This window comes from Trichoplax adhaerens, genomic scaffold (assembly GCF_000150275.1).
Source record: "Trichoplax adhaerens TRIADscaffold_4 genomic scaffold, whole genome shotgun sequence".
Lineage (NCBI taxonomy): Eukaryota > Metazoa > Placozoa > Uniplacotomia > Trichoplacea > Trichoplacidae > Trichoplax > Trichoplax adhaerens.
The window spans coordinates 227,769-370,549 of NW_002060946.1; the positions used below are offsets into that span (position 1 = coordinate 227,769).

Genomic DNA, 142,781 nt, shown 5'->3' on the forward strand with positions numbered 1-142,781 from the left:
TTTTGGTAGTATTCAGTATCGTAGCTGACACATGAATATTTCAGCTACAGTAAAGAATAAGAATACTCTAAATTATATCAACAAATAGATCTTTAAAGATGTCCAGGAGATTGAATTACTTGGCGGTATTCAATCGCTGCTATATAACTTGTTCACTTATAGGTCGTTAAAAAAACTAGTATCTTGATGATAATAATTCAATTTATTTCGGCAGTGTTAAATGATTAATAGATGAAGATATGAGACAGTAGGGAAAATTCCAATAAGAAAAGTATCCATTTCCAAATTTTCCTAACTAGCAGATGATTGGAGAGGTCGTTTCTTCGGGATCTTCATAATCGCTACGATATTGTAATGCTTTATAGCATTCACTAGACGATAACCGCTCATTAGGATCAAATTGAAGGCATTTAGTAATGATGTATTGCCATAAATCAGGAGGTGGAGGATAAATACTAAAATCGGGATTAACACCTTGAAGTAGCTTGTCTACAGTATCTTTCGATAGACTAGCCGAATTGGATAAGTCTATCAATGGTTTGTTGTACCACATTTCATGTAGTATTAAGCCATAATGGTACATATCGCATTTATGGTTATATACGTTACCAGCTAAATATTCTGGAGCTGGATAGATTGGTAGTTGACTATTCTTGATCGAATCGATAGATGCAGATTGAAAAACTACGCTTGGATCACATAACTTGATAGTGTTATCGATGCTTAGCTATTAAGCAAAGTGAGCAGATTTGAGTACAAATAGTTATGAACTAAATATCCAAGATTAACTAATTCAATATCACAAACAAATAGTACTCATATTTATTATACGTATTTGTATCGTTTGCTATGCAATTCTGCCAATCCAATTCATATTTTACGTAAATATCTAGATTAGTAGACTAGGCTTTTATAAAATTAACTAGCGATTAACAAGATACAGTATGAAATAACAAGCTTAATTAGGAATAGGTCATTACTATACTACTATTAAAAAATTAGCTAGACTAATTTACACTTTGCTATACAAAAGTAGATAAGCTTCAATCATCTTTCTGATTAAAATAAATATTACTGTATTTCCAAATAGGATCTATAACAAGTCAGTAATGGTACTTACTTAAAAATTACATTCTTTGATAACTTACTAAATTAGATTAGTAGACTACGATTTTCAGTAAGATATGATGTAAGAAACTAAGCTTGATTAGGAACTGGTCATTGCTATACTGCTGTCAAAAACAAGCTGGACTAATTTAAAAATTGATATCAAATGGAATAGGAGATAAATTTTAATCATCTTCTGATCGATAAAAATGTTACTGTATTTCCATTAATCCCAGATAAAATTCTCCAAATAGGATCTATAACAAGTCAATAGTAATATTTACTTGATAAATATATTCTCGGATTACTTACCAGAATATTATCCAAGTACAGATCCGGATGGACATAGCACGCATTATGGATATAGCACAAACCAGCTGCTATTTGTAATGCAAAAATTTTAATTTTCCTGTAGGCACATTGTTGTTTATTATATCGGAAGGGAAAATCTGCAGGGATGCAATCATTTTGGAAATCGAAGAATTTCTTCAACGAACAGTGACAAATCTCACAAGCCATCGTAAAGTTGTTGACACGATCTTCCAATGATACAAGGCCATAAAATGTTAAAATATTTTTATGATTTAGCTTTCTAAAAAATGTTAAAAATATGTCATTTGTCGATAAATTAGCCATATGATTTTTTTAGATTTGGAGGCTGTAGCAATAAAAAATCTCTCCAATTTTTTTTTATTTATTAAAGGTACTTTTGACAATAGAATATAATTTAATCACTTTATTAGATATACATCTTTCTACTTCGCTCTAGGCTAGCTTAATAATGCTAGGAAACATTTATAACTTGTAAAATTGGATTAAAAATAGGCAATTCAATTTTAAATTACTCGATTCAGCTCTAAAGTTATTGATTCAATATTATCCTAAGCTTACCGTAAAGCTTCTTCTTCACTTAATAGTTTAATAATATTTCTGCTTGATACCTTGCGATTAAATATCTTCAATGTTATAGGCAGGAACTGAACATCCTTATTCCGTAATTGACAAGTAGAATAAGCAGCTGTAGAATTATGATCAAATGAATAATTTTCATCATAACCAACTAATTGATTAGGATTGAATTCAGCTTGTCGTACATATCTGACATTAAATAGCATGACAAGCCTTGATAGATGCTGATTGATTGTTAGTAATTGATTGGATGAATCATTTCCGTTAGGAACATTTTCGGTATGATTATCATCCGATAGTATATGCTGAAGTAAGTTGCGATAGAATTGGAATAACGTTGGTAAAATACTGAAATAATTATCAAACGAATCAATGACAGGTTTCATCATCATAGTCATAGCCTCAATAACTTTAGATCGCTGGAACGAATCTTCCATAATGGAGATAACTTTAGCCTTGAACCATACTATTAATTTTTCTTTAATCAATTTTTCACTATCAAAATGTTGACAATAATTGGCTATAATTTCATTGACTTCATCATCATCTATTTCTTCTATTGACTGAATTAAATTGGTGGAAAAACGGCTAGGTACCCATAATGGAGATATTAGATCAAAGATAACCTTCTCTTGAGTCGTATATTGATCATCATAGAGAAATTTGTTTTCGTCATAATCCTGTAAGATATCTAAATTACATAATGAGCCTCGTTCAAAATTCTCTAGTAAAGATTGCATACGAAATAATTTCTTCTTGTACTGTTGGATTAAGTAATAGCCTAATTGATTGAAGTAATCTTGTATATCTTCCCTTCCTATAATGATCGATGTCATTGTGGTCTTGGCAAGCTGAATTAACTCATGATACGTTATATTTTCGTCACTTGTAATCTTGTCTGTTAACGATTCTTGTAGTATATAAGTAATATCATCGTCAGATTGAATAAATTTCCAAAGGTCACGTAAAACTTCTTCTTGTCGAAATACTATATTAGTGTTTAATTGCCTTATTATATCGTCTTTGCTGGTCATCATCTCAATGTTATTTAATCGAGCTTGTAGTTCACTAGCAATTAACTTCCTTGATTCCAATGATTTCCTGCTCATGACATACTGAAAGTGGTAATTATACGAAATTCTACTCAACAGATATTGTAGCCATCTAAAAGGAGAAAAAAATATTATACCATCAGATAATACGATGACAAGAAGAGTTTGTTACTGTACATAGATTATAAGTACTAATAATTAAGTATTTATATATATATATATATGAGTAGAGTATGTTAATTGCAGTTTAAAGATATTTGAAATATTTTAAGCCACAGTAATTTAGAGCGATTTCTAATATAAGTGATGATTGATGCATATTAACTTTAATCTGATTAACATTATAGAAATAAAATGTATCCATCATCGTACGCGATACATTTAACTAGTCAAGATAGAATATCTAATGTTACGGCCGCATCGATAACTATTTGATGGAGATTACTGAGTAATATTATATACTGTACTTACATATCAGTCTTTATTAAATAGTAGCAATACTTAATGGGAAGTCTCATATCCAATGATTATCTCACTTAATCATAGGCAATAGGTATATTATACAAAAAGCATCATTAATGGTATAAGACGTTTAATTCTACGTAGAGTTATATACGATATTATGCATATCTTGGTATATTATGCATAAATCAACATAGTTTTCTTATGATTTTGGGGTATGCGATATAGCTAATATTTGATCTTATATTATCGTGGCATTTTTATGTTGTCAAGTGTAAGATGTTGTATTAGGTAATAATGTAATGGCATGGCAATATGGTATCTGCACGAAGCCTACTCAATATTCTAAAAATAGGATAACAAAATAAATGACTAGGTACCCTATGGCATCTAGAATTATTATTATGATGGTGTGGCAATACTGTATGTGCATGAAATCTATCCAATTTTCTACTAAGACCATAACAAAATAAATGACTAGCTTCCCTATGGCATCTAGAAATATTATTATGAAGATCTGGCAATGTTGTATTTGTACGAAAACGACTCAATTTCCCACTAATAGCATAACAAAATAAATGACTAGATTCCATGTGGAATCTAGAAACATTATTACGATGGTCTAGCAATAATGTATATGCACAAAAATGACTCAATTTCCTACTGATAGCATAGCAAAATGAATAACTAGGCTCCTTATAGCATCTAAAGATATTATTAATATTAACCGGTGACGACATACCTACTGAAAAGCTCAAGTTTATACGTTAAATTATACGGAAGAAAGACTTGTAGTTGCATTATAATATCGTGATATTCTTGGCTGACAATTCCCAGATGATAATCTTGTACAGCATTAGTTATATTAACCACTAGAAATTGTTGTAATGAACAATTAGGCCAATAATGATCCATTTTTTGATAGAAGCAATCTTTTTTAGCTTTTATATCATGTCCCTCCAAACCTTCTGCCTTAGTGTTACATATAAATATAGTTGAATCAGGTAAAAAGTATCCTAGTGTTGCTTTCTCTCGATGCCATACTTGCTGTAGGATTTTATTGACCTATTTTAAAAGAGAAATAGTATTATTAATAATTAGTATATCCTATCTTCAATGCCATTTTATAACCATCAAATAGCATTCCAATATCATGATTTTAGAATACTTTTGTTATGTCCACGATTATATTTTGATCAATTTGTAGCACAAAAATGACACCGAAAGCATTAGAAAGGCACTTTATAAAGAGATCGGAAACGACAGGTAAACTAATGGACCAGGGAAATGAAACATATTGAATACCACGCTTTAATGCATCTATCGGCCAATAAATTTTAATAATAGCAATATCCTTTTCATATTTTGTCATATATTGATCAATTTGTTGAAGAAACCTTTCATCGTCGTCATCTTCATTGTCTAAAAAGATATTGGTGGCTGTAGTTTCAACTTCTTTTTCGATCCATCGCTCGATTTGTACATATCTTTCAGAATTATAACTTAGTAAATAACAAAATCTGCGGTCATAAATTTGATTCAGTGCAGCACATTTGCAGTGGATTAATAATTCGATTAGATCTTTCTTGCCTTGACAATCATCGCCTACGATAAGTAATTTATTAATTAAATTGTATTTGCTTTTGGCATCTGAAGAGTGAATCAGTTTTGGCTAACATTACAGTCATTACTTTAATTATACAAGCATCTCATATCAACAGTACAAATATTCACCTATAGAAGGGTACATGATGTTATCGATCACATTTATTAATTCATTCCAGCAAAAATATTACGGCTATCAATTAAATCATGTCTACTTCTATAAGTTTAGTCAGAATAAATACTTACCAATAAGAAGTACAGGATGCTGATGATTTTGCAAAGAAGTAATATGCCCTTGTAGTATTGCACGATAATCGCCTAAATTTTCTAGTAGTTGTGTTTGCTCAAATTCACTCATTTTACTAATAAATTGAAGAGTTTGTTCGAATAATCCTTTAAGAAAAGTCTTCCTCTTTTCAAAATTATACAATAGCTGTTCCATCATTTCTTCTGTCCTTCAAGCTAGAGTGTAGTATATTAGGTGAGAATATTATTTCTTATATATCCTTGAAATCGAGTATCAAAGCGGTAAATGTAGTGATTGCCGAAATTTCCGTTGCAGGAAACTCTTACGGTAAAAGTTTCTGAAATTGCTATCAAGTGTGTAATTATAACAGTATATAATTAAGCTTGATCTATCGTAACTTGAAGAGTCGATTACAATTATGCTGATCTACCATATAAAGCTGATATTACAGGATTGCCATCCAAAGCTGAACGATAGATAGTTTTCATACTAATTAAACTACTTTAGCCTTTTTGGTTCGCATAAGTTGAAAATATATAAAGCAGGAGAGTGTACTATCCAAGTGTGAACTATCCAAAGCGGTACATTGCATGACTACCGGAATTTCTATTGAAGAAAACTCTTACGGCAAAAAGTTTCTGAAACTGCTATCAAATATGAAATTATGACAAGATAAAGTTAAGTAAGCTTGATCTATCGTAATTTAAAATGTCGGTTACAACTATGCTGATCTATAAAACAAAGCTAATATACAAGATTAGCATCTATAGCCGAGCGATAGATTGATTTTTATATTACTTAAACTGCTTTAGCTTTTTTAATTCGCATAAATTGGGAATATATAAAGCAGAAGAGTATATTTGGAGCAGTAAAATTTTTAATGTTATATATGTGTTGAACGTGATAAAATATGACTTGTGCAATTTAAAGAGTTAATTTAAAAGCCTTATGCTACACGTACAACCGTAGACATTGTTTGATGGCGAGTAGAAGATACTGGAATACTAATTTACTTGCTGTTAGCTACTTTGATCTTCTTAGTATTGGATAATTCATAAACTATGAAGGTAGAACAGTGCTGTGTATTTGAAGTAACGAAATTTTACCTTAATTTCTTCAATGTTTCTGGCAAATATTCTAGTCGCGCAACGACCGAAACTTTTCTCAGGTTTATGATGCTGGTAGACCACTTTAATGTGAAGTTTTTACATTAAACTTATTACATATATATGGTAAATGAGAAAACTGTAAAAAAAATTTAAGTAAAATGATATAGGATAATTAATTATTGATAAAGAAGCTCGTATTGGATCGAAAGATATCAATTGTGCTTATGCTTGAACAGTTTCCAAGAAGTGGCTACCATTCATTGTATGCTTGAATAACGGACATAAAACAAGTTTACTTGAAGGATTTTGATACACAATTTGATTCACTGTTGAATAGGATCGCCTCAAGTAAAATATTTATTATTAATGATACCGTTGGTTAATCGTAAAAGAAGTCTTTATCTCCTAGTTTCTATTTAGGACCCATGTAAAATAAAAAGGAAGCCATGAAATCTAGAGTTATATTCTTCAACGTACAAATTAACGCATAAGAAGAATACAGAATCGTCTTGCATTACTTAGACCATTCACAAGTAATATGGCTAGCTATAACATATGCTTGATAAATTAATCTTTTGTCAATCAGCAGCTACCTCGGACAGACGGTAAAGGAATTTTATAAAGAGAACTGCAAATTCAATTTATCTTAATCGTACTTCGACAATTAATATGTAAGAATATTATGTAATAAATGTAATTGAATCATTATTTTATGAAATTTTAACATGTAATACGAGTTGTAGAATTTACCTTGAGGGTATAGATCAATATTCCTTTGAGGATTATCTTTACTATTGTTTTTCTGATTTAGTTACGGCAATTCGACCTAAAGATATGTTCTTTAAGAGTTTATTCTCTTCTGATAAGTTATGGAAATGAATTCATCATTAATGATGAAATAGACAAGATATTTGTCTTTTCTGAATGAAATCCGGTTGATAGTTGTAATAGGTAATAGTTAAAATTTATTTAAGTACGGTATAACCCATAGCTAGTCTGTAGAGCTTAACTTTGATCTTATAAAACCTGAATCTTACTTGCAAAACTGATCAAATTTTTAATACTCAGTTGGTAAAAGGAATTTTAAGAGTCAAATAACGTTCGTATAGGTATTTTCCAGCTAATAGGATTATTCAGACTAGTGCAATTTTTCTATACGTGTGTATTGGATAGCACTAAATTAAATCAATTTCCTATATCCCTCAACAATCTTCGGTTATTCGTACTAAGTATAGTGTTACCATAATTTGTGAGTTAATTAAATGAAGCATCTAGTTGTGTGCTATTACAAATCTCACAATCTATGAAATAACGATCATTTTAAAAATAGCGCCATTGTAAAATGTTGGAGGTAATTCATTAATGCTACGTTAAGTGTTAAATCAACTCATCACAAGCAATATAAAAAATACGGCGTAATTCACCCATAAATTTTAACAGAATCTATACCTCTGCAAGGCACAACATTAGCGATTAGACTTTATCGAGTAAGGATTTTAGCGATGCCTAAAGTTTTCGATATCCATAAAGCGATTAGGTCCAATACTTTGAAACAAGTCTTACTAGCTAATTTATTACATTTGTAACAATCTTTTAACTTAAAGGATTACTGCAAACAAGCAATGAACTTACGGCCTTTTACGATGAACTATTTTGTTCATCATCCGATGAGGTATAAAACTGAAGAATCTTATTAATTGGTTCGAATTAGATATTTGCAAAAGCCTTTTGAGCCTTCTACGTAGTACTGCAATCTCTACACACTGAATTCACTCACTCCTATAATGTATTTCCAGTCATCATGTTAGGCTAATTAATTTACTAGGTTGGTAAACCTGAGCTCTACTAGTTACGATCCAATTCACTATAGAGTAAGTGCATAAAACCATTAGTGTAAATAAAGTTGTCCGAAACGTTTTATTTCATATTAGCATATTCTATAAAATAATGATCCAATATCTGTATAAATTAAAGCTTGATACTGTACATAATTGAATTGATCGAATATAATGTAAATTAAAAAAACTTGCAAATACAGCATATCCATTATATGAGTGTATATATAACATATATATACAAATACGAGCATACAACGTCTTATAGATACAGGCAATGCAGTATTTTTATCCCCTACGGTAGCGTAATATGTACAATCTTTGTACATTAGCTAAGTGATGAGTAAGGTCTGCGTATAACTTTACAGCATGTGTCACGATAGGCACATGATGTCGATTATTTGTATTAGATAAATGATTTGCTTCATTTCTTTTTCGATTTTTTCTTCTTGTGATCTCTTTTCTCTTTCGTGCACTCTACGGAAGCCCTTTTCCTCTTTGAACTACTCTTAGTATTAGTGGAGTTTGATGAGTCTTTGTTCTTCCGCTTGCTTTTTTTCTTTATCACGTCTCTAGTAGAATTGATTTGTGATGCCGATAAAATTTTTTCTTCCTGCTGCTGCAAACGCTGAAGTTTCCCACTTAGCTTATGGCCGTGCCTTGCAGCTCTACAATATTTTCATTCAAGCGATGGATGGAATAAGTAAGATAATAATAAATACAGCATATTCTGTTGTAAACTTATAAATTTCAAGAATTTCATGATAGATTTAACCGAAGAGGTATTTCCTTACTTATGTGCTGTTCTTGCACCACATGCAAGATAAACCTTATCAGGATTGGTACTAGAATTTAATAAGTAATCAGTTGTAAGATTTACCAATTTAATAAAGAAAATAGCTAGCTCATTTATAATAATACATATATATATATAATATAATTGCTTTATGTCATGGCTGTAGATGTATATACAGTATAAAGCACTATATTGTATACAGTATATATATGTGTATTTTTTAAAATGTACTTTCGACCTACACTTCTTTTTCTTGAAAGTGCCTAGCATTCTTTAGCACTTCAAATGGGCTATCGATGTCGGTAGCCTGATCTTTGTCACCTGCCTGCATGTACGCAAATGAACAACATCTTGTCAAATTATCATAAGAGAAGAGCCAGTCACTACATTATAAACTGTCATAAGTAAGGTAATGATCGACAAAAGTTAGGGAAAATCCGAGTACCTACGATGGTTAATATAGTCACTATTATCACATTATAGCTGTCTAGCCGACAGTAGCCTTAACTAAAACTGAACAAAAGTAAATGCCTATGTTACCGCTAGCAGCTGTAGCCGCCTACTATGATGTAAAAATCTTGATATCTAGATACTTGTGCATGGTTAGGATAAAGTAGTAGCAAACAGTAGTACAGTACATCTACAACCATTGCAGTTTAAATCTTGAATCTTTGATTCTATTTATAGCCTAACCTTTACAAATTGGTTATACAATTTCTTCTTATCCTTAGAGGTTTCTGCCTTGGATTTTTTACGACCATTCGATGACTTTGTAGCCATTTGAATCTTACCCTTTATGGATAAATCATGAAAATTATTATCTTTTAATACAGAAGTAGCAGTTACCGTCAGGTGTAAGGTAAACTGATCTTTAGCACTTACTGAAATAGGTATTCTAGAGTAGCTAATTGGACTAGAGTTACAGGAATATGCATTAAAGAGCGAGCTCTTTGTAGAAGAATCGATTATCAAGACTGTGCTTTGGTGAAAATATATTCTGATTCATTAGTCAATTGAGGATATTTTCTATTAGACTACATACTACTATGCTCAACTCTAATTAAACAAGAAGATAACAATACTAGAATACGTTATGAGCAAAAGGTGCAAGAGAATACCGACCTTATCGTCTTTCTTGATAACAATATTGTCGGCAGCTTTATTAAATACATGTTCCCACCAATGGAACGTGAATTCTTTACCAGGGTCGTGACCAACCTAGAAGACGTACAGATGCAACCAATACAACTTATTTAGATCATGCAATTTTTACTAGGACATTCTATAGAATGAAAACTATATGAACTGGCTTGTATCAAAAGGTCGAGATCGCTGATGATCTCGATGCAGCTTGTAATTATGCAATGTGTTATCATGAATTGATTCTTGACGACAAGGTGTTAGAAAGTGTAGGTCTTGCAACGATGCAATTTGATGCAAGAATGAAGAGTCACTCATGACTAATATCCAACTCTACAGTATATTGGAGTGATATTGGAGTGATAGAGTGCGTACCTACCTTTATCAACAGCTAGTATTAATGCTTTAACGAATTATTAACTCTACAGGTTACATCACCAAAAGTAGACTACCAATTCCACTTATCACTACAACTACTTTTAAACTAGAGTTCTTTTAATACATCTAAAAGGCAAGTTTCAGGTTTTCTAATCACTGCCTGTACTATTCACTATCAATGCTACCGGTCAATCAGCAATCCCAACGTTATTACAATATTGCAAAATGGGCAGCTAATTCCAGTATGCATACGATACGTGTCCAATAGATCACTTACACCAGCTGTATCTTGTTTTATGTTGACTTTGACAGCTTCAGCGATTCCATCTTCATCCTTGCCAAGACCTTTACCTGATTTCATTCATGAATTCATTCAACATGGGTATTAATGACTACGTCTCAGCAGCCCTAGTTTGCATTGATTGACGTCTCATGTACAATCGACTGCAACCTAAGTTGTACATTAACATCAGCAATTGCATTCAATGGTTTATGTACTCTATGCTATACAAACTCTATACAAAGCTCAATCTCTTGAACAGAATCCATTTCTACCTTGTTGCCATCCATGCTTTTCCAATTGACGTCTAGCAAATGAATTCGTCAACGCCATGACATGTGGCAGAATGAGAGGCCGCATCGTACAGTATGCTTGAGCACCGCTACTACAGTACTTTGTTACAGTAATAAGTACTGTCGAAGTGTACTGTACACTGTACTAGTTGGAACACAGACACTACGGACGGAACTCTATAACCGTCACGTGTCAGTGGGGGTTTGCTTTCTATAGCCAATGTATTTACGGTAAAAGAATTTCAGTATATTCTATATTGTACAGTCTACAGCATGAACCACTGGACTGGGGTTTGTCTGCGTCAAATGATGTCACCCCTTGTAGCATCCTTTCTTTCAGTTTGTACTGTATATCGGAGTTAAGATAAGGTGTGATTGCCAGTTCTTTTACAGTACATAGTCTATTGCTACAGTACAAACCTAGCTAAGAGGTGACATTATTTCACGTACAGACTACTGTATACAGTACAGTACAGTAGTACGCAGTAGAATACCTTACACAGTACAGTGCAGTAGAGTGACAAGGGGCCCGGGGGGATACTGTACACTGTACTGTACAGTACAGAGGAGGTCAAGCGTCACCAACCGATCCAATCATCCCCCCCCCCCTACTCTCAGAGTCCTCAGCGGGCTCTACCCCAGCCCCTGCTGGGCTGTCACAGTGTCCGGCCGTAAGCCTGAGGTAAAAGCTAGTCCAAGTGGATTACAGTAAACATACGCGTTCATCGACTAGATTAGATTATTAAGATTAAGTGGATGTAAGCCCAATCTGCTGCAGGCGGCCATCATACAATCATTAATTAGAAGACGGCTATTAATTAAAGGTCATCTCTATCGATAGAAGACAGTCGTTGCCATTAAACTCACAATCTTGATTCTTACTATTGCGTTGAAGGACAATTTCAACTAGTTTTGGCCTAATAAACATCGCTGTCGATCGATCATGTCGTTGCGTACTGATTACGCCTTAGATAAAGGCGGTAAGCGTCGTGGTAAAAGGCGCGAGTTAACTGAAGAGCAAAAACAAGAAATTAAAGAAGCTTTCGAATTATTTGATACCGACAAAGATCGAGCCATCGACTATCATGAATTAAAGGTAACTGTCCTCTTTTCAAGGTTTACAACTTTAGTTCCTGTGTACATGGTTAGTTGTGACTGGATTGGATAGCTTTTGTATGATCGTTAACGCGATCGTAGTCAGTTGATCTCGCGGTAATAGACGATCATGCAAAGCTTTGCATATTTTATCATGCAGTGAGACCAGCGCTCCTACGTCTTTCTCTCTCTTCTTTTTAGTATTCCCTGTAGACAACTTACCATTGTATTGTACATTGGAGACTCTAAAAAGATCTCTACAAGTATATTACGTTATCTAAATACGGTAAATGACAGTTATGATGTATGATAGGATATTTTCCATACACTTACGATTGGACAAAAATCAGCCGACTGCGCCACTTCACGATACTGTACACTCGATGGCTCATCATAGATTATAATACCATTAATCAATAATCCAGGATGGGATTATATAGGATAGAATCAGTTAAGCTAGCAAGATTGCAGTACTTTGATGCTTGAATCAAATGGGAAAATTTGAAAGCGACAACGAATCATCAATAATTAACGGTATTCGCTTGTTTGAATTTAGGAAACAATTGACACCCTATTCTGTAAGTTGTGTACTCGGATTGTTGATAGCTTATAGCTCACTGGATGTCGCTGCTATAACATTTCACCGATCCAGATAGTAGTCAATTGGAAAAGGTGCCCGTATTCCAACACATAGTATATCGTAGAATGGTATTGATGAATTATTGTGATACTTGAATCTTGCCAACATGCAATGGTCATACAATATTGCGGCGATTGACTGTAATAAAGTAAATGATAAAAGTGAAAGTTCAAGACCAGTAAATTACACTGAATTCAATGTATATCGTTGACTATTTTAAAGCTGTCATGCTTTAGAGGACTACAATTGAAGAAACTTTTAAAATGTTCCATTCAAGAAAACATCGGATCCATTACTATCCATTCAAAATAACATTGTCACTAAAGTACGCATTATTGAACTCCTTGACTGACTGCTTTGATATTCCGTTATGCCATCTTGTGAAGCATGCAAAGATGGATCTTAATACGGATGGTTTTACAATGAACTTACTACTTTAACACTATTGTAGTTAGTAATTTGGACAAATTTGTTTGGATAGGAACGCCATGCTCTAATCTAAAGACTAGTAGTCATAGGAATATTTATTGACACAATCATTTTATACAATCACTATAGCAAGGTCTCGTAATTGCTTTCAGGTATTCACTTATATTGAGCAACACTACTGTCCTGTATTATTATTATCGACGCTATAGATTCGCATAATACGTTCTAATGGGAATAGTTGGATTACTTTGAGTAATCATGGTACTAAATTAGTGTCGGTATCGCTTTTTCGATAGCTTCTAGCCTTCACATTGAATATCTATTACAAAACTCGTAATGATCCATGCATAGCGTTGTAGAATGCCTCTATAAGCGAATAATGGTGTGTATGCACTCTTATTTTCAATATTGACTTATGTATGTGTTTGGCATTGAAAAAACGAACATACTGACATCCAACTGCAACATATTGACAGATTGACAAACGCCGTATTGATGATTTTTGACCCTTGAGTGTAAAATTCAATATGCCTACAATACTAGCTGTTAACGGCGTTGCCATTAGGCTAATCATGCTACTATACTATACCTGTACAAGTCATTACTGCAAGTGAACGATTCGTTTTATGGCACAACATAAACCGTTGTATAAAATTTCTATTATTCTAATACTATGTAATGCTGCAATTGATTATAATTATATTATGATGCTTTTAAAGACTTATAGAATATCTAGGAGGAGTATAATTAATTAATTAATAATGTAAATTCTTGATCGTTCGTAGAACATAGAATAGGTACAATTCAGTACTGTAAAGGATGAGTAATACAATCAATTTACATGCTTATTATTATGATAGAGTCATTGCATCATTGGTGAAGGCATGCATGATACGACGTAGCAAATTAATAATTAATAGGGCGATTGTATTCTCTGCTTGAAGAATAAATTCATGTAATTCTAAAATACATCCACTTTTATTATAATGTACTCAGAATCACTCTATAGTATTGTCTTAAGTTATGTATCTGCACAACGGTACACATCTTAAGTTAACAACAAAGTGTATCTAGAGCTAATGTAATAATATTCACATGTCTCTTTGATAGGTAGCAATGAGAGCTTTGGGCTTTGACGTTAAGAAAGCAGATGTTTTAAAAGTTTTACGTGACTATGATCGTGAAGGCACAAATAAGATTACTTTTGAGGACTTTTTCGAAGTCAGTAAGTAACCAACGGAATTATTATTGCTATACTCGTTGCGTTGTCGACGCATGGTCCAGTTTCAAGTATTCTGTCTTCGTTACATAGTACCAGGAAATAAATTTATTTGCATTTAATTTATACACGTATGATTGATTATAGTTACTATGCATTTTAAGAAAAATTCCCAACTATTCCGTACAGTATAATAATAGAAATAAATCGTAGTACGTTAGTATCGCTCTCATAATAGCAATTTAACTAATTAATGCTAGAATGGACACAAGAACAAAATCAATACTTGTTTAGAAATTTTTTATTAATACAGATAATTAAGGAGACGATCCGATAGGAAAGTACTTTATCACTTGTATTTTCGATTAGTACTATTGAATTACTGAATTATTAATGAAATTATTTAATGGTAGAGTCCCTTTTAAAAATAGCGATTCATTCATAAAGTTGTACAGTTATTCACTGAAACTAGCAAGTACAAATTTAATGACTAATTTCTTGACATAGTTTGTAATGGTAAATAGACATTGCTGAATAGATTTACGTCTGTTTTGGTTTTGCGGTGCATGCAAATCGCTTTATGTAATCAGAGCGAATTCCTAGTTATCTACAAACTTTAAAAAGTGCTTCAAGTAGAACTGCAAGGAGTTAACACGCTCAATTAATTTTAAGTGACAGACTGGATGCTTGATAGAGATCCACATGAGGAAGTTTTTAAGGCTTTCAAATTATTCGATGATGATGGTACGGGCAAGATTAGCTTAAGAAATTTAAGACGTGTTGCTAGGGAATTAGGAGAGAATATGGCTGATGAAGAGCTGCGAGCAATGATAGATGAATTTGACAAGGACGGAGATGGAGAAAGTAAGCAGTAAAAGTACTGATGAGAGTAATGAGCAATTGAGTATGCATACCTACCAATAAAATGATCTGATTAAGTGCATTGACCACTATGTTTGATTTTTTGTCATGCTGTTTAGTTAACGAAGAGGAATTCTCGGCGATCATGACTGGTGATACGTAATTTTACACTGCTAATAGCTTGATATGTTGTAGCTTTATACGTATCGTGTATAACATTCCACTACTAAAGCCATGATTATGATTATTATGCAAAGTGGTAGCTGTCTACTTACTGCTACACTGATAGTAACGATATTGTATTTGTAAAAACATACTCCACTACGACGTTATCACTGTCACAGCTATTTCTTAACTTATCATTACATCTCAAGGAAATGAATCTACTGTAACTTTAATGATCATTAGCAATGAAGTTCTTATTATATTTGCAGTTTATTGAAAGAATTTCTCTCTCCTTACTACTGATTACGACAACAACTTTCTTTAGTTTCCTCAAGTCCTTCCGATGTGTTTTTTGATGTAAACTATATTATTATAAATGTGTACATTGCATATTTAGTACTGTAGATCTTGTCATATGTTGTAAGATATCTTTACGAAACCTGCTACAAGAGTAAAGTCTTCAGAATTAAAATAAAGTTTGGCAGTTTTATTCGTCGAGTACAAGTTGATCTAAATAATCATTTTCAGTCGTTTAAATTCAACTGAAGAATAGTTATACCTGGCACTATAAAAGGCACGCTGCTAGACAAGTCAAGTCTTGCTTGATATTGAACTAATATTAATTTTAAACACTGATTTTAATCATTTAGTTAAGTCGACTGTAGATAAATCCATTGTTAGGATTTTCTAGCCCAGTAAGTATAGTTTATGCAAAGCGACATGACAGCGGCAATTCAAAGACATTAGATAGATTTGATCATGGCAAAATTAATAACCACCGCTATATCTGTACAACTTTTCAGAGACTTACCGCATTTGCACTATTCAAGTTGTAGTATGTTATGCGTTAGTAAACAAGTATACGTAAGGCGAATGTCACAATCGCGTAAAATTTTTCCAAGAACATGTGCATACAATCATCAATTTTAAAAATACTAAACCATTACGGCCAAATGTTAAATGGAAAATTAATAAAGCACTGAAAATTACTGCGAATGGCAAATCGATTTAAATGCGCAAAAGTTTGTTAACGTTAAGAGAATTATTGAAGCAACGCTTTACAGCGACGAAATGATTACATTCTCTTAAGAAATTATTCATGTATGGTTCTAAAGCGTCTAACTGTACTATAATAGTCTACGTGTTATGCATTCTACATCAATAGTAATTCGCATTACAGCACTTTTAATTATATCCCTAGAAGATTGTATTTTAAGTATGGTTGTAATTCGATATCTATTTCATTACAGCACCTTTATTGGCGAATGGTGCAAAAATGTACCTAGATATTATATATAGACTTAATTACGTAGATGTATTGTTATAATTACGCCGCAAAATAACGTTATTACCAACAGTAGAAATCTATATATATATTTTAGCGAAAATTTTGCACAAATTTTGGTGAATTAATTCACTAATTTTCATATTTGAAATCTACCGATTTTAAATTTGATGTTATTAGCATAGAACGGTAGCAGAGATGCAATCACAGCAGCGTACACCAGCTAAAGGAGCGATTTGCATTAGCCTTCTTATCTTTACCACCTTGTGATCCGACATGAACATTCGGGCTACTGTGTGAGCCACCACCATTATTGTTTTCTTGCTATAATGGTCACATATTAAATCGTAGGTTAATAAATTTGAACTTGAGCGGAAATAAAAACAAGTCATAAAATAAGTTACCTGCTTCCGATCCATCTTAGCCTTAATATCTTTTGCTAACGTCATGAATGCCTGTAAAATGTTGATATCATTAATATATTTGCATTATATCGTGACTTTAGACGATGGCGATTCAAACATCTAAGCTCGATCCGATAATGCTAGATAACGGTAGTTGAACAAAATTTACCTCCTCTACATTGTGACCATCTTTTGCGCTCGTTTCAGAAAACTTAACGCCATATTCTGCTGCAAGCTAAATGAATTGATTTAAGAAATAACCAACGTACTCTATTAACGATATAATACGCGCTATAAATTGCAATCAATCTGTAGTACCTGTTGTGCTTGTTCTTTCGAAACCTGACGCTTGTCAACTACGTCACACTTATTTCCTAAAATCATCTTTTCTACATCACTGGCTGCATGCTCTTCAATATTCCTTATCCAAGTCTTGATATTTTCGAACGATCTTTCGTTTGTGATATCAAAAACGAGCATAATGCCCTATAAGTAGCAATAACAATTATTAGCAGACTTTTACACTCGTTTGAGGCTTGATCTTACGCTTTGTAACATTGCACACAGCATTGATTCAATTGATACAAGATAGCCTAAAATAGATTACTATAGCTGAAAGAGCAATTACACGCGTATAAGATTACTTTCACTATAGGTTACGTACCATAGCACCGCGATAGTAGGCAGTAGTGATTGTTCTAAATCTCTCTTGTCCTGCAGTATCCCTATCAAATTAAAACGATATTGTTCGTAGTAAGCAAGGATGGCTAGAATGATCTTTTCCTTTGGCTATAACCTAGAATTATCATCTTTTATGTTATAATGCTTAGGCCTATTGTCGTACTATGTTACAGCTATTATAAGCAGTGTGTATGCTGTTCCTATTTATATCTTTTAGTGTAATAGTTGCATCTTTTAATAATATACTTTACACTTTTTAAAGTAACATTATTTACGGTGTTAACAGCGGTAAAGTACAGTAGAAGAAATGATAGCAACAATAGCGAGGCCACTATCAAATATAATTTTAGACATGTACTTCCAAGTATTAATTTACGATAGCATACCATATTTGCAATTTAATTTTCTTTCCATCGAGTTCAATGGTCCTAATTTTGAAGTCAATGCCTGAATGTAGTATAAATATTAAATTAAAAATTCTCTCATAAATGAAAAATTTAGTAAATTCTTTAATTAAGCTTTCGAGATTGCTTCATCAAATAAGTCCAATAATAAAAATCGATTAAAATCGAGTTTTTATTATCTTTTAATGACAATTTACGGAATTTTCAGACTCGGCATTGATTAATGCGGCAATTGTCAGCAATGCGGTTAGTGAGTCCGTTGAGTAGTAGTTTGCAACTACAGTCTACAGTAATGCAGTAGCAACAGATAGGAAAAATCTACATGTGTCAACATAGTGGTTTGAACTATATTATCAAAGCGTAATGCTCCTTTTGAGGCAATGATACTAATTTAAGGCAATCATAATGGAAAAATACATATTGTACTCGTGTTCCATTAACATTAATGAGGAATGCAATATTAGCAACAAACAGGTCTTAAAAGACATTGGAATGAGTGTTTATTTCCGCGTTATTCTCTGGTTCTGGTTAATTAATGTTCAAACTTGAACTTACATATATACCAGAATTGCGAGAATGAACCGAAAGGGATATGTGCGATGAATTTATTCAAACATATGACGGTATCAGGATACGCGTGTAGGAAGGTCACGATGACAATGTCTATGATTTTACAATGTAACAGAACGATGTCGAACAAGAATGTAACTGTGTAACAGTAGAGTTCCGTAAGTAAATACGACGAGCTGCCGCATTAGCTGAAGCCAAAATATACCGGCAAGGCAGGATCGACAGAGGAATAATAATATATAATATACGGTAGCATGATAATTAATCAAAACAAGTATAGAAGATTTCCAATCGCTGGGCTAGAAATGATGTTGTCAAATTTCACCGGATTCCATACGGTTGCAGTGCATCAGTAGTAAAAGTATTGGATCCATTATGGCCGATTGGAAACAATGTCCAGGTAAGATAGGCGGCGTATAATTCGAACGAAGTAGAATTTCAAAGTGTAGAATGGACAGCTAAGGGATTTACTAAACTACCTATTATTATTCAGGGTGCCATAGTGCGTTACTACTGTATTCCACTTCGGCGGTACTGTATGAAGTCTTGCAAGAGAGAGAGAGAGAGAAAAGACCTCCGGCAGCGCTAGTGAAATCAATTCAAACTGTCTTCGTCATTGCCGAAAAAAAACCAACCGGATAGGTTGGCATAAGGAAATACAATAATGTGATGGATTACTCGAAGAAAAGGCTTTGGACGTAATGAAGAATCGGACCCAGTCGAGAAAAAGCTACAAAATTTGTTACTATTTACACAACTCATGATATTACAGTATATTGTGGGTTTTCATGCCCATATGATCAAAGATCATATCCAAATTTGAGTGGGCATAAGACGGAGGTTGAGGATTTGATTGGAAAATATGCAAAGGTACACCATACTGTACTGCAAAAATAGAAACATCAGACTACAGCAGAATACCCAATTCATCATAATAAAACTGTACCGTACTAGAAGTGGGAATGCTTTGTTTAACTTTCTTTCCTTTTCCGTTGAACTACGTCACCGTCCTCCATGTAGCCTATCTACCGTATAATATTAGGTGATGACATGTTGGAAAGAAAAGGTACTAAACTATACCCGTAATCCAATGATTAATCTACCATCGATGGATCTACTTCCACTACCATAGTTTGTGTGTCAAGCTATAGACTGTGATATCCATTTTTACAGTACGATATTAACTATTCTTACTAAGTAAGGAGTACTTGCAATATGCTGTGTAGGAATATTTGAAACAAAATCAAAGATGAAGTGTTAACTTGAAACTTTCAAGTCAAAAAGGGTCATGGGAGACAGTACAGTAATATGTTTTTGAAAGATATACAATCAGTTACGATATGGGCAAAATGAGGATTTGCTGGACAAGCAATTTATGTGCTTGCCCCTACGATAGTTGACTAACAACATCTTGATCATTATGACGATCGTTAGTGGCATGTAAAATTGTGTTGGAAATTGTAAATAAATCATGTCTTGATACTAGAAAATAAATAAAAAGTTCACTGATATTATGGATCAAGTTAAGACTAAGGATAAGCACTAGTTACGATAGGCAATCTTCAGAATTAGTCATCAAAAATTGAATAGATAGTGGACATCATGGGCATGTTGTATTAGTCATTGGATCAAAACATGCAAACCCCAACGGTGCACCGAGTCCTTTGCCATTGTGGTAGATATTCTTCTTTATAAGCAATAGCCAAGCGAGCAATGAAATAAAGACACTAGCACTGTCGATAAGATTCTATGGTCTACAGTAGAGTACAATACTTTGGACTAGTCCAAGTTTTCTTTTTCTCCATTCTATCGTCGTTCTTTCAACATGGATATACAGTCAAGTAATGGATAAGTTGTGATCCAGCAGGCTGGATGGTGATGACATCACGACTAATCAATCCTCCACCATTAGAGAGTAGGATAGCAATTAGCAGGGTAAGATTCCCTATCCACTGGGATAGAGAAAGACGGCAGACATCTCTAAATTACTAATATGTTTGCTCTATCACGACTACCATTGGACAAAGTTTAAAGTGGCAGATAGCCGCCCGCCTAGAGTGCTAAAATGATCGCCACAAGTTCTTATTCCATCCATTCAAGATGGTATGACAAAGTGTAAAAAAAAAAATGGGGTTGCTTCATCGATGGGAGCGATCCATCTGAATGAGGGATGTATGTATACAGTACTGTAGGATGGGCTACGTTTGGTAGTGCCTAGATGATGATGATGATCAACGACTATGCAAGTGATTCTGCTTACTAGGTGAAATTGATGCAGTCCAAGTGTGTGATGGGAAGCTTTGATGATCAAGTCTTGGAGATATGTCATCTTTTAGCACTATGGGAGTTGATGAAGGGAAAAATGGGCATGGGGAATCCTATCGTCCAAGCAATAACATACCAAAAAGTGCCTGGACATACGTACGTCTAGGCGTTTCCAGTAGACAAGAATATGGATAAAAAGACAATCATGACTATAAATGCATTTCTTGGACAAGGGTGGATGATAACAATTAGCCTGAATATCATCATCGTCTTCTTGTCCTTTCTATTTTGGAGTGTAACATGGCATCCATGTTATTGTAGCAGAGGCTATGACAAGGAAATACTAGCAAGTTGCGATCCTGCATAATACATACCAATCGTTGAGATGAAAGTTGAATTGAAAGCGTCTTCGGAAAATCGGAATAATACACACGTCTTGCCCACGCCGCTATCACCAATTAATAGCAATTTGAATAGATAGTCGTATGATTTAGCCATGATACAATCTGTATCTGCTTTTTACTAGCCACTAAAGTATTGCTAAACTATCAAGAGAAGAATGATTGGAGTACTAAAAGAAGGTCCCAAAGTGAGTCCTTTCTTGGATGAGTAGAGAGCAAACACTGCTATGTCGTGGCTTGAATGTTGCACAATGAATGTTCACCGGGTAATATGGAACGGGTGTCAACGATGCCCAACCACCTGGAGTATTAGGTTGACTATAGGACGAGGGTCGACGTAAGCGTAGTCTACCCTAACTTCATAGTCTGTCTACTTTCAGCCGTGGCCGTCTGGTCGATCCACCACTCAGTGTGGATCGACGCTTGGCCGGACCGGGTAGGGTACGACACTTCACTATTCAGTCCAGTACGCTGATAAGAAAAGATGGCATTGCCTGGTGTGAGTCACTACGGTACTCAACTGTAAGGGATTACGTAGTACTGTATACGTACGTGCAGTACTACGTCTACTACTCAGATCAACAGCTCAGTGTGGATCGCCGCTTGGCCGGACCGGGCCAGGCACGAGTAGATCTTGGCTTGGCCGGACCGGGTAGGGTACGAGTGTACGACACTTCATCGCACGGTCTGACTATTCAGTCCAGTAAGCTGATAAGAAAAGATGGCATTGCCTGGTGTGAGACAGTACGGTACTAAGACAGACTTTGCACTGTGACACATCAGACAGATCTCTTCACAAATTACAGTACAGTATTGTACAGTACTGTAGAATGGGAACAATCAAAATACTGTACTGTACTGTACGGTGTACAGTACACTGTACACCGTACAATAGTACATTGTACCCTATACCATGCACTGTACACTGTGCAGTCATCAAAATCTGATGGCAGTCGTTTTCACCCAGTGATGTCACCCAGCGGGGCGCGATGACCTGCCAATGTGTACAACAGCGGCAGCTCTTGACGTTGTATGGGTGACATTGATTTTGCTATGGATTTGCCCTATCAAGAGCAAGGTAAACTATTGTACTGTACTGTACATTAGGACATACGGTACTGTATCAGCGATCCTATAGACTACTGATCTTTTTCTGGTAGTTTATGCAATAATCAGGTATCATGTATCAGTAGGCCTCACATTGTTACAGTAGCTAGACATACTGTATCAGCGATCCTATGGACTTACTTATTTTTTTCTAGTAGTTTATGCAACAATCACACCCTGGAATGGCAAGCAATTCAGGCCACAGTAGGGTAAAAAGACTCAGGTATCATGTATCAGTAGGCCTCATATTGCTACAGTAGCTAGACATACTGTATCAGCGATCCTATGGACTACTGATCTTTTTCTAGTAGTTTATGCAATAATCACACCCTGGAATGGCAAGCAATTCAGGCCACAGTAGGGTAAAAAGACTTAGGTATCATGTATCAGTAGGCCTCATATTGCTACACTACTGTAGCTAGACTTGCAACGTAGTGTACAGTATACATGTGTACATGGACTATTTCACTTGGGGTGGGCGATTAATCCACAATCTCTCCCGAAAGGCTGCAGTAGGCTTGCAACATACAGTATGCCTCCAATCATACACCGATTGTCAGCCAAATAAGCTACTACAGTAGGTTGGCTTTTACTTAGGGTCTCTAGCTTTTGACCACTTCAGTACTTGCAGCGATGACAAGAGAAACGATCAGTGCTTATGTGTCTACACTAGTATTAGCCATGTAGGGTAAAGGACATTGCTTGTAGGTAGACAAAGTGTGAATTGACTGTCGTAAGCGGCTTTTACTCCATGATGCAATGTTATCCCTACTCTACTGCACCAATACAATTCTTAGCCCTGATGAGTGTTGACCCTCATTAACAGCCCATGCATAATCTTACTAACGTAAGCATACAGTATGTGTTTTACGACTCTACATCATAAAGCTGAAATGGACATCTTATAACTTATAGCATACCAAAACAGGTAAAAAGGCAGTTATACTACCACAATTCCAACAAAATTGAGGACTGTTGACAGCACAGCAGATACTACATTTACAAGCTTTTAAGCTTTTCATTTATTTTGATAGATCGCAATGCTACTGGATTACGTTGCCACGGTTGGCTTAGGTATATTTTGCTACCTAGCCGATGCATTAATGGATGTCTCCTTTATTCGTCAGAATACAATACTAAGAGCAATCACGGATAATGCTGCTCATGGCATTATCGCTGCATGGTCGTGGGCAATCGCTATAGGTTTATCTATCAATTGGAAAACAGCATCGGAAATTTTTCTATGTTTCATTTGCTCATCCGGCCTTGATGTGGATCATTTCATTGCAGCAAGATCAATAAAGCTAAAGGTTAGCATACGATCTCAAGATGCGATAACAAAAACTTGAATAGTTTACTCATGCAGATCATACGTTGTTGGTAAATTCAGAATTTATGCAATTTGCACAACGAATTAAAATACATCGTGCATGTTATTGCGACGCTAATTTCTCTTATCAAAAGGCTAATTTTTTGTAAAATTTAGAAAACACTGCATCAATCTTCTTACAATAATTTGGCAATATTTTATATTAAACATTTAAACTTTATGCATCTATCAGCATTTAATATTATTAACGCAATCTTACAATTGACTGCTTAACTGAAAATGAATAGCATGTGGTTTAATCATTCCTACTTTGCGCTACATATCGCATGAGCCTTAACCAGAACGAAAATTTAGTCTGCTGCCGTTAGTAATGAACAAAACGCTGTACACTACTTTGAAATATGCTAGCCAGACGCACACAATGCATATGACACCATACTTCATTTTGAAAGTACAGATAGTAGACTCCCCCAACTTTAAATGATAACGTCATTTGTATTATATCCTTTCCATGATTTAAGACTATGACATACTAGCACCTGATGTGCATAATTGTTCTATTTCATTTTAGGATGCTCTAGCACTGAACAGAAGGCCATTTCTCCATGCCACTTCACTAATACTCTTTCTATTTTTTGTCACCGTTATCGTTGTTCGATATATGCCTTTATCGGTATATCATAAAATGAAATATTTACCATATATATTTCTAGCAGCATCACTATCGCATCATTTTCGGGATGGATATCGTCGAGGCCTATGGTTTGCACCATTTGGGAGTTCTAGACCTTTACCGTATACATTGTACGTATCATTAACTATGGTACTACCATGGATTTTGATTTATCTAATGTGGATAACTGAGAGCGAAAGAAAGATAAAAAAATCAAAAATATTACTGAATGTATGAAATGAAATTTGAAAATTTATCTGTCTGTACTGTATGTCAGCACCTACGTTCATCGTCCACGAGTAAATGAACTATTGACCTCTACTAATTAGCTCAGCCTAGACGAAAGCCTTATGGAATCAAATGTATTATATTTTATTACTTGAATATTTCATATGCGATATTGTAATTTTCGCATAAATGAAAGTATGATCGCTATTATTATTATAAGTAGAAAATAGAACAATATTTGATTGGAAGTAAAGGATGTAAAGATCTTATCCAGATTATGCACCATTTACAGACAATCTTTAATATTCTCAATTAGCAATTTAAAATTACGCATGTAACATAATCTTCTCTAATTTAATATGTTGGAGATTATAATTTATGACACTATTAATATCAAAATAATGGAAGATATGGTAGTAACCGTGTGAAAATGCAATTACAGAAACTTATATTAACACTGATATACTGCTATCTTTGCCAAAATAGCAATAATGATGAATACCTTGCAAAGTGGATACAACTTATCAACGGTTATAATAATAATAAAATCTAATCTATAGAACTAATTTATCCATGATATCAATGCAAATATAGTGTACATTCGAGTTGAACCTATTCATGCAGTAATACTATACTGGTTTAACTACAAATTAAACGACACTAAAGCAACATTTTGCCCACTGCAGACTTATTAGTCATGTACTTACTGTAACGATTTATTGCCTCTAGCGCGCTTATAGAAGCCCAATATATAGCAAAAAAACTACTCAGTGCTGTAGCAACAGATCATGTTTGCTCATTTACTTGTCCAGTCTAATGGAGCAGACTGCTGGTTGCTGTCATGCATTGTGTACACATTTCTACTCTACGTGATAGTAAATAATTGACGCCTATGGTCCTATACAGCATATACTGCACTCCCCAGTATGGCATGATACATAGTATCATTTGCTCTACCGAGCGCGCTATCTACACTATAACGGTCAATATGGCACATTGGTGTATTCTGTATCCTGGAGACGAGATTTGGACGGGCAATTTAATACCTTACTAACAATTCTAATTTATAATACGTAATAAGGTACCTACCACTTCGCATCGACGTTAGCACGTTCATGAGGTAACAAATTGCAACCATATTTGCGTTCAGATACTGTAAATCACCGATTGGCGTAGAAGCCTTACAAAATAGAAGGTAGTAGTTCGTTGCATTATATATATGTATATATATATATATATAGTAGCACTATTAATAGCTATATCTATATGTATATAATAGCATTATTAATGACTGTTAGACCTTGACGTTAGCTTCTCTCTAAATTGTAAATTGGCGTAGATTGTAAGCTACTTCTGCAACGTATCCCTAATAGTCAATATTTTGTTCATGTTTATTGGTAAATCAGTGAATTATCCGTTAGCTGTACCTCCCAATCGGTTAAGCATTGGTTCCCTAAAATAACTATTATCAATCTGAAAGACATACTTCAAGAATAAAGAATAGATATCATTAGTACACTATTCTACTAGTTGGTGCTACATACAATTGATCTCCGCTCTCTATAAAGTCTAGCCATGGCTTCGACATCGGTAAGGCAATTTAATTAGCTGATTAGTAAACTATAAGAGTCACCATATATGTAACAATAAACTGTTTAAGATCGTAATAATTCAAAATTATACCCTACCAGTAACTCAACAGCATAATATACTATCGTTGGATATATTTACAGCATCCATCATGTTTTCAATAAATCTTTAAAATGATCGATTACATACATATACTTCTTTCCATATCCATGAATGCACACGTATATGTGAATACTTTTTATGCGACGTAAAATAGTCCATAGTTACAGTAGTGTGAATGTGAAAAATTATCAACACAAGCATGTGGAGAATTACCTTCAGATGCAATTAATTTTGTAATTAACATTAGAATTACGATACAAGTGAAAGAAACTTACAGACACTTTTCTTGCTAAAGATAGCTAAGTGAAAAACTATCATCACTTATATTTAAAACGAAATTAATTTCTCGAAGTTTGATATCAACTTTTACTGATAGTCGGTAAAGATCAATTTCTAAATGTTACTTTATACGTATCTAATTTGGGTAACAGTATGATAGTGCATTTTCTATTTCATGCCTAAACTATCTTCACTCGAACAAATTTTCCGATAGAAAACCCTTGGTAAAAGAGCTTCGAGTGCTTTTGGGCGATCACATGGATACAATAATTCGAAAGAGATAAATTGGCCCACTTCGAGCTCATCTTCTTCAAGACAAAGAACTTCAAGTGCTCAAAATTCTAAGAGACCTAGTTCTAGAAATTCTAATACTACTGAAATCAGTCAAGGAATATTGGAAAGAGAGCAGGAGTTAATGTATGATTATAAATTGTTGCACAATATCGCAGCTTTACGTTAGAAAGTAATTTCTTTAACTATAATTCGCAAATCTATCAATGTAGTCTCCACAAAAAGATAGGGTATAAAGTTATCTGAAATAAATTGTACATGATTTTATCTTAACATAAAATCACTTAGGGAGGATTAAAAAAGAAAATTACAAATTTAAATCTATAATTCAATAGCTTTACACCGTTAGATGGGTTCTACTACTGCTAGAGAATGTCAGAATTGCTGGCTTTCATTTTATTCTCTGTTAATTTAGTACAAACAGCTAGCAGCAGAAGCACTACAGTATCTCTGGAGTCTTAGTGCTAGGTCTAAGTGTTTAAATTCTAGCGTATTCCATCAGAAATATTATCATACCGATTGTTCATACAATTTGATAGATTCTTTACTTTACAGGCAAAGAAATGCTGAGTTGGAACAACGCGCAGCAGTCTTGGAGGCAGAAGCAGCTGAGATATTGGTAATGATATCTAATCATTTATCATCCAGAAGCTTTTTAAATACGCCTAAGTGCTTCCTTGCTAATTAATATGAGCATAAAAAGTAGTAAATTGTACTCTCATTGCAATGGGATTACTTAGTAATATCTACGATATTGAATGCATTTAACAGAATCGCCAAGACGAAATCTTACTAGATGAAAATAGAGACATAGAATTCGAGGACGAAGATACAAATTTCGAGTGTGTATAATTTCAATTGGCTCTTATTCTACTAACGCATAATATATCTAATATAGACAGTGATATAATTTAATTAATTATACATCCAGAATAGAATAATTTTATTTTAAAATCTACAGAGAATTTATCGAAGCCGCTTTTGAGAAGAATAAAAAAGTTCCTCAGAAATCGAAGAAAAAGAGTTCAATACCAAAGTCAAATAATCGGAAATTGACACCAACTAATAATTCGTTAGTAAAATATATACGTGTATATTAACTTTCTAATTGTGTTCACTTTGATGATGTTTTCTTTCGTTCTATTTAGATCAAGGTCTTTACCTGCGAAGAAAAATAAATTGCCACCTAAAGAAAAGGAGGCTTTGGAAATTGATAATCTGGATAGTGATGCAGACGAGATTACCTTAGCTCAAAGGATTTTAGAACTTGAAGAAGAGATAGATAAAGGCAAAAAGAAAATCGATTATAAACAAGATGATATTCTGCCAGCGGAAGCGAGTGAAATGGGGACAGGTATTTGTTTTGCCATCCATAATATCATTACAGTATACAAACATTGTATACCATTTTACCCTTGCCTACAATTTTTGTCAAAAATTATCGCAATAACACAACTTGCTGTGCCTCTGTTGGCTTGTAGAAGCAACTATTCGCTTTTTGAAGGCTAAAATTCGTGTTATGCAAGAAGAATTAGAGCGATTAATGATGGATTGTAATTTGAAGGTCTGCTGAGAATAAATCGTGCATTTATAACAATCCCATTTTATATCGTGACCATCATATTACAAAAGACGTGAACAGTCATAACTTTTATACTCATAATATCATTTCTTGTTTGTCGGGCCTTAGGACGAGAAAGTTACACGCGCTGAATCTAAGGCAAAGACAGCCACTGAAGAGCAAACTAAGCTACAAAGATTAAATCAAAACTTACAGGTAGTATCCATTATTTCATAGGCAAAGTCGTAAAATTACATTTTTTCATTCTTATGCAATCGTGGCAGACATTATTCCTTTTTACATAATTTGCGCGCTTTGTCTCTGCTAGAGTCAGCTGGATAAGTATAAGAAAGTAGTGGATGAAAATAAGAAAAAAGGCGAGACATTAGAAGCGCAACTTACTACCTTAAGAAAGGTAACATTTATCACTTCTACCTGCTTTAATTTATCGAGGTAGTGCTAATAAGGGTTATTGCATGACATTAAATAGGAATTAGATTCTAGTCAACGCTCTCAAAAGCAAACTGCTGTTAATCATAATGCCGTAGAAGTCAGGTATGCTTAGTCGTTATTTGAATGTTTACAATACCTTTAATTCTATTACAATATATTGTGATAATTATTTCTTGCTCCAAATTAGTCTAAGAAGATTTAATAACTATAATAATCAAGGTATAATAATATTTATTCAGATTAAACAGAGCATTAGAAGAAAATGAAAAGTTAAAGTTATCAATGCAAAAAGCAAAAGTTGAATCTAAAGTATGTATGGTAACGTACGTGATAATATAAGCGTTCACGATTATGATTGTCTTACAAACTAAAAATCCGCATAGGATTATACAATTATTAATATACTAGACTCAAGACTTAGTACACACTTGGAAATTGAAGCCATAGCATATACACTAGAACAGTATAAAAATAAGCCTAAAATTTGAAATTAGGCTTAATTGATGCGAGTATCTGATTAGCTCCAGTCATAATTCGACAACAGCATGACCACTTGCTGTCGTTCGGTACATCATGATGACTAACATCGAAGTATGCTGATGATTGCCCAAATATCTATATAGACATAGACATAATGATGGCAATTTTACCGCAAAGATATAAAATTTCCTTATTTTCATCTATCTATGGTATATTCATAAATCATAGATTATTAATGAAGCTAAAAACTAAGAAAATAAGTACAAATTTTTAAATAACGCTTATAAAGTCAAGATAAAATAGTTCACGCTCGGATTTTTTCATTCATCCAAAGTAAGACTTTTTGATAAAATATAGGAAATTTTAAATTATGCTATACTAGTTGATTTTAATAGCATTAGGAACTAGTAGTAAGTTAAGTCCTAAGCGTAATAGAATAAGTCAGAATATATTTAATACTGTATGACTCATATTTTTATTTAAAGTTGATGCTACATCTCAGTAATCTTAAAACCGAATTTTGAAGAGGAAAATTACATACGCTATTATTGCGAAATTTTTTTCTCGTATTAATTTTGTAGGATAGTAAAGTTCACGAGCGCAAAAGAATAGAACAACTACATGCCGATAATAAAAGATTAGAAAAGCAAAAGAATGAACTTATGAATGGCTTTAAAAAGCAACTCAAATTAATTGATATATTAAAAAAGCAAAAGGTAAATTAATTATCTTGTGTAAATAATAATTCAATAAGGATCTGTTGTTATCTTTATTTTCTAATATTGATATAGAAATAGAAAAACACAAAGAAATTATATTTCTTGCTGAGCAACAATTGATATCTAACAATTATAGGGTAGTAATCTTATCCACCTATGTAAAAACTTTAATCTAGGGCCCATAGTCACTCGACTTATAATTGTACTATACTTATATTGCGTTTTCTATATTCTGAAGAATTATAATGCGGGCTATAAATGATTCATATTCACTATAAATATAATCATATATAGATGCACATTGAAGCTGCCAAACTACTTAGTTTTACCGAAGAGGAATTTGTACGAGCTTTAGATTGGGGTTCCTAATATGCACTGGTAAATTTAGCTGCAATTGATAGTATGCTCTTATACCTATAGCTCTCATATCGCAATAAATTGAAAATTTTCAATTAAAACGTTATAAAATAAGCTTTTATAATAACAAGGATGAAATGTTATTACAGGTAAAATAAATCTACTTAACCATACTACAGCAATTCCGGTACTGATTGTAACTTCCAATTTTGCCAATTTATCGCAATATCTACCATCTGCAAGAAATATATTTACGTATGCCTTCAAACTGTTCAACTTTTAGTGAGAAAAAACTAAAGACGAGATGTTAGATTTAATTCGTATCTAGTGGAACTGTGAATTATTATAATTCATTATATTGTACTTTTATTTTTATGATGAACACTATTTATTAGCATCGCTTGCAATTTTAGTTCTAATAGGTGTCACATTAGCAATTCTAAAGTAATGTATGTTGAATTGGTGACATATCGTAATGCTGTGATCGAGGTCGAAATACTGTATAAACAATCATCATTGCGTTATACACGATTATTCGTACAAGTACCTAACTTCATCTTCAAGAAATTAGCTTCTATTTATTGCCGATCTTTTTGAGATTGTATTGCTAGTTACTACACCCTAGAACGTTATTTTGAAGTATGTTTGTGATAGAATAATGTACATAATATTTATTACTGCTTTTAATGGCATTGACTACCGAGCGATTGTTCTTAATTCCATCAGTAATTCTATTTTATTTCAAGTACGTTAACAGAACTACTCGTACATATTCTTCGTGTTTACCGTATCATATATCATTTGTGTACTCCTTCTATTTGAACGACTCAAATTAACATGAATATATGCTAGCCAAACTTGAAATGTATAAACAAATAAGTAAAAGTATATCTTTTTGTAAACAGCTTATAGAGGAATAAATATGCTCTCATCTGTTACGCAGTTGATTCTTAAGAGATAATTATAAATTGTAGATCATCTTGCTCAGTTGAACAGATGCGGTGGAGCGCTAGATTACTTTTAGACCAATTACTATGATGAATTATGGTCTATAATACAGTATTTCAAATTTGAATTTCCGTGTGAAAAATTATTAGTCTACGATGTAATGTATAGTAGGTACTTTTTATTATTCAGTGACATTGACTGAGAGGCAATTTTAAATACTAATTACTATCTAATACTACCGCATCATTCAATCTTAGCACTCTACAATCTACCCATTGCTATATCGTAGCCGAAATCGGGTAATAAAGCGTACACCACATAATAGCCTTTTTAAGTATCGACAATGTATCAATCTAAAATTCGCTTGAAATTAAGTAACACTAATGCTTTATTAATTTAGTAGCTGTACACTCATTCTTTATAGTTCATATTCAATCGCAAATTTCGTTGATTAAGAGATCAATATGATCACTATATGTCTATCTAATCAGTACTCTTACCGTACTTAATACGATATGAGTAATAAAGTCATTACATAGCAGAGCATGTATGGTTGAATTATAAACGAAGGTATCTAGGGTAAAATAGATCAGCAGCGCGTTTTCTCTAGCAGAATCGGTAGACCTGAATTATTGCGGTATACCCTTTAAGCTAGAAAATTATTTCAAATTTTATTTCCGTAACTTTAAGTAGTTTATCGAGCGAATGTATAAGATATTTTATCCCATATCATCATAGAAATGAATTTCACTTTCGTAGAATAGTCTTGTTCGTTTTCCTTGCATAAGTATATTGGTGTTAAATTACTATTATTTATATGAAAAGCTGTATAACCCTGAAATTTTGCTTAGCAGCTTTTCACATTAAGAAATAGATTAGGAGCACGCTATGCCAAGCAGTAAAATACATATCAAATCAAAATGTTGTATCATATACCGAATTCTGCATACATAGATGATAGCTAGATTACTAGCATATTAATTATCATTATTATTAGATTATCTTGATGATTTCAACACTCTTCTGCTATATCAATGTTAGAATAAAAATTATTCATTAAATAATTGTAGGTTTATCAATTTATACAGCAATGATATTACACTTCGCTATTATGATCGATGACAAGGTAAAGGGTTTTATTGTCCCTTCAATTTGTCAATTATTTAGCGCAATATGAAAGATCCGATCTTATATATTACAATATAAAGCAGCATGGTAATATAAAACATAAACAGGACTACCAACTGAAACAATTGTACTTATACAGAGCTACTGTCAAGCTATCTTCGAGGTTCTACCCATGCTTCGACATGTCGCCGAGGACGAGATGGATTATTGACGGGAGCAGATACGGCTCTACCTGGCCTGTTGATATTCCGATTTCGCCTACAGTAAAATGCTATTCGTAAGTTAGCCCACATAGCTTGTCGAAATCGAGGATTTTGAATACCATATAACATTGGATTATATAATGATGTTAAACAAGTTACTAAAATGGTCATTAGAATAACAGTAAAAGTAGGAAAGTTAGTTTCTAGGTAGAGGGCGGTAAAATTTTTACCGGTTATTCCCATGCTAAGCAAGACAACAAAGTAAGGCCAAGAAGCTAGCATAAATACAGCTGTTGCTATAATTAAGACACGCACTGCAGCATAACGTCGATCATCAAATAAAACCGTACTATGATATTCTTGATCAAGACGAGCTTGACGATTATATGTTGCTCTTATTTTGAATATGATTCTACCATATAAAGAGACCATTAAAAATAATGGAATAACGTAAGAGATTAACGTTACGATAACAATCGTTACTGTAAAACTACGATAATATTTAAGATCTAAATCACAAATGTATGAAAAATTAGCCGAAACATCGGCAAAAAGGATAAAAGGCGCCGAGCACATAAGGCCTGATAGCCAAGTAAAAACAATCACTGACATTAATTTCCACCTTTCATTAATTAAGGTAGAAACACGATTAGATATTATTACATAATAACGATCAATACAAATAACTGAGAGGGATTGCGTTGTTGTCACTAAGGATAACATTAATGGAAAGATAACTAATTTACATACTGTGGCTAAGGTACTGATGGAAGCAGCTTGAGACAAACATAACGCTTGAGCAATTGTGAACAGAATTTGGCATATACCGCATAACAAATCTGATACTGCCATATTGGCGATAAGTATAAAAGGTGCTGAGTGCATACGGCGTACACGATAAACAGTATAAATTACTAGTAGATTACTGCATACAACAGCTAATGCGTTGAAACATAGAAAACCGGATAATATTGTATAAGATTTAATTAATGGTTTAGTTGGAATGGGTGTACTTGTAACATTGGCCAGGCGAAAAAGATCCATTCGTAATATTGACAAGCGGCATGAAATGATATTGATGATTTGATGTGTTAGACGGCAAGAAAAACTAGTATTTGTCTATTGCAGTTTTGAATAGAGTATCTGATCTGATGGTAGAGCCAGTTAAAGTTAAAATTTGAAGAGCAATATATCGTTTCTTTTTAGAATAAATTAGCTTATATTACTTTTCAAAACACAAACATTAAATTAACGTTATTAATGTAGAAGATTCTAGATAATTAAATTGATTCTATATAGCTTATATTTGGCTTAAAAAATGTAGTGATAAGTGGTAATGACTTCAATGATTGATATTAGTTTCATAATAGCTACACATAATGTCTGCTTTACTGTTGGAGTCAATTACGTAATTTAATCTTAGTTTTTTATTAATTAATTAATAAATGAAGGTTATTTAATCGATACGATAATCCTCTATACTATTAATCCTTGCTTGATTCCAGCTTTCCTTGATCCATTCTAGTATTATCTTTTTATCTTATCCCCCATTTTATTGACGAATTCTCAATTTCATAATCGTTCCAATTGAGATGACTGTAAATATTCCAATATTGAGATCAATAGATGATATCTTTATAATAACAAACATTTATAAATGAAAATCTTGAAGATCGATGTCATTATCGTCAGAAATACGTACGTTGTAAAATGATGAATGTTTTCTTAATAATAGAGTTAAAGTATAAATAAATGGTCGTAACCTATTTATACGAATTGTAAAATTAAATTAAGAACCTATTCAATACCAGTATTGAAATAAAACGTGCTTTTATTTTTAATTTAAAATATATTAAACCATTACGTTTATCTTCAGTATTAATAGATAAGATCCAGTCGAGTTAATCATAACAACCTGATACAAATCATATAGATAGCAATCAATTATGTTATTTGTTTGCATTTTACGTTATAAATTATCTATTGCATACCATATTTGCTCAGCTATTTTGTAAGAAGAGTTAATCTGGGTTTTAATGACGATCAGTTTGATTAAGGTAGCAACACTTCAACCCTATAGTATTTCATCTATCTATTCCCTACATCCACTCAAAATTTACGTCAAGGTCATCGATACCTTTTACACCCTATTTATTTACTTTTTCCATTGCATTGCATTAAGTGTTGACTCAAAAGTACTTTATATATCTATATATATACAGTATATATATATGTTATATATATATACTATCACTATGGCGTATGGCAATACAACAGCTTCTTGACGTTTACTGTATACTCTGATAGTATTTAGTAAACTGATATATTTAATTATCAATACTTGTTAGGTGTGGTGTTATCACATTCAATAAACGATAATGTGAAATAAAGTTGATAATAACTTATTTATATCATTTCATTAATTTAAAATGATGTTGATTTATTTTTTGTAATAAATATCTATTGAAGACCAAAATATTATTTCATTAGCAATGATGACCTTGACATTTACACTATTTCATAACATGATCGACCACTTCAATTTCTCGCCACTATTCCTTAAATGGAAATTGTCTGTATAGTGGTTCAAAAATCGTTACGAGCTAGTTATGATGTGACTTAGGATATAGATGATAATAGTAACTGTAAAAATTCAAAAATACATGAATTGGAATCATGTAGCATATGCCTTAAAGCATCGTTTAAACAGTTGTGGAAGGGTAATTACTAATATATACATATTATTACGATATAAGTTTAAATGTTCGTAATGATAAATGGTTGCCAAAAGATTTTATTAGCCCCGATATGGTAAAAGATACAGATATATGATTAATAGCTACTGTCTTGTATTATCTGCTAGGATACAATTTTTTGTCGGATGTAATAAAAATATGAAAAGAGTAGTGAAAATTTCAGAATAATTAATCCTGTTAATTTTCAACTAATCCAAACTGTGGATTTATAATAATTAGTCCTTTACATAAACCCAGCTTAGCATCATAACTTTATATTATTTATATTTTTACGTATTATATAACAGAAGAGATTAATTTGAACTTTACTATTGTTTTCGTTTGTGTCGTGTAAAGTTTGATATATTAAGTAGATAGAGAAGAGTTGATATAATATTGCGCTTTTGTTGTATATGTGATTTGAACGATTTCTATAGACTGTAGATATATCTGATTATGGTATTATTTCAACTATTAAGATACCATAACTGAAACGGTAGACAACTTTCAAAGTTCGATTAAACTGCATATTTGTTATCATTGAATTGTTGAATGACTGATAATATTACATCTCATATCATTTATCAATTAAGGGAATAGTACGGAAGGAATGTTACATGTATCCTTAATTATTGCATAGTGTATACATATTAAAACGACCATAAATGAATTTTAAGTATCAAAATTATTGCATTATGCTATTCCATTACCACTCATTTACAAAGATATGGATAGTTAAAATGGGATTTTCTTACTATATATTTTCACTCATGCAGTGGTACAACTGATACTAGAAGAATAAAGAGAAGTTTACTCTAGATACAAGAAATCAACGAGTTTCATTTTAAAGATATAAATGTTGTGCGCTATAATAAACTTAGGACGGGATCTTAGATAATTGTAAGAGAATTGATGAGCTATATTCATTGCTATATAATTCTTGACGTTGGTGAAATCATGATATGGGTAAACTACTTCCTAATGTCAAGGGTAATATCTGCTATTTGAGTTACAGAACCTGAAAGACTAGAGCTATTCCAGCGTAATTGAATGATGAGGTTTCAAATTAGATGCATTTTGCTAAGACATGTTGAAGTAAAAGTACAGCATATCTTGCATTCAGCACAATTTATTGATAGTATAGTATCCGATGCTGGCTATATTCGGCTTAAATTTTTATAGGCAATAGAATATATTCGTATAGTAACTATTACGTTACATGATAAATTGTAAATGTTGGTTATGAAGTAAACTACAGTATCTCAGTTCCTTAGATATAAGCAGTGGTGGCTTAAGCAGCTTAAGACTATTTTCTATAAATTATTTTGCTAGTTAGAGCAAGTAGTTTAAATTATAGCAAGTATCTCTATGCCATGCAGATAGCAATCCGCTCTTACGTATAAGGAATAATCGGCTTATATAAAACGGGATGGTGTGATACTCAGGACTTTCTGTACGTGACTACAGTTAGAGCCTAGCAACAAATTGCTTATAAAAGAATAAAAGTTAGATTAATTACTAAGGCACGATCGATGTGAATGCTGCTATTAACAGATGTTCTATATGCAGATTTTTTGCGCTTGATGTTATGCATATGCTAATGATGAGACGTAAATCAATTGAAAGCGAACTAGATTTCCCGAAGTCATTCTACTGTACTTTAAGTAAATGAAATCTTGTGTAATATTATTTTTAATAGTCAATATTAAAGTGCAGTATAATAGAGAAGAGATATCCGCAGTTAAGTTAGACCACTCAGGTATGCAGTAAAACGTAGAACCTTTCATGATATTAAGAAAATAGTAGAGATGACTTTGTTAAAATAGACTGATAGAGTATACAGTAAAGCGTAGAATTTTTATCACGGATAGATTTATCTTTAGAATATCGTTAAAATAAAATGGAAATGGCTTAGTAGGCTGTTACAGTGTTAAATACTGTATTACAGTAGAAATAACTATGTTAGGATAATTCTGTTAGACTATCCTTATTTAGTTAACTTCTAATTTGGATATGCTGTATTTTAATATAGCACTGACTTTTTATGACAGTGACACTTATACACATACTGAAATTAATAGTTATAATAGGGAATGCAAATCATCTGCTTACAGTTCGAATCATTGTGATTGTAATTTACTTATGGTAGACTGTAAATTATGGTGGAAATGTTCCGTGATAGGACATATCGTAATCTGACTATTCTGTATTAGTCATTACATGCCTATGTTCGTAAATACTGTTGTCTGCATTAAGGGAGCTGTAGCTAAAATTAATATCTAATTCAGTAAATGATTCTAATGTTAATTGTATTAACTATGACTCATGAACTATTGAGGAATAGTATATAAATGCAGTATATCGTGAAATAAAGAAGAATTGTCCAACTTAGTGTTTAACGTAAAATACGAGGCGTTTAAGTCTTTGTGTAGTCTGCTAGTAGAGCAAAAGTGTTTGTGATAGTGCAGATATCGTTCCTTGATACGTGGTTCAAGGAATTGACTTATTGATCGTATATTGCGTTATCTTGTTGCAAAGCTGTTTTGTGACATAGGCACTGAGTTAATCTTAACTTTGGAGATACCCAATTAACAATTCTTGCCCTACAGTAGAACTGAGGGCAGTTGTTTAATCGAGAATTAATCGTCAAAGTTGAAAGTCATTAAGGATTGTATAAATATGTTAATCATTATTCAGTAAAGTAGCGTAGTGGTTTAGGTATTTAATTCAGAATTAAGAGTGTTTCTTAGATACAGCTTAGGAATTATTTGTTGCCATGGGGACAATCATTGCAGTAGCCTACTACTTAGATTATTAAGTTTGGCCTTGTGGATAATTGATTATATATTACAATAAAGCAAGAAAATTTGTATCAAGTGTGATTCAATACCAATTTTAAATCTGCATTTCTAATTCATGAGGTATTTACTGGACAGAAAATAGTTTGAAATATTCGATTAGATACCATTTTATCAATTGAATAGGCCTTATTGTCAAAGCTGTGATAATATAGATATTGGTTGGGGTTGAAGATATGGATTCTAATGTTCCCTAGAGTAAAGTATTTACAAAATTTTTAAATTATAAATTTTTAATGCGACACGACGTTCCATTTATTCGTGAATTATACCTAATTTTAAAGATACATATCGAATGTTATCAACGATGATGAGGGCTTTGTTATTAAAATTGATGAAGGGGCTAGATCAATTTACGTTTTGTCGTTAGTTACCGAATTAATTATTGATGGCAGATAGTTTTGTGCTCAGATTATTTTATTGAAATTATAAAATATTAATATGCAGTATTTGCAAAGCATGCCACATCAGAAATAATGCGATGCAATACCTTAGTCAAAATTTTCTTACTGTTGATCTATCGTAGACTGGGTGTAATCGATGGTATCCGAGTTACTATCTTGCTTATTTAGTCACGCTAGACGCGTATGGAATTTACGATGGAATATAAGAAGTTAGATATATAGGATTTTGGCCATGATATGTGAAATAAATTGCCTGTATTCCTAAAAGTATACAGATAAGTTACCAGCAGTAAGTATCAAGAATAATCATTAAAGTCGAGATGAATAACAATATATTAAAATTGAAAATGTCGTTTTCTATAAGATATAAATCGATTTTAGGAACGCTAATGATAGTTTATTCGTATTAGTTAATTTAATGCGTTACACGCAGAATTAAGGATAGACTTTGCTGCTTATTAGCAGACATAGCCGCGGTTGAGATCGACGATATTCAAACAATTCTTTACTATTTCAGCGTTCATTGGAAATGATCATGGAATTTCGCAATGGCAATCAATAGTAGTAGATATGCCGATGGCAGTGTTACATAATGGATCATATTCATGTTCCGTTTGTCAATCGTTTCTTAAGGCAACAGCACCAGATATGCCGATGGTAATGTTGCACAATATTCCAACTCCATTTATATATTTGTCTCTTAACTCAATCGTGGCAGACATGTCGATGATTGTACTGCGTAGTACATAATAATATTTAAGCTACTTTTATTCCTTGTTTCTAAACTGCATTAGACATGCGATAATAGTATTTAAAAGGACATGATTTTCAAGCTACTTTTACTAGTTGCCTCTTAACTTAACAGTAGTCGACATGCCGAGACCAGTATTACATCGTGCCTAATATTCAAGTTGCTTTTACTACTCCTTTCTTAACTCAACAGTAGTAGACATACCGATGGCCGTATTACAAAATATTCAAGTTACATTTTATGATTCCTCTTTGATTCAATGGTAGATGACATGCCGATATCCCTATTGCATAGTATTCAATTTTTTTGGTACTTGTCTCTTCACTCAATAGGCTTGCTGTAGTCTTTACAACTCTTGCCGAGCTAGTCAACATGCCAGTTATTAATCATATTCAAGTTATGTCTATATTATCTCATCATTTAGGTAAAAGCTATCTTTGCCACTTTTGGGATTGCTGGTGAAGCAGTACTCATGCTAGTTAGAGCAAGAGTTACTTTTAACTGCATCGATGGCGGTACAAGATGCAGTGTAATACCTTACTGTAGTACAGCATGCTAGCCGAGAAGATTTCGCTAGCCATACGTTTCTGCCAACAGCCATACTGTTATGGTAATACAGAAATTAAAAGAAAAGTACAAGAATGCATCATTATGCTGTATTTGCAGTTCTAATAAATATGGGAAATTTTTGTTTGTTTTGCTGGCAAACCAGTATCGTCTTGTCTCATGGTCAGCAGCGCTAAGCATCAATACACAGTGATTTACAAACTTTTAAAATGAATGATGATAACGTGCTGAGTGCTTTGCGTAGTATTTACTAATTATGCCACTAGAGTGCAATCATGGAGCAGTACATCAAAATAAGCTATAAAAGATATCTTCCACTTGATGTACCTATTGTAACTTATATTGCTCTACACAGTAGTTGTATTTTAATCAGCGACGAGCATTTCCTTGCTACTTGCTAACAAGGCGATGGATATGACCTGATAAAATAAAGCAGTGGTACAGCCTATCCATAAAATCAATTCCAAGTAGACATACTGTAGAATAGTAGTCATGAAGATCTGTATCAGGAGATGATTGATTTTTACTCTTTAGAATCAGCAATCTACAATAGCATCGGGATCGAATGCATACTTGGACTTTATCCTTTATTCAAAATAAGTAGTGCGATATGATAATAATATCCTGAAAGCGGCAGAGCGGATACTGGCTAATTACTCGTAGAATTAATGATTACTGTACACGAAACAACTTAGGTGAAATCGATCAAGATGTTGAGCTGACAAATAAAGCTACTACCGCTATCATTTCCTAGTCAATGTTGAACAGTCCAATCTTTAAAATGCGTTTCGATCCAACCTATTTAAGCTGTCATCAATAGGCTATCGAACGTCCAATCTATGCCAATGATAATTATAATTTAAGAGCTGTATTTGATTACGCTAAGGATTGCAAATACGCCAGACTGAGGCAGAGGAATAGCCATGACAGCTGCATGTGGATGATAGGGTAATACCTACGGAGTGATCTAGCTTTAGCAGCCATCAAGAGGCTATAGAATATCTGAATCATGCCCATGATCATTTAAGAGCTGAGCTTGATACTGCTAGCTTACTATAAATATGGCAGAGTCAGTTCGAGAAATAGCCATGGCTGTACCATGTGGATGATCGAGTATTAATTATGCCTACACTGCACTGTTTAGACAGCACGATGGGTGGGTGGAATGAGAAAAAAACATTTTGCTAAAAGCTTCTTTCTGTATAAAGCCTGCAATCTGTTGGGCTGTTTGCTACCATGCTTTTGCTACTAATCCACTACGCGCAAACGCCGCAACGAAGCAATACCTAACAGACAGACTGAAAAGACCTGACCAATAATTCATACTCTATAGAATCCAAGAAACAACTATACGACAAGGAAAGTAGCAGCAAGGCGAATTTTTGGTCAGTCTATCTCCATCGTTCACCATGCCGCAGCCATTAGAGACTTTTGACCATAATTATAAAGTATTAATAGTTGGTGATAGTGGCGTTGGTAAAACGTGCGTCCTCTTAAGGTTTAAAGACAATGATTTTCAGTCAACGCTTTTAAGCACCATAGGTAAGTCTTGTGATTATTCTTATTAGCAATCTATTCTAGGCTGATTAATTGATAGGACATACTAATGTAAATGATACAGTGATTGCCATCCATTACGTCCATGATGAGTGCCAATAGAGCGGAAAATGGACTCTGTAACATTCATTAATTAATTATAGATCGTCTAGTATCACATTTGTTGATCGTGATCAATGGCGAGTAGTGTATGGATGTTGTATCCAAGTTTCCATCACCGGTTATAAAGTAAAGGAATAGCAACACGTTGTAGCTCATCTTGTCAATCATCGCTCTCGATCATAATCCTTAGCAACTCAATAGAGTTGTCCATTAAGAGCAATAGATTATGAGATTGCCTTCAAAATTCATCGGTAGAGTGTAGATTCTACTGTAGAACCACTGTCTACATTACCTTGATGATCATCATTATTGCAATGGATAGAAATGATTATTCGGCTACTGATGAATTTACATAGTAATACATGTCCAATTCTTGACAGTGCTGTCCATACCGTATCATGGCTAAATTTGCAATCGCTAGAAATGGATTTGACATCAGTTCAACTGGCAATGACTATGCTTTATTTGGCATTAACCATTCGATAGCGATGTCCACGATTAGAGCAATACCTTATAAAAGCTATTCCTATCACGATAATAACGGATTGCAATCGATCTGATGATGTCATTTTATATAGTATCGAAGTACTGGCTATTAGATGGCGTAGGACTTTTACGATTACGATTAGAACTCATTCCAGTTGATGTGAATTCAATTATTTAACACTAGTATGACCAGTGGCGATTGCTTGATATGGTATTGATCGTCAGATGTCGATTTCTGCCACTGTTGATGATTATGATAATAATTCATTCTCATCGATATGAATTATTTGGTATGGTATTGAGTATCCCATGTCGATTGCGAGAATAACTTATTCCAATCGATATGAATTACTGGACGCTAGTTAGTCATGATTATTAGTCATGGTATTGGCTATCCGATTTCTTCGACTGCTAGTAATAACTCATTCCAATCGACAGGCATCAAGGATACTAGTTAGTGATGTGATTGGGATAGGGTATTGATCATCCGATATTGATTTATATAGTGATAATCACTCATTCAAATCGATATGATCTCTTTGACACTAGTTAGTCTGCTAGTGATGATTCTATAGGGTATATATTTTAGAGGATGCAAAGGTCATATGAATGGTCCCCAAATGTTTACCATCAACACTGAATCGTTCCGATAATAATTTTACTACTGGAGCATGAATTATTTCACATAGTATTGATCATCCGATGCCGACTTTGATGACTACTACCTACATATACCGTATAATGGATAGCCATCGATCGATGAATTTTCCAAATCTATTGGATCCATCATTCTTATTTATCATGGTTTTAATCCTCATCCGATGTCGATTTCTATCACTACGGCAATCGGACTAATGACTAGTAGCAATCGGTATGAAATAGTTGACACTAGTTAGACTAGTGGTAAATATTATTTTGACTGCTGCAAATACCGTATAATGGATAGCCATCGATGGATGTATTTTCGACATCCGTTTGATCCATCATTCTTATTTGATATGGTTTTGATCATCCAATATCGATTTCTACCTCTGCGGCAATGAGCCTAATGACTAGTAACAATCGATATGAAATAGTTGACACTAGTTAGACGATTGGTAATTATATATTTATATTTTGACTACTGACTGTAATACTGTATAATGGATAGCCATCGATCGATAAATTTTCCACATCCGTTTGATTCATTAGTCTTACTTGACATGATTTTAATTATCAGATGTCCATTTCTACTACTGCGGCAATGAGACTAAGGACTAGTGGCAATCGATATGAAATAGTAACGCACACGAGTTAGACGATTGGTAGTTATTTTCATTATACCTACTGCAATATCGTATAATAGAAAAGCATCGATCGAGGATTTTTCAACATCCGTTTGATTCATCATTCTTATTTGACATGGTTTTAATCATCAGATGTTGATTTTTACCAATACAGCAATGAGACTAGTAACTAGTAGCAATCGATACGAAATGGTTGATACTAGGTAGACTAGTGGCAATTAATTATTTTATATGGTATTGGTGATCCCGTGTCGATTTTTAGGACGACTGATTGCTATCGATATGTAATTGACACCGGTTTGATTCATGATGATTATATATAATTATTTTATTGGGTATTGACGTACGGGTAGCCGGTTTTATCATTACCAATAAAATTGCAGTCGATATCAAATCTTTGGCGCTAGTTGGACTTGTAATGATTAATTACTTACATCGATAGTATTGGCCATCACATGTCGAGTTTTACATCGACAGTAATAAACGGATTGCTATCGACATGCATTATTTAACGCTAATTTGACTAATGATGATTATTTTCCATCGATAGTAATAACGGATAGCTATCGACCTGAATTATTTGACGCTAGTTTGATTAGTGATGATGTTTTTAATCGAAACTATTGCCTATCAGCTATCGATTTTTACCACTACTGTAATAACTGATTGCTAATGACTTTACGGTAATTATTTTGACGTTTGACTAATGATGCTTATTTTACATCGATAATATTGCCATCAGATGTCGATTTTTACCACTGCTATAATACCTGATTGCTATCGTGATGAATTGATTAGTTTAAATACTGTACATATTCGTATACTCGTATTTATTTAACTTTGATCCAGTGTCAGTTTTCACCATGACTGTAATAACTGGCAGCTATCGAAAGGGGTGAATGAACAGTTGCATACTAAACATGCACTTTCCGCTGCACGCTAGACTGCATAGTCAATTAGTAACTGCTGTGGATTTTAATCGATTCGATATGCCGGGCTATCTTTTAAAGATAACGTAGAGAGAATTACTTCCTAATGAATAGCCTGAAAATAACATACAGGAACATTGATGAAAGTATTCTAAAAATGTAATTACGCTCCTAATTTATAAACGATGGAATGGCTATTATTCTATGAAAATTGTACAGTACTTCTTGATAGAAAATTCACTCTCGGTATTGTTATTCATTTATAGTTATAGAGTTATGATATATCTTGGTTATAATTGACATAGTGCTTATGGTTAAGGAAATGTTTCATTATATCTTTGAAATACGTAATAATTTTCATCATAAACCTCTCCACAAATTTTTTTAGTAAAAATAATTTGACAATATAATAAGTTTATAACATGGATTTATTGAAGCAGAGTTGTCCCTAAATTGAGTGACTAAATTCTGCGTAACATGGACCAAATGTGATACAAAAAATAAATCTGTTGCATTTTTATTTTATTTTTTGTATCTAGCAAGACATTTTAAAATACGGGTAATTTGTATAAAATGAATCAGCCTAACTTCGTTAATGATACACTACCGATGCTGAACAATATGCATACTGTAAACCTAGGATAAGTTAACAAACTGAATAATGACTTATCGTGGATATTATTTGTAATGTCCGCATAAATATTGAACCTGTTTAATTGCATTGGCCATTATCCAAGATACGGCCATAATTACTTTCAACGAATTATGTACCATCTGTAGGTATTGATCTAGTCAACAAACAAGTCGTCGTTGATGATAAGAAAATTATGTTACAGATATGGTAAGATTTTGATTTCTTGTTGAATCTCGTTTTTCATATTAATAACTCGTATTCGATGGTGTTAAAGAATTTGATCAGATCGTATCCGTACTGTGTTACTATAAATTTACTCTGTAGGGATACTGCCGGTCAAGAAAGGTACAAAACTCTTACTAAAGCTTTCTATCGTGGTACTTCGGTAAGGAAAGAATATCATTATAATCAATCACGCAGCTAATGAAAGTAATTTCAATCAAGAATATGCTATAGTGACCAAAAATTTCGCTAAGTATCTGAATGTAAAATTTCTCTTAGGGCATACTACTTGTTTATGATATTACAAAGAAGAAGTCATTTGATAATATCCGTTACTGGATGAAATGTATTGCTGATGTTAGTATATGTGATAAAAATTTTGTTAACAATTATTCTAAATAAATTGACGGTATTCTTGAGTACGGAATAGGCTGATAAAGATACGCTTATCAAAATATGAATAAATTGCCTAACGTAGTATAAACTCTAACTTTGAAGTGTTATAAGATCTTATTTAATGCTAAATACTGAAACAGTGTCTTAATTCTTTATCATTGTTTTAGTGTTACGATGGCGATTTAGAAAATGCACCGATACTCTTTATAGTTGGTAACAAGAATGATTTACCCAGAGAACGGAAAATCAAATACGATGATGGACAATTAGTGAGTAATCCGCACATCAATTTCAATTACAGCTAACCAACCTATAGCAATTTTCTTATTGATATATTCACATAAACACTTTTCACTGAAATTAATAACGAAGCTCATCAGAATTTTACCTTTATAACCCTTAATATGCTCAGTAAGAAAAAAATATTGACTCTGTTCTATTAATAAATTTTTACAGTTAGCTATAAAATACAGTGTCAAGTTCTTTGAAACAAGCGCTTACACAAACTGCAATGTCAACGATGTAAGTCTTTTGATCTATGTAATCATAATCTAATAACTGTAAAATAGTCTTGTCTTACGCTTACTTACTTAAATTAGTCTTAAAAATGACAGTGCAATGTGTTTGTTTAAAGTTAATGGCCATTAAACAAATATTGATGATTATTATTAGGTATTTTACAGGCTGGCGGAAGATATGTATTATAATGTAAGTTCATGGCAGTGCAATCAAATTACGGCTTTATATTAATGCTATAACATTTAACATATCTTCGTTCATTCTCATTATTTTAAAGATATAATAATATCGAATTATATAATTCATAGTAGCGTTGGTAAATTATAAAATTTATAAATCTTTGTGTTGTTTTAGTCAACTGGTAAAAGACACGTAACAGGTCCTGTGTTTAATGGCACTATCAAAGTTGATAGGAAAAAATCGACTCAAAGGAAAGAAAGTGACGGTGGACATAGTTGTTGTTAGCCTCGAGTTATTTCAAAGTAATTTAACATATCCCTGAATTATCAATATTGAATAGTAGCTTTCACGACAATTTGCACGTCATGAAGTACATTTACTATATGAAATTGAAACGGTATAGTGTACATTACATTATGTGCATTATACTATGGAGATGCATGTATATATAGCGGTAATACAAGAGCAGAATAAACTCAAATGCCATACTCTGTATAGAACTACTTTTTATAATCTATTTTGTTTATTAATCCTTGTGGCAAGTGCTAACAGTAGTATACTTTCCGTGACGAATCTCACAAGGTTTTGATATTTCAATGATAACTTATTGTTACATAAATCGCTTTTTACGTATTATGATTCTAGAAAGTATACGGATATTTTAAAACGGCCTATAAGGATAAGTTGTTATAGCAAGTGATTCTAGTAAAATCATGATTTGATCTAAATACAGTTTTGAGATACGAGTGGTATCAGTGACAAGCAAACGTTGGGTATCACTGTATTTATGTCTTATGATTAATTCGTAAAGCCTGACATAATTTCTCGTCTGGTATTAACCATATAATTATTTTAACTTTCAAGTTATTTAATAAGCTGCAGTTCTATAAGAAGATAAATCATATCAAAGGTATTTCTAGTATTATATTAACGGATCTAGTTTATTTATTAAGCAGTAATATTTCGACTTAAAACCATATATAACGGAAGTGATAAAAAATAACAAATGTATTAGCGATAGAATCAGTTTTAACCTATGTATTAATAACTTCATAACCAGAGTTGTTTTATTTTGACCATATTATTTGATTGATAAATGCTACAAAGATAAAATTCAGTAACCAACTTGTATAAGAATTTGTATCAAAATGTATCATTAAGCATCGCAATAAATTGGTAGTAATGTTTGGAACTTGAAATACATTAAGCTGTTAATTGTTGCAAAATTGTTATACAGATATATATCTTAAGAAATAGAATACGTATTTTATAAACTTCAAGGTAATGACAATAAATTTGCTAAAGTTAACCAAGTGAGATATTGCCAACAACTATAATTTGTTTTTCATATTAGTGGTGCAGATGTTATACGCGTAAATATCGCTAGCTAAATTATAAGCTAACACACGGGTCAGGCCAACTTATTCTAGAGCAAAAATATAGTCTCTCGTTGCCCCCTTCGCTGAACCTGAAGTTCAAAATATTGATTATGAATAAGTTCGAAACTATTTATTATAATTATGGGAAATGATCTGTAAGATAGAAACCTAACTATCAGTTTGCTCATTACAATGCTAGCGTAAAGAATCTGAACGTGTTGTGCAGGATAAATATCTCCGTTCAGTCATTACCTTAAGTCAACAATCTATTCGATTTTGATGAAATCTTGGATCATATCCCAGCTACTACTTGTTCAAGTTTTCGCGAAATTAGATTTAAGAAGAGGGTCTAAAGTACTTTACTGCCAATAATGAACGGGAATTTATTCAAAATCTTAGCCATATTAGGATTTTAACTGCATATATATCTCACTAATTTATTTTCTAATCGAGTTTTAAAACAAATTTATGGCCTCCACAACTTAATTTACGGGAAGCTAACAACCGCAACACAATAAACCTTTTAAATTATTCTGACATCTCGAAAATATTTCTGCATAATCTAATTCTACCTTACTATAAATATGACAGCGATTCAATTAATTTAGAATTAAGCACAACCTAAACAAGTCATGCGAAATTGAAGGCATATGAATCTTGTTACTGCCAGATATTACCATTGTACATAGTACGAAATCAACACTAGTTAAAATGAGTAGGTTTAAAATTCAATCGGATAAACTATGCAAAAAATATCCCATAAGAATATAACACGTGATTTTAAAAATTATAAATTTACATTATTAAGCTCCGTTGAAGAGTTATAAATATTATGTAGTCGCTACCTCATGCTATAATAGCAATTTAATAGACATACGGTCAGGGTATCAGTAACAACTTCAAAATGGAACTTCATGTTAAACATGAAAGTACGTAAACTCATATAATTTGGATTACGATACACTATATACATGTGTTGAAAGATGATATCATCACAAAAAATGATCCTTTTTCTTAATTAAAGGTTGCTGATTCTTTCTAGAAATTAGTTCACATTGCCACAACAGCCAATATTGTACCGATTAACTGTAAATACCAGTACACCTTTATAGTAATTAGAATACGTTAAAATTACGATAGCTCTTCTATTGTAATAACTGCTATCTCTATATACAGATACATGGACTCTTTCTCCAAACAAAGCCTCAACAAGAGCATGAATTTGCTTCTTTCGAGTCATTCGTAACAGAATTTAATCGGCTAGATCCATCGATTTTATCGTTGCTATTTGATAATCCATCGATTACATGCTTATTACCAAGAGAATATTCCCTTGCTATCGCGAAGCAAACTTCTAAGAAAATTTCTGAAATGCCTGCGAAACGATATCGGAAAATAAGCTATCAGATTTAGTATATGTTATTACACCTCTATTTCTTAATAAGATTCCTAGCTTTACCTTCGCCGGTAGCTGCAGAAGTTTCCATATATATGGCTGAATTATCATGGGCTAGTTCCAATCCATCTTCTTTACTGACAACCCGTTGATCAGCTAAATCAGATTTGTTTCCAACAATGCCTAAAACTATTTGACGAACCCATAATTATCAGTTCATGTCAGTAAAATAACTTGTACATTATCATTTAAATTAATTTGAAAACTTACTCAAGGATTTATCAGACGTGTTTTTATGCAATTCTTTAGGTGATAAAATTAGAGGTAGTGTTTAGTTGATCACTTTTAAAGCATAAGTCACTTTAGATTTATTTTTGCAGCATAGGTTTATACTGCAAATATAAGTATATGCCTGTTTGCGATAGTGTTAGCATTATATTAGCAATACCTTCAATCCATCCTTTGGTAGCTTCAAAAGTACTAGAGTCAGTAATATCATAAACAATTATCGCCGCTTGTGCTTTGCGATAGTAGAGTGGCGTCTATTGAAATAAACGATATATCAAATTATAGGCAGGTCAGCAACTATGATGAGAAAGGGTGTCAGAGAAATTTTAGACATAAATGTGACTATACAAAGCTACTCATGCACTATATTTTTTGCGTTAAAATTCTTACCATAGATCTAAACCTAAACGTGGAAAAAAGTATGCAGTTAGGTATGAGAAATGAAATTGTTATCATACTAGTAGTTATGTTACCTTTCTTGTCCAGCAGTATCCCAAATTTGTAAATGAAATTTGATGTTGTCAACGTGTCTGCAATTTACAAACATTGAACAAATTACTTTAACGAATCTACAATTTAAAAGTAGTTCGTATTATTGTGATCAGTTAAGAAACTACTACAGCGATGTAGCTTGTTGCGATCAGTCTTTTACTTTGGTCAAAGCCAATACACATCTAATTCTTTTCTGGTATTAGATTCAATTATTAGTGTTGTAGGAATTTCAATTCTATTTACTGTGAATGCATATTCAGTATACAGTATACACCTATCTAATGGATGAATATTTGCTACAGGCTGATCTTAAAAATGTTATCGGATCTAGTTGAAACTAAACAATTCAATATATCTGTGAAAAAGGATAGTATTATATTTGACTTACACAATATTTGTAAAAAAGGATGCTCCGATTGTGGAATTACAGGCTAAAGGATTCCTTCGTTTCAGGTAGCGCAGAACGATCGAGCTTTTCCCGACATCTTTTTTGAAAAAGATTTAATGTACAGTTAAATCAACTATTCATGTCATATGTTAATAACACTGGACTCTTTGGCATGCTATATACAGTAAACCTACATCTCTACAGATACTACCACTATGTGAACTATTGCTGCCTTCAGCCTGCAAACCTTTCATAATTACAATCGACTACTCTATACGTATAAAAAATAATATATGCCTGCATATATAAGTGATGTTGTAATCTAGATATTTAGGGCAATACTGCATTACTTCTAATTGAGTGAATATTGGTTGGTATACTATGGTTGAAATAATAATGGCATTCTTCAAAACTATCATTTTTACGTCATCGAGAGGACGATAATTTTATTTAGCTGAGTTATTCTATCGCACTACATTGTCTGTCCTTTCAATTTTGTTTATATTGGCAATCTTGCAGGTTACGTGTATCGATGTACGGGGATAATTTCCATATGTGGCATAAAATACTGCGATCTCAATACTGTACTATATGATGATGATTTTTATCCAAAGTGGTAGCAAAGTAGTTTGCATACATTGCTGTACTAAATGATGATGATTTTTATCCAAACTGGTAGCAAAGTAGCTTGATACGTATTGTTGTACTATATGATGATAATTTTATCCAAACTGGTTTAGCAAAGTAGTTTGCATACATTGTTCTTCCTATTTCGCTTGTACAGGGCATAAAATACTATAATATCTGGTGATAATTTCCATGCAAACCGGTAGCTAAGCAGATGTAATAAATTCTACATGGCTAGGAAATGGAAGCGACAACATTACACTGTCTTACTCATGTTGATCTCAATCATAGGTGCAAATATTGACATGATTGCGACGCTGTACCACCATGATAACAATACAGTGATAAAAATGGATCAATAAATTGACCGTCTGCTTATGGTTTGAAGGGATTTCAAGCATTCGCTGTCATCGTAAAATTTGATGTAAAGGCAGTAGTGGTTATTAGCTGTATGTGAGGTTCTTTCAAGCAAGCATCATTTTTTTTTTGATCACGTCATCATCAATGTTTGTTTTTACATATACTATTACGAAGCCTTGTATAGCAAGAATAGCTTCAAAATATTGGCAGTAAGCATCGTATTCCAATCTAGCATATTCGCAAGCATTCATCTAGTATTGATCCTTTTCATTCAATCCTTCTTAATCAGTGTTAATGGGATTGTTATGTTAAATTAGAATCGGCTTTTGACATGCTCTATTATCGAATTCCTAAACATTTGACTTAGAATTGATTATACGCCCATGGTTCTACTGTCAGATCACCGAATTTATGTAAAAAAGAACTTGTCCATATAGTACAGTACGGCGATGTCAGCACTCAGCAGGACATCAATAAGATACTATTCACCAAATTTATGTGAATATAGAAGATGCTAGTAAGTTTTGTGTATCTTTCATCAGCATTTCTCTTTGCCGTAGAAACGCAGTTCATGTACCCGTACGAGGCATAACTTCAATTAAGCAGTCAAAATGAACCAAAAATCTTGCATTGAATTGACTTTGTCGATATTCTAATACCAATCAATATATTCCATAGATTAAGAATAGATCGGACAGGAATGAGTTGTACTGTACTGTACAGATAGCGATTTGGCAGTTATTCATATCATACTTCAGATAACGATTCCATTCTACAATATTTGTAAACTATCGAGAAGGATTTACAAGAATTTTCCTTGTGTTAATGAGAGCGAAATAGACACAAGAAAGATTGATTATGTTGATATGCTAGTGCACAATCGTTCTTGCGTAGGCAATACGTAGACAAAGGGTATATGGGACAATTGCAAAGTCCAAACGTTTGGACTGTAATTAAAAGACAAGTAAAGTAGTAAAGACGAGTCCGAGTCTTATGACCATCACATGGGATCAATTGATAGGTGGTATCTCGATCGCTTGCCGATGTAATCGATCAAGTAGTGACATGAATTGATATGATGAGCTCAGCTATTAAAGCACTAGTTCACGGGCGAAGCGAGCTTTCTCTACCCGTTGAAAGCTGTTCATTCGTGTTTAGCAATAGTGGTGCACTAACGAGTTCTTCGAAGTAACCAAGGGATTTACTTTCAATTTGGCTACGATTTTTACGTCAATAGATCCATACAAGCTTGTAAGGTTTATGTAAAAGTCAAGGGGTAATCGTGGTCTATTGAAATGGTCAAGAAATTCTAAGCAGCTTCATGAGTGTGTAGCAGATTCATGTACTGTACAGTAAGTAATCGGTATATTAGTTAGAATCTTCATTTTGGTTTGCAAATAGATCGATAGCTCATTACGAAATGTAGGTAAGCTAAAACTTGCCACGTGTACAAGTTGGAGACAGTATTGTAAAGGGAAGTTAGCTAGGCAATGCCTACAGTTTTGCTGATATCACGAAAGGAGTAGAAATTATCAGTTTATGGATCATCTCTCAATTATAGCAGCAAGGAAAAGATAGTGGCCACTTTCATGTTATTTTAATGATGCCTTCGTAGTTCATTATGCACTGCGCGTAGGCTTGAAATTGTCAACAGACAAGTACTGTACTGAATGCCTATCCTCTTCTCATAGATAATTGAGTGTATTTTTCAGACATTGTCTACCTTTTACCTACTCTCCTCTATTCTATAAAGTATCGTTAAGCAATCTTGAAGGCAATGTTGGGATATACTGGGTCTCAGGCCTGCATTTTGCTGACGAGCGTATATACAGTACAATCGATCAAGAGGCGGTAGAAACCCAATCCATCGTTGAGCCATTGCTCACCGATTGGCTCGTCTATGGTATATCGATCGATAGAACCGCACTTTTGCTGTCCATTTCTGATTCAATTGAACAATTCAACAGTACACTAAGTTATTTTTACACTAATTATATTATCAATAGTAGCTGATTCGATGGCTAACTTGTAGTTGATGTCATTATAAGAAGCTCCAAGCAAGCCTAAACTTTATCTACAGTCACGAATGTTATCGTTATGATAAGATGGCAAGTAGACAGTAAGTTGATATGATGAAATCAGTGCATCACCTACCTTGACTTCCTAACATCACAACCTTGGGCTCCATGACAGTTAAAGCCATGCCTATTTACGCTCTCCTTCGAAGAAAGATTCTTCTTGTCAAGACTTTCACAGCTTTCAACTTGTTATCACACTTGATAGCTTATTTTGCAACGACAAGGCCTAGCTTGAAATGAAAAAGTGCCGATGATGGAGACTACACTCACTATAATGATGTCTTGTACTTTATTCATGCAGTGTAGACCATAGTAAAGCATGCAGTGTATTATCATTCGATTAAACTACCGTAAAACAACCTATCGAATGATGGCATCGCATTCAAAATGGAAATGGAGGCAAGCGATGATGAATTTTTCGACTCTTTTCCACAGTCTTGGCCTGATATTCAGAAATAAATTTAAACTTTTGCAAACCTCATACTACAAGAGTAGATAGTCTACAACAGTCTTTCTTGCCTTATAGGTTATTATGGAGGAGTTGCTATTGGAAACCTATCCTGGTCCAGTCTTGAGTTGCGTCCAATGGTCAAGGCTTGAATTCATACTGTACACTATTCATACTGACTACTGTATGGGGATTTACCTATTTCACCATCTGAAATCCCTATGCAACTATTCTTTTCAGCTCGAGCTCTCATACTTTGCTCTATACGACACACTACCTTATCCTACAGTATATTAAGGCATTCCTGTCACTAGCCCACTCTACGTGACCGCAATAGTGGCAATAGACAAATCGATCGATGATGCATAATCATTTATACATAAATAAATAGAAATACTCTAGGATAAAGGCGGTGATGATGTCATGGAGTCGAAAATTCTTTCTTATTCCGCACCGGTATTTACTGTGCAAGTGCATCGATCAATCGCATTCTCGATTTGCTGCACAGGTACATCGATCACAATCAATCCAATCAGTATTCTCCATTTGCTGTACAACTGTATTAATCACAATCAATCAATCGTATTCGCGATTTGCTGCACAGGTACATCGATCACAATCAATCCAATCAGTCAGTATTCTCCATTTGCTTTACATGTGCATCGATCAATCGAACCAGTATTCTCCATTTGCTGTACAAGTGCATCGATCACAATCAATCAATCGTATTCGCGATTTGCTGTACAGATGCATCGATCACAATCAATCCAACCAGTATTCTCCATTTGCTGTACAGTACAAGTGCATCGATCACAATCAATCAATCGTATTCGCGATTTGCTGTACAGATGCATCGATCACAATCAATCCAACCAGTATTCTCCATTTGCTGTACAAGTGCATCGATCACAATCAATCAATCCCATTCTCGATTTGCTATACAGTACAAGTGCATCGATCACAATCAATCTAACCAATATTCTCCATTTGCTGTACAAGTGCATCGATCGCTACAATTTTTGAGTAGGAATCTCCGTTCAGGCTGGGAATGCAGCCATCCATGTGAATGGATTTCTATTGCTAAATTGCCGAAAGCTACAACTTAGCTGAAATCGGACAGCATAAGCTGGCGTGAGACGCACTATCGAGCCTGGACAGACTAGTGGATACTCTCACAACAGTAGCTCAATAAATCCTCTTACAATTTAGTAATCCATGACTGTACTGTACTGTATACAGATTAATCAATCTTGGTGAATTAAGTTGTCAGTCTAACAATCATAAAGATGACTAAAATCTTTCTGGTAGACGTGTATTGAATAATTAATTAATCCATGATTATGTACACTGCCAGTTCATCGTCCGATCCACTGCACAGTGCACAAGAATGAGCTAAGGGATCAGGCTTAGACCTGAGAAAGGCCCGGTTTATAAACACTAAACTAAAATTAGACCTCGTCTTTCCACTCCACACTGAAATACTTCACAACTAACTCACCATTTTACTCCATGACTGAATAGTACTGTCATCAACCGCTAGAAGAAGATTTCAAGTGGTCATAGAGCAGCACACCTGAGGCATGATGAGCTAAGCGATCAAACTTAAAAGGTGCAAAACTAAAAGTCAAGATTCGATCTGGTCTCCCCACACTAGTAGACAGTAGTTCAAGCATTGTTCATCAGTACAGTACAAGTATATCGATTGCCTTGAGCTAAACAATCAGACTTGAGGGGATATAAACAAGAAAATACCAAGTTTAATTCGATTTGATCTTTCAATTCTACTTGAATATATGGTTTATATGGAAAATTGCTCAACGGGCCATGGCAACATTGACCAGTTAGCTCTGTTTAGACTGAACATGCGTACACTATCGCTAAAAGTTTACTGTATTAGGTTACCATAGCGACCATGCACAGTAAAGTAAAATAGGACAAGAGAAGTGTAAAAAAGACTTGGATTCAAATTCTTCTTCTATAGTCTACACTATAAGCAAGGGTTATGCTTTCAACCTAATATCACCGGGTGGGGAGAGTTGTACTGTAGATATGTGCGCCTTATTTTATTATCAAACCACAGCAGAATTTGATCTAGTGTTGAAATAAGTACTCGACTGAATATTACCATATTAGCGCTTTGCTTAGTGTTCTAGTCAAGAGTGACAAGTCGATGGTTCTCTTATTCCGATACATTTTAAAATAAAACAATCTTCTTTCTTGACATTGGACATTTTTATCCCTAATCGATATTCACTACAACGACAGCCTAATTGAAAGTGACACCATAACCACCGTAGGCCTTCGTTAAATAATATTCGATCAACTTTACCACAAGTCTCATCAATCTATCTCCAAAATGGTAACATCAAACGAAATTCAATTATTAAAAATTATAAACCAATTCCATTTCAGTTCAATATATTATTCTATTCTTGACAGAAGAAATAGTTTTACGAGCACAACTGGAAACTATCCTAGCGTAGTAAAATACTATATAGATACAGTGTATATACAGTACTTACTAAAATTTTATAATTATTCATCGAAGCGGTTATCATTATTTCGGATTATAGTATTTAGTGCGTTGACTACTATCTACTATGCACTAGACAGCAATTATTGATATGAATCCTTTATATTCCAATGGTGCCAATGATGCCATAGTTAGTCGCTGTTTATGAATATTAACCAATTTAATTTTAACTGTCACTTTAAAGTAATAGGATTGTGTTGTGTATTAAATGTCTATCCTCAGATCTAATATGCAGTATTTGATCGCGGTTATTATTCTAAAATGGAAATCACTCGTAATTAAAACGCTGTAGTGTAAAATTTAGTTGTGTGTAAAATTAGTCTCCATCAAATACTGTTAGATGGTATTTATTACATTGTAAAATTAGATAAGATCTTACTCATATTGGGACATTATACTCAAAGTAACCGCAGTACAATCATGTTTCCATAGGCTTCAATACGACGAGCTGGTTATATGAAAAATTTTCAACCGGCAAAAATGCAAGAACGCGCTCATAAACAAGACGAATTACGAAATGATTTAGCAGTGAGAATGCAGAGAGAACGCATGTTACAGGCGAACTTAGAAAGTGAAGAACGAGTTGAAACGAAACGGTTTATCAGACAAGTGCAGAAAGAAGAAGAAGAAAGACATATGGCTCAAGCCTTATATGAGGTAGATATACAAGTTTTACTATTATGGCCCTTGTAGGAGAGGAGCCAATCTTATATTAAGATATTACATATAGCACGTTTAATAAAAATAATTGAATGTTGTTACATTAAAAGGCTGAGGAGCAGAAAAGGATACGCTTTGAACTTGCTGAGCAGGAAGAGCGGCTAGCCAAAGAGTTAGAACGTCGTAAAGCTGAAAGAATGCGCTTAGAGAAACTTCGACAACAAATTCGCGAAAATAGGTTTGTAGTTAACTATTATGTCAACTGTAAAGAAAAATCATACTGATTAATAAATTGCTGCCCAAAAGTTTTACCTCCTGCGAGTAGTCGCACGAACAATATACACTCCATGCTAATCATAAATTTTTATTACTTAACCTAACATAGCCCGGAACTACGAGAATTAGAAAGTAGACTTAAGGCTGCCTATATGAATCGTGAGAGAGCGGCTCAGATAGCCGAAAAGAAGGCTAGATCATTAGATAAGCAGGTCAGATAGTGTTAAATAATTGTAAACAGTGGAAAGTTTTTGATCAAAAAAATTTTATTATCTGAAATAAGACAATCATATTATTATTTACATGTATGATATCAATTTGTTGACGTTTCCAGAAAGATCAAGATGAGATCGCTAAAATGATTCAAGAAGAGATTCTCCGAGCGGAAGAAGTTGAAAAGCAGTTGGAAGAAAATAAAGCTAAGCAAAAAGTTCAATACAAGGCACAAATTCAACAACAACTTGATGAAAGGGTGAGTTGTTATTCTTGATTAAATCGTAAAGTATGGTCTATTTAATCCATGTAACGATCTATACCTTAATATTGATTGCTAGTAGCCTCTACTACACTATTTTATCGTGCGTGCACTCGGTCTTAAATCTTGTCATCTATAGCCTACCAGTAAAGCCTATGTATATTTCTTTATTCATATAGAAAACGTATTCCAAGATAGTAACGCTAAATATGTTAACATACTTAAATTACTAGATAAAATTGTATTCAGTTTTGAATTTGAGTTTATTTCTTGCGAAGTATTATATTAATTAAGGCTATAAATAGGGCAATTAATTTGTGTTAATGATTGCTGATATATAGCTTAATTGACACTCTGTGATGCCTCTTTCCTTTCAAATCGATTTCATTGAATTATCAAATTATTATAGGAAGAACTAAGAAAACAGGCGTATGAAGAGTTTCTTAAGGAAAAACTTATGATAGACGAAATTGTACGCAAAATTTACGAAGAAGATGAAAGGTAACCATGCAATCCAAATCTAAATCGTAATGGGTACTATTTTAAAAATTTTATAACCAACTTTGAAAATAATTACTGCACTATTTAGAGAAAAGCAATTACGCTTTGAGAAACAACGTGCTACGCAAAGGTACATTGAGGATTTCAAAACGCAGCGTGAAGAGGTATCATACATGTCATATTTATATGAAAATATTGAACGTAGCGACTCTCATTACAATTAATTACTTCCCATGATGGTTTTTAGTGGAAGCAACAAGAAACTCAACGCATGGAAGAGGAAAATCAAAAGATTTTACGATATGCTAAGCAGCAAACGGAAAGGGAAGAAGAGCGAATGGAAAAGAGGCGACAGGAAGATCAAGCAAAAGCTGAGCTACAAGATAAAGTAAGTTTTCGTTATATTATGTAGTTATTGTTTCGAAAGATAGATTTTGTTACACGATATATTCTTCTGGCAGATTTAGTTTCATCTTTAGTATACATAAACTCATTATTACGTTGCTTCTGTCGATACCTTTGTATGGAATATAGCTTGCTACAGAAATGAAGAGAAAGCAGGAGGCTGTAGAAGAACTAGAAAGGTAATCATTTAGAGAATGCAATAAATTTTTAATTATGAAATTGCTGTCCAATATGGTTTCTTAAATTATGATCAATTGCTATCGATAGAATTCGTGAAGACTTATACTTGGAAGAACAGGAAGAGAAAGAAAGGCAAAAAGAAATGGTATCTATCTATTTATCTAGTTATATCCTTATCTAGTTTCTGTAAAATTTATCGAAATTGGCACGTTTGAATTTCTTTAAAATTGACATATATTTTCAGTTGTATGTAATCTATTAATTAAAATTTCAATCGTATAGGTTGAGATAGAGAAACGTATAAGACAGCGTCTAGCATTGCAGAAAACTTACGAGATTCAATTGCAAGATAAAGAAATGCGCAAAATTAAAGAAAAGGAAGAAGAGGAAGCTTTCAGATATCAAGTTAGTGCTTTAATCTTTATTTCATAAAATAAGATTAAGTGAACTCATCATACGCTCCATGTCATTATCCCTGATATTTTTTTAGTCGATTCATTAATTATGTTAACATATTCATTGCATTTTAGATGTTGGCCAAATTTGCAGCTGATGACAAGCTGGAACAAATCGGTGCGCAAAAGCGTCGCATGAAGCAGCAAGAACATAAACGTGCTGTCGAGAAATTGATTGATGAACGAAGAGCTAAAAGAGAGCTTGAAAGAGTGCGTAATTGCGAAATCTTATCTATTTTTAACGTCTACAATTATCCACCATTCGAAGTACTAACTTTGCATTCTGTTTGGCATAACTAGCAAGCTGAACTTAAATCTAAAGAAGAAGAAAAAGAAATGGAGAAGTTCAGACAACAAATTATTGAAGATGAAAGGCAGAAGCTGCTTCGTGAGCATGCTTCAAAGTTGTTGGGATATTTGCCAAAGGTAAGCAATTCACCCTTATTAATTAGAAAAAGGCTAATTATGTGTACGAATAAAGTGTACTATACTTCGAATAATGAGTAATGCAGATTTTAATCATCTTAATCTGAATTTATGATTATAATCTTAGGGTGTACTACGCAGTGAAAACGATTTAGATTTTTTCGACAATGACTTCCGAACTGAATATGCAAGGCAAAATGTAGATCCTTTTGCTAGTGAAGATTTCTCTTAGATCAGATAGACGTAACACTATCTGGAAATAGCACCTGCAACAAGTGATAAAATCTCTGTCAATTTCGCTTTATGGAAAAGTAATGTATTTATGATATTCTTTGTTAAATAACAACCATGTTGTACGACTTTCGTAACGATTTATAATGCTACAACCACTTTAAACTGTACCGCTGATTGATTTCGAGGCTTTATCATTGAAGGTAAATAATGATGCTAATGTATAAATACCACGTTCTTAAAATTTGTTACAGTATATAGCGCACTTTCATTACTTCATTTGATTTCAGATCAACTATTATAAAAAATGTGCGACAGCTAATGGCAGATTTCCATTTGTACTTTCGTCAATTCAAAACTACACCATAAGCTGATTTCTTTCTTATTCCAGTTTTAGTTGCATCGTACACGCAGATCTTATTCTATGGTAGTCTATTCAGTTTTGAACATATTAACGCTAACCAATAAAAGTGAGGTGCTATGTTAAATTATAGCCATCTCTTTAATTTTAGACATTATAGTAAGTTCAAAGGATAAGATTTGTAATTTCTTGCTTAAGATCTGTGGAAACAATGCTTGATAGGTTTATAATTATCCGAGTAACTGATAATGCTCATCTTTAAATGCTTGTTGATGAGTCAATCGTGATGAAATATTTTAGTAAATGCTACTAATTCGGACGCTTGTTAATATAGCATTTAAAGTAAATGATCAATAAATAGGAATCAATATTGTTATCAATATATGAGATGATACAAAGTACTGATATGATTGCATGAACATTTAATACCGACATCAGTGATATCTATATAGATCTACGAATCCTTTAGAGACTAATTTACTTTATTTCCAATGAGATACTTTATATTGCACCATCCAATAACTATAATTGCTCAATCAAATATAGGTTTATGTACGTGTTTACCTCTCATTTGGGATTGTACTTTTGCCTAGTTTGTTATTGAGGATTATACATATTAAATATGTATCTTGTAGTAAGTCTCATTTATTGATAGATCTTTTATTAAATAATAGATCAACGCTGAACAACCTTATACAGTATGATAGAGTAGTAGGAATAGTATTCAAAGTTATCCTTTATCGATGGTGATGCTCCTTCTTAACATGTCGAAATTTAGCGAGTTGGTCGTGACAAGCCAGTAAAATAGGAGTGTAGATGTGATAACTCGTTTTGCACGTGTTATATTTTTGACAGTTTGGTAATATCCATTACACAATCCGTTCCTGGATATGGCGGAAGATCCATTTGGTATTTGTTTTGTAAAGTGTTTGGAACAAAGCGTCCTCCAAGGTAATGAACTCGACCATTGAAATATCTAGCACATAACTTAGGTGCTGTCAAGGAAATCAACATATCAGGCTGAATACCATTTGGGTCTCCACGTTCTACATCCCATCCTACTCATATGAAAGTAAGATACCAAATTATCCAATGCTAAAGAACAGAGTCAATTATTAAAATTGAAGTATTCGAACCTGAAGGTACATCAACAGAACAGATAGGTAATCGCGATTCCTTTAATTTACTTAACACATCATCGAAAGGAGGTCTTGGACTACCTTTAAAACTAAATCCAAATAATGCATCGACAATTAAATCATACTTTGCTTCTAAGTCAGTCACCGCAGATAATTGGGTTCCATCAAGGAATTCAATTTCCATTTTTTGACATTGTGTAACAAGGTTGTTGAATAATGTTTTATTGGGTCGTTTTGGATAGTATATTGTTGGTCGAAAACCCTATGACGGAATTATAATTAGAAATCTTTACAATACCTTGAGAGTGCATAAAAATTGATGACTTTTCTCTGTAGAGAGAAGAATGAATTTGTTTCAGATTAAAATCTGAAACCTACGATCTGCTTGGATTGCTTTATCATTGATAATTATCATATTCAGAAAATCTTGATATAGTATGTACTTGTTAATCGATCTTTTATGCGAAATATTCTGAAATGGATGTTATAGGTATCTATAGTTTAGTATTTCTAGCAAGCACAGTAATACTGTGGCGTTTTTTCTAGTAACGCGTGCTTTTTATTTAGATAATGTAAGCATTCACTTTTAACGCGCTAAAACCATAAGGCTACAGTTACTACTACAATTACACTACGATACTTTGGGCAATGAAATCAGTTTCTGACGTGCACGTTGATATGCTTACTTATTTAAGAGTTCGCTTTCGCAAGTACGAATAGTAGGGACGTAACATTCATAGGCTGCTAATTAAGTCAGGGAATTCAAATATAGCTATGATTGATTCTAGCGATGCTTACTCATGTTATGCGGTATAATATCATTATTACACTTACAAATAATAAGAGATGTCTTGCAGCTACTAAGCCATCACCTCCGTTGTTGCCTGGTCCACAGCAGACTAGAACATTTCCGGCTTTGTAAGTTTTACCAACAGCAACAGCTACACTAAGTCCAGCCACTTCCTATCAAAGTTGAAGAGGTTGCAAAGTTATATACCAAAGTAAAAGAATACAACCTGCTCATTTGAACGTACGGACATTCGTTAACATTTTATAACTGGTGCTGGTACGTCTTATACTGTACGATATTAGTTAACAGATTTAGAGAGTAAGTCACAATAATATCGCTCTGTTTAATAAGTATATCAATTTATAATAGGCCCAGGTGAAACTAGATCTAAGTAAGCTATGCATTAGTGCGATTGAGCATGATGGTTAAATTAAAGAATGAATCGTTCACCTACAATGCGTATAATGATTTAGCAATGTTTATCAAGCAGATTAGTTTGTTGGCTTCGATACTATAGGTCTGAGCAAGCTATAGTACATAGCGGTGTTGTAGCAAACCAGCAACCTACGATTTGGAGTAGCATTTGCCTACCGATTTTGATTGTAAATCACAATATAGCGAGGTGTATTAAGCACATTAGTTTGTTGGCCTCAACGTAACAAACATTTCAATTCATTTAAGGTCTGAGCGAGCTATAGAGTACTGTTCATGATGATTGATACAACAGTCAATGAATAACTTACAATCTTGCATAACATTTATCTACCGATTGCAGTTGCAAACAACAATAATATATAGCAATGCTCCTCCTGTACAGTCCATACGTATGATTGTAATGATATATTATTAAGTACGTCAATTTGTAGTAGTATTTGCATATGGATGATGGTGAATAAGCAAAAGCTATATTACTATTGAACGACAAGGTACTATGACAACAATTTAAGATTAATCTGTATTTGTATCTATTCTATTTCAAGCGTTTCAATAAAACAGGTAGTTTGCAGCAATTACAAATGCTATCCATGATCTAGCTGATCGATGATGAGATCAGTAAATCAAAGTGAGAAATTACCATCAACTGATCCACGCTGAATTTGTAGTCATTAAATAGCTCTATATCGACATTTTGTGCTTCTTCTTGTGTTAGTAGTTTCATTGTGCGTTGCAAGCGTAGACAAAATAATGGTGATTTAATCGTAGAACCAATGAATATATTGAAAAGTGTCAATTTGGGCATAGTACCAAATCGGTAAATGTTCTAATGTCGTCTTGGTAGTAGGGACCGGCTACTGCACATACTGTAGTACACTAAGTATAGTGTACAGTACAGTCAGTGCTTGAATTTTTCCTACTGTACCTGTCCCTTTGCTTGGTTTTATATTCTTGACTGTACTGTCCAGCCGTAGTATAGTATGTAAGCAAGTATGGGTGACACTACTTTTGATGGCAATTCAGTTTATAATTATAATGATTGGTATACCTGTAGCAAAAATAGTGTCATGTACGTATTGACAGCATGAAATGAATCACCTCTTGTCCCTCCTTATTTTGTTGTATTGCTCACCTTTTGCAGCACTGTACTTAATAAGTAGTCCATATCCTAATGCAAATAAATATCATAGACACTTATCATCCAGTCTAGTAGACTGAGCTAATGCAGGTGGTTACACAAACACCCTTTATATTATACTTGACTTTATACGCACACCACAGAAATAATAGACAGGGCTTTACTGTTTCGTGTCATTAATGCTACTCGTTGCTAGTCTACACTGTACAGTATACGATCGTGTACTTACACTAGTTTTTTACTACACATCTATGTTATCATCATAATCATGTTCTGCAGTTATCCTCCTACTTGTACATATAAACTTGAATTAGTTTATAATTTATTTAGCAAATCATGACTTTCGTTATTCACCCTGACGTTGCCCTCGAACTTAATTCTACTGTACAGTACTGTACAATGTGATCTGCTTTCTTCGATATGCTTGAATAGTATCAAAATTAATGACGCTTATACGACAAGTAAAACGCCTCTAAAATACCATTCACTATTAAAACCATGCATTTGCCATCCATTGAATTTTTGGTACAACTTGATGCAAAAATTGCACTATCGAATGGAAGGCATCACGTTGTATCTAGTACAGTATAGTACAACCATTGGAATGCTACTGTTGTAGCTGTAGTAATACTGTACATTACTTTAGCGTAAAAAGTGTGACTACAAGTCCATGGCCAATCGATGGACTGTGATATTTTTAAAAGAGAATTTCTCTTCCAAATCACTCGCCTAACATTCTCTGTCTGCTTCTTCTACTTGTACAGTCTGGCGGGTAGAATGGGCCTTTTTCTACAGCTAAGCCACAATAATACCACTGTTATTCAACATCGTCATTAAAGTATTCTACCACAGTCAAAAATGATAGAAGCAAGTGCGCCATTAGCGATTGCAATTTACAGCCTTGCCTGTCTGTCCACGTAGCCATAGTTTGACTACGGTACCGTAGTCAAACACTATACAGTAGAGTAGCTGTGTGTTGACCACCTGCAGGCTAGACACTGCAATCACTATCGAGGTAGCCCGCCCTGCCCACTCTCAATGATCTTCCGTTAAGTATACATACAGATATACCGATGGACGTTTGTACCCTCTCCCAGTATACCGTTGTAGAAGACGATAGCAGTCGTTGAAGTAGACCCAGTCGAGGTCAAATCAGCACGGCAAACTCGTCCAAGCTGTGCGTGTAGGGGTGATAATGAAAGCAGCCTTGTCAAGGCACCGAATCATCGCCGCATTAAATTAAACAACGACTACAATTCTGAACTTGGTATGCAAGCACAAGTTCGCTTGAAATAGCTTTGAGTGGTCGGTATTTGTTAGCAATCGGACATGACGACTGAACAACTGTATACCAAAGTAAGTACAGGGCGTGTATTTTTCTATCGTTGTAATTTCTTGATCGTGTCTTGCTCATGTTGATTAATACCAATCAGTCATCACTTCTAGCGATTGTACCTCTACTGAAAGGGATCGCATGAAAACATAGATACAGTAGTTACTTGATGGTGATGATTTCAATATTTTATCGTCGATACTTGATCCATGTTTAGTACCAGAGTGATTTTGTACTACTGTAGTTTGAAATCGATAAAAGTTTGCAATGAGAATTCAATCAGTGGATACAGTATTTCAACAAGTAATTTGAATGTTTCAATGCTATTGATCAAGTGGACAGGATACTGTAGTCTTACTGTATTGACGATCGAAATTTACGGTCAACGGCAGTAATTGGAGCCTTCTCATTAAAATCATACTACGACTACATTGTCAATAGACTCCAATTCAATACTACGTTGACATTGAAACATGGTTACTGACATCCTTTTGGATGCTGTTAAAACACACTTTTGGGGGAGGGCTACCAAATTTCTATCGAGGTGTTATACCAACAGGTATTTTGCATTTAGACTACATGTCCGTACAGTTAGATAAAGACCGAAGCTGCCCTACATAAATTGAAACTTTCTATTTTCATTATTTATACTGTACCATACTCGCTTGGAGATTAGGTTAGATGGAAACTGCCGTCAGGCTAAAAATTCAATAAATATTCTGTAGCGCTAAACGATGACTACGACAAATCAGTTTAGTCGACGATCGTACCGTCTAGACCTGACTACCGTCCATAACCGAAATAGATGCCAATCCCTTTTACTCTAGGTTTGGAAAACCTTTCATTAACTGATTTTATTATTATACAGATCTTAGGACATGGTTAATCTTCAGTTACTTTGGCGCCCACTCAATTTCTAGTTAATATAGATAGATTAAACATGTCTGCTGATCACTGGTGCGATAAGTAACGACAGTAATTACTGTATGTCGACCGTATCAAGTCCATGCAGAAGCATGCGATGAATATTCAGTAGACGGCAGTATTATGCAAACAAAGTCATGTCATCAATTGGATCATTACTATCGCCAGTCTATTTCAACTGGCATAAATAGAACACACTGCAATAAATCATATCAATCCAATCTTCCTACCTATTACTGAGATTCATATTTAGCCGGCATATTATAATCGCTCTTTATGCTTTATTCTACGATCAGGCACATGCCAGTCCATTGAGTGAGCAATACATAAACGCCTTGAATCACACTGCCTGACCATATTGCATAATTGAAAGACCATATATGCACCATAATTTGGGGATGCTTTTGATACTGTAGCATTATACGCTTAGCGCTGACCGGAAGGTATATAGTAAGGAGACAAGAGTCGCTATAGTAACGCCTGTAGTATGCAGTCGCTACGCAGTGACTCTCTACTTTACCACAGTTACACAACATGGTGGAGAATGATAGAGGCTAAATATCGCCAACCTGTTGTTTAAAAATACATGTTATAACGTTGATAGCAAGTCGTAAAATGAGAACAAATTAATCAGGGTGTACACTGAAATTCAATGACTGAACCAAGGTTTAAGTACAGTAGACTGTATTCAATATACTATGATGGCATGACAGGGATTCTAGTAGGCGATGGCTTTGTTAACAAATAATTTAGTAGCAGCATTTTCACCAACTTCTACAATATAAAGGGATGATTCGAATAGGTAGAATTCAATGGAAAGACTAGTAAAATCAATAATAGAAATGTTCGTCTATAACCATAGAAATATCCCGATCTAGCTGCTGTTGTAATATTGGATGCAATACTTGTAATAAACAAATGATAATTATCTCTCATTAATTTTAGGGAACAGGGGTATGGATTCCAGACAAAGACATAGTCTGGCGTGCTGGAATTGTTGTCGGCCCCATTAAGGATAACAAATTACGAGTATTTTTAGACAATGGTTCGGTAAGTACTTTAGCTGTGCACTATTTCTTCCTATTAAAGTACACCTAAGACTACCAGTAGAATACTCAAATACTGTACTTTGTGTACTCTTCCACTAAATTCATTGTGCTAGATATCTTTAAATCTCGATAAGAAATATCGAAAGTAGATACATGTAATTAACAGATATCATCTGTACGTACTAGCTTAAAGAAATTCTACGCAATTGAATGCTTAGTTCTTATTAAATATTGATATTGTTTTACGTAGATGAGCTTAGTTTTCTCACGTTGTTAGTTAGTAAATATTGTATTAGGATAGAAATGTAGCGAGGAGAGTAATTAAATTCATCATCCTAACACCATGATTTTTCTAGGAGTGAAATCATTTGACTTATTATGATTATCAACTGCTCTAGAAAATACACAATTAGTAACAATGTGTACATTTCGCTATTATTGATCAATTATAGCTACGATATATATTTTTACTCTTAATTTCAAAAGTATGAGAACAATTAATCTATTGATGATAATAGTAGCATTACATTTCTGTCCTGGAATGCATCACTAATGCTCTAAGATTTCTTGTTTTTATATCGTTTTTGGACCTGATTTTATAATACTAAATAGTATGTATTAGTAGTGTTGAGAAACTTAGGTACAGTCTCAGCATCTATAATGTAGCTTTGTTTTAGTATAAATTATTTACATGAATTTTTAGATAAATGAATATCTAAAACATTGATATGAATAGACAAATATACAGAACGGCATACCGTCATATTAGGTACTGGCTATTGTGATGCCCAAAAAATAAGCAGCCACGCCTCTATCATCGTAATTACCATGTAGTAGTACATTTTACAATAACTAATAATATTTTTTAGATGACCTTGTGATACCCATCATAATCCCTTTATATTGAAGTTTACAAGATGTAGTCATTATATTTAATGACTTTACTGTAATTCAGTCATTAGCATTAAAATGATTCAAATTCTGCAATTGATGGTGTTTTGAATGGTGTATCATTAATAGCTGACTGAAAGCAAAGTACCGTAGTCGATTTGATGTAAATAAGTACAATTAACTATACTGTATTTACGTGTAGATTTATTCTGAGATATGACAAATATAAAATGCTTATTAATTCACATCCAATATACAGAGTAAGACCGTAGATGTTAAAAAACCTGAAGATCTGCCTCCTTTGCGAAATCCTGACATCTTGATTGGTGCTGATGACTTGACATCGCTTAGTTATTTACACGAGCCAGCAGGTACTCAATGTCTAGTAACTATCATATCTAACTACACTTTACAAGATTAATGAATTGCATACTTCGTTATGTCGAGTAGACGGTCATTATTACCAACTCAGCTTTTTTTGGAAATAATTTAAAACAACTATCGTTAATAATTTCATATCAATTTTTTTCAGTTTTATACAATCTGCAATATCGTTTCCTCAACACAACAATATATACCTACTGTGGTTAGTATCTTGTTGTTAGTAAAATGGCAATCGATGAATCTATTTGCCGTAGCTCACCCATCGCTAAGATTGATCGATTTATTATTTAGGTATCGTCTTAGTAGCCATAAATCCGTATGAATCATTACCAATATACGGAGAGGATTTTATCATGCAGTATCGCGGTCAAACTATGGGCGAACTAGATCCTCATATCTTTGCTGTTGCTGAAGATGCTTTTAGCGCAATGACAAGGTCAGCAACCGTGAGCAGGAAAATGCATATCTCAATCTATAAATGAATCACCGTCGAAGCAGTTTTATTTATACGTTAGATTTGAAAGCACCTCTAGATGGTGCTCACTATTTACAACGATAATTTACCTTTACAGCGTCTATCTCTAACATCTTCTGTGATCTCTAATTTTACGTAATTATTCGGTATTGCAGGGATAACGAAAATCAAAGTGTTATTATTAGTGGAGAATCTGGTGCTGGTAAAACGGTTAGTGCTAGGTTTACAATGAGATATTTGGCTGCTGTCGGTGGATCATCGAGTGAAACGCAGGTCGAAAGGAAAGTCTTAGCATCAAATCCTATTATGGAGGTAAGAAAGTATTAAGAGAGTTCTAGAATTGATGGTTTTCAATTTAAAAAAAATTTTGATGACATCTGTACTATATTAACTAATATCATTATTTTCTTTAGTCCTTCGGCAATGCAAAGACGACGCGAAACGATAATAGTAGCAGATTTGGAAAATTTATAGAAATCAATTTTGATAAAAATCAAGGGATTACTGGAGCCAATATGAGAACCTATTTGTTGGAGAAGTCTAGAGTTGTTTACCAAGCTGAACAGGAAAGAAATTATCATATTTTCTATCAGCTTTGCGAGTCACGCCAATTACCGTATCTAGAAGAATTAAGTTTAGGTTGGTTAATAGATGCGATGATGGCATAAATTTTACAATAAGATTTTATTGTCTCCTTGTAACTCTGCATTCATTATAATTTTAATATTCTTTCTTCGTAGAAAATGCAATGGATTTCTATTACACCCAACAAGGCGGTAATCCTGTTGTTGACACTATAGACGACAAAGATAGTCTACAATCCACTATAGACGCTTTTGAAATTCTTGGTTAGAAAATTCAGTGTTTTATCTTCAATGCTGATATTCTTTACTTACTTCGTTTAATTATTAAATTAAAAAACTTAAAGTGAGCCACGAAAGCATCGAATGTCAAATTAATAAAGTATTTATTCACAATAGGTGTAACCTCAGAACATCAACGCGTTATTTTTCGTTCAGTTGCTGCTGTCCTGCATCTGGGAAATGTCAAATTTGTGACGTTAGATGATGAGCCGGATGAATGTTTTATAATGGTAGGGGGTGATACGTTATTACAGTTAATATCGTAATTTACAAATTACCATAGACTAACAGAAGTACTGTAATAAGAGAATAAAATCCGAATCGGCATTTTTTCTGCATTTGTCTAACAGGATGACGATCCAAGTTTAGCGAATGTTGTGGAATTATTAGGTATTAATTTTCCGCAACTACAGAAATGGTTATGTAATAGAAAAATTTCTACGATGCATGAGATAATCACTAAACCATTAACCCCGAAACAGGTAGATTCAATATGAGAATAATTATATTTTTGTACCTAAATTTAAATTTAATAAGTTAAAATACCCTAAATACAACACATTTTTATTGATTATTGAAGGCTGCTACAGCTCGTGATGGATTAGCAAAACTTATCTATTCGAAGTTATTTGACTGGATTGTCCAAACTGTTAACGAAGTTCTAGCTGCGACCGTGAAAGCGAATTCGTTTATAGGTGTACTGGATATATACGGGTATAAAAATAAATCGATCTTCTTTACAATCATCCTTTCAATTTTATATTATGTAACATGATGTAATATTTTTGCCATAGCTTCGAATTTTTTGAATGGAACAGCTTTGAACAATTTTGCATCAATTTCGCAAACGAGAAACTTCAACAGCAATTCTGTATGGTAAGCTTAGTATTATGATAATGGTAGCATTTTTAATTATTGCTTATTTAACTGTTAATAACTCTTCCATGTTGATTTCATTCCTAGCACGTTTTCAAATTAGAACAAGAAGAATATATAAAAGAAGAGATAGAATGGACTTTTATTGACTTTTATGACAATCAACCTTGTATTGACCTAGTTGAAGGAAAAATGGGAATTATTGCGTTATTAGATGAAGAATGCAAGGTTAGTAATTTACCAATATTAATTAAATATCTATTTTCAATATTCATTAGTTCTATTCTGACCTTTCATTTACAGGTACAAGGAACTGATAAAAACTGGATTCAGAAGTTATATAACAATTTCGGCAATAAAAAGCATGACTATTTCAGCAAGCCTAGGACTTCACAATCTTCCTTTATCGTTCATCATTTTTGCGGCAATGTTACATATGAATGTTATGGATTTATAGAAAAAAATAAAGATGTTATTTTTGAAGAATACCTATCAATTTTAAGAGCGAGTGAGGTATGATAAGTGAAGTTTTTATTTTATAACATTTAATTTTTATGACTAAATCTTTATTTGCAATGTAAGTTTGAAATTGTAGCCGAAATGTTCCACGAAGCAACTGAAGAAAGATCACGTGGTTCTACTTCAAGTGGTTCTCGTATTCGTTCTTCTTCGGCTGGCAGATTACGTTTAGGAAATGAAAAGAAAAGACTTAAAACTGTTGGCTCACAGGTTCTTCGCTATGCTATGTTAACACTGATGTGAACTCGTCAGATTCTAAACTTGATTACAATTTCTGATTCTAATAGTTTATTGGCTCAGTTGGTCAGCTAATGACGACATTAAACAACACCAAGCCTCATTACGTCCGTACGATAAAGCCTAATGAACGAAAAGCTCCATTTACGTAAGCTGTAGAAAAGTATCATGCACACAGATGTGAACTACAATCATGATGAGATATACGACACTCTCTATAAAAAATAGCTTATTCAGGAGTTATGATAAACTTTGCTTTAGGTTTGAGCCGACGTTATCGGTTCAGCAGTTGCGAGCTTGTGGTATTATAGAAACTATCAAAATCAGCGCAGCTGGGTTCCCATCAAGGTAGAAACAACGTTTCTAATTAACCTACGTTATATGTCTTTATAGACTTATCCAGTATGTCGACTGTATATATATCTGTATTTTAATTAAATATCAATGTACTAAATTGAAATTTAGGTGGACCTATATGGACTTCTATACGCGCTATCGAGTTCTTGCAAAGCTATCTAGCGATATCGATCGAAATGATTTAAAGGGCACTTGTTCCAATATAGTAAAGAGTTATATTTCGGTAAGAAACGTCATTTGGTTCGCTTGTCCTGAAATAATTCTTAAGAAATAAGCTAATATCAGCCTGCCCACCTTTTTCGTAAAAATTTAGCGTACGTTGGCAAATCTAGCTGATTTGTAGTTGTTAACATACATTATTAGATTGTTTGAGTTTTCAAGACATAGAAATAGGCAGATAATTATTAAATTGTAGTATTTAATTGGCTTCCGAAGCTACCGATTATGATATGCTCGTATTTCACTATATAGGACGCCGATAAAATTCAGCTTGGCAAAACTAAAATTTTCTTTAGACCAGGACAGGTAAAGCTAATTCAAAAATTTCTACAATGTTTGTGCCTCCTTTAAAGATATCTAATAGATCGATATCTGCTATTGAACAGGTCGCCTATTTAGAGAAGTTGCGCAGTGACAAATTAAATCGTACAAGTATCATGATCCAAAAATTTATCAAAGGCTGGCGGCAAAGGAGACGTTATCAACAGTTACGAAACTCAACAATCAAGATCCAATCACTTTACCGTGGCTTATGCGCGCGACGGTCAGCTTTTTTCGATTTCAGACTTGAAAGTATACTTTTTGTGCATGCCTGATAATTAGCGCTTATCGAATTGCTTTTATATAATCTGCCATTTTATCGCAGGTTGCTACTATTTCTATGTCAAACCAAAGCTTCAACTGTTATTCAAAAACGATTTCGAGGATTTCGTGCTCGAAAGGCATATAAGTTGTTACGACAAGTTATCATCCAGATGCAGTGTTTAACAAGGATCAAATTTGCTCGCAAAAAATACGTACACCTACTAAGAAATAAAAAAGCAATTATTATTCAAAGAAACGTGCGTTGTTGGATGGAGAAAGCGAGATATTATCGAACTCTTAAAGCGATCATTTTATTGCAATGCTGTTTAAGGCGGCTAATTGCGAAAAGACAATTAAAGAAATTAAAGGTAGCAGTAAAACTGATATTGCATCAACTTGGTAATAACATACTGTTAACGTAATTGTTTTAAAGTTACCTAACACTGCCATATATTTTGCGCCCTGCCTTAAACATCACCACATAATTAGATCGAAGCTCGTTCTGTTGCTCACCTGCAAGAATTACAGAAGGGTATGGAAAATAAAATTATTTCATTACAGCGCCGTTTAACGGAACAGGTAAGCCGAATCACATTACTAACAATGTTCATTTGCTTTCATAATAATGAATATACTGTTAAATTATACTAGCAAAAAGAAAATGAAGTATTAATCCGTAGCCAGCGGGAAACCGATGATTTAAAAAAACAGTTAACTTCTTTCAGTGAAGTTAAAAGTAGTCTGGCTGCAGCTCTTAAACGTATTGATGTTCTAGAAGCTGAAATAGAATCTGCTAAATCGGAGTTAGAAAATAGTAATAAACGATATGATGATGTCCTGACTGCAGCAGAAGAAACAGAATTAATCATGCAAAAGGTTTCTTATCTTGAATATTAAATTATGTTGTTTATTAGCATCGTAAATGCTTCATATAGGATAATTTTAATTTCTTCATACACTATGTGCACAGGAAATTGATTCAACGAAAGAGAAGCTATCATTAGTAGAAAGTCAACTTAAAGAACAACAGGAAATCGAAACAGAAAATAGTAAGCTAAAGGAAGAATTGCATTTAACTGTGGTTCAACGAGATGAACATAAGACCGAATTAGAGCAGACTAGAGAACACTATCAGCGCCATCTGAAGGATCATGCAAGATTAGAACAGAGATTCGATAATCTACAAGAAGAAATGGAGCTACAGCAAAAGCAACAGCGAGCAATGAATGAAAAGTTTGCGGGTGTAGTTTCCGGGATCGATTTAGATGTTGATGGCTTAGGTATGTAGGAAGAAATTGAAATTAATAACTTTTCCTTTGTGTTAATTCATGATTGGATCATTAAATCAATTATCATATTTATTATACAATTAATTAATCTAGAAGAAGAAACTAGTCAAAGCGCTGAAGGTATATTTTAATAGAACCAATTCTTGCACAATTAACACAAAGTAGGAATTTGCGTACGGACCGTATAACTTGCAAATCTTGATTACATAGGAAATGTTCTGTCCGCGATGAAAATAAAGTACGAAATGGTTAAGAACGAAAGAGACAAATTAGAACAAGAATTGAAGAACCTAGGTAATTATTAGGATATTGGCATTTGTACTTAGATATAAACTGTCATTTGAATAACCACTAACTGATGATAATTAATATTTTAGCGGGTGAAGCTGAAATTCGTGGTAAAACCAGAACTCGTTTACTGAAAAATGAAGTGGAGAGATTATCACAGATGGAGAGACAATATTGGGAACTCGTTACAGTTAATAGTCTGTTACGTCATCACGCTGTAACTGTAGTGGGCAAGTCTGAGAAGGAGATAGCGAAAGATCTAGATAAGGCCTTGGTGGAAAACGAAAAGTTGAAAAAGCAGCTTGCAACTGCAAAAACCGGCCACAATGACCAAGATACCGCGAAGGAAAATATAAAAGATTATAAATACAAAATTGATGGTAGGAAAACATAGCAGAGTTTTATGACCTACAGTAGAAACTGAATTAACTATATTAATACGTTATTTTTTATTGCAATTTTAGATCCACTCCTTGAATATGATGGAGATCTGAATGCACTAATTGGAGCTAATAAATATTTGAGAGCTGCCGTTCGTGATCTTGAACAAAAATCAGAAAATCAGCGAAATAATAACGAAATTGTAGTTGAAAATGAACAAGTAAAAGAAGTAGTTGCCGAGAATGAGGAATTGCGACTTCGTTGCAGTAGTATGGAAGCCAATATAGAATCACTGAAAAGTCAAATTAGGAGGGAGTTCCGAAAGATGGGTAATAGCGATGAAGTATCTAAAAAACGTGCTAGCAGTTTGTTCGCTAGTGGTAGGCAACCACGTATAACTGGACCAAATGCAGGACTTGTTATGAGATCTGTCTCTATTGATAAACCACCAGTCGCTGACGATGTTAACGGTAACGTTAACATTAATGACAGTAATAAAAACGAAGATAAGAATGAAAGTAAAGATGTAACAAGAACTGAAATTGATAAACCAAAATCGAAAGTGAGCAATTCGCACGACACAGTAGATGGAAATATTAAAATTAAACACCGCTCACATGAGAGGAAATGTTGGATTCAATTTCGTCGACAAGATATCGGAAATTTTATCAAGCAGCTTGTACATGCTAAGCCTGATATGATACCAGATGGTATTCCTACATCGCCTGCATTCATAACCTTTATGTGCTTACGTTATGCTGATTATAATAATGACGATCGTAGCATACAAGGTTTACTGACCAACTACATCAATGGTATTAGAGCTGTCATTAAAAAGTCGAAAAGTAACATTAATATGACAATATTTTGGTTAGCCAATACTTGCCGATTAACTCACTTAATCAAGCAATACAGTGGTGATGAATTGGCGGAAGGAGGGGAAGAAAATCAACGTTGGAATTTACAAAATTTTAACTTGGATGACTACTGTCAAGTACTTACTGATTTATCTGTTAGAATTTACCATGAGTTACTCAGAACTGTACATGAAAAGTTGCAAACGATCATCATAAAGGCCATGCTTGAGGCTGAATTAATACCTGATGTTTCACCATCGAAGCAATTCTTTAAGAGTCATCCTAGTAAAGCACAGAGTGGTATTAATGTAACAACTATAACTAAGATCTTAGTTGATCTGTTAACAGTTCTCAAAGAATTCGATATTGACGCGGAAGTGATTAAGCAAGTTTTCAGACAAATCTTTTACTTTATTGCTGCATATATGCTTAATAACATGTTATTAAGAAAAGATATGTGTAACTGGTCCAAAGGAATGCAAATTCGCTATAACATTAGTCAATTAGAGGAATGGTGCCGAGACAATGATTTATCGGAAAGCGGTGCCATAGAATCACTTGAGTATGTAACACAAGCGACACAATTATTGCAAGTTAGCAAGAAGACTAAAGAAGATGTTGATGGAATCTTTGATATGTGTAACAGATTAAACCCGCTACAGGTACTATAAAACAATAAAACGAAAAATTAAGCATAGATGTAATATTTTTATTTACTGTACGATAAATATTATGCTCCTATGATAGTTTGATTACTACAGTATCTTTAATTATATTATATAGTATTCCCAAGCTCTGATTGCAATCGATCGTTTTTTCATATGCCTTTTTAGATCCAGAAAATTCTAACTATGTATATGCCAATAAGCGAATTTGAAGATCGAGTGCCCGCTTCTATAATACAATATGTAGCAGCCCGCGGCGGTACCCAAAACTCAAATTATCGTCTAATGATGGACTTAACTTATATGTTTCCGGTTACATTCTTATTTGCTCAATCTCTTACTAAGCTCGAAGATGTTTTGATTCCAGAAGGATTAAAGCTACAGCAATACCTGACAATACAGTAATTTGATACTATCTTGACAATCAGACCACCACTTTAAGTGCTACTCTTACACCGATGCCATATGATCATAAATCCATGTCATTTTCATTTAGCTAAAGTGGACATTATTTATTCAGAAAATATCGGTAATTTTTGCTTTTTGTCTAGTTATTGTATTTTTTACTAACTGGACCTGTTGATACTTATTCGTATAATATATCAATGATGCACTTCATTAATTTTTTGAAACCATTAGACTGGAGGAAAGTAATTATTCTAGGTAAAATAACTACGGGTAATACGATAAGGAAAATCAAATTTCATGAAGCAGTTTCATATCATGAAATACGAACTATTGATTACTCACGAGCTTATTTTCTTTATTTTCTCATAAGTGTAGTAACTTGTGAAAAGTTGTCGATAAGTTGAAATAGTTATAAGATTAAATGTGAATTGAATGAATGTTAGCTCTTACGTACCGCAGCGAATTGGCTATGAAATGAAATAGCACATATCATTTTATATGGCCGTATTAGAACTGTGTCGTGAAGGCAAAATAAAAATGACCTAGTAGAATTGATTAATTAAAAGATGATTTATGATTCATCTTGTAATTTGGTTCTCAATACTCATAACCTACTCTAAGGGTTACCAAGGTGTAATATAGATCATATATGCTGTATTACATCGTACTGTTATCATGATGTAATGTACGAATATCAATGTAATAGGAAATTAATTAAGAATTTGATTTTTAAAAGCGCCAGCTTGGGACTAGTAACATATAAATTGATTAAGACATTATAGTTTGTTAATAATCTTAACATATTTTGTATAAAATTTGTTTTAATAAATTGTGTAACAGTATTAATGTCAAATTAAACCATAATTAAATACATGTAAAAACGTAGAAATATTCCCTGAGGATGCATGCTTTACTTACTATGAACTTATGATCCATTAATTAATACATTAGCACTTAGCACTACTAGTGGTGTTACATATGCAGTTGATAGCGTTTGCAGCACTCTATGTACCATTACATTGATCTTGCAAATCGATCTTTGACTGTTCCTAGTACACAAGAAATCATTTTATACAACTACGTCCATTCGGCGCTTCTTTCAAAGATTCCGGCGTGCGTATGTAGCTGAGGTAATCATATTTTTACTTTCAGTTTCTTACTGTTTCAATTTTAATTAACCACTTTTATAGACTTTATTTTACGTCAGTGGATAATTACAGGTATAGACGGGAGATGAGATTTTATCACAGTCTATGCTAGAATCATATTAATGTTGATTGATATGCAATTTAACCATTACTATTTTAATGTCCCTAATTCGGACACCAATTTATAAAAAAAATTATATCATATATTACAGGGCATGTTTAATAAACTATAGAAGCATTCTTGATATCATTCGTAGCTCATGAAAGCGTAAATAATTAAACATTTAGTAAATTATTTATGTTATACTTGTAGACTGGCTAGATAAGTATAATATCTTAGTTGATTAACATTCATCATAGAGGTAATATCATTTCTATCACCGACTAAGATGAAAGATACGTATATTTGTCACTTTACTGACACAATATAAATCTTGCCTTAATTCATGTTTACAAAATTTAGATAATTAACTGAATATATCATCATGATTTATGGTACAGAAATACCCTTGTTAGTGCGGCGTTTTCCTAAGGGGGAGGGCATTACTTTCCCCAACTTAACGTTAAATGTCCCTTTCAGAACAGTATCAGATTGTAGTGTATACAAATCGTAGGCACCCGGACCCGGAGCTGTATTAACGGTAGAATGAAATCGATCGCTATCTGTTCCCATTATACCTTTTTTGCCACCAGGACGTTTTAATTTTTGCGGTAGATAATCACTCGGTCCTGGCCATGGACCTTTTGGTTGGCGATTGAGTTCATTGCTAATGCGCTTAGACGATGTTAAGAATGGTGTTACTTTACTTTTAGCAATACTCTTAGACGGATATTCTGCTAGTACTTTTCCCTGGCTACGATCGTAAGCCTTGCTGAGATCGTATGATCCTGGGCCAGGTAATTCACCACTTTTAGGATCGATTAATGCAATACGATCTGATCTAGACATAAACTGGACTGTAGGTTTAACATATCTGCTACCACCAACTGTTTTAGGATCAACAGCTTGATAATAGCCTGGACCAGGTGCGTCTTTCTTTTCTGGATTAGCTAATGGAACAGTACGAACTGCTGTTGAACCAAAGGCACCCTTTCTTGAGCTTTCCAATTGGGATTTACGTAGACTATTATCAGCAATACCAGGATAATTGTATGTACCAGGTCCTGGTAAGAATTTCTGACGGCGATGGTTATCGAAACGTGCCGAAGTTTTACCAAATGGTACAGCTTTTAAATTTTCAATCCTGTGTAATAACGGCAGTATATAAAGTGAAATTTACAAATCGTTACTTCGTATTGTGAAATTTATACTTATTGAATAATTTTGCATGTAAAAATAAAGATGCAAAGAAAAATATTATAGTATTCTACTATAAAAAATAAAAGAAGAGTATGAACTATTTTTTAAGCTGATAGCATCGAAATATTATACTTACTTGTTTGAAGTTTGAAAGCCAATTCGCGGCTCACCGTATGTGCCAGGAGCTGGAGTTGAAAATTTTGCTTCAGGGAACCGCTATAATAAATATATGCGCACATTTATAAAGATACTTACTAATACAATAAAGTTATTGATATTCAAAAAGGGGGGTTAATATTAACGATATACTCGTACACTTCTTTGAGGTTGTAATTTATAAACTTAGTTGTAAGATATTTAAACTGGCTATGATATCCTAACCAGTAATTTCACTGCTGTTTGCTATTGGATAAATATAGTAGTTATATGACATGAAAGATATACTTATTGAGACTATTTCGAAATGATTATCACGTTTGAAGAATAGAAAATATGTCTTTTGAATGTTTTTAAAAGCTAATTATTTGAAACTTATTTCAATCTTTTAACGATTTTTATTAGTATGACAGGATTGATTGTTTACCTTTGCCTGCGTTCCAAATGGAACACTTTCAATTATTTTTCCGTCTTCGTCTACTAATGGTGCCGTTGATTTGACAGTTATTGAGTGGTTAATGTCATAAGCTCCAGGTCCTGGAATACCTCGTTTTTCTTCTTGCTTTTGTAAAATATCTAAATAACGTGGGGAATTGGATTCAAATATTTGATTACCGTTGTCACGATAGGTAGGGTGATTTTCTTTTCTATACGACAAGCTGATATCATAGTCGCCAGGGGCAGGACCAGGATGACTATGAAATTCAAGCCTTTTTGAAGATTGCCTATTAAAATGAATTCCTCTATACTTATCGCCACAATATCTGACGTTATTGCCGTCGACCGAGTAATATGCTGGTCCAAGTGTGGTATCATGTGATGGAGGTTTTTGCGACATTAAATGTCCGCCGTTTGATTCTTCATAACCGTAGGCTTGACTAGGTATTGGGATAGATGGAGCGTCTGGTCTTCTCTATAGATATGGTTGAAGAAGATTTAAAATAAAATAGGGAAAAAATATAGCAACTATCTCAGCATAAATAAATTTTAAATATTTACTCATATACCTATCAATTCTTTTCTCAATGACTATTTCTGTCAATTATTGTAATCAACACTATACTCTGTGCGTACATAGCATCGATCTATTCAACGATTTGCTTTACTTTTCAGTATATACTGTATATCAATGTTACAAGATTGATCGAATTGACTTACCAAATATTGAACTCTTGGCTTAAATTCTGGAATTTTCTTGCTCGTTGCCTGTGATTTATTACTATTGTAAGGATTATAAGCTCCTGGACCGGGTGCTAGAGTTGTATTGTCGCCGAAGCGTTTGGTTGTATCTTTTAGTGAAGCTGCACCTTTAACACGTTCGCTACCGAAGCGACTAAATTCATATTGGCCAGGCCCGGGCGTAGCGATAACGTTTTCTCCAACATCGAGAGCCGATTGGCGTGTTGTCATGGACGAAAATGGGGCATAACTGTCGACTTTTCGTTTAGCATTGGCTATTTCAGAGGTAGAATAGGATCCAGGGCCTACATTTACTGATGTACTGCCTACACTTTGAAGGAATTTGCGAGGTGCTCGATCATAAACCGACATCTTTACTACAGTATGCTATACAATAATTTAACGTCCGCTAGGGTAATAATAAGATAGTGCTGGATAATTTTGTTGTGAAGCAAGTTCAATTACGGCAATAACATGGACTTGAAGATATCCTTATATCGCAAATAATAATTGTACTGTGTCACCAAGGTAAAATGACACATGCACTTACAAGACAACGTTGGAATTGTCACTTTAATACCAAGGAATCGTTATGATAGCAAATTACGAGGGCAAACGAATCATGGACAACTGCTTAATGATCATCGAATTTAGCGTAATTTCTCTAGTAGTAACCAATAATGTTGACCAATTTGTAAATTACTTTTAACTTTTACCCTACAATGTAACTTTACTTGTAGCACTCTTAGCATCAACAATAAAAGACTAATATTAATTACACTTTATGCAGTCTAATCGTTTTGGGGGTTTTTTTGACGATTGCTGTTGCAGTTGTCATAGAAACCAAAAGCTATTTGAGCAGATGTCTCTCTGTCGGGATTCCGAGTGTAATTGAGAAATGGATGAGTGGTTGCTATACAATACTATGCGTCGAACAATAGTCTGTAAATAGTTGATTTACTATAGAGTAGAAGAGTACAAGCTACTTGGACTACAATACTACTACATTTTGGATCAGCTAAGATCACCACAAGACTGGTCAAAACCAGTATATATGGCCAAACAAACGTTAACCATACATCATTCAGTATAGCATATCACCAGCTCTCGTTATTTGATCACTGTGCGTGGTTTTGGCCCGTTTTTGCTGGCCAATGGCCATATGCAAATGAACAAGATTGGCTTTCCTTACTGTTTACCATATGCAAATGAAGCAGATGGTCATTAATTAGGCTAGCTTTGTATACAGTAGTAGCAATAATATAGCGTAGATAGGTTCGATTAATTATTGCTTCCAGAAGGTAAGACGTAGCTCGCAGACTAGTCAAACTCTGGTAGCTGCCTTGCTTTAGCAACAGAAGCCAAGCTGCGAAAGTTGGCACGGGCCCCTTTTGAGAATTTCCACACGTTAAAGTAATTGAGCAACTGAAAGCTTCAATATCACCATATTTGCATCATGTCTGCAAAACGCTCTGTTTTAGTACTCTGCACCGGCAATTCTGCTAGAAGCCAGATGGGCGAAGGTCTTATCAATGCACGCTTGGAAGGATTTGAAGCCTATTCTGCAGGCACCCGTCCAGCACCACAGGTTAATCCTAATGCAATCGCTGCTCTTGCCGATATAGGCATCGATATTAGTAGCAATCGACCCAAGTCCGTGGACGAATTTAAAGACCGCCGATTTGATTTTGTTATCACTGTCTGTGGCTCTGCTGATGCTAACTGCCCTGCTTGGATAGGCAAAGTAGGTAAAAGATGTCATATCGGTTTTGAAGATCCTTCTCATACACAGGGTACACCTAACGAGATACTGGATGCATTCAAAAAGACTCGTGACATGATTGAAGATCAAGTATTTGCCTACTTGAGAAGCCAATGAAATAGAAATATTGCATTGGCTACATCTCATGATATCAGTATCTTGTATAACTGCCATGCTACGATTGTAAAGCAACAGTAGTAGGCCAGTTGGTGAAACGATGATCGGATACTTTGGACGAACACGAAATTTCCACTAGCTATAACAGCACGCATAATTAATCCATATCATCTTCATTGAGGATAATTTGATGCGTTGTTTTAACTTGCTTAGCACGTTAGCATAGCTAAGTACACCTACACTACAGGATATTAGGACGATGCTAGATTAAGATACGCCAATATTTATGATATGTACCTTTATAATTTCGTTTAAATTCTCCATGATATGCAAATCTGTTCGAATAGAGCAAATTCTTATCAAGTATCGGTAGCTATCAAAATTTTACTATGATAATTATTTATTTATTTATATCAGTAATCTGATGCCAGTTCATCACTGCAATATTGTAGCATCAGTAGCTTGTTGACCGGTATAATAAATAGAAGCAATTGATTAAGTTGAGCGTGGCAATCATCATGAATCAACTTTGAATTCTCTTTAGCTGAAATTTATAATTCTTAATCAATTTCCTGGTGTTTGCACATTGATTCTTCTTCTCTTACGGTACATCGCAAGCACGAGCTCAATATTGAGCAAAGCATGCAAACTCCATGGAATCGCCGACAAAGTTGCACCATTCAGGGAACTGTTGTGTTCTGTCAAACAAAAGTTATCTCAAAACTTCATTCATGAGAAAAGTGCTGCTAGTAAATAGCACTATTTTATACTCGATTCTTTAAAGTACTGCATATGAAGGTTTTAATCATAGCCAACACTGTCAAATGAGCTAGTAATGCTTACTTGGCTGATATTTACTTACGAGCTAAGCCCAGAATGGAACCATTTCTTAATCGATTTCGATTCATATTTTACGAATAAGATTAGTAGATGCAGTGCTTAAATATAACTGAATCTCGATCTCCTAGTTATCGTATCTAACTTTGGGATGATATTCAATTTATTGAGGGTATAGTGATACACTAGTTCTAACGCTACCATTGCTATCTCTAATGCAGACTGCAGCCCTGGGAAAGCAGCATAACTTAGCCAAGTCATATTAACTACAGATTTAAAGGCAGAGCTATTAATACATCCAACCCGAACTGCCTGCGATCGAAAAATAGACCTGTGATCCATTCATGGCCAGTCTTGGTCGTCAGCATTAACAGTGGAAGAAGAGAGAGGATATCAATCCGCCATGATTTCCAGTCATTTCCTGGATTGAGCAGTACTACCAGCTCCATTCATGTGTCCACTCCATAGTACTTTGACTATACCGAGCGGTACCCCGTCATACTATATTCTATACTATACCATACTAAAGCAGTATAGCTACTCGTTCATCGTCGGTTATGCTTATACAATTTCCTACAATGGTGTCGTCACAGTCAGTGGACTAACCGGAGTAGGACAGCAGTAATGAAGAAATCGATGGAGGCAATGCTGCTGCAAATTGCCTTCCAACGTCGTAATTCCTCCATACTACTGAAATTGTAATCCTACTATCTATCAAGCCTTGACTCTTCTCTATTACTGTTCTTATGATTACTGTATAAAGGCTATAGTTTAGCAGTCAGCCTCTATTTTAACCAATTCCCCTCTTATACTACCGATTGGCGTCGACCTCAAAAAGTTACCAGTTATGCCATTAATTATCATCACCGGTTTCCCATGTAGTGGCAAGAGCCTTCGAGCCCAGCAATTAATAGATTATATCAATGAAAATCATCCTGATTATGCCGATCATATTCATCTCATTAGTGATCATAACCAAATGGTTGATAGAAATAAAGCTTACGAAGGTAGTTAATTGATATCATTCTTTAAATGGACATCCTGTTTTGTATAATTTCGCATGCTTGACTACAGCAATAATATACCAGTAAAGCTTCTTATTTAGACTCTTATGTATTATAGTAAAATATGGTATCTTGAAAGAACAATTTTAAAGATAATTACTGATGTCAATTCTCTTTCATGATCTAGCTTCAAATGCTGAAAAATCGGCTCGAGGCCATTTAAAAGCCGCAGTTGAAAGGTAAGCATGCCATCGGAATAGCACTACGCGAGAACTATACAGTCTAATGCTACTACCTATCATGCAAATCGATGCCTTGATATTGACTATGAATACTCTTGATTTACTTTTAAATGAGTTTAATGGCACAAATATTAACTAATGACGTATATTTTGGTCCTATAGGATAATTTCAAGCAAGGAAATTGTCATTCTTGATTCATTGAATTACATCAAAGGTATACTGTACTATGTCCACTCTACACGTACATAGTAGATAGGCAATCCTATACAAGAGCAAAAATTTCTATTCTCTGCTACAATTACTTGCCAACTTATTTCATTTATACACGTAAATTTCATTGGTAATCATAGAAATACGCTCTTTAAAACATTCTTCACTAGAACCGTATGATTTATCAACCTTGCCATAAGTTCGATATCCTCTAATAAATATTCAACACGAACGAATAGGATTTCACTACGAACTATATTTACTAGAGTTGTATGATTGATCAACCTCATTACCTGTTAGACCTTCTCTAATAAATATTCATCTCGAATGAATCAGGATTTCGCTACGAACTATATTGTATTAGCAAGTCTGCCAAGACAACTCATTGCGTGGTAAGGTTATTTAAAGCAGGATCTGTAATACCGTAGATGCATTGTGAACGTTAAAAGCGTTCTCTGCTAAGCATTTTAATACGATCGATTCGATTGGTGCTCACCAATCATAAATTAGATTTATATCCAGTGAAAATCAATCAACTAATGTCTAACTAGGCCATGATATTATGAACGTAGTATAATTATTTAGTTTTATAGTATGCCTAACGTCTGTGATGACATATCCACAGATATTTTGCGCTGTAACGAAAGATCAAGTAGAAGATTGGAATAGTAAAAGAGATAATGACCAGCAATATCGTAAAGATATGTAAGTATTAGGCCTTACTTTGTAGTATACTGTAACCTTCTGTAGACTAAATATCAACTGCTGCGATAGGTACTCGTATTAAGTAATTGTACTTTTGTAGTTACTATATTATACTTATAGCATCTTCTATCTTACATAGCCTAGATGCATTAGTAATGAGGTATGAAGCACCTGATCCTCGAAATCGTTGGGATTCACCTCTTTTTGTAGTTCAGGTACATTAATTCTGGCTAAGCATAAAAATTTAACTTTTATAAAAGATATATGGTAGAAATACTTGAAGTGGATAGATGCATAAATTGTATTGGTCTATTCGAAAACAGGAACTAGATCAACTGCCATGTCAAACTATATGTGATGCATTATTTCATCGAAAACCACCTCCGCCAAACCAATCTACTCAATGTGTAATCACATTCAATAAATTTTTACTACACTAGATAATTATCCATACTAATAGAAGAAAATGATAATGTGATGAATAATTCCAATGTGAAAACGTATAACGGTTTATTATGTCTTGTTGTAGCAACCATTATCAACAAATAATTTATTGTTCGAAATGGAGAAGATTACCATGGATATGATCACGGTACATTGACATTATCTCAATCTTGCTAACATTTTTGGTACTTATCTCCGTTTATATTTTATATCAGATGGTTATATACTATTGAATTACACTGAAAGTTAATGTGATAACTTGTATCATTTACACTTTAAGAAATCTTTTTGTACTACTTTAATCCCTATTTATATTATAGACAATATTCCAACAGCAGAACAAACATTTGCCCGGTGAAGAATTAGTACTTCATCCAAAATCAAAAGAAAAAATATCCTTTACAGTTGAGTTTATTAAAGTCGTAATGACTTGCAAATAATCGCTACAACCTAAATATACAATTACGATTAATATATCCCACTTCTGCATTAGCTTACAATTTTTTATTCTACACGTACACTGCATATGGTAGAAGTATAATCATGAATGTCACTGCGGTGTTAAGGGTTAACTTAAACTATCATGTACACATTTGTAATATGCCAATAATCTTGAAAATGCAGTGCTATAATTTTTAAAGTCGTATTGTTTCTCCTTAACCATTCTTACTTCAAATTTACGGAACGATTGTCCATGCCAAAGCTACAGCAAATTCGTCGTCAATTTATCGTTCAGTACAAAAATCGGCCTCCAAGTGACGCGTCTCAATTAGGGGAAATGTTCATTAAATTTTTGAATATGCAATTATCCTAATATTGTAGTTTTACTGACCATGTGTCTTCAGGACACAAATGGAGAGATTGTTTTAAATTAAAAATTACCGTAATTTTTTTTTCGAAAAATTGGATAAGACAATCGCGATCAACATTTATAAAGTTCTTAATCGTATTTTATTATCAATTCAAGGTGGAAAAGCTTAAAGTTTAAAATGAAATAAAAGTTATTTAAAAGTTAATGAATCTACCATGCGAATAACCGTATTAACATCATCACCGACAAAACTGCCTTTGAAAAAAGTATTACATACGTAATAGTAGCAATATCCAAATCACAGAGATGTTTTAACAGTAATAGTATTTACATAAGATTCATGGAAATTTCGAAAGGTATTAATTTTCTTCTTCTCCAATTATACTCATACTAAGAGCAAGATCCCAATAATGCTCAACCCCGTACTTTTTTAAATGTTCACGGGCTGCAATTTCAGTAGTAAACGATTTAAATCTCCAATCATTAAATGCTTTCTCTTTAACTTGCCCCTGTAAATTAAGAAAATAATGCTTACGCCATCGATCTAGGGTTTAAGACAATACAACTTCAAAAATGTTTCATGAATTACCTCCCAAATAAGGCAACACTTATTCCGTCTTTCTTCCGATTTATTACTATCTTGTTTCGCTTTATTACAGAAACAGAAAAAAATATTACCGATCGCGATTGATTCTAATGCAAATTTTAAGAATGAAATAATACCAATGACGTCCTCATTCCATTTGATGCGATGTAACATCAATCGTTTATACTTTTTCAGACTCTTTGGTCCTATAACACATTTATACGTTCAGATGTAAGCAATATATCTCACAAGTGCTAAATTTTTTTATTCTCTTTATTTTCAAACCTCCTTCAACAATAACTATGTTGATATCTTTAAACATAACCACACATCCAGTTAACAAAAACTGCTGAGCATTGGCATCAACTTTATATCGCTTTGATTGGTTATTCAAACTGTAAACTCTGTTAACATAAAAAGATGAAGTTTTAATATTTTCAAAGTCAATATTCAAAGACGATGATACTCATAATGATACCTATAAACGGATACATGACATCCAGTATTCATATCGTCCTTTAGCTTGCGTATCTTTTTCTCGCGTTTCTGTTCTGAAGTTAGTTTTCGAGCTGCGTTTGCAGCCTCATGAACTCTAGAAGTAAGAATAGGCAGAATCAAAGGAATTAATTTAGTGCTTAAACCAATGTACGAGCATCGATAAGTCATTTAGAATGTACATTTAAGAATTGAATGGAAACAAACGTTACAGTATTAATATCGGCCATTATCAGTTTACCGTTGACGTTGCACCATCTGCTTTCTAACATGAGCTTCAACTTTTGTTGGATCTTGAATGGCTTCGTTACCAAGGACGCGCATTAAGTTACTTAATTTCACTACGAAAATAATAAGAAACCTTAATCTTTCTCCTGAAACCTGGTTATATTTAATGCAAGGATATACTACGAATCCGAAGGTCAAGATTTTACCTTTAGGCTCAGGAGGAGCGACTGCTCCCAATCTTACTCTCTCTTGCTTTTCTGCTTCAATATCTTTCCTTTTTTGCCTTCTTATTTTCTTTCTTTCCTGCAAGAAAGAAAGAAATATGACTGTTACTAACGCTTGACATGTAATTACTAAATATGCTACAGCTGATGAATGAAATTGCTGACATTAGGTATTTATCAAGAAATTATCTCTATCTATTTTTCACTCCATTCATGATATGAGATTGTTATCTTGGCAGTACAGTACTACAGTCTTACTATAATATACCACAATCTAATACATTTTTAACAAGTAGTCAAATTTAAATATGATAATTCTGTCAAGTAAAATCAAATGCGCACATATTATAATAAGAAATTATAGTAGCATCGCTTCTGTTAGATTATGCTTATAAATTAATAACTCTAGAAATTTTGATAATTTAAATGTTTAGATTTAGCCAAAACAATAATTTTATACTATTGATTGTCTGACCTTTTTAGTCAAATAAACTTTCGGAGCAATTTGTTCTGGTTGATCACCTATAACAAATCATCTTAGGTCATTGTAATAATAGTGAAAAATATTATTACAACCGAATGCAATATCTACCGGGAATTTTAACACTAGGAGGGTGTTCCACTAGCTTGGTAATAGCGCGAAATTCTACTTCATCCGATTCAATGAGTTCAACATCATTGTAACTATCAAAGCAATGGAATACAATTAAAAATCAGAGTATAAAATTGAAAGAAACTATAAAGTTACATATATTTATCGTTCCTAAAAAATAATTATCATTGCCTTTCATTGGGTAGAATTAACGAATCCCACCATTCCACATCAGGTATCAGATCATCTTGGAGCTGTAGAAAATGTGCATTTATTGCAAGCATTTATTGTAGTTCATTAGCGATCATAATACGAATAAAGATAGTGCATAATAAGCATTACACAATAAATAGTTCAAATGTTTACGTACAGCTTCTTTATGAGGCACAAGCATAGCAATCTTTGTTGCAGACGAAATGCCTGTTTTCTGAGCAACGGAAGCAATTTCATTCTTTAATTTTTCTAATTTTTCCTATACGAGAGAGAGTTACCATGAGTAGGGCTTTAATACAAAAAAATAAACTTTGTATCAACAGCTAACCTTCGCACGCAATTGCTGAGCAACCCTTTCAAATTTGCCTTGCTCATGAAATTTAAATGACCGTCGATTACGAGCACCCATAGTGATACTAGAACGATATTATAAATAATTGATTTATTTGAAGTGATCATAAAGCATTAACCTCATAAGTCAGAAATAGTACGAACTTAACACGTGGGTCAAAAAAACTTTTATTTTCTAGGTTATCGTCGATCTTATCAGTTTTAAATTGTTCAACTTTTTTGGCTGTGATATTTGCCTATAAGTAAAAAATTGATAACGCAAGATATTACTATTATGTTGTCAACTATAGCGTATCAGCAGTAAAGGTACTAGTTAAAAAGGTCAGTATCAACATGTAGTCATACTTTCAATGTTGGCATTCGTCGAGTCATTTGTATAGCTTTACCGCTTGCATCAACGATTCGACCTTCTTTATCTAATATTACAGATTTCGGTCTACGCGTATAGAATTCCAATTGAAATTAGTATCATTCATTTGTAAGAATAGGTAGAAGGGTTTTATCTAATTATTAAATATGCAAATTGTACTTTTGATCCACGACGGGAAGTGATTTATTCCTAAAATTGAAGTATATTATTGTATAAGTACAAATGAGAAAAAAATAGAAGCGATATAAATATACTATGTTATACTTCTTACATTTCAAATCCTGGCGCAATTGACTTGATAGTCTGAAGCTGATCACCATACGAGAAAATAGTTATCGTTCAATCAGTATTAGTTATTTAATAAATACAGTATGAAATTATTATCGTAGTAATTTAATGCCATTTTACATACAAGTCATCACCGCTCTATGCGTACTTACTAAATCAGGTTTGTTACTGAATTGTTGTTGTATTTTAGCTTGAAGTTCGGCGGCTTTACGAGCTTTGTCAATAGCATCCTTAGCTAATTGCAGAGGTTGTCCAGCTAAAGGACCGCTCTATATAAGCGTGTAATGAAAGCGAAGATTGAGTATCTAAATTATTTGTAAGTATAAGTTAGCAGGTAGTTTAATTGAAAATTTAACGTTATTTTTCTTCTTGAAATTTTAGCTATTATCTCAATCGATTTTATAAAATGATGTTAGGCAATTGTAGTATGTTTTCGTCGATTACTAATAATTAGCCTTGAATGAATCATGTCAACTGCTTTGATATAATGATGTTGACTGACCCTACTCTCTACTCGGCTATTATAGATTCAATTTGAAATCATTATCTCAAGCGATAATTATAAAGTGATACTCGCTAACTGTAATATGTTTTCAGTCACTAACGATTAACCATAAATAATCATCTCAACCGATTGGATCAAATTCTATACGCTGACAGTAATCTATTTTCGGTTAGGGACGATTAACCACGAAGTAATCATCTCAACCGGTTAGGTAAAATTTCATTGGCTGACTGTACTCTATTTTCGGTTATTATCTTCTTTATTTAAAATGACTAACATTTGTTGGATGTGCTTGGGTCGCCACTGGCTGCGGTATAGGGCCTTGAAGTTGCTTCTTTCTTTCCTCGATTTGCCTTTTGGTTATTTCCATTAGATTTTTAATCTGCACAATAAAATATTACAAAATTAATATGATTTACGTTTCTCAATCTGTGCCAATGCAATTGAGATCTGCGAAACAACTATCTACAAATACAATTGTTTGAATTAGGTGAAAAAAAGACTAAAGAATCGTTTTATACTATCTGATGTAAGGGGGGCTACCTGCATCTTGCTTAATTCGGCTGGACCTTCCGTAGCGGGTGGTGGTAGTGGAGGACTATCAGGTCTTAAATCTGATGGATCGAATCTAATTGGCAAATCCGTACAGCAAAAGACAAATAGAGGCTATTATTTACCCAATGATACTACGTATTAGAACATTAGTTAAGTTGACAGTTGTCCGTCAATATCCAAGCTAGCCGATGTCTAAGTTCGATGATGATAAAAAGTTGCAAACATACCTCTTTGGCTTCTTAATTGCTTGCCTTTGATCACTGGTATATTCATCAGCATCGTCTTGGCCGAAGACGTCCTACACAAATATGAAAATAGTTAAGAGTGTCTTTATGACGGTATTTCTTTTACTTTTTTAACCAACACAGTTTGCCGTAAGCCATTTTCTACCCTCACAATGACTACTGGTTACTACTACAGCATTTCTATTGTTACGACTACGAAGGCTGATTCATTTTATCCTTGCAAAGGTAATGCATTCATTAGACATTCAAGTTCCAACGACAGCCAAGGATTCAATCCAGTCATTAGGATAAATCAATCGCTCAAGTTCATGTCTTAAAGCATTTCCTTTACACTCATCACAGAAAGCGATTGATGCTACTGTACACCATGCCATCAACATACACCGAATAAAAGTGCAAAGTACAGTATAGTGCAAGCATGATCATACAACTAACTCTCCATCATCCTCCATGCATCATCCATCGGAAATGATGGAGTTTACCTTGATTGTTCGTTTGCCGTCCTCTTTCAATGGTGGAGGCTTTCTCACTTTGGATGACATCTTTTAGTACTGTATGTTGGAAGTGAAGACGATCGTCTATTTTACAATATCAAGGCCAAGGGTAAAATGGGTTGTAACCAAGCGTTTTATTAGTCGATTCACTATCCAACGAACTAAATGAATCGTCTTAGCGAGCTGAAAGTAAAATCAAGATGTCGACTGGCTGCAAGATTGGATTAGGCAGCTTGCGGCGCGTACCAGATCTAGTCCAGTACACCAAGTAGAGCTGGGAAATTGTGCCTACTGTAGCCTCCAGTCTTGAACGTGTTGAACATTGCCATTACATAGTGGATAGTACTCTGCCACAGTATACAGTACAGTACTGTACACTGAATGAGTCTGGCCGTCCAGTGGTCATCCTGTACAATGTACAGTACAGTGTACTGTACACTGTACGCTAAGGGCTTGTGCTGCATAGTACTGTAGACTGGAAGCGCCTTTAGACGGACAGACATTGGGCCTGATTCGGTCAAGATATTGTGCCAAACGCTTCATTATGACAATACTTTAGTATGCAGACAGTCGATTGTGAATGGACTGATTTTTTCTAAACGCAGCAATATTCCATTGCATTCCACTACCTGTTACTAAGCTCTGCTTAGAAGCAGTCAATTTAGATCATGAATGTTATTCAAAAGAATACGAGTGATTTAGAAAGCAGACACGGAAGATCCATACTGAGTAACTATTTTTCACATTTTCGGCCTAATCGGGTATGAAAAGTCCGTCCGTCTAGTGGTCATTCTGTATTGTACAGTGTACAGTACAGTATACTGTACACTGTACGCCAAGGGCTTGTACTGTACTGTACTGTAGACTGGAAGCGCCTTTGGGCGGACAGACGTTGGGATTGATTCTGTCAAGAAATTGTGCCAAACGCTTCATTATGAGTTTATGCCAATACTTTAGTATGCAGATAGTCGATTGTGAATGGACTGATTTTTTTCTAAACGCAGCAATATTCCATTGCATTCCATTACCTGTTACTAAGCTCTGCTTAGAAGCAGTCAATTTAGATCATGAATGTTGTTCAAATGAATACGAGTGATTTAGAAAGCAGACACGGAAGATCCATACTGAGTAACTATTTTTCCGCATTTTCGGCCTTATCGGGACGGAAAAGTCCGTCCATCCGAGGAGAGTTTCTAGTCCAGATTATTTTTTTGCTAGTAGTCCATGTACTCACATTGGACTATATTAGTCTTGCAAGTACACAGTGCACCGTATCACTTTTTTAGTACATGTACTGCAGTCCATTTAGGGTACAGTCGACAATCGACATTATTCTGTACTACTGTACAGTATATCGATGGAGTGCAGTTCATTAACATGATCAGTAAAATAGCAAAATAGTCCATTATTCCATTTTTACCACTGCAAGGTCGTTTCCAGGCGTTCGCTACCAGTGTTATTATGACTTGGTACCAACCGTTTGAGACGTATTTCAGCATTGTGAAATATCAAGTTAGAATCTGCAAAGGTCTACAATACTTACTAGCGTACTTACAGTACCGTACTGTCCAGTATTGTACTGTAAATGGAAAGGCGCAACAGACGGACGGAATCGTACGGTAGTGAGCGGCTGACTGCAAACAGTCGCAACTCTTCACCAAGCTTTCCCTTGTCGCCATTGGTAGCTTTGGAAACACGAGTAGAAAACGCCAAACGCCACTTTAATTGACAAGAATGGCAATGGTGCGCTCATGGCTGTTATTGGCAGCATTGATTCAAATCGTTTTTGCATCCAAAGCTATCGTCGAATTGGACGATGATAATTACCATAATTTCGTGATTGGCAATAAGCTTGCTTTAGTGTATTTATGTAAGTTGTAACCATATTTAATCGACCTCTAGGATAGTTGGCCTTGGCCAATGCAATACTTTTAGCTTGTACAATGTATTCTTTATCGCTTTCGACATGGATTTCATTCTTGCCAAATTCACGATAGACCGAGTATGGATGGTATATTAGAGTAGTGTACCATTTTCATCATACAGTTGAATGACAACGTCGATCTGATCATCATTTTATCGTTTTGTTATATGCAAGTTATGCCATTGGCATGATTCAATCAACAATGGCCTTTGCCCTTTTTCGTAGTATGACTTATTGCTTGTAGAATGAATCTATTCTTCAGTGCTATTACGATGGATTACATCGTGATCGGATAGACTGCATAGGAGTATCGATGGTTACACTGTAGTAATAGGACATTTCTTTCATCCATAGTCTTATAGCAACATCGATCATGGCATGATAATACTGGAGATAGGACGATGACTGCAATTCAATCCTATTTATCTTCATAAACATGCTAGAGCTTGCTGTACGACCCCATACCCTATTTCTGCCTACCTGCAAAATGTCTAGAAATAGCTTGAAAATAATTCTATACAACTAGTCCAGCTGTACATTCTATTTCTTGACTCCCAACCAAAGTACATAATCAATTGGATATCGTTACAGTATTGTAATTCCAACCATATTCATATCATTATTTTAGTAGTTTTTTTTTTATTGATGTACTATAATTCACTTTTAAAACCGGCGAATGGAAAGTACCAAGAAACGATTGTATCAGCAGTATACATAAATTAACATACTATGATGCCAACATTATCATCATCCGAATAAAAGAATCGGTTACTTTACGTTATGAACTATTGTCGATACCATCGTCAATGGAGATTTTACATTTACTTTACTGTACACAATCACAATTCAACATAGATTGGAATATTCAATGAAAGAGAATGTAGCTTAGATATCCCTTTTATCATCATCATGATTTTAAGACCGTAATGAAATTCTTTAAACTCCCCAAAAATATTCAATTTTATTTTATTATAGTGAATAAAATGGAACCCAGATGGCCATGTATTAATTAATTATGTATATTTTCAATGATTTGATCGCTAAATCATGCATACTACACTATACAATCTCAATCTTCACTTTGACAAAAATCAATACCATGACAAACATGAGATAGGATATTAAAGGATAATACTCGTACAATATCATCAACTATCCTACTCGTACTGTACATTCTTGGCTTTAATTTCTTACTTTTTATTATTTCTTAAAAATCAATGACGGTCTATAGATTTAATCGTACGTATAATAATTTTTTACATCATAAGCTATTATTCTAAGCACAAAATTACCTGAATAGTTAATTGATACCGTTAATATTAGATTCTCAATCATACTGTACATTACCGACTATCTGTTGTTAAGGGGCTAACCAACGTCAAATTTGGTGTAATTACATTTCTAACTCAACTAGCACAGCCCAAATTTGACTACAGAATTAATCAAAGTTAGCTATCGCAAACAGTGATCCGAAAATGTCAACAGCGATAAAGACAAGGTTGTTCTCACAGTATTATGCATACTATAATAATGATTATTACTTCCCCATTATACGTGCAAAGTCGTTGAATTTTCCCTAATGAAGAATCGCGATTTATTGATATTTACTGTACAAGTGTACATCAAACTAACATTTTGACTTAGAAATGCTCTTTAACATGCAATCATCAGCAAGGTAGTTTTAAAACGCTTTGTTTACCTAAACAGTTGATGAAATCGTCACATATTGTAAGTTTACTTTCACTTTATTTTGTTCATATCTATAAAAAAAATGGCTTGATATGCTACGATACCGTCATCGACCGATCTCCATTTCAACATGTTTATAGCTTATAAATTGGATTGCAATATTACAATATCTATTTTGCAAGCTCTATAGTCAACCACTATACGTATTTATTCATTATTAGCATTTTAATTCTACTCTTAAGTAATGGATAGAACAACGCACCAGTTCCCATCATTATAGGTTACATAATTTATTACAATAGGCATTTTCTCATGGCTTATGAAATTGATACTATTATTCTGAATTTACCGTATATCTTTATCTTCGTAAAATATCGAAGCTATCAGAATGGTAGTAATTTGTTCAGTTTTTGTAAACTAACTACGATGGTGATGAAGGCCTTAAAGATAAAGATCCTCTATTATATACGTTGCAGTTATCGATGCCCGGCTCCATTTTACAAGAACTGCAATGTATGAATTCGATCATTGCCTCATACAGTATTATTTAAACTGTGACAAGTGCACAGTAGTGATGAAATGGATGGTAAAGCTGGAGAAAATTTTCAGTTGATTTTTTATCTTTTCAGCAATTAAGTTAGTACCTTAATTTTTTATCCAAGTGCTGGATTCGGTAATGATGCTAAAACGCGAATCCTTTTTGCTGCAGCTATTCCATTACCTACTTCATTCCTTACGTTATCGCTATAATGTTTATATTAGACAAACGTATGTCAGGATATGTCCATTACAACACAAAATATATCAGTTTAAGGCACCTTTTTGTAATCTCCAATCTCAATAGTATTAATTATCATGCGATATGTACTCGCTGTCAGGATATTCAACCTAAGAATTAGCAAAGATTACTGACCAGTAGCCCTGCTCAGATAATTAATTCTAATCTGATGCTAAATACGTAGAATTGTATACCACCTTATTGTTATGTAAACAAAAAAATCAACGCATTGATAAAAGTAATATGGACTTGTAACTTTTCACTATCCGCAGCCTTATTCTCGTCTAAATTAACAGTATAATCATTAATGATAGATGATACATGCTGTATACGCATCATCTGAAAATATGTTGTATCACTGTTTTTATCTTTGTTATAAAAAGGATAATGAAGACGCTGCTGCCTACAAAGTACCTTGTATGTCCGCACTATGTTTAGAAATATTTTTAACTTTCATTTATTCATACCCTATACATAGTTGACTGGGAATGCAGAAACTGCCAAGAGTTTAATCCATTGTATAATGAATTAGCCAAGGAGCTAAGTAGCACCGATAGCCAAGTAAAATTGGGAAAATTGGATGCGACTAAATATCGCCATTTGGCTGAGAAACATAACGTGGGAAGATTGCCAGCATTACTGTACTTTCGTAAGAGAGTACCACTATTATATACAGGTTAATTAGTTAAACAAATCAGTCAATGTTCTGCATTTGCTAAGCGGTAGATATTCTCAGTTGTAGGTTGATAGCAATAGAGCAGCAAAATCATGATCTTTGTATCCGTATTACATTATGATTTTTACTAAACAATAACATACTTTAATAGGTAATTTAGCCGTAGATTCTATATCGATTTGGCTTGACGAAAATCGCAAAAGCTTCGTTCGTAGGCTTGATGAAGACAATTTCGAACACCTGACTCAGGCATCAACAGGGGCTACCACAGGAGACTGGTTAATACAATTGTAAGTGGACGCATTCTCTGATAAAACGTTAACTCAATTTTAATAGGCAATATAATATTAACGTCATAAATTCACTGCGTATAGACTTTCAATGAATTAATAAAAGCAATTGCAATGATAAAGTTTAAAATTAATTTTGAAGTTACATTGAATTAGAATTTGATAAATTGATTTAGATATCAATTTTGCTGATAAAAATTCTTGGTTTTTAGTTAAACAGTAGAGTAAAATAAAATGAATTTGTTTAGCATGCGGTATAAAATTATAGCATAATAGTTGAAGATAGTTAACAAATGCTGAGATTAGGCTATAAAGTAGCTCACTACTTCTTTGCTATGACTAGTGACTACGTCATATTGAAGGCAAAAGGCTTGTCTTTAGTGTTGTACTAGAGTGAAAACAAATCTGTAGTGAATGCAACGTAAAATTTTATTATAACAGCTGCAAACACAGTTAGTAAATACTGCAACTTAATTCACCAGTAGCTCACTATTTCTTTACTACTATAGTTTTGTCGTAAAAGGTTATTCCCACAGCGGCTAGATTATACGTTGTACTGTATGTTTGACTGTCATTGCTATTAGGCACCGCTAGTAGCTATATATCAGCGAATTAGTGTTGATTTAAAATTTGTTTTGAAAAAGTGCTGGCGATGGATAATGCGTAATACTATAGGATACAAACCTTTCGTTAACTTTTCTGATAATTATCCGTTTGCTTATTGATCACGTCTTATATTTTAAAACATGACAGCTAAGCCTTTCACATTATCTATTAATAGTGAGCTAGTAACTAATTCAGGTAGTAATGATCAATTGTTTATATCTTAGCGCCAGTCCTGGATGTGAAGCATGTAAGCTTGTTCGTGCTAATTGGGAAGCGGTTGCTAGTCATTTACGGCGAAAGATGAATATAGCAACGGTGGATCTATCGGTTAATCAAGGTATTTTATTCATCGAGAAAAATGTTTGCTTGCGTCAAATGATTTATTATGATTTCACCATTTTCGATAGGTCTAGCTAGACGTTTTAAAATTCATCAAACTCCAACCGTTATACTATTCCGTCATGGTAGTCGATATACTTACAAGACTCATAATAACGATTATACATTTTACCCAATAGTAGCTTTCGCTACTGAAGATTACAGAAAGGTCAAAGCTGTCACTGTTGAGGGCAAGAAAGGATTCTTTTCTGAACTATGGGGGTCACTCTCTTTTAATTTTAACATTTTTACGGTATTATACATCTGTTTCGCATTGATTGCAATAGTAATAGTAGTAGCATGTGTATGTGCGTGCAAATTAGCAGCAGAAGACAATATCGATGAAGCCAATGACGAAGAAAGTGAAGATGAATCAGATACTGAAGATAAGAAAGAAAAGTAAAACGATATTAAGTTTATCCCAAATTTTTATTGACAGTTCCTAAATGTTTTATGTACGACCGGCTATACCCAGTCAGCAAACGGAACCTTACTTAACTGTATAGCACGATACCTATCAATCCAGCCACCTATCACATTTTCTTTCCATTTCAATTAAAGTTTCACAATTAATATTATATAATTAATCGACGAAATACCTACTATAAGATCGGACGTCACATCATCGTGTCAACAATGTCACATTATAGGATGTAGGTTCAGATCTCTTTCCGTTCAGTTATTATTATAAACTGTTATTTATTCGTACTTTGTATGATTGTGCGTTGAAATCACGTCCACCAATAAAAGACTTATTTACCTCACGAGTATTAATAAGGTTTTAATAAAATTTATGATGAGATTGATTGTAGCAAGTAAACAATTATTAGAATCGACTAGCATCATCAAACTTTAACTGAAGTACTAATTAATTAATAAAATGAAAGAATATCTTAGAAGGAATGCTCTACAGTAGTGCAAATCTGCACAATTACAAAAACATTTTTAAGAGAAACAGTTTTCATAAAGCTCGAGTAATAAGGCTTATATTATAAATCAGATATTGTTACAGTGATAGTATAGTAGTAGGTAGTCACTAATACCAATAATAAAAAGCTACGATCGGATATTATAGTTATCGTTATAGGAATAACAATTGACTGTGAGCGCATTGACTTTCATCAAATAATCGCACAGCGTACAGACCAGTGCAGGTCATGACACAAGTTTGATAGGTTGCAAAAAAGGTTAAGAACGCAAGCAACGCCAACAGTGCATTACTTAGAGCCAGTAGAACCAAAACCACCAGCACCTCGATCTGTTTCGTCTAGATCCTAACCCAAGTAAGATAGTTGAAGATAACAATTCAAAATTAATTATCATGGAGTACAACTGATCACCATTCCGATCACACCTTCAATATATCATAACAATGAATAACTGCTCATTTAAACATTATTACCACATTGTACACCACTATCACGACCGTTGTCTATTTGATATTAAGAAAAATAAGACTACAGCATTGTATTATCATCAATATCATATAAATACACTAGCCAATGCCAATCCCAGGACTGACCAATATCGGGTATTGATCAAAGCTCTTATACATTTCATTGCGTACCTCACACTCTTCCAGAGGGGCAATAAGTATTCTTTCTAATATTAATTGAGCGATTCGTTCACCCTTGCTCACTAAACCAAAAACAATCATGAAATATGCAACTACATTAGTGAAAGGTTACAATAACATCCCATATACCCGCAGCTAAAGCGATAAGAAAACAAACCTGAAAACTCTTCTTTTCCATGATTAAATAACACAACTCCGACATTGCCCCTATAATCCTGGTCAATTACACCAGCTAAAAGAAAATTATCTTCTATTAGTCCACTAATACAGACAAATGTTGCAGGCAATCGCAGGTTGTAATCACAATGTTAAAAGTCGGTCGTCATTTATTAATCTGTCCTGCAGTATACTGTACATCGTACAGTTACTTGGCAGGGTTACCGACATAACATGGAAATAACGTAGTCTACTTGACTCAATCCAAGCTGTATTCTTACCGCCAACATCAATATGCTTCTTGACGGCGAGTCCGGAACGTGGTGCTAAACAATCAACCGATTAGAATGAATAACAGCTCCATTATTAAGGATTACTACTTAAGCATAACTACTACAACAATACTCAATCCTAGAGGTACTGTATTTCCATTTACAAAGGTGAAATCATCATTATTAACCCGATAGCGTCTTCGAACATAAGTAGTCAAATGTTAGCAATATTCCTAAGCTGTCATCTAGCTCGTAGTTTGATTGCTAGCGATTCAACTAGCCAACATGCGTACATACCTACTCTTCCATAACAGCCAGCAGGTACAGCAATTGCGATATCGGTCTTAATGACAGCCTTCCCATGAGGTGGAATTACGCTTTGCTCTGCACTGATGACGGAAAAAAAGGACAAATATGACTACATCCCCTATCTAATCTTGTTGCAAATGCTTCTGTGTTATATACTTGTAGCAACAACACTAGAATAACATTGTCAATGAAGTGAATATTTGATACATGAAGTTCGACTAAAATAGCAAGTGAAGTGGATTTCATCGACGATCTTTTCAATCCTTGTACGTTCTATCAATGATCATTTTGAACACCAGCTCAATCAAATGCAACTACATCAGATCAAATGTCTTGCAGCGAACCTGTAAAGATCATAACCCGCCGCTTGAGCGGAGCCACGCTTCGGTGCAGTAGCATTCTCCGATAACTTTTTAAACCTTAAGGTAATTTCAGGCTGACTGGTTCCGTTCGAGTGGTTATCTAATTTTTCAGACATGATTAATTTTTTTTGATCTCTTTCTACAACATACATGATTAAGTACGGTATAGCACAACCGAAGATGACAAAATCACTTTACTATCCGACTGATCTAACGTAAGTTAAAGCTTTGATGGACAACTTTTATTAATTAAGGCAACACGATGATCGTCGATTGGACAAGATTGGGGACCTTGATTGTTATTGCAGCTTGGCGCCAAATGCGAGCATATGCATAAATTATAATTTATATTTGCATATGCACTGTACTCATGATGCTGGGGCCTCCTTTTCAATCCTATTGGACAATAATGATTTGCAGTACTGTACAGTATGAGACGGTGTACTATTTCAGTCTTTCGGCGGAGTAAAATGACCAATTCAAGTAACCGGCCTGCAAAATTGGACCGCTCGTTTTCTATGCTTCCCTCTTCTTTCATCGGCTTGTACAGTAGTCGTCGTCCCCTACTTCGGTCTTTGGATCTCTGCCGATGTGGCGATGTACACAAGAAATCGCCGTCATTTCAATGACTGTAATGACTGTACTATGATTTTGATATCATTGCAAAGTGTAAAGGAAGCAATAATAAAAGACGAGCATCATTGCAAAATAAAGCTTTTGATATATTGGAGAGGCTTATTGCCCTTATTACTACTGTATTTTTACTTTAGTTTTACAACAGATGACTTAACGACTTTGTATTCAGTCTAAAGAATCCCAAAGTTTTTCACTGCAATACACTCTGCTCAGTAGCAATGAGGTGTCCATCTGTATACAGTAAAGTACAGTATCGGCGACCATCTACTCCTCTAATGCGCTTGACTTCAATACGATCGGAGAAGCAATTTAAAAGGTTAATTATACAGTATGCACAACTAGGTGTGCGGGTTTGGCAAAGTTTAAAATCAATCGTAAATACTGTACTGTCATCTTGGAGTTGTTAGCAATCTATAGAGCAGTCCTAAAAGCTAGTTCCATTACATATAAAGAGGACGGCACGGCACCTATAGCTGCAGATTTGGCCAGCACGCTGTGCATTACTGTACTTACATGCCATCTGAAGGATCGTAAAATAGCGTGGTGCAGCAGGTAAAGGTCGATTTCTGAAGAATGTCTTCATAAGTTGGTACCAAATTATCATTTCTCACTGGCAGCAAGCTACAGTATGTAGAGTACTTGGCAGGAATAGCTGGAACTTGTTGAAAAGCACAATATCAACGAGCAATATTACTACGGATTAGAATTGATATAACATTGCGTCCATTGGACCTCAAAATGTACTTGTGCTCTATTCACCATACTGTAGAATTATGTACACCAGTAGATCTGTTCATTCACTCACTGAACTATAGCTGACTTCGGCATTAGCAATTTCCTGTACCTCGGTCTGCTTCTCAATCAGATGCAGCGTTTCTGTCTAGCGAGTTAATTTTGATTCGATTGGATCTCGCCATCCCGCATCTACCCTACTCATCTATTCCCCCTACAATTTGGGCAGAAATAAATAAATAAAAAAAATAAAATAGAAAATTAAAATTACTGGCTGAATTGATCTAATGATTTACAGTAGACTACAGTATGCAGTGTATGGTACTGTAGCATGAAGTACTGTACACTCTGGCTGGAAAGTAGTTGGAGTCGTGACTGTAGAGTAGCGCATCCATTATCATACTTTGTATGCATAATATTGCAATGAATCATACAGTATATAGTCAGCTTGCAATCCGAGTCATTGTATTACTGTATACTACTCATGGGTCGGCGAGCTCGATTGCGCACACTCTTCAAAGCTGTAAAGCAACCATCATCGATCTAATCCGCCATGACAGTGAGTCTGCTAGCTGAATTGGAAATAATATTAAGCAAAAAGAATGGACTATTACACTTAGTTCCATCGTTAGACGTGTATGTTAATGTTTAGTGTGATATTTCCATGATTTTTTACCCTTGCAATTTTAGGGACCTCCGGAGAAAAAGAAAAGAGAGAGTATCGTTGATCTGCAAAAGCATATCGATAAGAAAGTTCGCGTTAAATTTCAAGGTGGCCGAGAAGGTGATTCTGCAAGTAGATGATGCTATTCCTTGATATCAGTAGACTTTGCAAAGTAGTTTATATACAATAATGGAATACTGCTAATGGTAAAAGCAGTTTACTATGGTTAGATTGTGTCAATTTTATAAACAGTATCATAAGTGTACTTCGAAACGTCAGCATCATGTCAAGTTAGTTACTGCAAATTGAATTTGTTGAGCTTATATACGTAAAGAGAGAGAGAGAGAGATGTACTTAAACAGTAGATATTTCTTTGCTTAGAATGGACCAAAGCAAAGTAGAGGATTATTATAACATAGATGAGAATTGAAATCCACTCAAATCTCACTTTTTTTCCATCATTTTACTCGACTTACTCATCATGAAAGTGATTTGCATTTGATTCCATAATTAATTCCTAAATGGACATCCAGTTTTATGAACGTAAAATTAGATGCTTATAAAAGCTGCACGCCAGTACAACGACATCTTTACTAATGGTTAATAGAGCTTGGCCGCAATAATACCGTTGTCATAACGAGATCATGCGAGCGCCTCAATTCCATTGTATGGTCTAGAGTTTAGAGGAGTTTCATATTTGTCTTGCACATTATAGGACTGTAGGTAATGTACTAATGTCAACGTATTACAATACAACGCAATGGTAAAATAAGACAACGAAGGAAAGCTAGTCTTAATTTACAAACTGAAGAAACGAGCATTGAAAATGGGCATTCTTCGAAATCAAATTATGTCTGTAGTTAACACTTAGTATTGTACAGTATGTTAGGGAGTACGATCTTTTGCCAAGGCGGCTGTCATGAGCTAATAGTGTTAAAGGTTGACGATTTTAAAAGTGCTAAATAGATATTGTAGACGATTAAAGTGCTTTATGAAAGATCACTAAACAATCTTCGCTTTAATACGTACTGTACGTATTTATCCACAATTATAATTTCGTTTGAAAACAAGATTTTCAGTTACACAAAATGCTTGGATAGTAATTTTCATTTTTCATGACCATCAGCTATAGGCATTCTGAAAGGTTATGATCCGTTATTGAACTTGGTACTTGATAATGCTGTAGAAAATTTACGTGGTAAGGAAGCTGAATGAGCTATTCTTGAATTCAATGTGACCTATTACTCTACCACTTTTCTTACTACAGCGTAGATCGCACACCAATATAATTCATAAATAAAACATCGTGGTTATTTTTCTTTTCCAGATTTCGAAGATTTATCACGAATTAGTAACGAAACAAGACAATTAGGATTAGTGGTTTGTCGAGGCACTTCTGTAGTAGTGATTAGCCCTAATGACGGTATCGAAGAGATTGCCAATCCATTCGTCCAAGCAGAGTGAGATGGATGTCAACTGTACCTATTTTATTTAATGTCATTATTTACTTCCCTTAGGAACGAAATTTGAATTGTAATTATTAAATTCATCCTAATACCCGAGATAATACAGCGCAATTTACTAGGCTATACTCGTATGTTGATCAAACGTGGTCATTGGTGTTAGACCGTGTAGAGATAGGTAGAATTCATCATTGTCCTTCTATAACTGTACAGTGTTCACTAATTATCCGTTGAGTTTACATCTGGTACATTTTGCTGCCAGAATCGATAAAATGTTAAATACCATCGGATCTACCAATAAACATAACTTGTAATAAAAGATTTCAAGATTCACTTTCACCCTCGAATAGGCTTAATTTGCATGCAACTATAACTTCATATGCACGCATAATATACGTATGTATCTAAAGTTGTCGCCATCAGATCTACAAATAAACATAACATGTAATAAAAGATTTCAAGATTCACTTTCTCCCTCAAATAGGCTTAATTTGCATGCAACTCTAACTTGATATGCACGCATAATATACGTATGTATCTGAAGTTATCGCTTGCAATTTACATATGGTGCTATAGTACAGAAATGCCGTTCACGTAATGAAATGTAATAGGTTCTACGCACTTTTAACCAGAAATGGTTGATGCATGCATATCGTAAACTACTAGGTAAATGTCATCTATCTGTAGTATTTAGTTTTCGACTTTAAGTTACCTGAAACTGTTTGATCTACAGTATGCATGAAGTATGTAGACAATATATACCAGAAGTAAAAACCAAATCTACTACTTAGTACGCGTCTAGAGTACAGATTTTCTTTTAAATGCGTGTAGAGAGCTTGCTAGCTCATAACTTTTGTTATGGCACCAAACATGATGATACGTAACAAATCAGTAATCTAGGTACGTATTTCTATAATAAAGTGAAACAAATTCGCCCATCATACCGACGGTAGCTCTTCTTCAAAATGAGGGTGATACAGGAAATCCAATTAATAAATATTCAGTTAAAAAATGTGACGTGGCTATACCGAATTATAGAAATAAAAATCTATACCAATAAAGCAAGCCATTAAATTTGATTTACGAAAGTTTGCAATATATTGCGAGAGAAAATGTGTACAGTACAGGAATAAATTATCAAAGCTATCAAGACATCAAAAATTCAAGTTTACATTGTGTTAATGTACGTATTCCTAAGTATTTCATGCACATTTCTTAGCCCGATATAGAGCAGTATCGATAAATCAAGCTTAATACTATTATCTTCCGGTTTTATCGTTGCAAATTCTAACACAGTGCGCATACTGCATTGTATACAAGTAATTGTACACGCGTATACGTAGTATTTTACTGGGAATTTTACTTATTTCTGTCAGTGCATACAAATGTGTAATATAGCTGTCGGCATACTCTAGTAAATCAGCATTAAGTGTACATACATCAAATTAGATAATTTATTAAACACTAAATACTAACTAAGCTACTCTAATGTAGAAAATTTAGTTACGATCAGATAGTAATTAGCTATCTTGCGCATTCATTCCAATCGATACAATCAGACTTAGTCCTTTATTACAGTGTACGATGATGCAAAACGATACAGCTGCTGTATGCCTGTATAAGAGAGTTTTCATGAATTTTAGCCAAAAAAAATAGCCAACACCTTGAAGTAACAGTTCAAGGCTTTTGTTCATATAATATGTACTGTAACAAGTAAATTCTGAACAAATTTTAAGATATAGCAAAAGATAGGATTGTAAAATAAGCAGGTTATCGGTCATGAGTACTACAGTAGGTAAAGAACAATAATTATAATTTAACTATTATAAACTTTCAGAAAATATTGAAACAGAGTGACTGCATTTATTGATTAACCGGTAAGACTCTAGTGTAGCAGTTTTATGTAAAGCAGTTACATTACCAAAAGTTATAAACGATACTGATAATAGTAGTGCAGTATATTGAATTTGTTCAAAAAGTGACTGATACGATAAGGCCTTCAAATACGGTATTCGTTCGAATATGAATTGCTAGAAGTGCTAAATGCTCACTACAATAGCTATTATCGACACATACTGTAGGCAGCTCTGCTGTCTAGTTAAACTAAACTATAACATTTCAATAAATATCCCACATCGAGAACTTTATATTATCATAGAGGTATCAACGATTATTATTGAATACTACTAAACTGTTAACAAACGGGCCATTATAGCACAGATATGGAGAATATACTGCATTATTTACGGAACATAGCTAACTGCTTCCGTTATAATACTGATACCGTAGTCAAGAACTCATTGTTTATATTTTCACAGCAATAAGTCAAATAAACTAATATACATCAAAGTATTGATACTGGATATTCCAGTCATATTAATAATAAGATTGGCGACTTGTAAGAAAATTATCTATTCTTGGCATTATCTTTAGGAATATCTACCTGTAATAACAAAATTAGTAAAATACATTTCGTTACATAGGCTGCGTTATATCCCATTCAATTCGAACACATTGGACACTTGGCAATGCTTGTTATCGTTCGTTATCGTCTTTTAAGAATAAGTATAAAAGTCTACCACTCATGACTCAAGCAATCAGCATACAGTATATTCATATGAACTGCTTATTATTGCAATTTACTCGCAACGCGATGTACAAACCTTTACATCATCGGCTCCTACCAATTTATGGGTTGTATCAGTCGGGACTGCTCTATTTACATAACCACCTTTCGATTTCATTTGACTTTTAATACTATCGAACTGTAATAATGAAAAAAAGAAATTATTACTTTAACCACTTCGCTAAGGCTCATAGTAGAAAACTGCGATACTACGACATTGTGGAGAATTTATCCATGTATGGAGTACGTATATGATATCATTAATATCAAATATGAAAATGATGATCTAGCGTAATTCGATGGTACATTATTTACGATTTATCTATTATAATTAATTCATGGTGCTCGTCTTGAAAACTTATGTTATAATCGTGGATTAGAATGCAATACTAAAAATGAAAACGAGCTGAAAGCAAGTCAGATGTTGGAAAGATAAAGTTTTCACAATTTTTGCACAAAGTAATACAGCAGTAAAGCAAAGATGTTGAATAATTATGACTGAACGAAGCTTCATAAAATTGTGGTATCTTATAGTAAATCACGAAGCGTATTCACTACTATAGATCGATTACGTCATATCAATTACAGTCAAGTCGTGAAATATCGCCTAAGAACGTTTAGTGTTAACAAATCGTGAAAATATTAAATAAATAATCAATGGCTATGAGCAACATTACGTCAAAAATTGGATAGAGGGTTAAAAACGGCTGTCTTGAAGTTAATAATGACAGAAGATTTTTAGTTCGATTCTAGTGTATTGCACACTGATTAACAAATATCCCTCCACCAAAATGTATTAAATAGTGACATTTTATTTTGCTAGTTTGTTGGATTGGAGGTGAGAGCAACAGAGGTGAATATAAATAATATATACAGTAGGACACAGGAGGGAAGCATTACTTCTTATCTTTGCTAAACTATAACAAGATACTTTAATTCATTCAACCAGTCTAATCGAATATACACATGTTATGAACGATTGATAATAATAATATACGAATCTCTAGAAATATCTTAAACACCGTTTATGCATTAAACTGGTCAATAAAATTGATCATTTCAATATCGCTTTAACGTCTAATTCTCTATTATCATTTACAATTTATTCAATCCATAACTGTGCGTATCAGCGAGTTCCATTCTCATAGGGTACAGTATCAATTTTCTAAACTGAAATGCTTTCGCAACGATGTTATAAGAAATGGATTGATTTGAATGAAACTGAGGCAAAATGTCAACGAAACAAAAAATTACAATATGCAAAGAAGAATTTATTTATAAAATTGGCCAAACAATAAACTGTAAGCGCAATTGCAAGATGTGCTCCTTGGACGAATATCATTCATACCTCATTATCTACTCCTGAATGGCTATCGCTGGCCCCCAAATGTCCGGTATGCTGTTGGCGTTTAATAAAAAAAGAAAAGACATCATTAGATCGCTAATGTAGTAGATAATACAATACAGAAGCCAAAAGAGGATACGTAATATTTCGGTCAAAGACCTACAATGACTAGGAGCTTCATTCTCTTACTGTACAGTAATGATATTTCAAGGTAGTTTTAATCTACTTGGGAAAAACATTGGGATATGATTGGAATATAGTAATAACAGTGATACTATGTTTATTTGAGGGTGTGTGAAATCATCACAATACTTGATATGCTAGGCATAAAAGTTGCTTAATTGGTTGCGGCTTCAATTTTTTTCTCTTGCTAATTACATTAATTCCATTAGCATAGTGCAATTACATCATCACTACATCACTGTTTGCGCTTTTTTTTGGACATGCAAGTAGCTTTCTACTTTGCCATTCCAACTATAGCACAAGACAATAAAAGATGGGGCAAATGACTTGTTGACTTTAGACTAGAAATAGGCGTAGTGTACGTATAGAACTTGTACAGTAGAAGTATGATACGGATGAATTAACAAATGTTGCAGCCATTTTCAACTAATAAGTTGACAAACAAGACAGATTATGCATTAGGTCATCAATTCTAATCCGTAATGTAGGCACTAGCACCGATGTGTACATTGATAATTACTCTTGTAACTTAATAATATTGGTGCAAAAAGTAGCTGATCTTTCTTTCGTTGAGAACATTTATATCATTCATGGACAAAAATAAGAAATGAAAATATCAAAAACTTCCAACCTGAAAACTAGTAGGAGCTCCAATCGCCGAGCGATCAATCCTTCTCGGTGGCTAATAAGAAAAAGCACAAGAGCAATATACATGATAGCATTAGTTTCTAACTCAATACAATATACGCTCGATGTCGTTAAAGTTAGAATATTTGCAAGGGTAGTATTTTTTTTTTAATGTATCTACCATGGCTAATAACTCTCCTATTGGTCAGGAATATACATGATAGTATTCGTTTCGAACTCAATGCAATATACGCTCGATGTCGTTGAAGTCAGAATATTTACAAGGGTATCTTTTTTTTTTTAATGTATCTATCATGGTTAATAACTCTCCTATTGGTCAGGAATGGATAGAATTGGACATCCAAGTCTAATTGATTCTACAGTATTGTAGTGTATTGGCGTAGTCAAGCGTAAAATTTGTAATTGACGAGAAAACAATTACCATCCTATCCGTAGTCGTACGCAGGCGGATATCTTGTTGTGAAAGCGGCGATGTCAATTTTGCCCTAACTGTATCATCATGAGTACTATCATAACATAGAGCGAATTATTCATCGATTGACTTTATCCGATCAATATGTCTAGAATGATGAGTTTATCGGCGACATACGCGTTTTCATTTTTACAAAATTGATTGATACTTGAAAAGTACAAGATCCGCTAGGCACATGGTAGACACTAGACCCGTTCTCTATCATCTCCTATACCGTAGTCGTATGGCTGGATTGGCAATAAGTTCCATAGTGCCATTCCTTTTAGCACCGGTAATAACTCGTTGCAGCGAGCGATGAATAAGATGAAAAGTGGAGCACAATGTGTTGTTTAAAAGTATCCAATCTACATGCATCTAGTACAGTACAGAACAAGACTGACAACTCGCATGTCCAAGTTGTATCATTTGTTAATGGGATTTCACTTAGTGCTGTACTAAATTAGTTCTCAACATCCATGAAAAGATTTCAATAGACAGAAAATGTTGTCTTCAGTCCTGTCAAGACATCAGCGATTCAATCACCCCAAAGATATTCAATTTGCTACAAAAAACCAATTTGATGAAGCGTAGGCGATTTCAACGCTACGCCATGATGATCCATTTTGAATGCTGGTTTTTTTAGATGGTTTCTATTTGTTGGTGGGCCTATCGTTAGCCTATCAATCTTTGTTGATCATGTCTTTTGGATACTAGCTCTATCATGGTATTCCATGCTAAACTCTCATCCTACACATGGTGTCCATAATCTTGCATCAAAAATAGCTCTAAAATACCTGATTTGTTTCAACGTTGCAGCAAGGAAAGCACACCATATACGACATATCGACCGGCCCACACACCGACGCTAAATCAACCTATCAGATGGGGTAAGTACTACACTTGACCTCGTTGACTGTCACTTCAACTAATCTAATCTATCTAGTATCAACACAAAAGCCAACTGATTATCCCACAAGTGCAATTTTCAACGTTCAAATCGATACCATCCACCCAAAAATGGCAATCTTCTTACTTAAACAATTCTTTACTACTGTAATCCAAGTCGATAATCACGACTGCCGCTGCTGCATTCGATGTTGATCAAAGTAATCCACTAGCCAAGTGAGTTTAAGTGACGAAAAAGGCCGCAATTTCTCCTAGCCCCTGTAGAAAAACAATCTTGTCAAAACATCCAGTAGTGCAACTTCTTTTGTTTGGACTGTACACTTCGCACTGTATCGCATGGCCAGCGTGGATAGTACTGTATAAAGTACTGTACACCAGGGACTTGCTACTGAAGACCTACAGTACTGTACTGTAGTATGTTGTCAGACGATCTTCTCCTAGTTACCACCAGTGACTAGTATCATGCACAATGCACGGACGATGGCACATGTTACAGTATGGTAGTACCGGTGCCGTTGTCGGCGGTATGCTTACCATCAGTACAGTTATTACTCGTTACTAGTGTAAAGTGAGTGGAAAGCGGAATCAAAATTGCCAATTTTGCAAGGCATACCGTAGTGTGACATGTACTCTAGAGACCCTCTATACACTACATCCGCCATATCGATTGATGTATATTTCGTTCAAAAATAGCCAAGAAAAAGGATTTGATGTCCGCTAATTTCTACGCCGAAAAATGGCGGATATACAGTACTCTACTCTACAGTCTACAGTATAGGACAGATTGCTAATCTGCCATTCTATTTGTAAAATAGATGTCATGAGTTACGCATCAATTGAAACTAGAATCGAACGATGAGATAGGTCTCTCTACGACATCCATTTTACACATTGTACAGTACAATGGTGACATCATACAGTATTTTTATTCTTTACTATGACTGCCCATGCCAATAGGCCATGACTCATGCAATCATGCCGTCGGACAAGTACAGTCAATCATGACTTGATAATGCTCCACAAAACAATAGTTTCAATCACGACAGTGACGTATATGGATTACGTACAAATAGGTATAATAATCATCATAAGAACAATATCTACTGTATCTATTCTGGAGTACAAAAATCGAGTGAACAGTAACGCAGTTGGCCATCTAAATATATCCATAAATAAATAAAATGATGTAGCGCTTACTAAACTACAAGAAATACAGACAGTACATGGAAACTGATTTATTCATGCGTCGACGCGCGTATATTGGTAGCAGAATCGTAAATGGACATTGTCACTGATTAAGCGATTGGTCTGTAGTCGCCAAAAGAGGTTTAGCTATCACTGTAACTGGTACACAGGATGGATGGTAATAGGTTACATAACATGAATGTGATCCTCAATGACAAAATTCACTACCTATCAAACGAAATGAAAGATAGAAATAAACGGAATCGATGCATTACTCGATACCACTGGATAATGCAGACTGAATTGAGTATCAGGATACTTAGACGAGAATACAAGTGGACAATTTTGCCCTTGTCAGTGGTATTATTATCTACTGTACTGTACTGTACTATACAGTATGTGTATGTCAATATCTGAACTGTATTGATGATATTCGCCATCGTAAACTATAAACAGTAGACTAAAAATAGTATTATAATTAGCTACTGGTACGATTCTCCGGCCTGTCAGCGGTGGAGTAACAATTTTAACAACCAGTAAAAATCATATCTACTCTTTTTTAACCAAGTTACAGAATTCAGTATCATAAATTAATTGTGCTAACAGGAAGTAAACATAAAAATCACCATTTTATTTCCTAGCACATTACGCTTCAGTGCTATAATGCCACAGTAAAGAAGGACACGTATAAAACTGTACGCGATATTAGGTTATATCGAAACAACGACAATGCATACAAATTTCACACGAGCTTCTCGGAGTCTTAATTTTAATAATCACATAGACTATAGACTGATTTACTCTCCAGTACGATACAAAAATGATAGCAAGACTAATATAACAGAGTACTAATCTTAGATTGAACGATCTTAAAATTTATGCTGCCAAGAAAAAATTCAATCTATTCGATATGTTTGTTTTCCGATCATTATTCAATGGCTCGTAATTTTAAAAATGCAAACAACTTGTTTATATATAAATTTATATAGTCATAATAATTCCAGAAATTTGCAAGGGGCTAATACAGCATATCAGTCTTTATACTATAACTTTAAAAACAATCATTTTACATTGTCTTAGATATTATTTGAATTTGTCATGTTTTACAAAATAACGTTATCAGTAAAGTCGTCATTAGCAATTGGCAACGACACGCATAACAAAGATTAAAATAGTTACTATTTTATAGTTGTCAGATACAGAAAGACTTATATCTGATTAGTATAATCTGTGTCTAAAATTGCATATTCTACACCATCGAGGACAATACTCCGGGTTCACGGTCGTTGTTACTGTCTACATCCCGTTCCATTTCATCCTGTTCTGCATCATCTTGTTCACTATCTTCAATACTAGCTGACCTAACACGATTCTAGAAGGCAATGCGACGAATAGAAATGTAGAACTTTATCAATATCATTGACAGTAGTAACTACCATGACATATCATGCCAGTGAATGCGCGTGTCAATGATATCGTACCTCGAATTTCCCTTTCCACATCTGCTTTAATTCTGAACGTCGCCAAGCTGCAATAGAAGTGGGAATTAAAGTTAATGGAACGATGTACAATAATGCTGGTTGACCTCGGCCTGAAAGGATAAGCCCAACGAATGTAGCTATCAAGCCTATCACATATCCTACATTCGTAGATGAAATAAAGAAATGGGCCATTATATAGTGCTTGTTAACGTATGAATATCCTTTATTATTAATTAAATAAAATCGATGTATATAATTAATCAATAGCCACATTACCAATTAATGATACTAGGAAGTACACTTTAATAGAATCATACGGCTTCTGGACATCAAAACGATGGCAAAATGCGATAAACATTCCTGCAATTGATATTTACGTGTTATAATGCTGAATACCACAATAATTATATTCTACTGGCACAACAACACATATAGAAATACAAACCTGGGACAAGAATATCACCAAAGCCAAGAAGAGAATACATAGGATCGAAACACGTGTCAATATAGGCACTATGATAGAATCTCGGTACTTTTATCAGTAATGGTAGCTAAATAATAGTAAAAATTTGTGCAACAATAAGCTAATCAAAAGGACTGTATACTTTCGCTGAACACGGTCAAAAATGTTTAACAAGCTGCCAGACAACTAACCTCTTCTCTTACAGTGCTTGTTGTCCAATTGCGGGCTTGGCTGCTTGTTCTGCCTCCACCAACAGCCACCTGAACCATAATACTTTCCCCGTTCTTAATAGAGAAATGATTATTATTATTACTATTATTATTAATCCAGAAATCATCTCGGCTATTAGAACGCACTTTACTTTCGTAAGAACAAGCATCTTATTATGTTACCTTTGTAATTAGAGGCGTGATAAATACAAAGAAGATATCATACAAGAACAGGAGAGTTAACAAAAACGTGCAGAACTGAAAGAAAATTACATAACATCATTGCATCAGTAAAATATAGTATGACCGCTTAAGCTACCTTATAAATTCTTACTACTCACTTTCAAATTAGGTAAAGCATAGTATTTCAAAATAACGATACAAAATGCGCAACTAAGCAGATCTTGAATAACCCAGCTATATCTACAATCCAATTTAATTTAATTCCATAATTATTAATATATGTGCAGGTAGAACTTCATTACATACAGTACAAGTGACATTTTATGCCAGTATTACATTTGATGGCGTTCGATAAGCCAGAAAATAACCAATGAAATAGATAAACCTAGTAATACGATCTCTTTCATGGATAAGATATAAGGTTTTTGCATCAAATATGGTATCTTAATGGGCGGTAACCTGATTAGGAACAAATTACAAATTAATTTCACATGGAAGTCTGAAAACTGTGTTTTCATACATAAAACTATTGCTAATGTCTTTCATGGCTTACCTCGTATCTCCAAAATGAACATATGACAAGAATGGATGAAATAAGTCGTAACATCCGTAAACGCAAAAGCCGCAATATATGACAATAATGAACCAAACTTGGAGGATATAATTTTTTATCAAATTAGTGTTATTATAAATTCAAGCGATAAAACAATTCTATCATGGTAAAAGAAATGTAAAAGCCCTCATTACAGTAATAAATTTACTCTCGCTTACCAAAATAATTGTAGAAGAAATAAAGTAGCAGAAGGGTGGAGCAAAGTGCAATCAGGATGATCACAACAAAGATCAAAGTCATTTTTGATATTTGTTCTTTAATATTTTCTCGTGCATCTCTGCTACTATTTCGATCAAGTAATTCATCACCATCTTTATGAGAGCATTTATATGATTTTGAAAGGCAACATTGAATACATGGGATCCTATTATGCAAAACGATATCCATTAACTTCTATCAAAGTAAATTGAATAAATAGGAGTACCATAGCTTGAAATTTCTCAATTAATCAGTTACCCGTGCCATCTCCGTTCCCATGGGACAGAGAGTAAACTACCAATTGTTATACAAAAAACCGCGATGAAGAATATAAGTAGGAAATTAGCATCAGCAGTTGGAATTATTGGCGAATAAAATTTCACACGGATGTCACTTTTCATGGACTAAAGACAGAACATGAGGATATGGAAATTAATAATAACAAAGATAGGCAAATTGCACTCCATCAACTCCACTTTGTTAATTGTATCTACACTCCTAAGCTACTGTAAATAGAGAGCATATAGCACATCAATAGCTAAATTAATAAGATTTTGTTATACTTTTAAAATGGTTAATATTACAATATCTGTATAATAAAAGCAACTCAGGTACAACTCATTATACCTGAAGCGATTTTCCAGCTGCTGCTGAAATAGCTAAAATCATGATCGTCATGTTATCTTTCTTGGTTATGTTTGGACACGGATTTGCCTACAACAGTAAACAATTACTTTTAGTGACTGCACGGTGCACACACAGTGCGCACGTCGCTATAGATATCATAGTAATACTCCTCGAGATTTTACGGAAAGACATTTACAAAAATGTACAATTTCAAAACAGGAGCTGTACTAAGTAGCAACTACAACATTAAATGTAAGGTTTAAATACGCTACCGTATTAAGAGAGATTAAGAAGATAATAAATACTGTAACACTGAAATAACTTATCAAACTTGACATTATTAGATAATATCACGTAGAAAGTCTACGAAAATCAGCTTATCTCTGCTGTTCGGAAAGCAATTTAAACATACCAAATACTGGTAACTAGCCAGTATAACGCCTTCAGCATGCATCGAATTCATGTTAGTGATGATATCGACGCAAGAGCAATTCGCTTTGTCGAAAGAAATCAACGCTACTTTGCCCTTTAGTAAATTGGTTTCGCTATCATCGTATAAACACCCAAAATGACTCTTTTTACCAATGCCAACTAAGGAATGGAACGTCTATAAGAGGAAATATTAATTCATAGTCAATCATTTTTTTAATTCAATTGAGCTTTAGCACATGCTCCCACTAGGGCCATAATTTTCTATTATTTTTGCTTCAACAATACGTTTCCAACAGGTAAAGCTAATGCTACATACCATGGATTACTAAATTACAGTATCCAACAAATGCACCACCATCCACTGCAATGATAAATTTACACTGACTAGCACGTAGCAGTAGGTACATTATATATATTTATAAACTGAGAAGTTAGGGTTAAAATTTATACAAGTAGAAAGTGTGCTCGTATCCATGGCCCGGAATAATATCTGTAGACACGACTAACATTATTGATCAAAGACACTAATTTAATTACCGCATTCTGGGAAGATTTAGGAAGTGACACGTAAGGCGAGCTATACATTTATAAACTGAGAAGTTAGGTTTAAAATTTATACAAGTAGAAAGTGCGCTCGAATCAGTGGCCTATAATATTATCTGTAGACGCGACTAACATTATTGATCAAAGACACTGATTTAATTACCGCATTCTGGGAAGATTTAGGAAGTGACATGTAAGGCGAATTATACATTTGTAAACTGAAAAGTTAGGTTTAAAATTTATAGAAGTAGAAAATGTGCTTGTATCAGTGGCCCAGAATAATATCAGTAAACACGGCTAACATTATTGATCAAAGACACTGATAGAATTACCGCATTCTGGGAAGATTTGGGAAGTGACATGTAACGCGAATTATACAAGACACAGATGTCGGCCGTATGAGATGATGATATTGCTCGCATAACACCAGTATGGCCATAAGTTACCTAAAATATGAATAACGAAAATTAATAGATCAGTTATGATTGAGAATAAAGACGAGTTTATTATATAAGACAATATACTATATTAGGTTTGCGGCCGTAGTATTGCAAGCATTATAATTACATACTGTACTAGTAAGATTTTATCATACTTGTACAAGAGTTGAGAGTCTTATTATATATACCTTATGTTCATGAAAATTATTTTCATACAGTGCGTCTACACAGTAGTGGACGAGTAGAAAGCACATCTAACATCGCTAGCTAAGAGCGTAGAGCTAATATATTGTCGATTAGGTGAACCCTTAAGTTTGATTGCAACTTCGAATCACTTCTATACGAGTATCATTCTATAGTACATCATTGTTGATAATTGACATAGCCAGTGATTACTATTCAAGTGTATATGACATATACAGGCAGGTAGCACTAAAAGCTACCAACCCACATTGTTCTCACAGTCATACTCGCAGTTTGAGTCAAGTCGCTACATTGTATCCCTGAAGATCTTGATCATTTACAATAATTCATGTATGCAAATTACGGTATTACTACTATTTATTGCATTTGAATGAAAAAGATAGCTCATGTATGTATACACTGACAGTAGTACAATAGCTTATAACAGCAACTATTTTGTAAAATTGATGAATTTTGGAAAGAATACAACAACTATGATTGACTACTGCTTCCACTTTTAATGCATCATTCTTTACTAGAAAGTTGGAATCAAGTCCATATTACTACCTTGCCATTCTCAATTTTATCTACACAGTAGTGAATGTACAACAAGATCAGACACGATAAGAACAAATCGGTTGCGTTCATTCATCTTCTATATTGATTAGCATGACGGCCAATATATGTAGCCATCGGTAGATTATAAGTATTTTTAAGTTCAAACGACTTGATTTTATGCCGTTGTTGGTTCTACTGAAGTAGCGAATTCTGTTGTGGAGACGTCTGTGGACTGTCTCGAGTTGCAATTGTATTCTTTGCATTGTTTACGATCTACTCGTCAATAGAATTAGCATTGCTAATCATCATCGTAATCTTTCCTTCCAATTTTTTTTATGCTACCGTATAAAAATTGAATGCGACAATGATACCCTACAAATTAGCCATTGATTATCATTCGATACAGGAGTGGAATTGCTTGTGAAAGTGTATCAAAAAGAATCGCAATAACGTTGTTGCTAGAAACTTGCAAAATTTTTTACACTTTGTATCCAGAAGTTGATACTGGTGTGGCGGAAGTACAGGACTGCATAGTCAACATAGTCAACACGACGTCGGCTTTCGTACGGGTACAGTAATCACTACCAAATCGACCTACCTTGAACGATAAACACGTAACAACCAACAAAAACAGCATAGATGATTTATCGAGCGCCATTGCAATGTAGTCTCGTATATACTATATTGCATCACTGTAAGCCCACTTTGATCGTTAAAATAAGGTAGGCGGCCAAAGAATAACTTCAATCCGGCAAGACAACGGACTATAGCTTCTCTTCTTGCTCTTGGGGTTCTCGATTTGGTCAAGTTTACTGTGACTGTTTACAGTACTGACGCTCTTTTTGTTCCTATACTGTACACTGTACACTGTACAGTACTGTCATCCAAAATGTCTCCAGTCGCAGGATGGTGCTGAGATGCGAGTCCCTGATACACAGTTTGACACTGACTTTTCCTACAGTACCGTCTCATCATGATACTGTAAGGCTTTTTGCTTATGGCCTAATACAGACTACTATAGTACTGTACAGTGTACAGTACTGTATAGTAAATCTAGATTTGGTGTACTGTACAGTACTGTAGACACTTCATTAGTGTACAGTACTGTACTGTATGCCTGATATCGCAATACAGAGATTTTTTATAATGTACAGTCTACAGTTGCTCAATTAACCTCATTTTAATCAATTAAATTAGAAAGCCAAATTATTCAGCTTTATATTCGTATCATTTTTTTACATTTTGATTCACTCTCGTGATTTTGGGCCACCTTAAAGTACTCTAATTCGAACTGCTTCACACTCTGTTACAGTACTTTAAGAAAGCAACATCTATCCATACAAAACATGTCAAAAGACATAGAAATAGTTTCTATACAGGACAGTACTTTTATATACTGTACAGTACTACGCACTTTTAGCCATCCAAACATCTACAGTACAGTACTGTACTGTGGGTTAATGTACTGTACAGTGTACACTGTACAGTATAATGTCGTCGACCAATGACATCCGTATTCTTCGATATGTTTGAATAGTTAAAAAACTACAAGTAAAACGCTTAAAAATAACCAATCGTTATGAACCTTCCTATACAGATAGGTCTCATGTTAAAGAAAGTGATCTACTAATTGATTCATCTTTATCCCGATGACAATTTAATATTAAAACCATACATTGGCGATCAATTTTGTACAAATTGATTCAAAAATCGGAATATCCAATACCATACTGTACTGTACAGAGCTGTACAGTCTACAGTCTACAGTACTGTACAGTATACTGTACTTCGAGTACAGTACTGTACTGTACTGTCCATCGGATTATAGTGACATATATTTCACGTATAATTTAATGCTTATACTTTCTACTTTGCATTATTACTGTCACCTCGTACCACTCACTGGTCGAAACGTAGCGCACAGTAGTAAATGGACACCAAGGCCACCCTTTTTTTTTCTAATGGCATTTTGCCAAAGTTGCTACCGCCATCAGTGCGATCAATTGGTGATTTCTGTCTTTGCCGACTCTGCAAGTAGCATTATTGAATATTGAACGGTGCTTATGGACGATTGTACGTACAAATGTCCTTGAATATGAGTGCATACTCACTCAACAGTATTTGCCGTACATAAGGGCTTGTCAAACATGCACTTTTGTTTGGCAAATATCGCGCTGGAAATGGTTCATGTGGTTCCTTACCACTTCATCTACCATTCAATTTAAAAAAATTGGAATAAAAGGCCTTTCTTTCCCTGGCGCACCAAAAGCATTTGTTATGGCAAAGAATTCCTATTAATATTACAGTTCAGCTAGTGTAGTAACTTAGCCAACTGGATTAAGTAGATTAATTACATCATAGCCATTACTAGAGCAAGTAATCCTTTTGATGCGGGTGCGCCTATTATGATTTTGATAGTTTCTATGGTCAGTTACGGTATTACCGCAACATGATAGTACTGTATAAATCATAGTCTGCAATATGCTATGATCACATATACTGTGCTGTAGTGCATATTCGTGTAAAATGTTGATTAATCTGTGAGCGTAAATAATTGGGGAGTATCTTATAAACTCCGTTAGGTATATTAGGATCCCACTGAAAGTTATCAATAGACGTTTACAACAATAAATGCCGGATTGTCGGCTATGGCCAAGCTGGTTAGATGGAGTAGGGTACGACTGTAGTTATAAAATATCAATTCTTCGTTGTTGCCAGAACTTTACAAGCAAAAGCTACTTGAAGTATAATTCTAATTACAATCAACCTTCCATAAATAAGAAACATTGATAATAATAATTAATTATAAATAATACTTTACTCTCTCACTGTACCATGAAATTTTAATTTCAATACTTAAAATTCGAATCAAACCAGTTCAAAAACAAATACAGAATGTTAATCCTATATAAACTTTTATATCCTTTGACAGTCCCAACGGTTGAGTAATAAATAATACTAACGTAATAGTTCTGTTTTGTATTGGAGAAAATTCATTTCATATCCTTATAAACTGCTGTTATCATCTTCCGTTCTGTCAAGAGTAAGTACTAAGAGATATATTGGCGATGTTTTGGCATTTCAGCAGTACATGTTCTACATAACAAGGCCCCAAATCTTATTTCTACAGAATAACTTAAAAAGTCAATTCATTAAAATTTCATTAAGAAAGTTTGCGGATTTCTTTATCGAGTAGGCAATAGGGCACTTTTCACCCTTTCTAAAAATAATACATGCGTACATATATGTATATATATGCATATATAAATGCATAAAATATAAACTATCCAAATTATTTTCTAATCATTCATGCCAAATATATCATTTAATATTTAAATGTCGAGTCAATAGAAACTAAAATTCATCAATAAACTCATGTTTTGCACAATATCATATAAAAAATTGCAGACTAATAAATCCAGAATGATCTTAACTCTGGCCTAGTTTAATAATTCTGTCCATTAATAAATCTAGAATGAACTTATAATGCTATAGAAATGAATCAGTTATACAAAATACGCTACGCGTATTGCTGTTAGAGATCATGGGCCTAATTAGAACTCTTTATCCTTACATAGTCTTATATTTATTAATGTAATATACTGTAATGTCATTCACAATAAAATCTTATCATGCTGTATAGTGATACTTACTGTAGTTGCCAATGGAATCATTTTACCCATTTTTGATACCGTATAATCTGTTTTTCAAAATCCTTTATGTTAGCAAACGAAATAAATTAATTTTAAATAAATTAAACATAGCTTACACAAAAATTTATTTAATACTAATAATTTACAAATTATAGGAAGTGTAGAAATACCGTTAAACAATATCACATGTGTCATACAATGGCCTGATAGAGCCTACTAATTAGTTAATTGTACTATAGCATTGAATAATTATATGCAATTCATGTTTACTTTTCCTAGCTATTTCAGTCTGTTGCAGCCATTTATATCCCTATAAAAATAATGTCTTACAGAATAATGTCTATCGTATCGTACACTAATCCAACCGTTACATAAATCAAATTACGTTACAGTAACTAATGATCGAATATGTAAAACGGTAAACAATTTCTCGTCAAACAATTGCGTCTTCGCTCTGAAAGACTGTCATTTTCAATTGTAGAATATTGCAAATAAAAATTTAAAATACACAAATATCTTACCATAAATTCTATTATCATAGATTAGGGTTCAATGATTTCTGTTCATAACTTGATTGTAATAATATATGCTTTATGAGAAATTAGTCGGTTATGATACAAAACATGCCTTAGGCAAAGTCCATCGTAACTTAATTATTAAAAGCAATCAAAAGGTCATTACAAAATTTAAAGGGAATGATATTTGCTGTTGAATTCAATATTACTATCAAAGGTATGCCTTTATATCGCTTAGACTTTACGATAGGGCAATTCATTAATTGAAAGTATTTATTGTTTAAATCCGAAAATTCATTTTGATATTGATAGTATTCCTAAACTGACAATATTCATTACAATGCCTTAGCTGAATTTTCTTTAATTGTTTCTTTTCCGTAGGACGGTAATCAGTTTAATTCTAGCCTAATTTAATCACAATCAGGCCCGATATATCATCTTAGTACAAGTCCAGAATGATTAGACTATGTAATCTTTATGAGCGGTCGCAAAGGTTTTCTTCATCAATTTAAATATAAAGGCGCAATCAGACGTACCATAACATTTTCAATTGTATGTTAATGAGCAATATATGCATAAAAAACTTTAGGAATAGATTTTCAATACCTAATATAATATAAACCGGCAGGAGAAGAAAAGGCAATCATGGCATAGATTGCACCCCTCTATTTGATTATAAAATACAAAGTTTTATAGACTAAAAACAATTTTATAATCGCTCTGACTTACCGCTCAATCTATTTCTATTTAAATGAATAAAACACAAAAAATTGACATTGGGTAAAAATATACTCCTTTTAGCTAATCAGCAAACCTGAAATTTTACATTAAAAAGAACTTTTAATGATTCTGCTCCTTACAAACGGCATTACAGTAGGACCATCATAGACAAACAACCATAGGCTTTAAAATCCAGTTTACATAGATATTTGTATATTTTACAATCTCCAATAACTTATTGTAGCTTTATAGACAGTATATGGATAATGAATTCGTTCATGAGCTTTCCTGTAACCAGTACACCAACAATAAGAATAACATACACCTTAACAAACTTTACACCCTACATAGAATTATCTTTTTTTAGTTAAACAATGTGACATATTCAAAAAATTTTAATTAAAACAATTATGATTTACTAAATACAAATCCAGAACACCAATGAAAAGATATATGGTACCATGCTGTCTAAACAAGAAGTAAAAACGGCTGGATTACTTTAAATAGATTTTATAAACATTCTCAGTAGAACACTGTAAGGTAGTCCATTCATTGTAACCAAAGTTGAAGGTGGAGACAGCAAATTAAATAGAGTCAATCTCCTACCATTGGAAAATTGTAATATTCTCAATTAAAGAGGCTAGCATAAAGTAGCATATTGCAATAGTGCTAATGATTATCTTAGCCAGCATTGTTAATATGGTCTGCTGCCATAGTAAATTTCCTTGCGAGCTTTTTTTACTAAACAATTATAAATTAAAAAATATGATACTACATTTTATTGTGTTATAAATTATTAGCAAGAGTCTTGGAGCGAAAAAGTGGTTCCAAGATAAAAATCATCTGCAGTTTCTAACATTGATATTGAAGATAGGCATAGATGGTTTTAAAGTCAGTAGACGGTAAATATAGAGATAGGTATTTAACTTGAAATAAGGATCATGCAATCAATAGAAATAAAATGAGCTTTGTTTTTATTTCGTTGAATTTCACCTCGCTAGTATTATAGCCAATGCCTAAGGTTAAGACAATAAAGGTCATTATTGCTATCAAAAATTAGTAACAAAATTTATAAGTTACGATGTTGTTTTATATTGAAGCTATTCTCCTGTTTCACCGGATTACCCTAATTGTGTACTATTATCTATAATTAAAATTATATACCCGTAGATTGCAAAAGTAGTATGATAAGACAAACTCCGTACTATTTTCTATGCTAAATGGAATAGAGTTATTACATCCATGTACGCTTATAACTTTACTAATACCTTTCTTGATCCTACAAAAACGGTTTGATTAATTCATAATCTATAAGTAAGCGAAGTTGTTTGTATGAAATTATTATCCATAGAAGATAGATATCTTATATTGCACTGTCGTACTAAAAAGCACCCAAATAGCATCGATTTTGGTAAATAAATATCCAAAAATGATTCTGCATGCATACAGCATTTCATTCAGAAATTTTATTTCTGTCAATGGAATATTAAATCTACGGTATGTAAGCCGTAACGAATATACTGTAGCAACCAAGATTGCGAACGAAGAAATATATAAACGCAAATGAACTACCCCCTGATTACCCGATAGCGACTACATAGCGTTTTAAAGATAATATTTGTAGAATTTTATGCATGGTACTATCAATTATCGTTTATAATTCTGATCAAAACATGTACATTATGCTATAAATAGCTAAATAAAGTATTACGAAGATATTTAGAACACTTCTTCATAATACTGAGATCAGATTGTGCTAATTTGCATAAAACATTTTTTCTTACTAAGATTCTACTTTATAAGCAAAGTAATAGCGGTAACCAATGCTAACTAAAATATCGGCAGGCATAAAATTTTATATGCATTTAAAGGCGTTCATTTTATTTTTTTTCATTAAGTCTGCCTAAAAGTGTTCCTAAATATTTACCTTACGGTTTAATATAATCTTTAAGTTAGCACATTTACAAAGTATGAACCGTATCTATAATCATTTGAAAAAATTGCGTCATTGATTTTGCTTGCTGCAGTAATTACAATACTGAAATAACTACCATATGGCAGTTGGCATACAAGGCAAGTGCATTATTAGAAAATAAAATATAGGGGTTTAATCGTGAACGCGTTAACTGAATCAATAGTGTGTAAAGCCGACACTAACAAAATTGGTAAAATTTTACTGCAATTACTACGACAAGATATCGTCTGTATAATTATAAGAAGGGAAAAAAGTATTTTAAATGCTAGAAGGCCAATTAGACCAATAAGAGCCATCCGCATGAATACAATAATATGTATCATAGCGCGACTTAAATTAAAACGACATAAAATAAAATTACACTAAAATGTAAACAGAAAGAAAAGCTAAATAGACCATGATTATTATTTATCACAAGTAATTGGCACAAGCACATATACTGTATATATTTGAATGCAAACATATATATATATAAAATGCGATATGAATCATCGTGATTATTACAAGTTTAGTAAATGTAAAAATGAAAATTAATAGATATATTAAAATTACCGCAGATTGATGCTTAGCTGTCTACATATGCCAGCCCTATAATGCTTTGGCGATCCCTATATGGACTCGCATCTTAATAGAAATGAACACTGAATTTAATCTTAGCCATATAAACTAAGATTTGACGCGATCCACAAGAACTATATTAAAATACTAATAATAATTAATAAATCGCTTATTTTATTCAAGAAGAAGCTAGAAATACTAAATAAGATGTAAATAAAACGATTACTTAATTTACTCTACAATGTATAATCTTAATCATTAATCGACTGAACAGCAATTTACTCCGATTGGAAATATAGTTAGTGTGAATTTTAAAAGTGCTAGATTGAATTTTCGTTACTGATTAATTATACGCCAAACGTATAAGAGTGGCATAAGCTGTCATAAAAATCAATCTACTGTATTCCGTTTTATATTCAAATATATTGAATGATATGACTCAGCGAAAGTAATTATGTTATTTTGAATTTGAATATCTGATAAAATCAGTTAGAAAATTGATATTTTTTCTTCATGATGTAAAGAAATTGATTCCTAAAGCTATCAAATTCAAACAAAATTAATTTGTCGGGTTCATGTGCCATCATGACAGCCATAATTATAAAGCATGCCGATGCCAGTCGATGAAGTTTGTTAGTAATACGTTGGTTTATGGTAGATTGCCAGAGGCAACAAACTTTCTTGCTTAGCAATAGCAGAGAAATTGTATATGCGTTTTCGAAATTTTAACTGTTGATAGTATAATTTATGATAAGTAGGCGAATAACCTGCTACGGATTGTCTAGAGGAATTTCAAATTTTTCATTTACAAAGTGAGTATCTGGATCGGCGGTATATTTCTTATTGTACGATATGAACAAATACTACGGTCAAAATGCGTCATACGCAAATAGCATAAGGATAGCTATTAATACTCTCAAATCTCCGTAAAATATTCGTTACAAAATGATTATTGCCAAAGGTGACAGAGATAGAGATATCCACCCTTTGACGATCGATATTAATTCATATTATGCAGCGGAAATCATTAATAAGGTATGATAGATTTCATTTTGCTCATTGTTAAACTACATCAGCAAAGGTGACATTTCTAATTTTTTCATTGAGTATCTCAACCCTCTCACTAAGGTTGACGGTGAGTAAGCTACATATCCAATGAATAATAGCTGAAAAAACTCAATCAAATGGTGATGATTGCACCGCATTGGTAGGCGACTTTAACAAATTGTTACAGGACAAAAAAAAATTCTTCAATATACAAAGATACTACAATAAAATATTGCAGAGTTAACTTGAAGATCTTTCAATTGTGTTACGGGGTAATTAAAGTGCAAAAAGTTTCGGCTAGACTGTTACTAAAATGTCTTTAGGTGTTAAAATTGTCCAAATATGAATGGTTGTTGCTCAACTTGAAGATAAGTACCGATTGGAGCAGAATAACCTAAATCACCATATTGTTGCAAATTCATGATTTGCCCCCAAAATTCACCACTGTACTGATTCATTTGTTGATGAAAATAGTAAGGTTGCCGACGATTTTCACGATTGCCTAACTTAATATTATGCCGTTTTTTCCAACGATATAACCACATATTGGATGCTTTAAAATCCAAGAGACCAATAGTATGAGCAATTTCTAAGGCTTTATGCTGTAAATCCTTATTCTTAACACTAACACCAAGGTTGATTTGTTCTTTCATATAATTGAGGACACCATCTTCAATTTCTTGCGATCTGACTTGTCGAACAAATTGAACTTTTTTACGATCTTTCTTTTTTGCATCGACGATCAATCTTAATTTATCATAGGAATTATTCCATTCGCGAACACGTTTACGATCGACACCGAATCGTATTGCAATCTGCGAAATATTAGATCGAGGCGAAAATCGCAATGCTTCAACAACTTGTAATTTAAACGCTACGCTGTAGGCTTTACGTTTTCGAGTTGAGATGATATCCATTTCGAAATGATCTAATTTTACCGGTAAAATTGCTTTAAAATTAAGCAAGATAAGAAAAAAGAGGAAGAGAAAAAAAATGATGGCGTATAAATGGTTGAAAGTAGTAGATAAAATAATCCCCTTCCTTAAGAAAATCTGCACCAAGTGATAACCACTGACAAAAAGTCTAAATGAAGACTGTATAATACAATAATAAATAATAATGATTACAGCCAACCCCAAACCAATTGCTTTACCAAATGAACACTGACACTCTTGGACTATCTATATATAGAGAGAAGCAATGGCCAAGGAGAGAAACTGTTAGAATAGAGCCCGTGCAGGGGTGGTATAATATATATATAGGTAGAGCGTATACAAGAGTGTGCATAAAAGAAAATTTCTACACAAATAGATTATAATAATTGTTTTGCCGTGTAGATCAACTCTATGGTACAGTAATATGTAATATCTAATATACAATATATTCATAAGCTCGTGGAGGTATTATGAATAATAATGATGTAGCTTACGGATGTTGTTGGCAGATTCCTTTTGTCTCATGGAATACAACTAGAAATTCAAACAAATAAGATTGGCATAGCCATAATCAAATTTCATTGTCAATATAACCTATGCATTAAAAATATGTCCCATTACTAGAAGTCGTAGACAACAATATTAAAAGTAATTTAAATAGTATAAATAGGTAGCAAAAAAGATTGATTAATAACTTTGTATGATTTGCTAAATCGAATTCGAGTAGGCTTATCAATTTCAGGAATCGTCGACTTAACAATAATCACTACGGATGACAAGGTAATGAAAATTTCTCCAAATTTCATCAAAATATAAACTGATTGAGGTGGCAGGTTTGATTTCCATGAAGTATTTTATCAACACAACTGGTATCGTTGATGAAAATATTCAGTTTGACGCTAAAATTGATATCTATTACTTGGAAATATATTTCATCAACTGTATTCAATCGTTTCAATGAGTACATAGCAATATCGGGATTTATTATTGCTAATCATAATTCAATGCACTTAACGCTTGCTTCTAGAGAGTTTAGCTGAGCTATTTTCAAAACACCGAGAGCTATGATCGTAAAGTTCTATCTAGCTCACAGGCTCTATGATGTTATACTGTGACATAGTTAGAAGGAATAGGCTCGTGAAGAACAAAAAATAACCTCTACAATTTAGTCGTACATTACCTCCATATATGAAAAATCTCATGGATTACAAAATACAAGCCGATCTACTATCAACGTATTGATTAAATCAATATATTATTGCATCTGCACGTAAAATTGATTCAAACAAAAATTGAGAAATGTTTCAAAAGTTGCAAAAGTAATGTCAATTTTCTACGGGTACTAAGCTGTAATTTCTCACATTCTCGTTTAGCTGTCGATTTATGAATTGAAACGTTGTAATGACATACTCTAGAGATCAACTGGCAATGCTTATATAGCCTATTTTATCGACAGATTATAAGTCTATCTCAAGCTTAGCTCGAGAATGAATTGACCCTAACTTACCTTCAGATGTAACTTTTTTGCTGCAGAGGGAAAGGAAGGACTTGTTAACGATGCTCAGGTTGCAAGAAAATGGCATGCAACATACAGTGGGAGTTGTACCGACTACTGCATTTTTATTATGACACGACTATATCAAAGTGTTAAATGTCCCTTATTGCGCAATGATAGAACAAATGATAGCATTTAAATTGTTAACGACTTATCATTATATTGGTTTCTCATAAAAAAAGAGAAAAAAACTCAACATAATAACATCAGGTTGAGATTGTTACCATTCAATGCCATTGTTGATAATAAGTTTAATTCAGAGTCAATGTCAATTTCATGTAGAGTAGCACACTATCTATATTCCAATAAATCCGCATTAAATTATGATTATTATCATGTCTAATATTATTGAACAACATAATATAAATGATGTTGTGGGAAACAATAGAAATTTCTACTTACCATCTTACTAGAATCTATGACATCATGACTTTATTAGAAAAGTTATTATGGTAAATAGAAACTATCACAATAGTAATTACTATAATCGTATGGAGAAAAATGCCATTTGATTATGTTAGGAAAATAATCTAAATTTGCAATACAATACCAAGCGGATGAAAAGAGTTTTTAGATTCAATTTTGATTGGTGATTGTGTCATTACTACTGGTTTCTCATTAGCAGCTAGCGGCACTACCCAAGTGACAATCGTTTTACTGTTCCAAATGTCGATCAAGATGTCAATTTCTGGTAGACAGTGATGGACAAGATTGATACAGCAATTAGATAATATTGTATAGAAAAACTGGGGAGGGTAAAGAAAAGTAGGAAATAAAGGGTAAAATTGTATGCTAAATTTTATTCTGTATGCATAGAGTAATAGTCAAGATCGTCAACAACTGGTTATCCACTGGCACAATATACTTTTACTAGCTATCACAGGTATGTGTTGGACTATCGACCGGATAGATAACAATTATTAGCCAATGGTATTAAATAACGGTATTTTAATATGGCCGGTCGATTATGGCTTTTATTCTATCGTGTTGAATGTGTGTACTTTACTTGTTACAGGAATCAAGTTATTTTATAGAATATTCTCTTTAGTTAGCTTACGAATATTGCACTAATTGATTTTCTTGCATAATGTTCAAGTTTGAAACAAATAAAATGCTCTTATAATATTTTAAAAATATCTAAAAAAAGTTGTTATCGTGTTGCCTATAAAATTGTCGTCATCGTCGCTCTAGTATTTGATAATATTGAATCAATATTATATTGGATGCAAAACTATTTACCACTGTAATGGGCTATAAAAATATTTACTACCCTATCGAACATCTTCAACATCGCTATTTAACATTAAACCAGTAACCGGAACTACTATATTTTTCATAGCATCCTATAATTCTATTGGCTAACATTAGCTTAATACTATCCACTTTTCCCATGCCAATTCTATTTCTACTACAATATGATCCTACGGTGTTTGGTAGTATTAGTCTATTTAATTTCGATCCCAGCATCGATCGCTTTATACTTGTAATTCATATGCTAATATAATAGAGTTGTCAAGTATCTTCCATTCTTGGCCATCCTCTACAAATGCCAACTTTCTAGGTATTCTTCTCATTTTTATTCAGTAGGTTGTCAGGAATCCTTCATGGCCTATTGTAATCAATTTACAATAATATCATTGTACAATATCCATTGTTATTCATGATGGGCTAGAATATTCAAATGAATATTATTGTAAATGGGTGTACTAATTTTTTTATCGTAATCCAACGTCAAAAGCTTTTAGACTACTTTACCGTAAAACGAGTTCTGCTTATCCGATGATTCCATTGATGGGAGTATTCTAGCCAATATGATTGGCATTAAAATTGCAATTCTATTCCATCTAAACATTGTTATAACACTGATAGAGAAAAAGGATACTTTTCGTTTACAGCATAGAATGGCCTACAGTAAACGACACAGAGTACAAGACAATCTATTTATTTGAATTTTTATTTTTCCTTTGCTGTAAAGAATAGTAATCGATGCATGGGTTCTTTACTACGGATAGCTGACAGTAAAACTAGCTATGATCATTATATTATTTGTCAGTAACAATAGTCATATATTGGAGAAGGCATCGTAGTGTAAAATTCACCAGTAATATAATTCATCACAGTAAAATCAATAAACTTACCAATATATAGAGGGAGAAGATAGCAAACTACTAAGGCATCATTGTTCATGTCCCTTTTATCTTCTGCTATATAAACATGGCTACTGAGATACCATGATTGGGTTTTTTTCATCTTTTTTCAATAGTATTCTTTATATAATATATTAGCGTTTGCGACATTATATTAAGCTAGACTACTATAAACTCATCTCGACTTGTATTTATTTCGACCAAGTTCTTAGCACTACATTATATAGGATAGATACTGAAATCGACAATAATTCAAATTCAAAAGTAATATTTTACTGCACTGTAACATAAGTGCTTTGGGGGGAATACTTATACTTGCTGTAAACATGCATTGTGCAATGCTGATGTTGTCGTTATACAGAGTATTAAACCCATCCGCTCTATTTTATCTGGTGAGTTTGACTTAGAAGTACGGAATCAAGTCCAGTGATGATTTCTGTCGAGTTTGATTCCATCTTTGCTGTTTATACCTTAATAAAAATTTAATATTGTCAACCCAATCATAAATATATGACGATGATCTGTGTATTTATTTCTCCAATTCTATTTACCGATTGCAAGAAAAAAATTGGAGCCGTGTAGCGTCTCGGTGCGATCTGGATTATGAATTTCAATTTTCTTATAAAATTCTTACAAAAATACGCTAGGGCATTATATTTGTAAATTACCATTTTACCATTCATCCATTAAATTCTGTCGTCGGAATATAAGATAAAATTGAAATAGGGTATTCTAGTACAGTCATTCTATTGGTAATTATTTAGAAACAAATAAATATGCCTTGTATTGCTGTGTTAAGCAACGTATCAATCTGATTTCTCTCTGCCTTACCAGAACTCATCCTACATTTATTAGCCATGATTATGAGAAATTATAGTTGTTAAACATTAATACAGTATGCTCGTATATATTTACTATTCACTAGGCATGATTAACTGTAGTAAATTTAATATTAAAAATTGATTATTTATGTATGAAATCGAATTTCCTATAATAGCTTATAGCAATAGAAGAAGATGAAATTACTATAATACAGATTGAAAATTTTTTAATATCTAAGATGATATTGTTTCTAAAGGTGTTACTAGAAAAGTTACGAATGGGTAGAATTAATGATAGCATTCACCCTGTAATAATATCGTAATGTCTCTCTTTCACTCTTATAATATCAAAGGATTAAAACTAGAAATCTCATTAAATATTAAAGTAATAACTAGATGCTCTTAAATTGTATAGACAAGAATTGCGATATACACTCAGAAGATGCATTCCAGCTAATATAACATTACCAGTTAATTTGCAACTAGTCTACACAATCAGATATTTACCATCAGGCAAAAATTTTATTCTTAGTTCGTCAATGTAATAACGAAATGGATATCAATAATTTTACAATTTAGGAAAGGTTATTATGGTACAGATGAACTCCGACATTATATCATCGAAATTTCAATGTAACATCGAAATAAATATCAACAATTTTGCATCCTAAGTTAGGTTAATATAGTACAGATCAATTTAGATTTTCTCCAATCGAAACCTCAACGGGACAGCGAAATAAATATCAACAATTTTACATTCTAGGTTAAGTTATTGCGATACAGGTAAACCTAGACCTTCTTCGATCGAAACCTTTTCACTATCTTAGAGTGAGAAAGCATAAAAAATACTGAAATTATTTATTGAAATTTTAATTATGGACTTATAATATAGTTCTCATTAGAATTTTCTTTATTATACATTTTACAATAGCGTGGAAGTCTAATTTCCTTAATGTATCAATTATATTAGAATTTCTTTCTCATATATTACCGTAAAAAATCATATTCCCCGGATGATAACACAACATTACTCGGAATAGTAGGATAATAAAGCATCGGCATTAAAATACTCTTCATAAGTATCAAGTTATTGTACTTATTTCTACTTCACTCAAGAAGTTCTATCATAATCAGCCTTAAAAACATTGATTAAAAAATTAATGCAATGTCTAGAACTAGTAGATACTCGAGAATATATATTAGTATTTGCTTGAAGAGTAGTTGTTCATCTGACCTAATATAAAATTTTCTTCAAGGTAATTGACGTTAACAGAAGAAATCAAACAAATTAATTAATAACTTTTGAGTTCGCTTAGAGGCAATTTAATCAAATCACTTATTTATGTTATACCCTGTCACAATAATATAATCTTCCAACTAACTTTAATAAAATTGTTCAAATTTTGTTATTCCTTATTCACTATCAAGACATAAAAGTTCTATCCAGCTATTATCGACTTTCAATAAGGTACACCAATTTTGTTTTCTAGAAGTTATAATATTGAAATTTTTGAATACAATACGGTACTCAAAAGTCTAGACATTTTACAACAATATTTCCTTTATACATTCCTATAATACCACATCATTTTAACGTTTATTAAAAACAAATAATGCTACTAAACTTGACAACAATAGTATCTAATCATTATAATAACAGACTCAGTTTAGCTATCAATATCTTCCACTACCAATAGCTTTTTCAATGATGAAAAACTTAGTCAGAATTGGAACCAGTAGTATTTTGAGATTATTGAAAGCAAGCTTCTTTTGATTATCAGAAGTCTATTATGAGTAAGTATACAGCGGAAATAGGATTTGATAATGCCAATTTTTTTGTAACTGCTAAAAACTTTTTATTAATCTTCACTGTTCGATTTCATTTATCACTTAAGTCCAATTAAAAGGTAACTAGATAGAATTTTATTTATTTCTAATGTACTTTGTACAGAAAAACTAAGATTTTTATCGTTTTAAACAGCCTAATTGACTAAAATATAATATAAGCTATGATCTGAGAGTATCCATCTTGCTTCATGACACCTTTTCGGCATAGTTATAAATACCCCCTAAATACTGTCTACCCTAACTATTTACCTGTTTATGTTAAATATCCTTGATAGAAGTAAAACTAAGATCAAAAATAAAACATATTATAGCGGTAGATTAGTTTGTAATTCTATGGAGATCATATTAGCTATTGGATAATATTTCGAAAAATTACTATTCTAGCCTAGGATTTGGAAATAATCCAATATTTACTTCGGTCCCTTAATACTTGAGATCAATCTGTTATGTTGATTAAACTTCGTTACTACACTAGTATAGCATATCATATTGGTAATTACAGCCACTATTGTAGTTTCCTCAAAAATAGTGAAATATTCCTATAAATCCATTTCATCTGCATCTTAAAGGCATGACTTTAATTATTAGCCCCGTGAATAGTAGTCTGGGAGCTATAACATTTGCAATTTGCTACCACGACCGATAGTTAAGAGACAGCAAATGTATGATAATAGTTTAATATCTCGATAATGTTGGCTAGAAATCGTGTTAACTAATCCGATCTATTATAAAATCGAGATCGAAATACATTTTAAAGTAGTCATTACATTTTTAAAGATTACACAGTTGTTATATTAAAATTGAGAACTATCTACTGCGACATTTAAGTATACTGAAATGTATTCTATTAATTAAAAGCAAATGCTATATATAAACATCTATTTGTTGCAAACTACTGTGATGATAATAACATGCTTTTCTCTTCTTTCACACTCAACAGGCTTCAAACAAATACTTTATTTATTTTTTCACACTTTTTATGAGATTCGTATATTTAAATACCTATAGAAACGATATCAATCATCATTGAAAATTAGAGAGATTACAGTTACGGAAAATATTGCTATGTGCGTAATAACAGTAATTTTATTTTTGTAACTCCTGTCGGAATGCTGATATGCTTTAGCTATCTACCATCGGTACGCCTTGAGATTAATGCTAATAACTAATAACCATTATGTTTGTTTGAATTTAGAGTCATGCTATTCTTCAGCTATAGTTTTTTGTCCCCTATATCAGATATAAAAGGTATAGGTACTATCGCTTGACATAATTTTATGCAGTCTATGAGCTCTTCATTCTCTAAATTTCTATAATTTGTTCTGATAATGAAATGTTTTAAGAAATAAATAATAAATAAATTTTCAATATAGCTTGCGTTAAAGTTGTTGCTGTATCACTTAGTCTTCATAATGCGTTAAAATTTGCTATCTTCAATTATGGTACTCTTACAAACGTAATCAGATATCCATGGTATCCTTTAAGTCCTTCCAAAAAATTACTAGCTATCTACTTTTAGGTATTGATTGGATTAGATTGTAAATGTAGGTATTGTGATCATTAATGATGTATAATTAATAGTTTGGTTTGGAGAGAGAGATCAAAATTAATAGATACTGGGGGTAATCATTGCATCTGCCAAGGTTACATATTATACTGTAGAGCTAGTATTAAAAAGTTAATGTACTGGCAGCAAAATTTGGAAACTCTTACGCCTTATACGAGTATAATGTACAGTAGGAGAGAAATTTTTGAAAGGTTATGTTGCTATAGTAGCGTTACTAACAAGCTATGCAAGGGATAATGATTCTTTAGAAACTCCCGCGTCAAGCTTTAGCGATTGAGAGATGAATAATCATATCATATTAACTTTATGAATATATTTCTATAAATTTATATATAAGCGAAAAAATTGAGCTTGATGCCAAATAGTTTTATGTTTCCCGAAACGTGAAAGAAAAATAAGGCAGCACATTACAATATATGAAATTCAGATGCTCGCCAGAAGTCGAGAATCTAAACGAATACTTGTATCAGAATTTGCTGTCTATAGAACTACCAATTACCGTGTATTATCCTCTATTACTCGTAAACTTAGCGCTGAAGAGAGTAACTACTAATTATTCGCGAGAAAGTTTATGTACCGTATTATAGGTTACCATAACTTACCTGCGGACAATGTAACGAAAGCAAAATCTTTCTACCATAGGCATACAGCATTGATCCTACCAATAATGTCTGCTGGTTAATGAATATCTAGTAATAGCTGCACACTATACCAAAACAATTACTACTATTCCAATCTAACTGTCGATTTCTTAAGGTCATTTCTCATAATCATTTTATTTGAAAATACTCATTGAAGAAATCCAGTTTATTAACTGATTTTTTATATTCAGTATTTATTTCACGGTATCGTTCTAATTTATTTTATTCGACGTATTTCAATGCCGTACCCTTGGAATATCATGAAAAGACTAATATATGGAATCAATTAATGAATTCCTATCATTTTGTTTATTAGAACCATCACGGCATTTTCGATAACCTAGAAATAATGACCGTAAACGCGAATTTTTTTAATTGATCTTATCTGATATAGCCTTTGCTGCTAATCTTAATTATTTATTAGCACGTCCTATTGCTATATATAGTACTGTAAATGTTGATAAAAATAATGATATATTCAGAAACCCTGTAAACTATGCTCGTTCATTATTCGATGCAGAAATACACTGCAATTAATGGTCCAATGATTAGCTAGCGAGAATTATGCCTGGAAAACGTTGGTATTGTACTAATTCTGATATAGTTACTGGATAAAAGAGTAGAGGACCAACGCTTTTCTCTAGCTGATATTGTTGATAATGAGATTTATATTAATTAATTAAATTCTATTACTAATCAAATTATAAAAGTACGTCATAATCAATCAGCTTTTCTAATAGTTAACTCGATTGCTTCATCAAGGTGCGCGCCAGTATAATCCATTAACCAATGACGTCAAAACTCTCAATGGAAGCATGATTTATTCCCGAGTAAAAAAATGTGAAAGTCTTGATTTAATTTCTTTTATTTGCAATTGCAAGTAAATTTATCAAATCAAAGTTTGTAATCCCTCCCTGTTTCTCTACGTAAATTCAAGGAATTCATACACTTAAAAAATTGCTGTAATTACATAACGCGCGAACTATAAACACAATATTGTAATGAAAAGCAGCACCTCGACGGCTGGAATCCGTTAAGAAAGGAGCTATGAATGTAAATCCTTCTAAAATGATGTACAGTAGGATGCGTAAGGTATACAACAAGCCACCGACAGCAGCAGATCACTTTTCATACTAGTTTCAGGACAGTTCTCGACTGAAATCCTGACCTTAACCTTCAATGAAAGTAACTGTATAACGCTGATTATTCAAAACCGTGCTGATTAGAGACCTAAATAGGTAACACTTGTGCAATAAATAAAAATAATATATACGTATAACATAAATTTTTATGATGGTTTTCCTAAAGTCTTGAACAGTAATCTTGATTGTAATCGTAAACGAAACCATATTGCAGGCTGGATAAGACCTGGAAGCATGGACTACGGTAGTCTAGTGGCTTAAATCCTCAACAAAGAGGTCTTTAATCATAAATCCTTTCAAAAAGATATCAAACATAAATAGTATCGAAGCCAATTTGCGCCATACAATAGAAGTATGGACTAAATTTACATGTTAATTTGTAATTCACGTTTTCTACTTTGCCATCCCGAACATTGCTGTGTGCCGTCGCCCTGTAAGTATTGCACATCGTGCAAGATCTGGTGAAATAATTATTTATATGTTGTCATAAACTAATAAAATTTACGTAAAATATTAGCAGACTGGTGGAAAAATAAAGTTTAATTTTTTTAAGGTCCCTGAATTTGGCGTTTTATAACGTAGACTAAAGCATCTTACACTTTTCCTATCTGTATTACGAAATCAATGTCTATGGCTGTAGACTTGTGCAAAAAAGCAATTTTTATATTGGTTATTACAGTTTTACTCATGAGTGCCGTTTAAATGCGTAAATTACCCGTGGAAATATATATATGTGACCATTTTCTTAAAAGCAGTACACGATTCTTACATAAGGAACTTATCGAGGGAAATTGTGCATACTGTTCGGTAATATTATTATTTAGATAAATTATTTATTGGATTAAATTTCGCTCAAACATAGTTACAATTCGCTATAGTTTGTGGATATAAAATAAATAGATAGTAACTATAATCTTTGGCAGTATTACATACATAGACTCTTTAAATGGCAAGGTGATCAATCACAGCAGTATAATAGATCAGTAAAACCTCATACAAGTTTTAGAGATAGAGTTCAACGATACTATCCTTTATAGTACAATTAAATGGTATTCTTTACCCGGCAAGGTGATTGCTTGATCAGAACTATAGTTTAACAAAAGTTTAATAGCTACTTCGAGCTAGGGACCAATGATATAATTATTAATAGTATAATTATATAGAATTCTATAAAGGACACTAGAAGAATATCATGTGGCTATTTAGAACCGGAGATATAGTAGTTTTTAAGAAAGCCACGTAGCTGTTGAGCGTATTAACCTCAATTTTCAGATTTTAAATTATGCTTTCCCTAAATTAAATCTTTGCTGCGGATTTCACTGCATCAAATTAAAGCGGAGGGTCTAAATTGATCAATGATATCGTAAACGGGTAACCCAAAGTAATACTTAATTAGAAATCCATTAATTTTCTGAAATTAAGTCTTTTAGAATATCGTACAGCAGCAGCAGTTGAAGTTAAGCTGATGAACTCGAAACATTTTTTAATATAAGTCAATTCTCAGCTGAGATTTTTCGAATAGCGCATGATAATTGCCGTATGTTGGTAGAATTTATCTTTCAGAAAGTATTCGGTACTTCGTGAGTAGAGAGAATGAAACAAATTTTATTAAAGATACAGCCACCGATATATCTTTCGTAAGGATCATAATTCTGTGCGAGTTTGGCTCATTACAAGCGAAGTTTAAACTATATCATATTGCTTAAAATGTTAAGTGCTAAATTATACAGATTCAGGTACAATAAATCAGTTCTGCTCATAAGTAACAGTAAATAGGGAACTTTTCTATGAAACCTTGTGTGGTAGCAAATATCTAGAATTATCATAAACGCTAAAATAAGAAAAAGCTGGCAGATGATATACCATAGTTCGACTTTGTTGAATTTACACGGTTATTATCTTGTATCTTATAAGCTAAGTAATAACAAGAACAGAATCAAATAAAGCCTAGCTAAGCAATATATATCAAAAGCCAAGTAATGATGTATCAATACTTTGTTGAATTATTTTTCGAAGAGCTATTTACAGTTCCTTAAGCTTATCATCGGTCTCTAGTTGGCCAGGAAATTTTTAAATTATTCGAATTGAGGAAATAGGAATTAATTCAACGCACAACATCTATCGAGAATTAAGCTCTAGCTGTTGAAAAGGTAACTTTTAACCTATTTTCTGAGCCTATGTACGACGGACGACTTGAAGATAAACAGGATTCTTTGGAACCAACGTAAACTGGGCAACGGTAGGCAATGGAAATTCAGTTTTGTCGGAGATATTAAATCGTACTTTCAGTAATAATCGAGCTAATATCAATTTAACATTAATTAAGCCCAGTCTTTTACCCACGCAGCTCCTTGGGCCCTCACTAAATGGCAAAAAAGCTACAGTGGTGACGATTAGCGCTTTTATCAGATGAAAATTTTTCTGGAATGAATTTTTCTGGATCGAGCCATAATTCTGGATCACTTTGAATAGCTTTGACAGCAACTGCCAAGCCTATACCTTTAGCTATTTGAACGCCATTGATCTCGAAGTCTTCTTTTGCTTCACGTAGATTAATATAACCCGGTGAGAATAATCTAATTCTTTCGTTGATTATCATGCTTATATATGTAAGACTATTTGCAGATTCATATGTTAGAGACCTATCAGAAGGACATTTTTCATCTATTTCAGCAATTGCTCGATCTTGCACTTGTAAATGAGTGGCTAATAAATACGAAATGAATGTCAACGTTGAAGCTGTAGTATCATAGCCACCTACTAAAAATGTTAACAATGTTGCATCGCATTATCATAGTTGATTTTTTGATTATTCTCAGCTTTTAATATTAAGGTCAGCATATCGGTACGATTTTTCTTGGCGTCACTTTGAGGCATTTCATTACGTCTATCTGCAACAATCTGTCGTAAGGCTCTTGTGGCATTAATGATCGCGCTGATCCGGCGATGATTAATTAGGAATTCCACGTACTTCATAAGAGTTGGCAATGCCATAGATATTGCTGTATTAAAATCTACAGTTGATGTGATAAAGGTAGATAAATCCTTTTCCAATTGAATCTCCTGATGCTGCACATTAGATTCAACGCCGAATAAGGTAGCCATGGATACTTCCATGGTAGCGTTATAGTATAATCTCTTCACATCCATAACAGTTTGATCATTGTCCACTTTTTTCTAATATTATTTGCGATAATTTCTTACCTGCTTTATTAGTAAAAGCAATCATTTCGTTTAAATTCATTGATGAAAATAGCGGAGATAAACTATCACGAGCTCTTTTCCACACTTCATCACAAGCTTGAAATAATCCAATTGATTTCCTATTGGCAGATGACAGGGATATGCGATTAATGAATTTCTTAGATTGTGTAATTAATACTTTTTGTACCATATCGACATCTACAATATATAATACTGGATATTTTCCGTAATAACAACCAATAACTTTGCCATATTTTTTAGCATTTATCGCCACACTTTCATATCGCAGCTCGAATTTGTTTTGGTAATCCAATAAATTACCGAAGATAATACTTGACTTAGGACCTGGTATACCTCTCTTTGCGAAATAAGAGAATGGCTTAATATACTGATAATAGTAGAAGATTGCGGGTAGCAATATCGTTAATATTGTTGTGATGATTAGCAACACAGTGAAATTAGGTTTTCAAGTGGTCCTTTCGGATTTGCTTTTCCTTTTCTCTTATGCTATCAACTGATTCAATAGATCAATTTTTATGCCTCTTGGTTGATATTAATCTATCGCTGTGACCTTTGAAAGGTTAAAATATTCTTTTGCTATCTTGCTGAAATAATATACTATTATTATTACGTGTACTCCCATGAATATACTAAAAAAATGCAAATTTGATCACAATCAATAATATACAAATAAGTATCTCAAAGATCGGGACGAAAAAGAGCGCTATTATCGTCAGGAAGCTCTTAAAATGTTCGTAGTAGCCTAGTGGCTTAAATACTCTGCAAATGTTTGCTTATTGCTGAGTATCGTTAGCATCAATATGATATTTAACTTTTGACGGAGCCTTCAACTACAAATTTCAAGATTTCTCTCCTAAAATCGGGATTTGAGCCCCACCAATCTTTAAAAGATCTTTTGGCTTACTATTATGAGTTGGAATGTGGCTTAAGCAAAGATTTTTCAATAAATGTTCGCTCCTTACATAGTCGAAGATAATAACTTCAACATACTCCATGCTAATTAATACTTATGAATATAATATATTATTTACTCCATTTTAATTGTCAACAAAGAAGGACGAAAGTTTAGCTTTTACGCATGCTATCATCAATGTAGGATATGATTTAGTGTAATTCGACGACGTGAGATAGGATAATTGGATGATAAAAGATAATAAGGAATTACTATATTTTGTGGAAACTAGTGTATAGACAGTACGTATACTTAGCATTACTTATTAAGTCTCTCATTGAAATATTAAAATGTAGAATTAATCGTATCTTATCCAATTACTTCGTTTTAGGTTATTCTACTTTAATTTATTCATAGATCATTACTAATTCTAAAGCATAGTAAATAGTCGTTTTTATTAAACTAATGTTCGCGTTGCAATGCTAAATTAATAAGGTTACTCATGCATATGTTTATCCACTAAATTAATTCTTTTAATTTACTGGCAATAGTTGAGAGAAGATAATGTTAATAATATCAGCAGTATGCAACACGCATATATTGACATGATTTTAAAACCGTATCTTAAAGTAATGCTAGGAATTTAGATATATCTTGTCCAAAGCAAATTGTGGAGTGATAATTTAACCAATAAAAATAGTTGAAAGATGAACTATACGATGACAAACTACGCAAAGTATAACGAGTGAGGGACATACCAGTCTCTACAGTAATAGAACATTCGATAGCCCTAATATACAGGTATAACGTCCTATAGGAGGAAGAATGATGGGTAATTAGCAACCAGTAAATTGGTATTTTGAGCTTAAGTTGCCAAATTAGTAAGCGACATTTATTATGTGACAAACATATTATCATTTCTTTCATTAAAGTCATCGCATAGTAGTTCCTTAGATAAGAAGTCAAGCTGAACAGTTAGAGACTATTTTCATTTTGAATACACAAATTTGTACACAAACTTTACATGAAGTAATAGCTCTATAATAAAGTACCGTAACTAGACAGAGAAGCTTAAGATATTTGAAGCAATATCAATGTTAATATTTTCATTAATACAGGCAATTTTTTATGTTAATTTTACTTCCAATAAATGTTTCAATTGTATACTTATGTCAACAAGATTTACAATTTACGAGGACTTTGGCCTCCTAACAATTATTGATTATTAATATAAGTAAGCTTCCACTAATTTGGCAGACTAACATGTAAGTACAATTAGAATTTAACATACCAGGTAATTCTGTTTAGATACCGATACGGCATTTAAAAACGAATTTGTCCTAACTTGCATATTTATGAGAACTTGTATGAACATATACAAAATATATCAAAAGCTAAATACGGATTTTAACTTCATAGTGTAATAATATAATTTATACCTAAAGTTTTTGAATACCGATTAAATATAACTTTTCTGATCTTCGAATGAATAGTCTATTCGCTATGATCTGTTGTTGAATATCGTAAAAGTGCCATATCGCATAGCATAGTGAATCTTTTTAATCTCTCATCTCAAAAACAACGTTAAGTAAACCATTTTATCATTAGCTAGACATGTTCACCATAACAGCTATAATCAGTTTCATTGATAAATTCATTATGTACATTAGGGTTACTAAATATTGCAAACACCATAAGGTCAGAGTACAAGTTGTGATGTCATAATTTTCAACGGAAATGTATGATAATTCTATACCGTACGGCATCATGATCGCTAATTTTTTCTTTATCTTAGGCTGCAAATATCAACTTCAATATATTACTCGGCGAGAGATCCTATTCCATCTCCCAAAGGAGATTATTACGATGCCTGGCAGCGATTTTTAAGCTACAAACTTGTTTATAAGTGATGAATAAGCTTAGTT

At 33.5% G+C, this 142,781-nt stretch overlaps 24 protein-coding genes across 24 annotated transcripts; 10 read left to right on the forward strand and 14 right to left on the reverse strand.

Moving 5' to 3' along the window:
- Nucleotides 1-295: 295 nt before the first annotated feature.
- On the reverse strand, nt 296-3,125 carry TRIADDRAFT_55132 (uncharacterized protein; the record flags this gene model as incomplete). Its single annotated transcript, XM_002111725.1, has 3 exons — nt 296-727; nt 1,420-1,699; nt 1,999-3,125. 3 exons carry the CDS (start codon nt 3,123-3,125, stop codon nt 296-298), a joined length of 1,839 nt encoding a protein of 612 aa, XP_002111761.1.
- A 692-nt stretch (nt 3,126-3,817) lies between these two features.
- Nucleotides 3,818-5,493, reverse strand: TRIADDRAFT_55133 (uncharacterized protein; the record flags this gene model as incomplete). Its single annotated transcript, XM_002111726.1, has 4 exons — nt 3,818-3,875; nt 4,273-4,595; nt 4,699-5,135; nt 5,382-5,493. 4 exons carry the CDS (start codon nt 5,491-5,493, stop codon nt 3,818-3,820), a joined length of 930 nt encoding a protein of 309 aa, XP_002111762.1.
- Nucleotides 5,494-8,750: 3,257 nt separating this feature from the next.
- Nucleotides 8,751-11,253, reverse strand: TRIADDRAFT_63810 (uncharacterized protein; the record flags this gene model as incomplete). Its single annotated transcript, XM_002111727.1, has 7 exons — nt 8,751-8,994; nt 9,121-9,171; nt 9,365-9,447; nt 9,816-9,914; nt 10,245-10,340; nt 10,918-10,991; nt 11,196-11,253. The coding sequence occupies 7 exons, from the start codon at nt 11,251-11,253 to the stop codon at nt 8,751-8,753; spliced, it is 705 nt and encodes a 234-aa protein (XP_002111763.1).
- Nucleotides 11,254-12,156: 903 nt separating this feature from the next.
- Nucleotides 12,157-15,620, forward strand: TRIADDRAFT_23944 (uncharacterized protein; the record flags this gene model as incomplete). Its single annotated transcript, XM_002111267.1, has 4 exons — nt 12,157-12,309; nt 14,488-14,602; nt 15,269-15,460; nt 15,577-15,620. The coding sequence occupies 4 exons, from the start codon at nt 12,157-12,159 to the stop codon at nt 15,618-15,620; spliced, it is 504 nt and encodes a 167-aa protein (XP_002111303.1).
- A 1,211-nt stretch (nt 15,621-16,831) lies between these two features.
- Nucleotides 16,832-21,729, reverse strand: TRIADDRAFT_35761 (uncharacterized protein; the record flags this gene model as incomplete). The annotated part of the gene is made up of 7 exons (XM_002111728.1): nt 16,832-17,231; nt 17,312-17,362; nt 17,481-17,546; nt 17,630-17,797; nt 17,976-18,036; nt 18,379-18,439; nt 21,606-21,729. 7 exons carry the CDS (start codon nt 21,727-21,729, stop codon nt 17,112-17,114), a joined length of 651 nt encoding a protein of 216 aa, XP_002111764.1. The 3' UTR covers nt 16,832-17,111.
- A 2,050-nt stretch (nt 21,730-23,779) lies between these two features.
- On the forward strand, nt 23,780-24,979 carry TRIADDRAFT_23383 (uncharacterized protein; the record flags this gene model as incomplete). The annotated part of the gene is made up of 2 exons (XM_002111268.1): nt 23,780-24,049; nt 24,641-24,979. The coding sequence occupies 2 exons, from the start codon at nt 23,780-23,782 to the stop codon at nt 24,977-24,979; spliced, it is 609 nt and encodes a 202-aa protein (XP_002111304.1).
- Nucleotides 24,980-26,545: 1,566 nt separating this feature from the next.
- TRIADDRAFT_55137 (uncharacterized protein) lies at nt 26,546-30,814 on the forward strand (the record flags this gene model as incomplete). Its single annotated transcript, XM_002111269.1, has 13 exons — nt 26,546-26,560; nt 27,156-27,358; nt 27,788-27,851; nt 28,004-28,074; nt 28,194-28,304; nt 28,381-28,586; nt 28,714-28,796; nt 28,923-29,009; nt 29,122-29,208; nt 29,284-29,348; nt 29,486-29,555; nt 30,308-30,442; nt 30,740-30,814. The coding sequence occupies 13 exons, from the start codon at nt 26,546-26,548 to the stop codon at nt 30,812-30,814; spliced, it is 1,272 nt and encodes a 423-aa protein (XP_002111305.1).
- Nucleotides 30,815-33,030: 2,216 nt separating this feature from the next.
- On the reverse strand, nt 33,031-33,933 carry TRIADDRAFT_55138 (uncharacterized protein; the record flags this gene model as incomplete). Its single annotated transcript, XM_002111729.1, has 1 exon — nt 33,031-33,933. One exon carries the CDS (start codon nt 33,931-33,933, stop codon nt 33,031-33,033), a length of 903 nt encoding a protein of 300 aa, XP_002111765.1.
- Nucleotides 33,934-41,805: 7,872 nt separating this feature from the next.
- On the forward strand, nt 41,806-46,992 carry TRIADDRAFT_55139 (uncharacterized protein; the record flags this gene model as incomplete). Its single annotated transcript, XM_002111270.1, has 8 exons — nt 41,806-41,938; nt 45,537-45,597; nt 45,715-45,775; nt 45,892-45,969; nt 46,176-46,277; nt 46,465-46,530; nt 46,681-46,716; nt 46,882-46,992. The coding sequence occupies 8 exons, from the start codon at nt 41,806-41,808 to the stop codon at nt 46,990-46,992; spliced, it is 648 nt and encodes a 215-aa protein (XP_002111306.1).
- Nucleotides 46,993-49,516: 2,524 nt separating this feature from the next.
- TRIADDRAFT_24046 (uncharacterized protein) lies at nt 49,517-50,745 on the reverse strand (the record flags this gene model as incomplete). Its single annotated transcript, XM_002111730.1, has 6 exons — nt 49,517-49,671; nt 49,753-49,785; nt 49,931-50,024; nt 50,161-50,173; nt 50,244-50,300; nt 50,651-50,745. Coding segments are annotated over 6 exons (447 nt in total), but the record flags the coding sequence as incomplete, so codon positions are not given.
- A 6,431-nt stretch (nt 50,746-57,176) lies between these two features.
- TRIADDRAFT_24298 (uncharacterized protein) lies at nt 57,177-60,306 on the forward strand (the record flags this gene model as incomplete). The annotated part of the gene is made up of 13 exons (XM_002111271.1): nt 57,177-57,353; nt 57,467-57,594; nt 57,742-57,844; nt 57,967-58,104; nt 58,517-58,608; nt 58,697-58,772; nt 58,856-58,996; nt 59,143-59,192; nt 59,281-59,338; nt 59,476-59,598; nt 59,724-59,858; nt 59,949-60,074; nt 60,202-60,306. 13 exons carry the CDS (start codon nt 57,177-57,179, stop codon nt 60,304-60,306), a joined length of 1,452 nt encoding a protein of 483 aa, XP_002111307.1.
- A 1,200-nt stretch (nt 60,307-61,506) lies between these two features.
- TRIADDRAFT_23664 (uncharacterized protein) lies at nt 61,507-63,754 on the reverse strand (the record flags this gene model as incomplete). Its single annotated transcript, XM_002111731.1, has 4 exons — nt 61,507-61,727; nt 61,803-62,067; nt 62,640-62,768; nt 63,671-63,754. The coding sequence occupies 4 exons, from the start codon at nt 63,752-63,754 to the stop codon at nt 61,507-61,509; spliced, it is 699 nt and encodes a 232-aa protein (XP_002111767.1).
- Nucleotides 63,755-67,373: 3,619 nt separating this feature from the next.
- Nucleotides 67,374-76,765, forward strand: TRIADDRAFT_24346 (uncharacterized protein; the record flags this gene model as incomplete). Its single annotated transcript, XM_002111272.1, has 27 exons — nt 67,374-67,490; nt 68,631-68,736; nt 68,898-68,951; nt 69,041-69,185; nt 69,380-69,536; nt 69,638-69,863; nt 69,965-70,072; nt 70,205-70,317; nt 70,438-70,569; nt 70,668-70,801; nt 70,882-70,963; nt 71,051-71,191; nt 71,267-71,476; nt 71,546-71,692; nt 71,770-71,867; nt 71,981-72,067; nt 72,185-72,299; nt 72,548-72,601; nt 72,682-72,839; nt 72,942-73,248; nt 73,370-73,516; nt 73,565-73,756; nt 73,875-74,160; nt 74,380-74,463; nt 74,556-74,837; nt 74,922-76,357; nt 76,529-76,765. Coding segments are annotated over 27 exons (5,355 nt in total), but the record flags the coding sequence as incomplete, so codon positions are not given.
- A 1,641-nt stretch (nt 76,766-78,406) lies between these two features.
- On the reverse strand, nt 78,407-80,923 carry TRIADDRAFT_55144 (uncharacterized protein; the record flags this gene model as incomplete). The annotated part of the gene is made up of 4 exons (XM_002111732.1): nt 78,407-79,160; nt 79,353-79,432; nt 79,800-80,285; nt 80,531-80,923. 4 exons carry the CDS (start codon nt 80,921-80,923, stop codon nt 78,407-78,409), a joined length of 1,713 nt encoding a protein of 570 aa, XP_002111768.1.
- Nucleotides 80,924-82,007: 1,084 nt separating this feature from the next.
- On the forward strand, nt 82,008-82,430 carry TRIADDRAFT_55145 (expressed hypothetical protein; the record flags this gene model as incomplete). The annotated part of the gene is made up of 1 exon (XM_002111273.1): nt 82,008-82,430. The coding sequence occupies one exon, from the start codon at nt 82,008-82,010 to the stop codon at nt 82,428-82,430; it is 423 nt and encodes a 140-aa protein (XP_002111309.1).
- Nucleotides 82,431-84,114: 1,684 nt separating this feature from the next.
- On the forward strand, nt 84,115-86,231 carry TRIADDRAFT_55146 (uncharacterized protein; the record flags this gene model as incomplete). The annotated part of the gene is made up of 8 exons (XM_002111274.1): nt 84,115-84,274; nt 84,459-84,510; nt 84,676-84,728; nt 85,061-85,116; nt 85,350-85,429; nt 85,569-85,644; nt 85,959-86,021; nt 86,154-86,231. 8 exons carry the CDS (start codon nt 84,115-84,117, stop codon nt 86,229-86,231), a joined length of 618 nt encoding a protein of 205 aa, XP_002111310.1.
- Nucleotides 86,232-87,043: 812 nt separating this feature from the next.
- On the reverse strand, nt 87,044-90,924 carry TRIADDRAFT_37477 (uncharacterized protein; the record flags this gene model as incomplete). Its single annotated transcript, XM_002111733.1, has 16 exons — nt 90,814-90,924; nt 90,152-90,300; nt 89,719-89,809; nt 89,518-89,609; nt 89,351-89,438; nt 89,180-89,281; nt 89,023-89,063; nt 88,810-88,901; nt 88,693-88,739; nt 88,200-88,296; nt 88,007-88,106; nt 87,749-87,862; nt 87,556-87,674; nt 87,408-87,476; nt 87,274-87,332; nt 87,044-87,193 (listed from the first exon to the last, which is right to left on the reverse strand). The coding sequence occupies exons 1-16, from the start codon at nt 90,904-90,906 to the stop codon at nt 87,044-87,046; spliced, it is 1,503 nt and encodes a 500-aa protein (XP_002111769.1). The 5' UTR covers nt 90,907-90,924.
- A 5,098-nt stretch (nt 90,925-96,022) lies between these two features.
- Nucleotides 96,023-98,574, forward strand: TRIADDRAFT_55148 (uncharacterized protein; the record flags this gene model as incomplete). The annotated part of the gene is made up of 5 exons (XM_002111275.1): nt 96,023-96,029; nt 96,700-96,897; nt 97,049-97,187; nt 98,018-98,130; nt 98,201-98,574. The coding sequence occupies 5 exons, from the start codon at nt 96,023-96,025 to the stop codon at nt 98,572-98,574; spliced, it is 831 nt and encodes a 276-aa protein (XP_002111311.1).
- Nucleotides 98,575-99,388: 814 nt separating this feature from the next.
- On the reverse strand, nt 99,389-100,962 carry TRIADDRAFT_24211 (uncharacterized protein; the record flags this gene model as incomplete). Its single annotated transcript, XM_002111734.1, has 6 exons — nt 99,389-99,445; nt 99,739-99,809; nt 99,905-99,979; nt 100,185-100,229; nt 100,473-100,564; nt 100,829-100,962. 6 exons carry the CDS (start codon nt 100,960-100,962, stop codon nt 99,389-99,391), a joined length of 474 nt encoding a protein of 157 aa, XP_002111770.1.
- A 1,805-nt stretch (nt 100,963-102,767) lies between these two features.
- Nucleotides 102,768-104,342, forward strand: TRIADDRAFT_55150 (uncharacterized protein; the record flags this gene model as incomplete). The annotated part of the gene is made up of 4 exons (XM_002111276.1): nt 102,768-102,773; nt 102,905-102,998; nt 104,005-104,076; nt 104,206-104,342. 4 exons carry the CDS (start codon nt 102,768-102,770, stop codon nt 104,340-104,342), a joined length of 309 nt encoding a protein of 102 aa, XP_002111312.1.
- Nucleotides 104,343-106,748: 2,406 nt separating this feature from the next.
- Nucleotides 106,749-111,162, reverse strand: TRIADDRAFT_55151 (uncharacterized protein; the record flags this gene model as incomplete). The annotated part of the gene is made up of 6 exons (XM_002111735.1): nt 106,749-106,784; nt 107,005-107,106; nt 108,316-108,366; nt 109,127-109,177; nt 109,565-109,632; nt 111,114-111,162. The coding sequence occupies 6 exons, from the start codon at nt 111,160-111,162 to the stop codon at nt 106,749-106,751; spliced, it is 357 nt and encodes a 118-aa protein (XP_002111771.1).
- Nucleotides 111,163-112,934: 1,772 nt separating this feature from the next.
- TRIADDRAFT_55152 (uncharacterized protein) lies at nt 112,935-118,273 on the reverse strand (the record flags this gene model as incomplete). Its single annotated transcript, XM_002111736.1, has 12 exons — nt 112,935-113,057; nt 113,167-113,324; nt 113,612-113,717; nt 113,821-113,913; nt 114,180-114,261; nt 114,575-114,671; nt 114,793-114,998; nt 115,091-115,236; nt 115,460-115,546; nt 115,872-116,066; nt 116,767-116,880; nt 118,214-118,273. The coding sequence occupies 12 exons, from the start codon at nt 118,271-118,273 to the stop codon at nt 112,935-112,937; spliced, it is 1,467 nt and encodes a 488-aa protein (XP_002111772.1).
- Nucleotides 118,274-126,409: 8,136 nt separating this feature from the next.
- Nucleotides 126,410-127,000, reverse strand: TRIADDRAFT_55153 (uncharacterized protein; the record flags this gene model as incomplete). The annotated part of the gene is made up of 1 exon (XM_002111737.1): nt 126,410-127,000. The coding sequence occupies one exon, from the start codon at nt 126,998-127,000 to the stop codon at nt 126,410-126,412; it is 591 nt and encodes a 196-aa protein (XP_002111773.1).
- A 12,899-nt stretch (nt 127,001-139,899) lies between these two features.
- Nucleotides 139,900-140,310, reverse strand: TRIADDRAFT_24220 (uncharacterized protein; the record flags this gene model as incomplete). Its single annotated transcript, XM_002111738.1, has 1 exon — nt 139,900-140,310. A coding segment is annotated over one exon (411 nt), but the record flags the coding sequence as incomplete, so codon positions are not given.
- Between the last annotated feature and the right edge of the window lie 2,471 nt (nt 140,311-142,781).